Here is a 144179-nt window from a genome sequence, read left to right on the forward strand (position 1 = left end):
TAGATCTATACTATGGTGTTTAAACTTGAACTGTTTTGTTTGTACACACATAGGGCAAGCTTTACAATGTCCACACCTGTAGTTGCCATTCAGAGATGGTAGATTCCACAGAGATCGCAGGGAAGGTGGTTCAGGCGTAGGCAAGTATGAACTAACCACCTGATCTTTTATATTCCGTGATTTTTTGAAGGAGTGCATAGGTAAATGCGGTTGTCCAATCTCCCCAGACACCAAAGGCCAATACTTATTGACGATTTTCTTTATGTTATTACTCTGTGTGTTGTAAGTAGTGACACAGATCATCCGCTCATTGCTGTTGTCTGTCTTGGTTTGTTGAATTAGTAGTTCATCTCGAGGGCTGTACCATGCCCGTTTTCGGGCTCTCATGACGAGTCTCTTAGGATACCCCCTTTCCAACAATTTGACAGTTAGAGCTTCTGATTCCAAGAAATAATCGTCTTTTTTGGAACAGTTGCGCCTTATGCGAAAGAATTGGCCCACCGGTAGGTTGTCCCTCAAGCCTCTAGGGTGATGGCTGTTGTATAACAATAACGAGTTACGTTCTGCAGGCTTCCGATATAAAGTCGTCGACAGCTTGCCGTCCTCATGGAAAATGGTAATATCCAAAAAGTCGACTCTTTCATGATGTGACTGCATGGTAAATTGAATATCCAAAGATCGCTGGTTCAACCAGAGATGGAACAAATTCAAAGTGTCTTCTGAGCCAGTCCATAACATCAGGACGTCATCTATGTACCGATGCCACATTGTAACTTGTGCTTGAAATGGGTTGTCATGGTTCAAGACAAATTTCTGCTCAAAATCAGCCATATATATAATGGCCAAGTCCGGCGCAAAAGCTGCCCCCAGTGCGACTCCTTTGGATTGAAGGTAAAACTCGCCTTGGAACATGAAGAAATTCTTCCTCATTGCGATGGTTAGAAGTTTGATAATAAATTCAGTTGGCACTGGCACAGGTGCTGTCCGACCATCCAGTGCTACACGCATGACCTCCAGAGCATCTAGTTGCGGGATGCTCGTGTAAAGCGATACTATGTCGCATGTCACCAACCTTTGTTCACCGCTAATGAATTCAATGCCATCCACCAGATTAATGGTTTGCATTGTGTCCCTCAGATAGGTGAAAGTTCCTTCCGCAATTGGTTTCAAGAAAAAGTCAATATATTTACATAGGGGCTCAAGGATTGACCCGCATCCGGACACAATAGGACGTCCTGGGGGTTCTTGCATGTTCTTATGAATTTTAGGGAGCTTGTAAATAGTCGGTAGTCTGGGGTCGCTTCGATTAAGGTACTTAAATTCCAACTCACTCAAGTAACCTTCATCTTTCCCTTCCGTTGTCACTGCCAGGATTTCCAATGCCAGGTCTTTAGTTGGATCACTTCGTAGTAGCTGGTAACTTACACCATCACCCAGTTGCCGTAGAATCTCCTTCTTGTATTTTTCTACATCTTGGATAACGATTGCTCCCCCTTTATCCGCAGATTTTATTACGATATTCCTGTTGTCTTTCAGGGTGGTCAAAGCTCTCCTTTCATCTTGGTTGACATTAAATTTGGTGTATTTGTGTATGGACAGAGTTTTGTCAACCTCCTTCGTTACCATGTCTTCATAAGCCAAAATTTGATTGGTCATTGCACTCCTAGGCGGTACAAAGGTTAATGGCATTCTTAGTCCTGTGATGGAAGTGCTGATGTAGTTTGAACTATTCCTGAAAAAGTAGCGTAGCCTTATTTTTCTGAACAATTTCATTAATTCTGTTTTTATTGAAAAGCAGTTCGGGAGGGATGTAGGTACAAAAGACAGACCCTTTTCAAGGATCCTGTGTTCATTCTCCTTAAGTTCATGTGAAGATAGGTTTATGACCGGGCTCGGTTTTCTGATTACCACCGGTAAACCTTCCGGCGGGTTGCAATCTCGCCGTGGCTCTCCTGTGGGAAGTGAACTTGCTTCTGAGCTTGGCCTCGACCCTTGTCCCAGTTGGTGTTCTGGCCCCTCGTTGTTCCTCTCTGCCAATTCCCTCTGCCGCGTGGCAGCCGCCATTGACCCTCTCCTAAAAAAGGCTGAGGTTGATGGAAGGGTCCCTGTGGCTGGTTCCACTGGTTCTGGTAACTGTATCCCGAAGTAGAGGCAGACTGATCGTTGTCACTGTCACCACTGTAGGATGAGTCAGAAAATGTGGTGAAGTTCCTGCGTCCTCGGAAACCTCCTCTGCCCCTTCCCGAGAAACGACCTTGGGAATCTTGTTTATAGTAATCCTCGTTGAGGTAGGGATAGGTGTTCTTCTTTTCGTAGTACTTGATATCTTTGGCCAATTTTTCTAATTTCCTCTGTTGTGTATTGGTTTCAAAGTCCTTTAAGGTTTTTGAGACTTTCTCTAGAGCTTCCTTCGCGTTGGTCAAGGTTTCATCACCAGCAATCTCAGATTTCAGATCCGCAATTTCACGGGTGAGTATTTGTACTTGTTGAGCAGCAGTCTCCACTCCCAGCACCATCCAGTGCCGGGAGCAATTGTTGGCTAGAAAACTGAAGCCTTCCTTACACTTAGGCACATCCACAAATATAGCCGGCTCGTTCTTGACCTGCAAGCCCACTGGGATAATATTAGATTGCAGATATTTGGTTAATAAATGGCCATGCAGACGTGTTCTGATTAGTTTCTTTTCTAATCTCTCCAACCGGGCTAACTTGTCATTCAATGTGTAGTCAACATTCGGTGTATCAGATGACAAAAATTGATTAGACCTGTCCCTAATTAGCTGGTTGATATAATCCTCCGTGTATGATAGTGTCTCGCTCTCTACCATTGTGTGAAACAGAGGGGTGAAAATATATTTACAGTGACAATTATAATACAAATAACCTCGCAGGCATGCACCTGCACAGATAATGTTATAATACACGGGTTAACCCAATAGTACTGGGACCTGGGTAATCAATAGTATATGAAAAGGGGTCCCAGTTCATACAGTATCAAAAAACACAAACTCAAAATTCATAAACTAAACAGTAATAAAACTCGTAAGAATTGACTCAGAGGGATGCTATTTAATATACATCCTCATTTGAAAATTGATTACCATGTCTTCACAACAAAACACTTTTTAGAACATTTCATAACATGCCCAGGACAGGGGGGCGTGAGAAGAAAAAGGTGGGTGAGCAGGGGAAAAGTGAAGGATAGTGTAAAAAGTCAAATTAATCATAGGCAAATTACATAATGTATGGTCTCATCCACATTAAACAGTGAGTTCCACATTAGACATGTATACATTGTCATACACCTATTCATAGACTAGAAAAATCCTATCCCATTTTCAGCTTGCACAGTCATAAATGATCTGCTGCTAACAGGTAGGAACCAGACAAGGGTGTGTCGACGTTTCGACCTCAGATGAGTAGGCGACGCTTTTGCCCTACGGCGGGGTCTTCCTCAGGACAGGTGGTGGTGGGGTAGGGGTAGAAGGGCACCTATAAGGGAGAGACTATTTAGTATTGGCTTTATTTAGTTGAAAAAAAGGGGGGGAGTGGGGGCTGTACAAGCCGCACCATATTACCTATAAGAAGCACGGTGATTCACGTGGCTCCGTCTGATAACGATGTTGGGCCAAAGGCTCCTAATACCAAGAGAGCGTGAACCTAAAAACAAATTAGGCTTCTGTAAGGTTGTGGGCACCAGTTAGCTAAATTCCACAACAAACAATTGCTATTATTTACAAGTGTGCTTGTATTGTTAAGCATCAAAACACAACTCAGCCGGGTTAAAAACTTATTACAAAATCACACAGAAGAGGACAAACCAAACCAACCAAACCTAGGACAGGCCACAATCATTGAGCCACTGAGGACATTTCATAATGAAAAGCGACTGCTATTCATCTATCAAAATTAAAACTAACACCAAACATCCTAGGATGTCGATGAACACAAATATCATCATATTAGCCAAAGGCTCACCTATTCACGCTGTTGCTTCATTTCAGTATTTTACAAAAAATGCTGTCTTTCAAAAAACGATGAGTGCTTGCATTACTGCACAAGGTTTAATTCCACGAGGGTCCCTGCAACAAAACAAGAGAACGAGAGGCTCGTTTATAAACCATATCTCTCATGATGTAGAGGGATACGTGGTACATGGCCCGGGATTGTGTTTACTCACCGAAAATATGTTTTGAGGAGCAGAGTTAATCCTAACTAACGGAGCTGAGCGGCAAAGCTCTGCACTCGCGGGGGCGTCTCAACGCGAGGCACGGAACGCCAAGGAACCCGCAGCAGCTAGATGTCAGCACATATAATGCAGCCAATGCGCATATAGTAAAAAGGGCAGAAAGACTTAGCTCTGGATGAAATTAAGCTAAGGATTGAAGAAAGCTCTCATTCAATAGCGAGCTTTTAGGTTGTCAATAACATTATTACCGGTAAGGTACAAACCGCAAAAAATAATAATAATAACGGCGCGCAATTGTTAAGGTTCAAACAGCAAAAAATAATAACAGCGCGCAAATGTTGTTGCATTTGTAAACCGTTTTATGAAGAGAATTTATGTACAGCAATACACCAAAAACACACCAAAGATACTGAACCTTTTGAAAGACCAAATAGGGTTGTTTTCTTTCTATAAAAGGTGACTCATGGTCTCCTATTTAGGATTCTTGTATAAACACATAAATGGGTTACTTATTTCTCGGGTGTCCCTAAATGATGGACATACAAAAATACAGTAGATGACAAAAATTGATTAGACCTGTCCCTAATATAAAATACGGAATATAAAAGATCAGGTGGTTAGTTCATACTTGCCTACGCCTGAACCACCTTCCCTGCGATCTCTGTGGAATCGACCATCTCTGAATGGCAACTACAGGTGTGACATTGTAAAGCTTGCCCTATGTGTGTACAAACAAAACAGTTCAAGTTTAAACACCATAGTATAGATCTAAAAACATTCACCAATTGTAATACGAACTGTGTGATTTATTGTATCACATGCCCCTGCGGTCTGGCTTACATAGGCCAAACTCAGCAGAAAATAAAGGCCCGCATCCTTCAACATCAAAGTAGAATCAGATGTGAGGTAATTGGGGCCCCCCTTGTAGACCACTATAGAAGGATGGGTCACACAGTGGATGAGCTTGAATGGGTGGTGCTGGAAAAAGTCTCTTTGGGACCACGGGGAGGTAGTATTACATCTATCCTCAATATAAGAGAAAGTAAATGGATGAGTCGTTTGGACACTGTGTTTCATGGTTTAAACGAGCAAGATAACAATTATGCCCAACTAGCATGCTTATAGCACCTTTGTTTGTATGCAATGTCTATTTTTCAGATATATCTTGCAATTTCCTGTTATAAACCTAATTTCTTGCATTGAAATGATATGCTTTTTGCTATTTTGCTGAAGACATGTGCCAATGATGTTGATCCATATGCATATTTCGTATTTTGAGATAGAATGCCTCCTACTGTATTTTTGTATGTCCATCATTTAGGGACACCCGAGAAATAAGTAACCCATTTATGTGTTTATACAAGAATCCTAAATAGGAGACCATGAGTCACCTTTTATAGAAAGAAAACAACCCTATTTGGTCTTTCAAAAGGTTCAGTATCTTTGGTGTGTTTTTGGTGTATTGCTGTACATAAATTCTCTTCATATAACGGTTTACAAATGCAACAACATTTGCGCGCTGTTATTATTTTTTGCTGTTTGAACCTTAACAATTGCGCGCCGTTATTATTATTATTTTTTGCGGTTTGTACCTTACCGGTAATAATGTTATTGACAACCTAAAAGCTCGCTATTGAATGAGAGCTTTCTTCAATCCTTAGCTTAATTTCATCCGGAGCTAAGTCTTTCTGCCCTTTTTACTATATGCGCATTGGCTGTATTATATGTGCTGACATCTAGCTGCTGCGGGTTCCTTGGCGTTCCGTGCCTCGCGTTGAGACGCCCCCGCGAGTGCAGAGCTTTGCCGCTCAGCTCCGTTAGTTAGGATTAACTCTGCTCCTCAAAACATATTTTCGGTGAGTAAACACAATCCCGGGCCATGTACCACGTATCCCTCTACATCATGAGAGATATGGTTTATAAACGAGCCTCTCGTTCTCTTGTTTTGTTGCAGGGACCCTCGTGGAATTAAACCCTGTGCAGTAATGCAAGCACTCATCGTTTTTTGAAAGACAGCATTTTTTGTAAAATACTGAAATGAAGCAACAGCGTGAATAGGTGAGCCTTTGGCTAATATGATGATATTTGTGTTCATCGACATCCTAGGATGTTTGGTGTTAGTTTTAATTTTGATAGATGAATAGCAGTCGCTTTTCATTATGAAATGTCCTCAGTGGCTCAATGATTGTGGCCTGTCCTAGGTTTGGTTGGTTTGGTTTGTCCTCTTCTGTGTGATTTTGTAATAAGTTTTTAACCCGGCTGGGTTGTGTTTTGATGCTTAACAATTCAAGCACACTTGTAAATAATAGCAATTGTTTGTTGTGGAATTTAGCTAACTGGTGCCCACAACCTTACAGAAGCCTAATTTGTTTTTAGGTTCACGCTCTCTTGGTATTAGGAGCCTTTGGCCCAACATCGTTATCAGACGGAGCCACGTGAATCACCGTGCTTCTTATAGGTAATATGGTGCGGCTTGTACAGCCCCCACTCCCCCCCTTTTTTCAACTAAATAAAGCCAATACTAAATAGTCTCTCCCTTATAGGTGCCCTTCTACCCCTACCCCACCACCACCTGTCCTGAGGAAGACCCCGCCGTAGGGCAAAAGCGTCGCCTACTCATCTGGGGTCGAAACGTCAACACACCCTTGTCTGGTTCCTACCTGTTAGCAACAGATCATTCATGACTGTGCAAGCTGAAAATGGGATAGGATTTTTCTAGTCTATGAATAGGTGTATGACAATGTATACATGTCTAATGTGGAACTCACTGTTTAATGTGGATGAGACCATACATTATGTAATTTGCCTATGATTAATTTGACTTTTTACACTATCCTTCACTTTTCCCCTGCTCACCCACCTTTTCCTTCTCACGCCCCCCTGTCCTGGGCATGTTATGAAATGTTCTAAAAAGTGTTTTGTTGTGAAGACATGGTAATCAATTTTCAAATGAGGATGTATATTAAATAGCATCCCTCTGAGTCAATTCTTACGAGTTTTATTACTGTTTAGTTTATGAATTTTGAGTTTGTGTTTTTTGATACTGTATGAACTGGGACCCCTTTTCATATACTATTGATTACCCAGGTCCCAGTACTATTTGGTTAACCCGTGTATTATAACATTATCTGTGCAGGTGCATGCCTGCGAGGTTATTTGTATTATAATTGTCACTGTAAATATATTTTCACCCCTCCGTTTCACACAATGGTAGAGAGCGAGACACTATCATACACGGAGGATTATATCAACCAGCTAATTAGGGACCGGTCTAATCAATTTTTGTCATCTGATACACCGAATGTTGACTACACATTGAATGACAAGTTAGCCCGGTTGGAGAGATTAGAAAATAAACTAATCAGAACACGTCTGCATGGCCATTTATTAACCAAATATCTGCAATCTAATATTATCCCAGTGGGCTTGCAGGTCAAGAACGAGCCGGCTATATTTGTGGATGTGCCTAAGTTTAAGGAAGGCTTCAGTTTTGTAGCCAACAATTGCTCCCGGCACTGGATGGTGCTGGGAGTGGAGACTGCTGCTCAACAAGTACAAATACTCACCCGTGAAATTGCGGATCTGAAATCTGAGATTGCTGGTGATGAAACCTTGACCAACGCGAAGGAAGCTCTAGAGAAAGTCTCAAAAACCTTAAAGGACTTTGAAACCAATACACAACAGAGGAAATTAGAAAAATTGGCCAAAGATATCAAGTACTACGAAAAGAAGAACACCTACCCCTACCTCAATGAGGATTACTATAAACAAGATTCCCAAGGTCGTTTCTCGGGAAGGGGCAGAGGAGGTTTCCGAGGACGCAGGAACTTCACCACATTTTGTGACTCATCCTACAGTGGTGACAGTGACAACGATCAGTCTGCCTCTACTTCGGGATACAGTTACCAGAACCAGTGGAAACAGCCACAGGGACCCTTCCATCAACCTCAGCCTTTTTTAGGAGAGGGTCAATGGCGGCCGCCACGCGGCAGAGGGAATTGGCAGAGAGGAACAACGAGGGGCCAGAACACCAACTGGGACAAGGGTCGAGGCCAAGCTCAGAAGCAAGTTCACTTCCCACAGGAGAGCCACGGCGAGATTGCAACCCGCGGAAGGTTTACCGGTGGTAATCAGAAAACCGAGCCCGGTCATAAACCTATCTTCATATGAACTTAAGGAGAATGAACACAGGATCCTTGAAAAGGGTCTGTCTTTTGTACCTACATCCCTTTCCTAACTGCTTTTCAATAAAAACAGAATTAATGAAATTTTTCAGAAAAATAAGGCTACGCTACTTTTTCAGGAATAGTTCAAACTACATCAGCACTTCCATCACAGGACTAAGAATGCCATCAACCTTTGTACCGCCTAGGAGTGCAATGACCAATCAAATTTTGGCTTATGAAGACATGGTAACGAAGGAGGCTGACAAAACTCTGTCCATACACAAATACACCAAATTTAATGTCAACCAAGATGAAAGGAGAGCTTTGACCACCCTGAAAGACAACAGGAATATCGTAATAAAATCTGCGGATAAAGGGGGAGCAATCGTTATCCAAGATGTAGAAAAATACAAGAAGGAGATTCTACGGCAACTGAGTGATGGTGTAAGTTACCAGCTACTACGAAGTGATCCAACTAAAGACCTGGCATTGGAAATCCTGGCAGTGACAACGGAAGGGAAAGATGAAGGTTACTTGAGTGAGTTGGAATTTAAGTACCTTAATCGGAGCGACCCCAGACTACCGACTATTTACACCCTCCCTAAAATTCATAAGAACATGCAAGAACCCCCAGGACGTCCTATTGTGTCCAGATGCGGGTCAATCCTTGAGCCCCTATGTAAATATATTGACTTTTTCTTGAAACCAATTGCGGAAGGAACTTTCACCTATCTGAGGGACACAATGCAAACCATTAATCTGGTGGATGGCATTGAATTCATTAGCGGTGAACAAAGGTTGGTGACATGCGACATAGTATCGCTTTACACGAGCATCCCGCAACTAGATGCTCTGGAGGTCATGCGTGTAGCACTGGATGGTCGGACAGCACCTGTGCCAGTGCCAACTGAATTTATTATCAAACTTCTAACCATCGCAATGAGGAAGAATTTCTTCATGTTCCAAGGCGAGTTTTACCTTCAATCCAAAGGAGTCGCAATGGGGGCAGCTTTTGCGCCGGACTTGGCCATTATATATATATGGCTGATTTTGAGCAGAAATTTGTCTTGAACCATGACAACCCATTTCAAGCACAAGTTACAATGTGGCGTCGGTACATAGATGACGTCCTGATGTTATGGACTGGCTCAGAAGACACTTTGAATTTGTTCCATCTCTGGTTGAACCAGCGATCTTTGGATATTCAATTTACCATGCAGTCACATCATGAAAGAGTCGACTTTTTGGATATTACCATTTTCCATGAGGACGGCAAGCTGTCGACGACTTTATATCGGAAGCCTGCAGAACGTAACTCGTTATTGTTATACAACAGCCATCACCCTAGAGGCTTGAGGGACAACCTACCGGTGGGCCAATTCTTTCGCATAAGGCGCAACTGTTCCAAAAAAGACGATTATTTCTTGGAATCAGAAGCTCTAACTGTCAAATTGTTGGAAAGGGGGTATCCTAAGAGACTCGTCATGAGAGCCCGAAAACGGGCATGGTACAGCCCTCGAGATGAACTACTAATTCAACAAACCAAGACAGACAACAGCAATGAGCGGATGATCTGTGTCACTACTTACAACACACAGAGTAATAACATAAAGAAAATCGTCAATAAGTATTGGCCTTTGGTGTCTGAGGAGATTGGACAACCGCATTTACCTATGCACTCCTTCAAAAAATCACGGAATATAAAAGATCAGGTGGTTAGTTCATACTTGCCTACGCCTGAACCACCTTCCCTGCGATCTCTGTGGAATCTACCATCTCTGAATGGCAACTACAGGTGTGGACATTGTAAAGCTTGCCCTATGTGTGTACAAACAAAACAGTTCAAGTTTAAACACCATAGTATAGATCTAAAAACATTCACCAATTGTAATACGAACTGTGCGATTTATTGTATCACATGCCCCTGCGGTCTGGCCTACATAGGCCAAACTCAGCAGAAAATAAAGGCCCGCATCCTTCAACATCAAAGTAGGATCAGATGTGAGGTAATTGGGGCCCCCCTTGTAGACCACTATAGAAGGATGGGTCACACAGTGGATGAGCTTGAATGGGTGGGGCTGGAAAAAGTCTCTTTGGGACCACGGGGAGGTAGTATTACATCTATCCTCAATATAAGAGAAAGTAAATGGATGAGTCGTTTGGACACTGTGTTTCATGGTTTAAACGAGCAAGTTAACAATTATGCCCAACTAGCATGCTTATAGCACCTTTGTTTGTATGCAATGTCTATTTTTCTGATATATCTTGCAATTTCCTGTTATAAACCTAATTTCTTGCATTGAAATGATATGCTTTTTGCTATTTTGCTGAAGACATGTTTCAATGATGTTGATCCATATGCATATTTCGTATATTGAGATAGAATGCCTCCTACTGTATTTTTGTATGTCCATCATTTAGGGACACCCGAGAAATAAGTAACCCATTTATGTGTTTATACAAGAATCCTAAATAGGAGACCATGAGTCACCTTTTATAGAAAGAAAACAACCCTATTTGGTCTTTCAAAAGGTTCAGTATCTTTGGTGTGTTTTTGGTGTATTGCTGTACATAAATTCTCTTCATATAACGGTTTACAAATGCAACAACATTTGCGCGCTGTTATTATTTTTTGCTGTTTGAACCTTAACAATTGCGCGCCGTTATTATTATTATTTTTTGCGGTTTGTACCTTACCGGTAATAATGTTATTGACAACCTAAAAGCTCGCTATTGAATGAGAGCTTTCTTCAATCCTTAGCTTAATTTCATCCGGAGCTAAGTCTTTCTGCCCTTTTTACTATATGCGCATTGGCTGCATTATATGTGCTGACATCTAGCTGCTGCGGGTTCCTTGGCGTTCCGTGCCTCGCGTTGAGACGCCCCCGCGAGTGCAGAGCTTTGCCGCTCAGCTCCGTTAGTTAGGATTAACTCTGCTCCTCAAAACATATTTTCGGTGAGTAAACACAATCCCGGGCCATGTACCACGTATCCCTCTACATCATGAGAGATATGGTTTATAAACGAGCCTCTCGTTCTCTTGTTTTGTTGCAGGGACCCTAGTGGAATTAAACCCTGTGCAGTAATGCAAGCACTCATCGTTTTTTGAAAGACAGCATTTTTTGTAAAATACTGAAATGAAGCAACAGCGTGAATAGGTGAGCCTTTGGCTAATATGATGATATTTGTGTTCATCGACATCCTAGGATGTTTGGTGTTAGTTTTAATTTTGATAGATGAATAGCAGTCGCTTTTCATTATGAAATGTCCTCAGTGGCTCAATGATTGTGGCCTGTCCTAGGTTTGGTTGGTTTGGTTTGTCCTCTTCTGTGTGATTTTGTAATAAGTTTTTAACCCGGCCGGGTTGTGTTTTGATTCTTAACAATTCAAGCACACTTGTAAATAATAGCAATTGTTTGTTGTGGAATTTAGCTAACTGGTGCCCACAACCTTACAGAAGCCTAATTTGTTTTTAGGTTCACGCTCTCTTTGTATTAGGAGCCTTTGGCCCAACATCGTTATCAGACGGAGCCACGTGAATCACCGTGCTTCTTATAGGTAATATGGTGCGGCTTGTACAGCCCCCACTCCCCCCCTTTTTTTCAACTAAATAAAGCCAATACTAAATAGTCTCTCCCTTATAGGTGCCCTTCTATCCCTACCCCACCACCACCTGTCCTGAGGAAGACCCCGCCGTAGGGCAAAAGCGTCGCCTACTCATCTGGGGTCGAAAAGTCGACACACCCTTGTCTGGTTCCTACCTGTTAGCAACAGATCATTTATGACTGTGCAAGCTGAAAATGGGATAGGATTTTTCTAGTCTATGAATAGGTGTATGACAATGTATACATGTCTAATGTGGAACTCACTGTTTAATGTGGATGAGACCATACATTATGTAATTTGCCTATGATTAATTTGACTTTTTACACTATCCTTCACTTTTCCCCTGCTCACCCACCTTTTCCTTCTCACGCCCCCCTGTCCTGGGCATGTTATGAAATGCTCTAAAAAGTGTTTTGTTGTGAAGACATGGTAATCAATTTTCAAATGAGGATGTATATTAAATAGCATCCCTCTGAGTCAATTCTTACGAGTTTTATTACTGTTTAGTTTATGAATTTTGAGTTTGTGTTTTTTGATACTGTATGAACTGGGACCCCTTTTCATATACTATTGATTACCCAGGTCCCAGTACTATTGGGTTAACCCGTGTATTATAACATGGTCCGTACAACAGTCTGCTGCTTGCCTGTCAAATTCTCCCGTACTGGTGATAGCTCTCCTGTACCTCTCACAGAGCCCTCCTCCCGCTGATTTTTCTTTTTTTGCCGCAGCTTTCGACATTTGGTTTAATTTTGGAGCCATACTCTCTCGAAAATCTTCTTTCTGCAAACCAAACCCGCTCGAGGTCCGTGGCCCGGGATTTTCGAGCGAGTTCGCCTCTTGCCCTTTGCCACCCTCAATGTGCTGCTTTTGCGTCGCTGCTATGCTGTAGAGGCTCATGCAGGAGCAGGAGCAGAAACTGTATTTAAATATCGTACAGGAAGTCCATGCGAGCCCTCAGAAGTCCTTCTTGAGAGATAGGCGGTCTAGACATTCAGCAAAGTGAAAGGTGAGGCGAGGGGGAGAGAAAGTGGGCATATAGACTGCTTGCTGTTCGACGGAATTGCCCTTAAGCTTAAAACCTCGGACCCCCCGCTGGGATAATGGGGAGGCAACTAAAAGATAGTGAAGATAATGAAGAGGCAAGCAAAACTGCTAAGATGGAAACAACTGCCCGTCTTAAGAGTAAAACTCGCCGTGCCCTGGCTAGAAAAGCTGCGCAGATAGCTGCCAAGGGAGAAGGGCAAAAAGGGAGAAGGAAGCGCAGCATCTCCCTCTCTGGGGAAGGATATAACGCCAGAGAGCTCAGAAGATGAACTCCACGTCACTTTAACCTCTCCATCTAATGAAGGGACAGGAGAAGTAACTGCGGGAGGGAGCCACACAGAAGATGTAACGGAGAACACCTCAGCTTTACTAGAAAATGCAGCAGAAGTTGAGCCATCTCCGGCGAGCAGAGTATGAGCGGAGTGAAAGAGATTAGAGAATTTCCCCTATTTGAAAAAAAACAACAACGCTCGTATTCCTCAAACATCAGCAGTCCCGCTCGAAAATAACTCCGGAAATCTAGCTTCATCCCCAGTAACATTAGTAGTGCATGAACAAATGGACTCTTCCCTTAAATTGCCTGAGAATATAAAACAAACTATATCAGAAGCTCCTCAACTACCTGTGACAATTTGCTCTGAGGTGGCAGCCAGGCCTGAATCAAGTAGTGCAGTCTCTGGAGCGGAGGCGAGTCTGAGCTTAATCAGCGAAGAATCAAGGATAGAGACACTATCTAAGCAGAACCCATCTTCAGTGGCAGTTCTGCAATCTCCCTCTCGTCCACCCGTTATACCGCTTCAAGAAGGGGCTTTAAGGGGATTAACATCTGCAATCTCAACATCTGTAACCCCGTCATCTCAAAAGGGGAAAGGTGATAGCTCTGAAAAGAAAAAGGAAATGAGCTACCAAATCGACATTTGTGATATGTTAAACCTAATCCTCAATGAGATTCGTGAGATAAAGTTGAACCAGCAAGTTGAGATAGCCGCCTTGCACTCCAGACTGGAAAAATTTGAAGAGTCGATGTCAGGACTGCCTATCAGATTAAATGAGGCGGAGGAAAGAATATCGGCTCTCGAAGATCACATTAATCAAGCAAGAACAGAAGCTAAAGAGGCAGCAAGTAAAATGAGCCTCCTGGAGAGTAAACTTGAAAACAAGCTCGAGGAACTTGAGAATCACTCCTGAAGATCCAATTTGAGGATAGTGGCCTGGAAGGCTCTAACACGCGTCAGTGGGTGAACTCTTTTATCCATCAAAAAGTATTACCAGACTTTGAGGGAGACTTAACCATCATGAGAGCTCATCGGGTTCCGGCACAGAGGTTCGCAAACTCAACCTTCCCCAGAACTATCCTGATGAATTTTGCGGATTACAGGATCAAGGAAAAAATTATATCCAAGGCATTCCAACAGAGACAATTCTTAGTTACTGAGACAATCAAATGTAGAATTTTTTCCGATATGACCGCCACAGCAGCACGTCGCAGAAAAGAATTTGTCAAAATTCTCCACCTTTTCAAAGTGAATGGCGCTCAAGCTTCAATTGCTCAACAATCCAAGTTAAAAGTCCTTGTGAAGGGAAAGTTTTACATGTTTACCGACCTTGAGGAAGCACAGTCTCTCCTTAAGGAGATCTCTTCAGAGGCAAATGTTTGAGCAGTACGTAAGCAGTGTGAATAGTGGTTGAGCTTGAGGAAAAGTGTGGAAATAGGATGCTATTTTTGAGGACAAGTTCTTTAACTTCATGAAATATGGGGCACTACAGAAACTAGCAGGCCCTTCTGGTCATGACAAGGCTCCACTCAATATGTGCTAGGCGATCTGCTTGCCCTATTTTGCTATCATAATGTTATGAGAATAGAATCAATTTCACTTGTCTGTTGGGGGGGTAGGGGCCCACAGGGTCTCACAGGGTATAACAAGAAGACACCCAGGTTAGTAGGAAGGGGGGAAATGTGGTTTGCGTGGAGGGAATGGAAGGTTCCACATTTCAGGGGGGGGTGGGGGTTCACCAGGGGTTGGAGAGGGGGGCTGGGGAGAATGCAGCAAAAAAGAGCAGAAGTCTTAGGCAGGGTCTGTACCAAATTTTGGATGTTGGAATTAAAGTTGTGAGAATTTTAATATGGAAATGAATAAATGTAGTTTCCTATCAGTTAATGCCAATGTTGTTTTAAATAAACAGAAATATGGCGCTCTTATAAAATGGGCAGTTTCTCAGAACCCCCATGTGCTATTTCTCCAAGAGACCCATCTTAAATCCAACACTCCTAATTTGTTTATCCCGAAATATTTTTCTTACGCACTTTTTGCGTCAGCTGGGGTAGCCCAGAGAGGTGTTGCTATTTACCTTTCCAGAAGACTTCCTTGGGAAGTCTTAAAGATTCGAAGGGATCCTAAGGGGAGATGGTTATGGGTTGTTGCTAGAATACAGGGGAAGGTAATGAACTTTGTGAACTATTACGGGCAGATATCAGATGAGGTGTCTAGCATCTTAGAAATCAATGATCTTCTGAGGGGGGTCCCTGGGCAGATTATCCTGGGAGGAGACTTCAACTATATTCAAGATTTAAAAAAACTACCTCTAATAAAAATAAGAAACAAATAAAACCCAATACTAAAAAAGTTTTGGGTGCTTTCATATCAGAATACCAACTCATAGACCCATGGAGCTCATTGAACCCAGAAGGGGAATCCTTTACCTGTTATTCGTACTGCTTCCGGACGTCATCAAGAATCGATTTTTTCTGATATCAAGAACCATTCAGACTCTAGGTTCATATATTGGGTGTAATCCCTTCTCCGATCATGGGAAGGTGGAGCTGGAAGTCAATCTAGGAGTAGGGGGCAGGGATCAATCCAGGTGGCAGCTGGTTCGTACCCTGCTCCAGAACCAGGATTGGGTGGTTAGTTTTGGAGAGTGGATTACGGAATACTTTAAAACAAATAATGACACAGCAGAACCATTCTCGGTTTGGGAGGGATTTAAGGCGGCAGCATGTGGCCAGATAATATCTTATACATCTGCCCAGGCTAAAGAGAGGAGTCGAAAAATATCTATTCTCCTAAAGGCTGTAGATAAAGAATATGCCCTACAGTTCCACCTTCGCCCGAATCATTTGGAGCAAGCAAAGGCAGAGTTAAGAGATTTCTTTGTACTGGAAGAGATTAACAGCTCCAGAACCTTCCAACAAAGGGTTTATGAGGATAGCCAGTTGGTAGGGGAGCTCCTGGCGAATTCTGGAAGAAAAACACAGGAATCTGCCTTGATAGTTAAAATAAGAGATCCTATAAATGGCCATGAGATAGTGGACAACAACCTGATTCAAAGGGCTTTCTTGGAGCATTCTGGCCGTATATACACTACTGAATATCTTGGGGGGGAAGATCAGATACAGGACTATTTCGAGAACATAGAAATTCCAAAGATCACGGCCAATCGGGCTACACAATTAGGGCTTGAAATCTGTACAGGGGAAATAGCAGATGCTATTAAAGCAACAGCAGGGGCGAAGGCTAGTGGGCAAGAGGGGTTTCCAATCGAATTTTATAAAATGTTTTTAAAGGACCTATTAACACCCCTTAAGAATTTATTTAATTATATTAAGTTAGGGGGATTGGTACCCGCATCCTTTAAGGAAGCAACAATAATATCATTCGTTAAAAAAGACAAAAATCCAGAAGATATTAATTCTTATAGGCCTATTAGCCTTCTGAATTCAGACTATAAAATCCTAATGAAAATCTGGGCCAGTCGCTTTATGTGTGCTGCGCAAGAAGTCATATATAGCGATCAGTCAAGATTCATAGCAGGCCGTTCAATGGCTTCTAATACTGAATTTTTAATTCAGGCATTGGACTATTTTAATATCAATTCAACCCCTGCTTGTATTTTAATGGTCGACGCAGAAAAAGCGTTCAATCTGGTAAATTGGGCAACTCTGTTCTATTCCCTTGCCCAATTTGGATTTCCAGAACAAGTGATGAAGATGCTGCGAAACATCTATCAAGGTGCTTCTGCGCAGGTCATAGTAAATTCAAATAAGGCCGGTTCAATCAAAGTCAATCGAGGGACTAGACAGGGTTGCCCTTTATCTCCTTTACTTTTTAACTTTTTTATCGAACCCCTTGTGATCAAAATTAGGAACAATCCTGCCATTTTCCCCCCTATCCCCAGGATGGCGAAGCTTAAGCTCTTCGCGGATGACATCATTCTTTATTTGAAGCCAATTGAAGAGAATATAGAAATCATATTAAAGGAATTTAAAGCATACGAACAAATAGGAGGTTACAAAATAAATGCTTAGAATACGTAGGTTCTGGCTCTAAACACCAACATCAGCCTTTTTCCATCTTGTTTGCGTGTCCAGGCTGCAAGCCGGGACCCAGTTAGATACTTAGGCATATATGTGACCTGCGATTATCATCAGCTTTATCTTCTCAACTATGTGAGAACGAAGAATAAAATTAAGAATCTTCTCGCCCAATGGCTTTTACTCCCGCTCACCTTTATTGGCAGGGTATCTTTGATTAAGATGTCGATCCTTCCGTTGTTAATATTCCTGTTCTGCAATGTTCCAATTAAATTGAATTCTATTTTCTTTGAAGACATGGAAACTATGATCAGAAGTTTTGTTTGGGGGGGGAAGCACCTAGAGTTAAGTTGTCCGTGATCCAACTCCCAGTTGAACAGGGGGGACTGCCACATTTAAAAACATATTATGAAGCAGCCTTTCTTGATATGGTGGCAGGTCTGATAGGTTAAAAAAACAATCAAGATAGCTTCTTCTTAGTAAAAATGATGCAAGAGTCTGATTCTCAAATCCAGGTATTTTTAAAGATTGCAGTCCTTTTTTAGAAAAATCCTTGTTCCTCAGCTTCTCAGTTTTTAAGCTTACGAGAATGTTTTGGTCTCGGCCTCCAAATTAGAAACAGCCATATAATAAATTTGGAGCATTTGGGATTTAGGGAGTTAAGGCACTTCGTTGTTCAGAATAGAATTATCACGTGGCAAGAAGTACTGGCTAGAGTAACTACTCCCTGGCAACCAACGTTCTTTGAATACTCACAAACTGTCCACTTTTTAAAAAGAGATATAGGTGGACTTCTTGACTTGACAAGTGAGATGGTAACACTTCTATATGAAGCTAAAATTAGCGGCATAGGGAATTGGTACAAGAGGCTTCATTGTGATGGGCAATTAGTTATGATAGATCGCCATCTAGATAAAATAAGTAGCCTAACACAATGTAATTTAACACGCAAAGATTGGGAAACCGTAAGCTTGCTGAGCTATAAATCCATGCGGGCTGCCAATTTCAAGAGGATGGCTTTCTTGTCCCGCTGGCTAGTGTGTTGGACTCCGGAGGCACTTGAGAAAAGGTTTCTGGAGGTTGGGAAAAAGTGCTTTAGATGCCAAGCTGATGTCCTCAATTGAAATCTTTCTGGGAGGCCATTCTCTCAGATATTGAGGCGGCTACAGGGAAAACACTTATGCCCTCAGCCGAATTGGCCCTATTTGGTATATGTAATGACAGAGGGTTGCTCAAAGATGCTGAGGAAATGTTTGTATTTATTTCTTGTGCTGTTGCCCGCTCCCGAATATTCCAAAATTGGAAATCAAAAGAAGTTCCATCCCATTTGAAATGGCTTAATAAAATGAGGAGGTCATGGAATTTTGTAAAAGCTTATGCTAGTAGAGTGGGAGCAGTTAGGAGATTTGATAGGAACTGGAAGTATTTTGAGAATCTGCAGGAAATAAGGGGGGTTAAGCTAGAAATTAGATTGAATACTGATAAAAGGTCTATATTATTCTTAAGCAGTCTTGAAGTGTTGGTAGTGTTTATCAATAAGTCACAAGCGCACTTTTTCTTCTGTGGTATTTGCACTATTAGTAATTTTTAAGCACTAGCACTTTATTTCAGGTTGAATTGTACTGTATTGCATTGGCACTTTATGATCGAATTTTGCGGATGTTGCATATTGCTTGTATTTGTAAATTTATATATATAGTTTTATCAACATTGACTGCTCATGGCTTTTAAGTATTCAAAAATCCTCCCTTTTATTCAGTTTTTAATAGAAGAAGCTTTTAAATATTTTTATATGCATCCCCATTGTTCAAATTAGTCAAATTGTCCATATATGTATCGTACCTTAACTATGCTCTGCTCAATAAAAAATTTATAAAAATGTATTAAAAAAAAGAATTCTTCATTATAAATATTAAAATCCAGCCGACGAGTTCGGTCCTTAACTCATTAGAACATCATGAGGGCTGAAAAAAATAAAATAAAATAAACCATAAAAAACACACATAACACAAACTGTGACACACTAAATACATGTAAACAAGGTTGATAAACCCTCCAGAATATAAACATTAGAAGACTTTATGAACATAATACTCATCAAGTGAATGAAGTCTATTGATAGATAAAGTCACAAGAACACATTTGAATTTGATAATGATCAAAAATGATAAGCAAACACAAATCGCATGTATAAATACATACTGAATAACAAAACAATAAACATGAACAACATAATAACTAAATAACCACACAACAATTTGAATGAGTCTTTAACAACACAAAACATACAACAAAGAAAAAAGATTCATGTAAGAGGTAATTCATTATTCCTCTACCTTTACACTTAGCTCTGTGAGCATCTGAAAATACCACCCTGTATTAAGAGTCTAACCTCATATTAGTATAAAGTGATTTCTGAAAATGTATTCAACGAATCATATGTCCATAGTAGATTGCATATACAAATGTTTGTTATCATGAGTCACAGCCGGCATCATCCGGCCACATACTGGGTACCTGTACAAAGGATACATTCTTTTTAAAAAAAAATCTTTTTATAAGCAGAGTAAAGGTTGATGGTCAGTTCCCACAGGAGTGCAAATTACACAGTGGTACATTTACAATTTGTCATAAGAATATGTCTCAGCTGGTGGCATTGCATGCAAGGTTGTAACAATAAATTAGTTTCTTACGGAGTCAACGGTTCGTCAAGGGAGGGGACAATGGGAGGTTCACAAAGATTACCACGGTATTCATTCCATTTTGACCAAACTGTCATCCACTTCCGGGGGCAATACCGGGCCACATAGACTGTCTTTTACTGCAGCATGCACCAGTCCATGTCTTTCTTCCATGCACTGAGCGTTGGAGGTGGTGCTGCTCCCCATAGGCGTGCTATATTTCGTTTCGCAATAGCGAGTCCCAGCATTACCCACAGCCTGCCTTTCGCTGATAGATCTGTGGGTTCCCAAATGTTCAAAAGGCACTCTCTTGACTTCAGGCCATAATTCGACCCCCCAAACAACGTGTATACAGTTGTGCACCCGCTTCCAGTAGGCTTGTATTAGAGGGCACTCCCACAATATGTGAAGGAACGTCCCCACCTCCCCACACTGTCTCCTACAGAGACCCTCCTCCCTTCTGCCCACCCTGGCGGACCTTGAGGCGCTACAGCTGAATCAGTTAGTGACGCAGCCTACTCACTCAGGGGGTCATACCCTTGATCCGTTTTTCACCAATCTTACGGAAGCCTGCGTCACCAGCTACACACCCCTGGCTTGGACTGATCATTATTTGATACAGATCCACTGCCCTATTGTGGCTAGTCTACCTAAGCCAGTGGTGTGTTCTGTTCCAAGACGACGCTGGAACAAACTCAAGCTGGATGAGTTCTTCCACCTCTTATCGGCTGACCCGTTTGATGTCTCGGGCCCGCCTGATCAGGTATATGACAGGTTTAGCGACTGGGTCTCTAGGGCCCTGGACACCCTCATTCCCTTGGTAACCTGCAAAACTAGAACTGGTAAGGCCAGCCCCTGGTACGACGACTCACTGCGGGCTCTGAAGGTCTCTTGTAAGCGCGCAGAGCGGGCGTGGCGCAAAGCCTACTCCAGCTCAAAGAAAGCTCTATATCTGTCTACGGTGAAGGTGTACCACCGGGCGGTATGTAGAACTCGTGCCGCTTTTTATGCGACACAATTTAGGAATAGCTCGAACCCGTCGAAGGCTATCTTCAAGGTACTGAAAGACCTCACTGCCAAAAAAGTCACAACATCACATCAGAGCTCTGTGGAGCATTGTGAAAAGTTGGCAGAGTTTTTCTTGGAAAAGGTGAATGCCATCTATCGAGCCTTTCCTTCGGTCGCTCCCTCGGCGAATCCATCTTTTAAGCCTCTACCATCTGAGGGACTACATTCTCTACCTTTGCTAACTTCTGATAGCCTAGGCACTTTGGCCCGCAGAGTGAAGTCTGGGTCCCCAGAGGATCCACTTTGCCCGGTAGTGTTCAAGGACCTAGCGGTACATGACATCTCACCGCTTTGTTCCTTGGTCAATTCGTCACTAACATCTGGCGAAGTTCCATTGAAGTGGAAGCGAGCCATGGTTCGTCCTATTCTTAAGAAACCTAGCCTGGACGGGAGCTAGCCGGAGAGCTATCGGCCTATTTCACTCTTGCCATGGCCGGCTAAGGTGATGGAGGCACACGTAAATGCTGTTCTCTCGGAACATCTCTGTCGAGTAGATATTCTCGACGCTACGCAGAACGGGTTTAGGGCAGGTCATAGCACGGAGACGGCTCTGCTTTATATGGTGGAGCACCTTCGCTCCGTGCTTGACGCGGGACAAACGGCAGCGCTTGTGCTATTAGATCTAAGCGCTGCCTTTGACACCGTCTCGCACCCTATCCTTCTGCTGCGCCTAGAGGAGGCTGGTGTCACCGGCACTGCTCTCGAGTGGTTCCGGTCGTTCTTAACCAACCGGGCCTTTAGCGTGACCGTCCCGCCGTATCAGTCCAAATTCCATCCGTTGAACCTGGGCGTCCCCCAAGGCTCCTCGCTGAGCCCTACGCTGTTTAATCTTTACGTAAGGCCGCTAGCTGAGGTTGTCAAACAATGGGGTATGACCATGGTGTCATATGCCGATGACACCCAGCTAGCGGTCACGATCAGCGGGGATGCCGAAGTCGACGCCCCTAGGTTTCAACAAGGACTGAGGGCGGTCGCTAGCTGGATGACGTCCAATTGTCTTCAGCTAAACGCTAGTAAGACCGAGGTCATGGTATTTGGCAGACAACCGGAACTGTGGGGAGAGAGATGGTGGCCGGGGGAGCTGGGTCCTGCTCCCATCCCAGTCGCCGAGCTTAAAAACCTCGGGGTCTGGCTGGACCCTTCCCTTACGTTTGCATGCCACACTAAACGCACGGCTGCATGCTGCTTCGGCATCCTGCGTGGGCTTCGTCCTGTGCTAAAGTTCTTCGATGCCCCCACCAGGCAACTCATGATCCAAGCTACTGTCATCTCCAGGCTGGATTATGCGAGTTCCTTGCTGGCCGGTTTGAATGTGGCAGAGATCGGGCGCTTACAGAGGATCCAGAACGCCGCTGCGAGAGCGGTGGTAGGCCTCCCAAGATTCTGTCCTACCTCCAGCACCCTACGGTCACTGCATTGGCTTCCGGTGGCCCAGCGGATCCAGTTTAAGGTCCTCTGCGTCGCCTATAAGATCTTGAAGGGGTCCCCGGCAGCTATCCTTACGACCCTTCTGGCCAATTACATCCCAGCTCGACCCTTGAGATCGGCAGACCTCGAATTGGCCGCTGTGCCGCGCTTTAAGCGAAGTAGGGCCGGTGGACGCTCATTTCGAGTGCGTGCAGCTGTTCTGTGGAACTCCTTACCCCCGGCAATTCGCGCTATGAGCGATTTGCTTTCCTTTCGTCGCGCAGTGAAAACGTTTTTATTCCCTTAGTTGTATACTTGTGTTGTCTATTGTTTAGTTGTGTTGTGTAGCTGCCTTGTCGGGCGCCAGGACGCTCCTTGGCTGGAGCATCTGTGCGCCAAATAAAAATCACATAACATAACATAACATAACATACCAATCTGGTACCCGAGATATAGACACGGTGTAATACTTTCAATTGCATCAATCTCAGTTTCGTTGAAATCACTACTTCCCAGCGGGAGGAGAGTGCTTCTCTCCACTCTTCGTCGTCTATCTCAAGACCATTTGCCTCCCACTTTCTCCTAAGCGCAAGCAGAGGGTCTGCGGTGTGGTGTATACGTTTTTTGATTGTGAGGGAGATAGCGTTTTCTGGAAGGTGGCCATCCAGTAATCTGACCTCAAGGGGGGAGGACTCCGGCAACACTGTCCCGGGTGGGCTGTTCACCTGGAGGGAGTGCCTGACTTGCATATATCGAAAATGTTCCGTATGTGCCAAGTCATACATGTTTTGAAGCGAGGCAAATGTCACCACCCCAGTAGGTCCCCATAGGTCTTTTATATGAGCGATCCCTATCAGGTCCAGTTTCGGAACCCTTTTGTGTGACCCAGTGTTCCCAGCTTTTCAGAGACCCAGAGCGGTGTGGACAGTGTACGTTTGTCAGCCCATCCTAGCCTACGATTAACTATGTGCCAGAGTTGGACAGAATGTTTTGTGGGTCCCGTGAGGGGATACCTGCCTGGTTTAGAGTAAAGTGCAGCCTCAAAATTCCCGCCCGGTAGGAGCCACCTGTCCATCCCATAACCGAGATCATCTCCACCACTGTATGTACCCTGGTTTATGGCAGAAAGATGTGTGGCCCAATAGACAAAGGATACATTCATAGAAATATTTCAGAGGGGCCATGGATATCCCACATTTACTGTCGTGTAGTTCCTATATATCCTATACAGGATCTGCGCGTTATGCTAACATAAACTATGGGTTTGGTGGCAGACTGGTTCCAAGCACCCCCAAAGGATATGTTAGCCTGTTTGCATCAGCTAGCTCACAGTGCCACTAGAATCTCCTCTTATTGGGGAGAGAATACTTCCTGGCAACCTCAGAACATGAAAACCCTGATCCCTCAGAATCATGGAAACAATATACTACTTTTCGCTCAGTCACTCGTGCTCACTTAGTTGGTTGCAGAGATACACAGAATAGGCAGCGTTGGCGTTTCAATAAGGGTTTATTGAACGGTTGTTATACTAGTGTAGAATAGATTCGCTGTAACAACCATTAGACAGTAGCAGAGAAATATTATTAGCAGTACTACAAAAGTAAAGGGACGGTACAGTTCTACAATTTTGCAGTAATCATGAATATATACAAGTATATACATCTACATAAAACACATGATAAGAAATTGCGTACTCTTACGATGCCTCCCTAACTAGATGTACCTAAATGTACTTAGCATCTGTGTCTGTGTTATGCCAAGAATCCTTCACATCTAATAAGGGTTAATTCACCCCAAGTTCTCAACTCTTGATGGCAATAACATAAAGTGATGGAACCAATGACAGAGGAACCCTCCTATAAGATGTAAAATAGAATTCTAATATGATGCCATAGGCCATAGGGCTTTTAAGGGGTGACCCACATTGTATTGTGACACTCTTATGTTGCTAATTTCTTCATGTATAGAGATGACCAAAGGGCCCTTACTGTATTGTTAACATGGATTATGATAGAAGTATATAAATGCATTAGGCATGACAATACCAGCTAGTCATCTAATAGCCAAAATGTAAGAGTATCCTCTTCATGACATTATCCTATTTAAAGGTATGCTCATGTTACTCATAATACGCCTATCTACATATACCAGCATCACAATTAAAACCCTATATGCATAAGGCATCATAATGTCAGCTAGTCATATATCAACCAAACTGTAAGAGTAACCTCTTTGCAACGTTACCCTATTTTGAAGTATGCTAATATTAGTCGCACATTTCAGCATATACCAGCAGCTTGCTAAAAAGCCATAGCCCTGCATCCTGTCAATCAACATACCCTCCTTGCGATGCAAAACCCTGACAAAAAGCAACTTCCAAAATGACAGATCGTCAAATGCATAAATTGTATAAATCCCTTAAACTTCAGCAAAACACACTCACTATTAGAGCACTGTCAATGGCAATCAAGTGTCGATAGCCCAAATGAAAAGACTCACCATAGTAAATATTGTGCCGAAAATATCCTGCGGTCTGTATTTCAGAAGAAACCTGCCGCTCTCCCAGGCATTTAAATACCCAGAACGCACATCCTCAAAACAGGGCGTTGCGTCCCGGTGGTCATGTCATCCCTACATATCAACAAGCATGTTTAGACATGGTGGGAGCAATATTGGAGCTTATTCATATTCAAAAAGGTGATATGGTATATCTTGTAACTGATGTATCCACCAAATATAGTCGTAGAATCATAAATAAAAAGCTTTGACTTTTTCACGATCATCCCACCTCATTTCTTTCTACATTATATGCCCGAAGTTGTGGCAAGCATGTTTCCCACCTAAGCTCATTATTTGAAATCACATATGAATCTATTAAACAATTTAAAGACTGTTACTGAAAAAATTTACATGAAGAAAACTCAACCAAACCATAATGCTGTTATCCCTAAAGTGCTCAATCAACATAAAAAGGTATATGATATTTCTGGTTCCTTCGGCGGCCATATTTGAGTGTTTAATCTTTGAATCACTCAGAGTCCTCCCGTACCACTTGTGTGACATTTTATGGCTATGGTTCTATGAGATCAGGATCAATTCTCATTTCAATAAGCTATGTGTACAAGGTTTAATATTTAAAAACACTCCGAATCTTCACATAATCCTAGTATACAGTTAATAGCTAAAGTAGTATAAAGTTGCTTGTCAGTATTCATATATAGTTAACTGCTACAGTAATATTACATCATTTGTCAATACTCGTATAACTGACCTAGATAGGATAACTTAGTGGCAGACTAAGAAGCACAACAAATCTTGTGTGATTATGAAATATATATATAAAAAAGTATATATATATATGTAGTATGTATTAAAAATATAAATAAAGAAAAGGGGGTCAAAGTCACATAATCATATAATTGAATCTTCCCAAAGTAGTTACTTACACAAGTTCTTTTACATAGAAAAGAATCAAAATATTAATTTTGTTCAGTTGCCACAAGTGATGCAATCCAAAAAGCCAGATGTACATTGAAAAAGAACCCCAGACAGTAAAGGATACCAAGTATAAGACCAAAGAGGTATTCCTTATGTTTAACTGACGGACATCAACCTCACCATCAACATAGCATTGAGGCAAGAGCAGTAGCCAATATTTATTATACATAGTGAATCATCTCAACAACCACTCTTTACAAACAAAATGCAATCATGAAGGAAACATACTCAACCTCTTATAGATGATGTTGAGTACCAGAAAATCAAGACTGTTCAGGAACAGGGCACTGACGCAACTATAAGAGCCCTCAGAGATCAAATGTGGCTCTCGCATCTGGATGAATGAAGTGAAAGGATACTGATATCTTGTCATCTGTGCAATTGTCTGTCTCTCAAAATGCCTCAGCGCCCTCTGAACATGTCTGATCTTACTAAGCAGTCATGGGAGAATATTATGGTTGACTTCTTTGAACCTCTCAATAAGGGACATCATCTCATGGTAGTTGTTGATGAGTGCCACGTTTCCTCTACTGGAAGACTTATCATCAATCACACAAAGTCATCAAGAGGCTGGATTAATTTTTCGAAGCATGTGGTGTTCCTTCCATTCTCAAATCTAAAACGGTCGACCTTTCAGTGGAAGAGAGTGCAAAGACTTTCTTAATCATTTGAACATTAGACAAGCACACCTCTTCGGCTACAGGAATATGGCTTTGTTGAACAATGTATTAGTACTTTAAAAAGAGTGGTCCAGCATGCTGCGCTTGAAGGAAAGGATCTCAAGTCAGCTTTACACCCAGCCCTCCGTGCCTACCATTCTTCAACATGAAAAAGTCCTGTCACATTGCAGTTCAGGAGAGCTTTTGTTATGAAGATACTGCAGTGGACCACCAGTTGGTCAATGGACCCTGATGAGATTCACATTGCTGACACCTCTAACAAATGCAAAATGAAGGCTTATACTGATAAGCGCTGGTGCGCTCGAGACATGGTCTTCAAGAAAGGAGACCAAGTTTGTGTCAAGCAGAAGTGGAACTGCAAGACTCACAATCCATTTGATGCTGGACCGCTAAGAGATGTGGTGAGAAAAGGACATGTGGTAACTGCCCAATGGACTGGAAAATCCATAACAAGAGACTGGTCCCACTCTATGCATTTGCTTTAATGTTAATCTACTCCAGATCTCATGAGTGAGGAAAGTCCACTTGAGTGCCCAAGTTAAGCATCTGACTTTTTGCCAGAACTGCCAGATGAATGCGTCCCTATTCTATCTTGTACAACTAGACCTGGAAGACTGGTACAATCACCCTGCTGACTCATTAAGGAGTTATAAAGTGTATAGATAGTTGTTTGTACTTTTTATTTAACAAAGGGGGAGGTGTTGTGTCCTGTGCTTGTGTGTATAAGTCCTCTAGTGGTCCTCGGTAGACTTCTTCAAAGTATTACATAGTCTGGTGGGTGTGGCTGGATGCGATTGATAATGTTTATGACTTAGCATGTTCATTTAACGGTTGCATGCTGAAGAATAAAGACGTGCAAACCAGTGCTTGGTGTGTGCTGTGGTCTGTTGCATGCCTTCGGGCTGGGGAGGATGCAACAGGGCCTACCATAGGGGTGACATATGTAATAAATTGGAGTTTAAGGCTTTGCAAGGGGTTTTACATGCCAAGTCGACATGGCAGTGTAAACTACACACACAAATTCTGCAGTGGCAGGTCTCACACATGTTTAAAGGCTACTTGTGTGGGTGGGAAAGAAAGTACTGCAGGCCAACTAGTAATATTTAATTGACATGCCCTTGACACAGGTAGTGCAGTCTACTAGGAATTTACAGATAAATTACATATACCAATAGTGCATAAGTCAAAAAAACAATGTTTAGGGGAGAAGTATATGCACTATAGCACTGGTTAGCAGTGGTAAAGTGCTCAGCTTCCTAAAGCCAACAAACAGAATACAGCAAAAGGGTGGAGGTAAGCAAGTAAAACTTTTGGGGAAGACCACCCTAAAGCTGTCAGGTCTAACTATTTTATTACAGACTGATAAGTGTAATTTGTGCCTCCGGTTTTGACATAGACCTGAGATCATAATTTGCAAGCACTCAGTCCATTCTGCAGGAGTTTGCCAAAGGCATCTGGCATGCCTTTTGAGATTTGAGACATACTAAAGTGGCAAGCTTCACTGGCCTTGGGTAAGTGATCTATAGATGTCTATTAGCATAGAGATTAAATGAGTGGACAAATAGCCCACGTTTCTGGTTCTGGCTCAGTCCCACAGTAGATGGATTGTGTGAAGATAACCAAACGAGGTATGTCAGCTGCCTCTAATCAGTACTCCCTCACTTAAAGTTTCTCTCCGAGCTGATCACAAGCTATGATTGCCCTCAGAGTGTTTTTCTCAGCCTGGCCTGTATTTTTAAATCCAGGCCAGTAAAAATGTGAGGAAAAACAGTAAAATACAGCATTTTCCCTTCTTAAACATTAACCTGAAACAGCAAACACATATTAGGAACAGTGAAAAAACTATATGGGAGCTGTCTAAATCATTTCAGAATGAGAATTACAGCAATAAGAGAGGTGATTGACACGTTAACAACAAATCTTGACATTCTATACATGTTTTCACCTACCAGCGCTTGATTATTCTAGAATAGCGAATTGTAAACAAACCGCCGGTAGTTTTGCCTAAGAAAGTTAGCGACCCTAATCACCATAGCCATGAACCTGCAGCAATTGAAACTGCTGTGTAGTGCGAAATGCCTACTTACAAAAAAACACAGGCCTCATTTATGAAAAGTGACGCTTCGCTGCGTGAAAACAGCGATGAGTCACTTTTCACTGCGCTCTCCCTGCGACATGATTGATGCGTCATAATTATAATATGACGCATCATGTCGCAAGGAGTTACAGATACGTCAGTATTTCTGACAAATCCGTAGGCGCAAAAGTGACGCATTGCTGGAGTGTGTCACAAAAGTGACGCAACTCCAGCAATGCGCCCTTTCACATGGGGAAAGCCCCATGTGAAAGGGCTTGCGTCAGTCTTACGCCTGCTGTGAGGCAGGCGCAAGATTTAGACGCAACAGCGTCCTAAAAGTGACGCAGTGAAATCTCATAGATTTCACTGCGTCACTATTACGAGGCTTTTTGCAGGTGAACGCCCCCCCTCTGCATACATTATACCTGACGCAGGTATAATGAAGTGCAGGGGTTTACAAAGTGACGCACTTTGTAAATAGTGCGCATCAGGAGGCATGTTTTACACTGCCGAAGCGTCACAAAAAGTGACGCATCGGAAGCGCAAAACTCACGCAAGGCCTCATAAATGAGGCCCCACATATCTTGAAGTGGACTTCTTGCGTGCCAAACTGCCGCACAGCATGCGTGCTTCAAGGTAAAGAGGCACCCGAAAGGCGGCCCCTATTGCCCACTCAACTTATGATGTGCTATGGGCTAATCCAAAATGCGATTGGCAATGTCCCAAGCCAGTCTCTGATTGAGGCTGTCTAGACCCCCACCATTTGTATGTCATAATTATATTTTTTATTAAAATACATTTTAAAAAATGTCTTGGCTCCCGCCAGACCTAAAAAGAACTACGAGGACATTCACTGTTGGAAAATGTGTTAAAGTGTCTGATAAATTGATTTAGAATTGTTCTGTGCATCTTCTTGAGACATTTATATAACAATATAAAGAGAAGTGTTTTCTGATTTTTACAAGAAAGAATGCCAATTATTCCTGTAGCTGAAAAGCACTTAAAACTGATGGAAAGCCCTCCGAATAGACCATCTGAAAAACATTATGAGTTGTTCTGTAAAGGTTTTCTCTATCTCCCTAAATTACTTTAGTGGCTCTAAGTAGCTGATGATAACACTTTTGTGATGGTGTTACTTTCTGAAAGCACCTCTGAGTGTATATTGTTATACGCAGTTATAGAAAATGCATCTTTGCAACTTGCATTTAAAGTATTTAAAATCATTTTTCATACAATGGAGTTTCCATTGTAGTATCCTTTCTTGTAAACCACCTATTACAATTTTATGAATAAAGGCCTGTTGAATAAATGATAAAAGCAGCCATATTTGTTTTACTATATTGGAGGTTTGCAGATAATTGCATCAGTTAATATTAAATACAAAGACAAGTTTTGCTTTCGAACTCCACCCAATAATACTTGTCTCAAAACATTGGTACAGAACCAATTTAAATCTGTTATTTTCAGGAAACGGTCCTTTTGCAGCCATTTCTTGTTCATAAATGTCACACAAGGTACTGTCTATGCCTCACTATACTCTTCAACGATTTGGGAACTAATAAAAACTGGTTCAAGTGACTTCCACCTACAAGTCTAGTGTACAACCCATTTTCAATTTGTGCGTAAATTAAATTATGCAGTGTGCCAGTTTTAGTACTTAACTTTATCAAATTGATGAAACATACAGGCATTGAACTTTATGTTCCTACTCCGGCTCTCTAAACACACCTGGTTTGTCATGGGAACTGATTCCATAAGGTCTGTAGCTCCAGGGCAGAGGCTTGAGTTATTACGCTTAGGGCCCGATTCCGATGCAGTTTGGAAATCTTCCCGACCGAATCAGTGCGGGAATGGTTTCTGACCGACTCATCCGGATGCTTCCAGACACAATTTGGTTGGAGTCCTATTGACTTCAATGGGAGCCTATGTTCTGACCGAGTGCATACGCTCCCATTGAAGAAAGGGGAGGCTGTGGAAAATCGGGCACCCTGTGGTGGGTACCCCCTGGTGACTGCCACACTGTGCATGGCTGGTAAGGAGGGATCCTTGGTGTTAGAAGCGGCTGTCTCTAGTTGGCAGAGGTATACACTTCTGACAAATAGGGACACACCTTTTCTAGTCAGGGCAAGAGGATCACACACCTAGATAACCCCTGCTCACCCCCTTGGTAGCTTGGCAAAGCAGACAGGCTTATCTCAGAGGCAGTGCGTTAAGCATTTATGACCACATACAGTAATAAAGTGAATATACTACAAATGGACACGACACAGTAGTATTATAAAAATAAGTATTTTTATATAAGGCTTAGCACAAGACCAAATAACGACAAAAATATACCACAATCTCAATAAATACTCTTGGGAGGAAAAATAATAGTTCAAGCACGGTTTCTTCTTAGCACAAAAGTCTTTAGTATCAAAAGCAACTCTTCTTCTCTAAAACACAGTTCTTGGCAACAATGTAACCCACACGGGAGTCACACGACGTCGAGGCAAAGTTAATCCAAAGGTTCGGCGTCGACCGCGAGGAGCGCTACGTCGAGCCCGGAGTCGCACAGACCCCAACAACACAGTACCTTGGAAAAGTGAAGCACTCGATGATCAGCGGCGTCGAGATGTCCGGCGTCGCGTCTCTGGCGTCGATCGGGCCTCGGAGTCGGGGCGATCTGCAGCGGCGTCGACCGAAGTCAGGCCGGAGCAGCGCTCACGGGATGAAGCAGGATACGACGTCGTCGATATCGATGTTGCAAGAGTGAGCAGCGCTCACGGCATCGAGAGGGCTCGAAGTCGATGCGATCAGCGGCGGTGCAGACACGAGGTCACTTGGAGCTGGAGCCGAACTCACTACTCACTGGCGTTGCTGCTGGCGTCGATCGGGCCCGGCGGCCGGCGTCGAGGAAGCGGGACACTGGAGCCGTTACTCACGATGTCGAGCTGGATTCGGCGGCGTCCGTCGCCGTCAAGATGGCTGGATTCTTTCAGAGGTGCTGGATTCACAAATTCCAGCAAATAGCACTTTAAGCAGATGAAGTCCTTTAGCCCTGTGACTTCAACAGGAGACTGGCACTCTTCCAGCCCTTGGAGATTTTCTTAGCAAAGAGTGAGAGTACACACACAGTTCCTCTCTCCTGGTTCCTTGGCAAAAATAAAGAAGCAATGCAGGATTCCCCCAACAAACAGCACTCTGGCAGAAGGGGTAGGCAGTCCTTAGATCAGCAGGCTTCTTGTCCTTGGTTCAGGTTTCCTTGTCAGAAGTGATCTGAATTCTTGGTTCAGGGGTCCTTCTCTTATACCCCTTTGTGGCTTTGATCCCTTTGTCCATGCAGGGGAATTTCCCCCCATCTTGGGTTTGTTGTGGGTGTTGCCAGGCCGAAGCACCTGGCCTATTCACTGGGCAGGGCAGAGTCCTCAGCCGCTCAGCAGGAGCGGAGCCAGCATTGTCACTGGCAGGGCCATCAGCTGCCCGGCAGGAGGTGGGCCAGGAAAGTCCCAGGCAAGCACAGAGTCATCAGTCGCCTGGCAGGGGGGCGGAGCCAACATTGTATCAGGCAGGGCAGGCTATCAGGAGCTACTCTTCCCCTACTCTCAATGCAAATGCCCCACTCATCCCACACGGACTCATTCAGACTCTCTGGAGCCACCCAGCTCCTGTCACACGCACACCAGAACCAGCAGAGACCGGTAGACAGTTAGACAAGAAAATAGCTACTTTCTAAAAGTGCTATTTTCAAACACAGAGTCCAAAAACCATCCACACAAACGGATGCGTTATTAAACCCTGAGTTCAGGGATACCAAACTCGACATTGCACCATGCTCCCCGAGCCCGCTAGGATTATAGCATTAATAATCCTGGCAGCCCATTCTAACTGATGGAGAGCAGGTTACCTTACAATAGTGAAAAACGACTATGGCTGTAATTCACTATTAGGACATGCCAACCTTGTCAGGCTTGTCCTACCTTATGCTTACAATGCACCCTGCCCGTGGGCCTACCATAGGGGCGACTAACATGAAGTTAAGGGAAGGTTTAGGGACTGGCAAGTAGGTGTACTTGCGCAGTCCTCGTGACAGTCAGACTGCAAGTGGTCTAGCAATGGTAGACCTTCAGACATACTTTTACTAGGCCGCTCTTGTGGATGGCACAACATGTGCTGCAAGCCCACTAGCAGCATTTGTATTTACAAGCCCTGGCACTCCTGGTGCACGCTACTAGGGACTGATAGTAAACCAAATAAGCCAAACATGGAATTAAATCAATACAGCAATTTCACATAGGGAGCACTTGCACTGTGGCACTGATCAGCAGTGGCACAGTGCCCAAAGCATATACCAGCAAAAACATCGTAAACAGAGGAGGCAAACAGAAAAAATGGAGGAGAGACTCATGCCAATGATGCCAGGTCTAACACGTGTCCCCTCCAGCTGAAATGTGGGGAGAACTACCCTTACCCTAGGGAGTCCTCATCACTAAGGCGGAAAAATCTGGACAGACCATCAGCATTGGCGTGATCCGTGCCAGGGCGTGTTCCACCGTGAAGTCCATCCCCTGTAGGGAAATGGACCACCTCAACAGCTTTGGATTCTCACCCCTCATCTGCATCAACCATCTGAGGGGCCTGTGGTCTGTCTGAACCCGGAAGTGAGTCCCAAACAGGTAGGGTCTTAGCTTCTTCAGCGCCCAGACCACAGCAAATGCTTCTCTCTCTATCGCACTCCACCTCTGTTCCCTGGGAAGTAACCTCCTGCTGATGAAGGCTACAGGTAAGTCTTGGCCCTCTTCATTCACCTGAGCTAGAACAGCCCCCACGCCATGCTCTGAAGCGTCCGTCTGGACAACAAATTCTATAGAAAAGTCGGGTGCCTGGAGTATGGGTGCTGTGCACATTGCAGTTTTCAGGGTGTCAAAGGCCGTATGACAGGCGTCAGTCCAGTTCACAAGTCTTGGCTGCTTCCTGGAAGTCAGCGAAGTCAAGGGGTGCACAATGTTACCATAATCCTTGACAAACCTCCTGTAGTAACCCGTGAGACCCAAGAAGGCTCTCACCTGAGTCTGGGTTTTGGGCGGTGCCCATGCCAGGATGGTATCAATCTTGGGTTGCAGGGGGGCCACCTTGCCACTCCCTACTTGGTGCCCCAAGTACACCACTGAACCCTGCCCAATCTGGCACTTACTGGCTTTGATTGTGAGGCCTGCTCTGCGCAGGGCCAACAACACTTCCTGGAGGTGGCGCAAGTGTTCCTCCCAGCTGGCGCTGAACACTGCGATGTCGTCCAGGTAGGCGGCACTGAAATCCTCCAGTCCAGCCAAGACCTGGTTGACCAACCTCTAGCAGGTGGCAGGGGCATTCTTCATCCCAAAGGGCATAACCCGGAACTGGTAGTGCCCATCTGGTGTGGAGAATGCTGACCTCTCTTTTGCCCCATCGGTCAAGGCGATCTGCCCGTACCCAGACGTTAGATCAAACGTACTAAGGTACCGGGCAGCCCCTAACCGATCTATGAGCTCATCAGCTCTGGGGATGGGGTGCGCGTCAGTCTTGGTGACTGAATTGAGTCCTCGGTAATCCACACAGAACCGAAGTTCCGGTGAAGCACCAGGCGCTGCAGCTTTTGGGACCAAGACCACTGGGCTGGCCCAAGGACTGCTAGAGGACTTAACCACCCCTAAGGCAAACATTTTGGAGACCTCCTCCTTGATGTATGCTCTGACCTTGTCAGTCACTCTGTAAGCCTTGTGCTTCACAGGAGTGCTGTCCCCGGTGTCCACATCATGGACACACCACTGAGTGACACCAGGAATCAAGGAAAACAGATCAGGGAATTGTCCCAACAATTGGCGACAATCCTGCTGCTGTTCAGGGGTCAGTGTGTCAGAGAGGACCACACCATCCACTGACCCATCTTGCTCTTTTGCAGACAGGAGGTCAGGAAGAGGCTCATTCTCCTCCTCCATTCCAGCATCTGTAGCTAGGAGCATGCCCACTTCGGACCTTTCTAAGTGGGGCTTCAAACGGTTGACATGCAGGACCCGCAAGTGGTTCCTGGGAGACTTTAAGTCCACCATGTAGGTGACAACGCTCTTTTTCTCCACAACCTCAAATGGTCCAGTCCACCTGTCCTTGAGCGCACAAGGTTCCACAGGGGACACTTTCTGTCCAGTCTGAAGCTCTACCAGAGTGGCCTTCTGGTCGTACCACCGCTTCATCTCCTCCTGGCTGGCCTCCAGATTTGCCTGAGCAAGATCTCTGAAGCGCCTAGTCTGGTTCCTAAAGGCCAGCATGTAACTGTATACATCCTGGGGAGGTTTCCTGGGAGATTGCTCCCAGCCTTCTTTGACCAGACTCAAAGGTCCTCTTACCGGGTGACCATACAAAAGCTCAAAGGGTCTGAACCCTAGAGACTTCTGTGGCACCTCACGGTAAGCAAACAGCAGGCATGGCAAGAGGACGTCCCATTTACGCCTCATTGGTTCTTCAAGACCCATAATCATGCCTTTAAGGGTACGGTTGAATCTTTCAACCAACCCATTACCTTGAGGGTGGTAAGGAGTGGTGAACTTATAAGTTACCCCACACTCTTTCCACAGAGACTTCATATAGTTGGAAATGAAGTTGGTGCCCCGGTCTGACACCACCTCTCTGGGGAACCCCATTCGGGAGAAAACACCCATCAGTGCCCGTCCCACCACGGGGGCAGTCACTGTTCTGAGAGGGATGGCTTCCGGGTACCGTGTGGCATGGTCCACCAAGACCAGGATGAACCTGTTGCCCAGGGCTGTCTTGGGGTCCAGGGGCCCAACAATGTCAATCCCCACCCGGTCAAAGGGGGTACTGACCACGGGAAAAGGTTGGAGGGGAGCCTTCTGCTTCCGCCCGCTTTTCCCACTTGCCTGGCAAGTTTGACAGGTCTTGCAATGGATATCTGTATCCCTTCTCATCTGAGGCCAATAAAAATGGGTGACAAGCCTGTCATAGGTCTTGTCCTGCCCCAGATGTCCAGCTAAAGGAACGTCATGAGCCAAACCCAGTAGGAAGGCTCTGAAGCGCTGGGGTACCACCAGCACACGGGCTGGCCCAGGCTCAGCAGCCTTAGGCTCGCTATACAGGAGGTCGTTCTCCCAGTAAACAAAATGTGACCCTGACTGATCACCTGAGGTTTGGGCTGAGGCCTGCTGCCTCATACCCACAAGAGAAGGGCACACTTTCTGTTCTGCACAGAATTCCTCCCTGGAGGGACCACCATCCTGCTGCCAGTGGGTCAGCTCGGGTAGGTCTCCCAGTTCAGCAACTTGTTCACCTGTGGGTTCCAGGGCATACCCCTCAAGGTCTGCCTCCTCCTGGACCACGGGAACTATGGGGGACGGTTTCCCGCGCCCCCTGCCTCTTCTCTTCACAGCTGGGTCCTGGGCCATACTTTCAGGCTCCGGGACCCCATCAACACCCTTACTTGCTGTCATGGATCGAGTGGTTGCACACACCCACTCTGGCACACCGAACATTTTCAAATGTGTCTCCCTCTCCACCTTAGCCCAAGGGGAGTCTTCTAAATCATTGCCCAGGAGACAATCAACAGGCATGGCGGGCCTTACAGCAACTTGAAGAGTACCTGAAACTCCCCCCCATTCAGAGGAAACTTGAGCTACCTCACACTCTCTCTGGGAGTTGTCAGCAGCTATCACAGGGTAGAATGCGTGGGGAACAACCTGCTCTCTGGACACCAAGTGACACTTGACAGCTGTCACACTCGCTCCGGTGTCTCTGAGAGCTTCCACTCTATGGCCATTAATGGTCACCCACTGCCTATATTTCTTAGTGTTACTAGGCAGAGGGGGTGGAGGGACCAATTCCATGTCTCCTAGAGAGACCAGGGACATCTCTGCGGGACCCTCCCCACCATGGGCAACCATCTCCTCCCCTCCCAGGGCTACACTCGCCAACTGATGGGGGGCGGCACGTGGTGGTGCACTGGCTGGTGCACTAGAGTTCTTCAAGGGACACTGAGGATCATAAAAACGGTGTCCCACCTGCTTACAAGCGAAGCAGGTCGTTGGGGCCCTACGAACAGGTTTACCTGTTGGGCCTCTGATTTCTCATCTGGGGGAGGCTGGGAACCCTTCCCTTGGTTCCCTTGGGGATTACTTTGGGGCCCTTTCTGGAACTCCCTCTGTTTACCCTTGTCCCCCCCCACTCTTCTGCTGGGGACCCTGCCCACCTTTGGCTGAGTCTCCCACTGGACCCTTGTGGACCCTGGTACTGACCCAGCGGTCCGCCTCCTCAGCAAGTTTTCTAGGGTTAGATATCTTGCTATCGATAAGGTGCTGGCGCAGCTCTGGAAAACAGTTATTAGACAAGTGCTCCCAAGCAAACAAATCATAAAGAGCATCATAACTTTCCACTTTGCTGCCCTTTACCCAACCATCCATGGCTCTGCAAAAAAATGACACATATTCAACCCACGTAGTACCAGGCAACTTCTTACATTCTCTAAAGGCCTGTCTGTACCTTTCTGGGGTTAGGCCATACCTTAACATTAAAGCATCTTTCATATGAGTATAAGACATCCTATCCTCAACAGGCATGTCTAACATGGTATCTCTTCCCTCATTCACAAAGCGACCCCACAACCCCGCTCCCCAATCCTTCTCAGGGACCCGGTGGGCCAACAATGCTCACTCATATGCTTTAAACCATTGACCAATATCTTCATTCTTCTGAAAATCTTTGATCACATCTTTAGGAAAATAAAACCTACTTTCTGCAGGCACAGATGGGATGCTGCCACCAGAGGCATTCAATTCTAACTCTTTAGCTTTGAGCTCCAACTCCCTCAACTTGGTATCATGCTCCAAAGCTAACTTTTCCCTTTCAAACTCCAACCTTTTGATCTCCAGATCAGCTTCTCTCCTGCCTCTTGCATTCTCTATCTCCAACTGCCCATTTATCTTAAGTTTTGCCATTTCCATGTTGTATGCTCGCTCCTTCGCCCTTTCTTCTCTTTCTTCAGGAGAAAGACCTTTGGAGGAAACACTGCTGCCAGGAGGGGAGGGGGGCCCATTCACTGGCACCTCCTCTTCCCCTTCCCCTGTCGGTACCACCACCGGATCAGAGGAATCTCTGGCCTCTAACCAGGCCTGCAATGCTTTAAGATAATCTTCCTTAACTTTGAGGCCTGTTGTAGGAACTTTAAATTGCTTGCAAAAGGATTTCAGCTGCTGTGACTTGTAATCCTTTATCTTACTCCTATCAAACTCCTCCACAACAACAGGGGCAGTGACTCCGGCATCACTCATGGTCAAAACTGGCAGTTTCAAAAATCAAGTTCCAGGAAAGCGGAGAACAAAAATAGAATATCCAACCAAGTAGATTGTGAATGCGCTATGGTCTGCTTTCACTATGTAGCGTACACTAATCACTGCACATGGGTCATAAATGCAAAGTTCAAATCCTCACCGCTGACCCACCAAATGTTAGAAGCGGCTGTCTCTAGTTGGCAGAGGTATACACTTCTGACAAATAGGGACACACCTTTTCTAGTCAGGGCAAGAGGATCACACACCTAGATAACCCCTGATCACCCCCTTGGTAGCTTGGCAAAGCAGACAGGCTTATCTCAGAGGCAGTGCGTTAAGCATTTATGACCACATACAGTAATAAAGTGAATACACTACAAATGGACACGACACAGTAGTATTATAAAAATAAGTATTTTTATATAAGGCTTAGAACAAGACCAAATAACGACAAAAATATACCACAATCTCAATAAATACTCTTGGGAGGAAAAATAATAGTTCAAGCACGGTTTCTTCTTAGCACAAAAGTCTTTAGTATCAAAAGCAACTCTTCTTCTCTAAAACACAGTTCTTGGCAACAATGTAACCCACACGGGAGTCACACGACGTCGAGGCAAAGTTAATCCAAAGGTTCGGCGTCGACCGCGGGGAGCGCTACGTCGAGCCCGGAGTCGCACAGACCCCAACAACACAGTACCTTGGAAAAGTGAAGCACTCGATGATCAGCGGCGTCGAGATGTCCGGCGTCGCGTCTTCGGCGTCGATCGGGCCTCGGAGTCGGGGCGATCTGCAGCGGCGTCGACCGAAGTCAGGCCGGAGCAGCGCTCACGGGATGAAGCAGGATACGACGTCGTCGATGTCGATGTTGCAAGAGTGAGCAGCGCTCACGGCGTCGAGAGGGCTCGAAGTCGATGCGATCAGCGGCGGTGCAGACACGAGGTCACTTGGAGCTGGAGCCGAACTCACTACTCACTGGCGTTGCTGCTGGCGTCGATCGGGCCCGGCGGCCGGCGTCGAGGAAGCGGGACACTGGAGCCGTTACTCACGATGTCGAGCTGGATTCGGCGGCGTCCGTCGGCGTCGAGATGGCTGGATTCTTTCAGAGGTGCTGGATTCACAAATTCCAGCAAATAGCACTTTAAGCAGATGAAATCCTTTAGCCCTGTGACTTCAACAGGAGACTGGCATCCTTCCAGCCCTTGGAGATTTTCTTAGCAAAGAGTGAGAGTACACACACAGTTCCTCTCTCCTGGTTCCTTGGCAAAATTAAAGAATCAATGCAGGATTCCCCCAACAAACAGCACTCTGGCAGAAGGGGTAGGCAGTCCTTAGATCAGCAGGCTTCTTGTCCTTGGTTCAGGTTTCCTTGTCAGAAGTGATCTGAATTCTTGGTTCAGGGGTCCTTCTCTTATACCCCTTTTTGGCTTTGATCCCTTTGTCCATGCAGGGGAATTTCCCCCCATCTTGGGTTTGTTGTGGGTGTTGCCAGGCCGAAGCACCTGGCCTATTCACTGGGCAGGGCAGAGTCCTCAGCCGCTCAGCAGGAGCGGAGCCAGCATTGTCACTGGCAGGGGCAGGGCCATCAGCTGCCCGGCAGGAGGTGGGCCAGGAAAGTCCCAGGCAAGCACAGAGTCATCAGTCGCCTGGCAGGGGGGCGGAGCCAACATTGTATCAGGCAGGGCAGGCTATCAGGAGCTACTCTTCCCCTACTCTCAATGCAAATGCCCCACTCATCCCACACGGACTCATTCAGACTCTATGGAGCCACCCAGCTCCTGTCACACGCACACCAGAACCAGCAGAGACCGGTAGACAGTTAGACAAGAAAATAGCTACTTTCTAAAAGTGCTATTTTCAAACACAGAGTCCAAAAACCATCCACACAAACGGATGCGTTATTAAACCCTGAGTTCAGGGATACCAAACTCGACATTGCACCATGCTCCCCGAGCCCGCTAGGATTATAGCATTAATAATCCTGGCAGCCCATTCTAACTGATGGAGAGCAGGTTACCTTACAATAGTGAAAAACGACTATGGCTGTAATTCACTATTAGGACATGCCAACCTTGTCAGGCTTGTCCTACCTTATGCTTACAATGCACCCTGCCCGTGGGCCTACCATAGGGGCGACTAACATGAAGTTAAGGGAAGGTTTAGGGACTGGCAAGTAGGTGTACTTGCGCAGTCCTCGTGACAGTCAGACTGCACGTGGTCTAGCAATGGTAGACCTTCAGACATACTTTTACTAGGCCGCTCTTGTGGGTGGCACAACATGTGCTGCAAGCCCACTAGCAGCATTTGTATTTACAAGCCCTGGCACTCCTGGTGCACGCTACTAGGGACTGATAGTAAACCAAATAAGCCAAACATGGAAGTAAATCAATACAGCAATTTCACATAGGGAGCACTTGCACTGTGGCACTGATCAGCAGTGGCACAGTGCCCAAAGCATATACCAGCAAAAACATCGTAAACAGAGGAGGCAAACAGAAAAAATGGAGGAGAGACTCATGCCAATAATGCCAGGTCTAACACGTGTCCCCTCCAGCTGAAATGTGGGGAGAACTACCCTTACCCTAGGGAGACCTCATCACTAAGGCGGAAAAATCTGGACAGACCATCAGCATTGGCGTGATCTGTGCCAGGGCGGTGTTCCACCGTGAAGTCCATCCCCTGTAGGGAAATGGACCACCTCAACAGCTTTGGATTCTCACCCCTCATCTGCATCAACCATCTGAGGGGCCTGTGGTCTGTCTGAACCCGGAAGTGAGTCCCAAACAGGTAGGGTCTTAGCTTCTTCAGCGCCCAGACCACAGCAAATGCTTCTCTCTCTATCGCACTCCACCTCTGTTCCCTGGGAAGTAACCTCCTGCTGATGAAGGCTACAGGTAAGTCTTGGCCCTCTTCATTCACCTGAGCTAGAACAGCCCCCACGCCATGCTCTGAAGCGTCCGTCTGGACAACAAATTCTTTAGAAAAGTCGGGTGCCTGGAGTATGGGTGCTGTGCACATTGCAGTTTTCAGGGTGTCAAAGGCCGTCTGACGGGCGTCAGTCCAGTTCACAAGTCTTGGCTGCTTCCTGGAAGTCAGCGAAGTCAAGGGGTGCACAATGTTACCATAATCCTTGACAAACCTCCTGTAGTAACCCGTGAGACCCAAGAAGGCTCTCACCTGAGTCTGGGTTTTGGGCGGTGCCCATGCCAGGATGGTATGTAAATGTAAATGTAAATGTAAATGTAAATGTAAATGTAAATGTAGGTGTACTTATATAGCGCAAACCTGTCACCCAAAGGGCATCCTGGCGCTTGCTTAGGGAACCCGTCCTGGTATTCCCCTGTGAGAAACCCCGGCAGGGTGTCCACAAGGTGAAAGCCAGGCATCCCGCCGCGAGGGGCCATAGTGGAGATTAAGCAAGCTATTGCCCAGAGTTGCAGAGTGTGACCCCGTGATTCGAGTAGGCACCGGAGCGAGAATTGTTGTGTCCGTGGAATTTTTGAGCCCGAGACCCGCCGAGGCGGGGAATCGAACCCTGGTCCACGGTTGATCTCAGCTTCCGGGTCTGCCGCCTCTAACCACTGAGCCACGCTTCTCCACAATCAATCTTGGGTTGCAGGGGGACCACCTTGCCACTCCCTACTTGGTGCCCCAAGTACACCACTGAACCCTGCCCAATCTGGCACTTACTGGCTTTGATTGTGAGGCCTGCTCTGCGCAGGGCCAACAACACTTCCTGGAGGTGGCGCAAGTGTTCCTCCCATCTAGCGCTGAACACTGCGATGTCGTCCAGGTAGGCGGCACTGAAATCCTCCAGTCCAGCCAAGACCTGGTTGACCAACCTCTGGAAGGTGGCAGGGGCATTCTTCATCCCAAAGGGCATAACCCGGAACTGGTAGTGCCCATCTGGTGTGGAGAATGCTGACCTCTCTTTTGCCCCACCGGTCAAGGCGATCTGCCAGTACCCAGACGTTAGATCAAACGTACTAAGGTACCGGGCAGCCCCTAACCGATCTATGAGCTCATCAGCTCTGGGGATGGGGTGCGCGTCAGTCTTGGTGACTGAATTGAGTCCTCGGTAATCCACACAGAACCGAAGTTCCGGTGAAGCACCAGGCGCTGCAGCTTTTGGGACCAAGACCACTGGGCTGGCCCAAGGACTGCTAGAGGACTCAACCACCCCTAAGGCAAACATTTTGGAGACCTCCTCCTTGATGTATGCTCTGACCTTGTCAGTCACTCTGTAAGCCTTGTGCTTCACAGGAGTGCTGTCCCCGGTGTCCACATCATGGACACACCACTGAGTGACACCAGGAATCAAGGAAAACAGATCAGGGAATTGTCCCAACAATTGGCGACAATCCTGCTGCTGTTCAGGGGTCAGTGTGTCAGAGAGGACCACACCATCCACTGACCCATCTTGCTCTTTTGCAGACAGGAGGTCAGGAAGAGGCTCACTCTCCTCCTCCATTCCAGCATCTGTAGCTAGGAGCATGCCCACTTCGGACCTTTCTAAGTGGGGCTTCAAACGGTTGACATGCAGGACCCGCAAGTGGTTCCTGGGAGACTTTAAGTCCACCATGTAGGTGACATCGCTCTTTTTCTCCACAACCTCAAATGGTCCAGTCCACCTGTCCTTGAGCGCACAAGGTTCCACAGGGGACATGACCCAAACTTTCTGTCCAGGCTGAAGCTCTACCAGAGTGGCCTTCTGGTCGTACCACCGCTTCATCTCCTCCTGGCTGGCCTCCAGATTTGCCTGAGCAAGATCTCTGAAGCGCCTAGTCTGGTTCCTAAAGGCCAGCATGTAACTGTATACATCCTGGGGAGGTTTCCTGGGAGATTGCTCCCAGCCTTCTTTGACCAGACTCAAAGGTCCTCTTACCGGGTGACCATACAAAAGCTCAAAGGGGCTGAACCCTAGAGACTTCTGTGGCACCTCACGGTAAGCAAACAGCAGGCATGGCAAGAGGACGTCCCATTTACGCCTCATTGGTTCTTCAAGACCCATAATCATGCCTTTAAGGGTACGGTTGAATCTTTCAACCAACCCATTACCTTGAGGGTGGTAAGGAGTGGTGAACTTATAAGTTACCCCACACTCTTTCCACAGAGACTTCATATAGTTGGAAATAAAGTTGGTGCCCCGGTCTGACACCACCTCTCTGGGGAACCCCATTCGGGAGAAAACACCCATCAGTGCCCGTCCCACCACGGGGGCAGTCACTGTTCTGAGAGGGATGGCTTCCGGGTACCGTGTGGCATGGTCCACCAAGACCAGGATGAACCTGTTGCCCAGGGCTGTCTTGGGGTCCAGGGGCCCAACAATGTCAATCCCCACCCGGTCAAAGGGGGTACTGACCACGGGAAAAGGTTGGAGGGGAGCCTTCTGCTTCCGCCCGCTTTTCCCACTTGCCTGGCAAGTTTGACAGGTCTTGCAATGGATATCTGTATCCCTTCTCATCTGAGGCCAATAAAAATGGGTGACAAGCCTGTCATAGGTCTTGTCCTGCCCCAGATGTCCAGCTAAGGGAACGTCATGAGCCAAACCCAGTAGGAAGGCTCTGAAGCGCTGGGGTACCACCAGCACACGGGCTGACCCAGGCTCAGCAGCCTTAGGCTCGCTATACAGGAGGTCGTTCTCCCAGTAAACAAAATGTGACCCTGACTGATCACCTGAGGTTTGGGCTGAGGCCTGCTGCCTCATACCCACAAGAGAAGGGCACACTTTCTGTTCTGCACAGAATTCCTCCCTGGAGGGACCACCATCCTGCTGCCAGTGGGTCAGCTCGGGTAGGTCTCCCAGTTCAGCAACTTGTTCACCTGTGGGTTCCAGGGCATACCCCTCAAGGTCTGCCTCCTCCTGGACCACGGGAACTATGGGGGACGGTTTCCCACGCCCCCTGCCTCTTCTCTTCACAGCTGGGTCCTGGGCCATACTTTCAGGCTCCGGGACCCCATCAACACCCTTACTTGCTGTCATGGATCGAGTGGTTGCACACACCCACTCTGGCACACCCAACATTTTCAAATGTGTCTCCCTCTCCACCTTAGCCCAAGGGGAGTCTTCTAAATCATTGCCCAGGAGACAATCAACAGGCATGGCGGGCCTTACAGCAACTTGAAGAGTACCTGAAACTCCCCCCCATTCAAAGGAAACTTGAGCTACCTCACACTCTCTCTGGGAGTTGTCAGCAGCTATCACAGGGTAGAAAGCGTGGGGAACAACCTGCTCTCTGGACACCAAGTGACACTTGACAGCTGTCACACTCGCTCCGGTGTCTCTGAGAGCTTCCACTCTATGGCCATTAATGGTCACCCACTGCCTATATTTCTTAGTGTTACTAGGCAGAGGGGGTGGAGGGACCAATTCCATGTCTCCTAGAGAGACCAGGGACATCTCTGCGGGACCCTCCCCACCAAGGGCAACCATCTCCTCCCCTCCCAGGGCTACACTCGCCAACTGATGGGGGGCGGCATGTGGTGGTGCACTGGGTGGTGCACTAGAGTTCTTCAAGGGACACTGAGGATCATAAAAACGGTGTCCCACCTGCTTACAAGCGAAGCAGGTCGTTGGGCCCCTACGAACAGGTTTACCTGTCGGGGCCTCTGATTTCTTATCTGGGGGAGGCTGGGAACCCTTCCCTTGGTTCCCTAGGGGATTACTTTGGGGCCCTTTGTGGAACTCCCTCTGTTTCCCCTTGTCCCCCCCACTCTTCTGCTGGGGACCCTGCCCACCTTTGGCTGAGTCTCCCACTGGACCCTGGTGGACCCTGGTACTGACCCAGCGGTCCGCCTCCTCAGCAAGTTTTCTAGGGTTAGATATCTTGCTATCGATAAGGTGCTGGCGCAGCTCAGGAAAACAGTTATTAGACAAGAGCTCCCAAGCAAACAAATCATAAAGAGCATCATAACTTTCCACTTTGCTGCCCTTTACCCAACCGTCCATGGCTCTGCAAAAAAATGACACATATTCAACCCACGTAGTACCAGGCAACTTCTTACATTCTCTAAAGGCCTGTCTGTACCTTTCTGGGGTTAGGCCATACCTTAACATTAAAGCATTTTTCATATGAGTATAAGACATCCTATCCTCAACAGGCATGTCTAACTGGGTATCTCTTCCCTCATTCACAAAGCGACCCCACAACCCCGCTCCCCAATCCTTCTCAGGGACCCGGTGGGCCAACAATGCTAACTCATATGCTTTAAACCATTGACCAATATCTTCATTCTTCTGAAAATCTTTGATCACATCTTTAGGAAAATAAAACCTACTTTCTGCAGGCACAGATGGGATGCTGCCACCAGCGGGATTCAATTCTAACTCTTTAGCTTTGAGCTCCAACTCCCTCAACTTGGTATCATGCTCCAAAGCTAACTTTTCCCTTTCAAACTCCAACCTTTTGATCTCCAGATCAGCTTCTCTCCTGCCTCTTGCATTCTCTATCTCCAACTGCCCATTTATCTTAAGTTTTGCCATTTCCATGTTGTATGCTCGCTCCTTCGCCCTTTCTTCTCTTTCTTCAGGAGAAAGACCTTTGGAGGAAACACTGCTGCCAGGAGGGGAGGGGGGCCCATTCACTGGCACCTCCTCTTCCCCTTCCCCTGTCGGTACCACCACCGGATCAGAGGAATCTCTGGCCTCTAACCAGGCCTGCAATGCTTTAAGATAATCTTCCTTAACTTTGAGGCCTGTTGTAGGAACTTTAAATTGCTTGCAAAAGGATTTCAGCTGCTGTGACTTGTAATCCTTTATCTTACTCCTATCAAACTCCTCCACAACAACAGGGGCAGTGACTCCGGCATCACTCATGGTCAAAACTGGCAGTTTCAAAAATCAAGTTCCAGGAAAGCGGAGAACAAAAATAGAATATCCAACCAAGTAGATTGTGAATGCGCTATGGTCTGCTTTCACTATGTAGCGTACACTAATCACTGCACATGGGTCATAAATGCAAAGTTCAAATCCTCACCGCTGACCCACCAAATGTTAGAAGCGGCTGTCTCTAGTTGGCAGAGGTATACACTTCTGACAAATAGGGACACACCTTTTCTAGTCAGGGCAAGAGGATCACACACCTAGATAACCCCTGCTCACCCCCTTGGTAGCTTGGCAAAGCAGACAGGCTTATCTCAGAGGCAGTGCGTTAAGCATTTATGACCACATACAGTAATAAAGTGAATACACTACAAATGGACACGACACAGTAGTATTATAAAAATAAGTATTTTTATATAAGGCTTAGCACATGACCAAATAACGACAAAAATATACCACAATCTCAATAAATACTCTTGGGAGGAAAAATAATAGTTCAAGCACGGTTTCTTCTTAGCACAAAAGTCTTTAGTATCAAAAGCAACTCTTCTTCTCTAAAACACAGTTCTTGGCATCAATGTAACCCACACGGGAGTCACACGACGTCGAGTCAAAGTTAATCCAAAGGTTCGGCGTCGACCGCGAGGAGCGCTACGTCGAGCCCGGAGTCGCACAGACCCCAACAACACAGTACCTTGGAAAAGTGAAGCACTCGATGATCAGCGGCGTCGAGATGTCCGGCGTCGCGTCTTCGGCGTTGATCGGGCCTCGGAGTCGGGGCGATCTGCAGCGGCGTCGACCGAAGTCAGGCCGGAGCAGCGCTCACGGGATGAAGCAGGATACGACGTCGTCGATGTCGATGTTGCAAGAGTGAGCAGCGCTCACGGCGTCGAGAGGGCTCGAAGTCGATGCGATCAGCGGCGGTGCAGACACGAGGTCACTTGGAGCTGGAGCCGAACTCACTACTCACTGGCGTTGCTGCTGGCGTCGATCGGGCCCGGCGGCCGGCGTCGAGGAAGCGGGACACTGGAGCCGTTACTCACGATGTCGAGCTGGATTCGGCGGCGTCCGTCGGCATCGAGATGGCTGGATTCTTTCAGAGGTGCTGGATTCACAAATTCCAGCAAATAGCACTTTAAGCAGATGAAGTCCTTTAGCCCTGTGACTTCAACAGGAGACTGGCACTCTTCCAGCCCTTGGAGATGTTCTTAGCAAAGAGTGAGAGTACACACACAGATCCTCTCTCCTGGTTCCTTGGCAAAAATAAAGAAGCAATGCAGGATTCCCCCAACAAACAGCACTCTGGCAGAAGGGGTAGGCAGTCCTTAGCTCAGCAGGCTTCTTGTCCTTGGTTCAGGTTTCCTTGTCAGAAGTGATCTGAATTCTTGGTTCAGGGGTCCTTCTCTTATACCCCTTTTTGGCTTTGATCCCTTTGTCCATGCAGGGGAATTTCCCCCCATCTTGGGTTTGTTGTGGGTGTTGCCAGGCCGAAGCACCTGGCCTATTCACTGGGCAGGGCAGAGTCCTCAGCCGCTCAGCAGGAGCGGAGCCAGCATTGTCACTGGCAGGGGCAGGGCCATCAGCTGCCCGGCAGGAGGTGGGCCAGGAAAGTCCCAGGCAAGCACAGAGTCATCAGTCGCCTGGCAGGGGGGCGGAGCCAACATTGTATCAGGCAGGGCAGGCTATCAGGAGCTACTCTTCCCCTACTCTCAATGCAAATGCCCCACTCATCCCACACGGACTCATTCAGACTCTCTGGAGCCACCCAGCTCCTGTCACACGCACACCAGAACCAGCAGAGACCGGTAGACAGTTAGACAAGAAAATAGCTACTTTCTAAAAGTGCTATTTTCAAACACAGAGTCCAAAAACCATCCACACAAACGGATGCGTTATTAAACCCTGAGTTCAGGGATACCAAACTCGACATTGCACCATGCTCCCCGAGCCCGCTAGGATTATAGCATTAATAATCCTGGCAGCCCATTCTAACTGATGGAGAGCAGGTTACCTTACAATAGTAAAAAACGACTATGGCTGTAATTCACTATCAGGACATGCCAACCTTGTCAGGCTTGTCCTACCTTATGCTTACAATGCACCCTGCCCGTGGGCCTACCATAGGGGCGACTAACATGAAGTTAAGGGAAGGTTTAGGGACTGGCAAGTAGGTGTACTTGCGCAGTCCTCGTGACAGTCAGACTGCACGTGGTCTAGCAATGGTAGACCTTCAGACATACTTTTACTAGGCCGCTCTTGTGGGTGGCACAACATGTGCTGCAAGCCCACTAGCAGCATTTGTATTTACAAGCCCTGGCACTCCTGGTGCACGCTACTAGGGACTGATAGTAAACCAAATAAGCCAAACATGGAAGTAAATCAATACAGCAATTTCACATAGGGAGCACTTGCACTGTGGCACTGATCAGCAGTGGCACAGTGCCCAAAGCATATACCAGCAAAAACATCGTAAACAGAGGAGGCAAACAGAAAAAATGGAGGAGAGACTCATGCCAATGATGCCAGGTCTAACACTTGGGTACCCCCACGGGTCTGAATTGGAAGGCTACAAGTGCAGTTGGGCCTGTTGCGGACCCCAAAGTCTGATTCCAACTGCTGATTAGAGTCAGACGGCACAATTTGGAAAGGCTGTCCGAATCCAGCATCATAATCATAATCATTTGAGAAACACGGCCCAAAGAGAAGTACGATTCTGTTCCGTACGGCTCGGTCATTACAAATTGCGTAGGGTTCGAATTGGGATATTCCTAAGGCTTAACTCGCATCGTACTCAGTCAGTTGGAAACCTTTCTGATTCAGTCAGAAAGACATGTTCCTGATCCGATTCAGATGGAGCAAATGCTGTTAGGAGGCCTTCCAAACCGCATTGGATTCGGGCTCTTAATCTTCAATAGTAAAGTAAGGTTTAGGCTAAAACAGATGCCTCAAAATTCCTATTCATTCATTCATATTTAAGTCCCCACTTTTTATCTAAGGGGGTAGCTCACTAGACTCTAGTTGCCATAGAACATCCTAGAGGTGGTGAAAGGACACATATGCTACAGAAACTAGAAGCAACATGGATTACTAAACTTAGGTCGGTTGACTATGGCCAAAATACAGCCTGAGAATTTGTTGTATTTCTAAAGGAGTGAAGGTACTGTAAAAACTAGTTTGACTACACATTTTCCTGAGAGCTGTGTTGTAGAAAAACACGGCTTTCTTAATAATCTCTAACCATGAGATAGTTTCACAACTTCACTTTTTTGTATTGGGTACATTAATTTCAATAACCTAATAAATCCAGGATGTTAACTCATTTCCTTAAAGGGGGTAATACATTGAAAAAGCTACGTTGTTGTCATCTGCTTGTTATATAACTTGCCATTGAAGATCATGTGGCGACCCTTACTTTGCAATACTGTGCGTCAGTTGATTTTTTATTTAGTGTGGGGCCCACATTTTTTTTCGGGACGAATTACAATTTATATGTTTTGTGAAACTGTGTTTATGAAATACTGATTATGTTGTACCGGTGCTCCAAACTGATATTACAGCCTGTGGTTATGTTTTTGGGCGTAATTTGTTTTGTTGACTTGGCTCTGTGTCTCTTGATGAACTTCAAATAATCAGTGTTATAATGTATATGTATCATACATAAAAAATTGTTCTGGACTATATATACCTATTGTACTGTAGTAATGCCAAAAATGGGTATTATTGCTGATTGTTTTTATTTATCTGTTTTGCCAATTTGTCCTTTCTGTTCCTTTAGATGTCACATGATTACTTCACTTACTAACTAATGTCCTGCTCTGCTCCTCTTTTAACAGTCCCTTACAAACATTCCTTGACCGGCTTCCTAAATAATGGAATAAAATAAATGAATAGTTAATATTTGAATTATCTGGGGTGAAACATAGATAATGTTCTAAAAAACCTCTACAACCATCGTCCAAAAGAACTATTTCATCATTCGATGTACCACTTCAAAACGGTGCTCGTTTCTAGATGCAATGTTTCCAGATGTAATGTTTTCCCGTTTACTCTGTTTTTTGTGTTTATGTACTAACGTGCCTGCCGGAATTTCCTTATAAGGGAGTCAACCACGAGGGTCACGAGACCCATAGTTACTTTGTGAGTGGCGGCGGGTGAGTCTTGTGTCTATACTTTTTGTTCTGTTGTTATTACTATGAAGAGTTTTAAGGAATCTCCATGTTTTAAGCATAGGTTACCTGTTGCAGACTCAATACTTAGATATCGGGCCGACCTTGGCCCAGGCTTTCTTCAATGTTCTCCTCAATCGTGGTGGAGAACTCTGACAACTGAGAGGTATGTGCGTTCTGTCTTATTACAGCTTACTGTTTACGGCCAATATTCCGTGAATAATGATGTGAATAGGAAATATGTATTTCTAGTGTAATGGTAAATGATAGACGCAGCGCCATTGTTTTTTAGATTTACCTGGTTCGTTTGAATAACACTATTTTATTACAATAATTGGTGTGCTGTGAGGCCTGCCTGTGGAGCACATTTTTCAAAGGAGCGGGCAGGGACTTACTATTTAAAGGCTGTTTCCCGACAGATTAGAACCGTGGAAACAAGGATTTAAATACATTGGTTTTGGGTGGGGGAAATATTTAACTGGCCCAAAACACGAGTTCTTTATGAGAGTACTATTGTAATACAAAAGTCTCTCTCCAAATCGGATCAAGTGATTGGAATGCATTATTTTGTTCCTTTTCTTCTTTTTTGCACTGGGAAGTATAGAGATCTACATCATAGACCACTGCTTAGACATTTCTGTCTTTGGGGCTCCAAGGACAATGTGAATTATCTAGCCTTTTTACATATAAAAGTAAGATTTTTGTAAGACCTCCTCGACAAAAAAGAGTGATGAGGTAACTCCCCACCTCTAAAAAGATTTCTGTCTTGTATACGAAATTAACAAATGGTGGCAAGAACTCTATATCTTTGATCACACGCAGCTATGATGTGACTTTGCTTGAACTTTCCATTTGATGTATCTTCTGGTATGACCCCACATGGTGGCGTGTAAATAGTTTCTATTTCTTCTTTCTAATAACTGTGACCTTCCTTTGTAGAACAAGGATTACATACATGTGTATCAACACTGGTAACAACACTGTATGGAAATCAGTTGGCCATTTGTTGTGATGTCTGGAAACAAATTTGACACATACACTCTGACATTAAGATGACAGGTTAAACAGTAGTTCGAATGCATGCCTGCCAAGCATCACGCATCGGGTGTGACGCTCACGCATTTCAGTGCGGTGTTCCGCTACACCGCACTGAAATGCATTGTCACGCATAAATGCCACATTCTGAAACTGGCTACACGGGGTGACAGCGCGCGCCGCCGGCACCTGTGCGCCGGCTCTTAGTGCTGTTCCGAGGCGTGCTGCCTGCAGCAGCTGCTGGGCTCAGTAAGTTAATAGTTAATTTGTTTAATGTCTGCTCTCAGCTCGAGGGGCTGAGAGTGACTGTTATGCTGTTACAATTATTCTGCCCATTCCAGCAGCCTCCCGTGCCTTGCTGATTTCATGCCTCGCGGCACGTTTTTTCTTAACACTAATTAGACGCCGGACCGGCGGGGCCTGCCCTCAGTGGTTGCTACTAGCTGTGCCCGTCCGGATGAACAGGAAGTGAGGTAGGTGGGTCGAAAGCGGCGGGAGACTCAATCTGAGTCCATGAGTCGAGTCGGTGACTGCGGACTATCTGCGGTGTGCAGCACCGCAATAAAACCCCTGGTGTTCACATTGCCAGAGCAGTGGGGAGCCGAGGCCAGATCGAGACCAGAGTGAGTGACTGAATACATTCATTCTGTAACTGACCTGTCACTGACAGGGCGCAACCCGCTCGCACATCTGCTGTGTTTACAGCTTGAACTTCTGTTTCACAAAAAAATGTCTTCTTGAGGACAGAACTCTAACACCTTCAATAATATGCCGCCCAGAAATATATGGCTGGGCTGTGTGTTGTCTGGAAATATAATGCATCCCTAGTAAATTCCAAGTCCGCTTTCCAAGGTTGCTTTAAAACCTGCACGTACTTTCCTTTTCATGATTTCAGCCAACGGGTGAAAAGTGCAGCCTTCCCGAGGCAGTGCTCGTGAAAAGGGGACGTTTTATCAAACTGGGTTAGTTCCCATGCGGAAGCCGCCCTTTTATTTCTGTAATAGAGTGGCCAGTAAAGTCACTGTGTTTTTGTATATTATATCTCACAACATGATGTAGACTGACTCTCCTGTTACAGCGGTTGGCTATCCCGTGTGGTAGCAGGAATGTTTTTGATCACGCATGTTTCCATGCACAGCGAGGTTCCTCCTGCATAATGTTAGCAGTATTAAAAATGGTAGAAGGCGGTTGTCTACAGATTATTCACTCACCGACAGGACTGTGGACACTGAGGGCTGCCCGCGCAGCGCATCAGAGGCATCGGTGATAATCGCGGGCGCAAACTAGCGCAGCAGGTGGGCGACGAGTCAGTGAGTCTGCACTCAGTGTGCTGCAACTTCTGTGCAGCTGCGGGTCCATGTGCAGCTCATGCCCCGGCTGCGGACGGACTGGGGCAACGACGCAGAGACAGCAGTCTAAACTCGTCTAGTTCATTGTGTTACAGTACTTACTTTGGCCAACGAGCTGCGTACCAGTAACTGACTGACTGTACTGTACACAGTTAGTTTATTGTAATTGTGTCGGTCAGCGCCGCCGCATCATTCCTCAGAGGCCCCCTGTCCTCTCTCATGTTGTAATTTACGTCACAGCACGGAGCGCACTACGCTTTGCAGATGAGATGAGATGTTAATTGAAACACAGTAAAATCTGCAGGCGCAGGGCTGGTCTCTCTCATCATCCTTGAGGTTTACTTGATCTGCAAGATCTGAGATTTTAATTCAAATTCAGACAGTCTCACAGAAATAATCTCAGCACTGGGCTGCTCTGTCTTGTTATCCTTCTTGAGTACCAGTACTAATCACTTGAGGGTATTATCTTCAGACTACAGGGTGCGGTGCGTGTTTTGCCACTAGGGCTCTCTGTGCTCTATCTGTTGCATCCAGGAAGTATTTTTGTATTTAATTTGCAAGAGTCAGCATATGTACACAGAACTTTAATAAAGTACTGGTATTGAAAAACGTGTTTAATATCATGGTTATGCATTCGTTTACAGTACAGTCAGGTTACAGGAGGGAGTACTAGGGTTAGTGTCCTTTCATTTCTGGTGCTCTGCAGCAGTTTTAAGAAGTTCTTGGAGTTTCTTGTTGCTCAAATGGCTGTAATTTCTGATATTTATAAGTTTCCGTGGCTGTAATTTCTGATATTTATAAGTTTGACTCGTCTTCATTGCATGATTTTTGCTCGCGAGAAAGTGTCACTCATGGTCGTTGAAATGTCACTCATAATTTCACTGAAATTATAAAAATGTCACACATGGCAATCTGAAACCTTGGCAGTTATGCGAATGACATATAATAAGTTTGCAGTTTGCTGGTTCCTCTGAGCCAGCTCGCCCGTTGACGAGCCCAGCAGAGCGAGGCATGCCGGAGGCAGCTCCGCTGTGCTGATCGGGACCGGAACGGCGAGGGTTGGGGCCGAGCCGTAGAACTCGAGGGGCTTGCCTGCCCGCCCTCCAGCCCGCATTCAGCGTCAAGCATTGAGCCCGCGCATGGCTGTACCTGACCGCCGGCTTTCTCCTGGCAGCCCCGCCCCCGTGCCCTGACTGGCGGCGGCGGCGAGTGGGTGGAGTCGCCTAGCGGGAGCCCGGAAATCCAGCGGCTTCGGCGTTGGGGGGCCAAGCAGCCAAGCAACCAAGCAGCACCACAGAAACATCCCGCACTGCCTCACATCACCCCGAGCCAGGGGGCCGCGCTGCCAGGAGCCACGGTGAGGAGAGAAGCAGGTGAGGCAGTTTCATCATTGGCATTGAAGCTGTTGCTCCCAGGGCCACAGAGAAAGAGGCCATCTGGCCCCGGGCACCCCAAGCGCCAAGCTCCAAGCCCCAAGCGCCAAAGCACCGTTTTCCGTTATTTAAACTGCAGCAAGCCCTCCCCCTGACCCTCCTTAAGCGAACTACACCCGTAGCGGTGAACAGGAAGGCACGGGCAGGAGCTGGGGACGCGTGCTCTGTGAAGGAGCAGGAGAAGGGGAAGGAGAAGTGAGGCGGGGAGAGTGGCGTGGGTGCCACGGCCAGCGGCGTAAGTCCCACCACCGGTTGCTTGCAGTAGTGGTGGTACGGCTAAGACCGTCTGGGGACAAAAGCAGGGGCCCAAGTAAACGCCTCAAATCCTCAAACCCCCCAGCTCACCAATCCTACAACCTGCTACAGAACCCCCCGACCCTCAAGAAAACTGCATCAGGGTTCTGCATAAATGAGATCAGGAACAGTCCGTCAGGTGGCGACAGACAAAAAATCTGGAAAAAAACAAATAAAAATAGAAAATCCAAACTTAAACCATCCAAAGAGGAGGACTCCCTATCCAACAATACACTAAACGGATCGGGCCAAAGGGAGAGGCTGATTTCAGCACCCAGCCCAACATTAAAGACAAATCCAACCCCAAATAATCAAACGGGTATTCGAAAATTATTTTTTCTAAAAGATCCACGGTGGCAATTTACGCTCCCTCAAAAGAATCCTCCATGCTACCATGCCCAATGCAGCCTGACAAACCACAAGCCACTGTCCCGGGCACCCCTGCAATTTCTTCCATCACATCACAGCATGAATCATTGTCGGAGAAAAAGTCAGTTCATACAGGCGCTAGGAAATCAGTGACAGGAACAGCTCAGGTGCATCAGACTGCACCCGAAACTCCAGCCATAACCCTCATTACAAAAACAGCAGCGACTGCTGAAGGTCTCAATATGATTGGATTAAAAACAATTACAATTGGAGAACCAGCGGAACCAACTGAGACTGAGACCGCCACGGGGGTAAATAGAGATCGTGAAAAACTCAACTGCAGCTCTGAAGCATCAAAAGCTGCACTGAAGGGACTAACATCCGCCGCAAATCCCAAGGTCCGCAAACCACCTTCCGGTCCCAAGGAAGAGTGCTGATCAAACACAAGATGTACCAAGGAGGAAAAAATGTATCTAATTAAATCCGCAGCAAATGCAGCGCCTAAGGAAGCAGCGTGTAGTAAATCTTTCTCTAACATGAGTGACGCTAATCTGATTGAAATCCTGGAATCACTAGAAGGGAACGGACAGGAAAATGAACGCCAAAGCCCCAGCTCAAGGAAAAGAACATTACAAAGGAGACCCAAATTGGTTTCATCTACTCCTCTAAGCCCACAGGGCAAACAACATACCCAGTACACAGATCTAGCGGAGTCTGGTCATAGCCCCATAATAATCAAGCAACCAATTCTTTCCTCACCAATAACCATCTCCTCAGAAAGCAGGTCAAGCCCTGGGTCGGCGGCCCCGGTGCAGTACATTGAAGACTACTCCAACATGCAATGGGCCCAAACACTGATACATACCCTCTCAGACTTCTCTTTTAAAGCACCTAAAGGACTCTAGTCAACCGCTCGCCTCCGACCTGGATTCAAGTATCTCTAACTTTAACAATTGGATGAGTGAGGCTATCGATTCACTGGCCCCGCTAAGACCGATTAAAACCTTTGGGTCTTCCCCCGCAGCTCCATGGTACTCAGATGAACTGAGACAAACAAAAGCTTCTTGTAAAGTACTGGCATAACGCTGGAGGCAGGGATACACAAAAGAAGGCAAACTTGAGTACCGCACTGCTCTGAAAGAATATCGGAAATTGATGATACTTCAAAAACGAAGCTTCTTAGCGGATAAAATCGATAAAGCCAGTAATGCCCCAAGAGAGATCTTTTCGATTGTTCACTCTTTCACTGATCCGTTAGCCATCAATAGACATCAGCCAATCTCGCAAACTCTATGCACCCAATTATCTGAGTTCTTTGAGGAGAAAATTGCTCATATTCATGCTTCATTTACCATCACTGAAGGTCCTGATATTCAGGAGATACTAATGGATCCTAATCCCTTCTCACCAGTTTTTACTGAATTTTCAGAAATATCAATGGAAACGACCCTCCAAGAATTGACTAAATGCAAATCCGGATCACCCAGTGACCCATGGCCAGCAAAACAATATAAAGCCTTGGTAGCCTTGCTCAATCCCCATCTTAATCAGATATGGAATGCCTCCTTTAGCACTGGTATCTTTCCCAAAACTAGGAAACATGCCTATTTAGTCCCCATTTTAAAAAAAAGCTAATGCTGATCCGGAAACCCCTGCTAATTACAGACTTATTTCTCTTCTCCCAGCCCCTGCTAAGATATTGGAAAAATTAGCTCCCCAGCAAATTGCTAGTTTTATTGATAATCATGGCCTTCTTCATGATTCCCAACATGGCTTTCGCTCAGGCTACAGTACTGAGTCAGCCTTGATCGAAATGGCGGACTCAGTGCGGTGGACACTCCATCAGGGCTCGAGAGCAGTGTTAGTGCTGCTGGATTTATCCGCGGCATTTGACACCGTCTCTCACCCCATTCTGCTAAGAAGGTTAAGCTCCATTGGAATCCAGGGAACGGTGCTTAACTGGTTAGGCTCCTTCCTGGCGGACAGGAAACAACAGGTCTACACCCCTCCTTATACTTCTTCAGTAAGACCACTTAAATGGGGTGTCCCACAGGGCTCTTCGTTAAGCCCCCTTTTGTTCAATGTTTATTTTACCCCTCTTGCTGAAATGATATCACACTCGGGCATTAAAACAACATCATATGCCGACGACATTCAGCTGCTTTTTACCTTTGATGAGCCAACTACTACTACTTTCGACCCCCTTAAAAAGTGTCTCAGGAACATAGCCAAATGGATGGACTTGAATTTTCTTAAACTCAATGTGAGTAAAACGGAGATTCTTTTCTTTAACCAACCATCCCCATTAGATTCTAACATATGGTGGCCGGAAGACCTGAGCCAGGCCCCTACCCCGAAGGATTCTGTTAGAAACCTAGGGGCTCGATGGGACCAAGCCCTATCGTTTGGGAACCAAGTCCAAACTGTATCAGCGGCATGTTTCTCTAAAATTAAAATCATAAAAAAGCTTATAAATTGCCTTCCTAGCTCCCACCGTAAAACCATAGTCCACGCTCTTATAATAACTCATCTGGACTATGCTAATGGTCTTTACCTAGGCCTGACAGCGGGTCTGTGCCACTGACTGCAGACAGTACAAAATGCCGCCGCTCGGCTGATTGGCGGTATTTCTCGCAGACAATCCATCTCCCCCTACATTCGGAAATTGCATTGGCTCCCGATTTCCAAACGAATAGACTTCAAGGCCATGACTCTGACTTATCGCACTACAAAAGGCAAAGGTCCAGCCCATTTGAGATCTATACTCCGTCCTTACAGTAACTCGAGAGTTCTTCGCTCCAACACTAAATTGTTACTTACGATTCCTAGATTTAAAAAAGCACGATCGGATGGCAACACCTTTGAGGTCCGCGCGACCCAATGCTGGAACAAACTTCCGCTTCATCTTAGGATGAGCAATTTCGAACTAGAATTTCATAGATCATTAAAAACGCACTTGTTCTGCTTCTAACCCTCTGCCCGCCTGGGATCATCTGTTTTGATAAATCATGGCCGGGACACCCCGTTGGGGTAGCTGCGCGCTTTAGAAAATACACTAATAAATAAATAAGAAACCCTTGAACAATCTATAAGGGTTTAAAATTTTCAGTCAGATAAGATGGACGTACAACACGATCTTATAAATCTTATCGCCAGTCACATCTCCGGCGTAAATAGTAAATTAGATTTAATAACATCACTATTAACAAAAAGAGAAAGTTTGGATCAACAAAGATACAAAAATAATCAATTATCCTTCTGCTGCTGCAGCACTATAATTGAGAAATTGGCAACCCTTTCGGAAATTTTAAAAGACGTCCTAGGGGCAGCAAAACAATCTTACAATAGCAAGTGGCATGTAAGCCCCCAAAAGTACGTCGATCAAGAGGCAAGCGCAAATAGCACCAATGCAAAAACTGAAGGAACAAACGATACCAACGAAGTATTAGCGAAAACAGAGCACGAGGCACAACTAAATCTAAGTGACCCCAACCAGAGGACCCCCATTTACCAGCAGTGGTGGGAATCAAACCCACAAAACGGGAAAGAAAGCGCGCGAGGAAGGCCGGGCTCAAATACAATAAACAGTCCAGCCCCGCCCCGGAAATTCTTTTTCCACTTTTTACAGCAAAAACACTCAGGGAAAAGAAAAAAATACTCCCCCCCTGACCGGGGCGGCAAACCTTGCAAGCGACCAAGCCCAACCCATTCAGCCCCCATCTCAAAGCAACAGGGCCCCAGCCATACCGCTAAATTTCAAACTTCTCCCCAAATCAATCAAGGAGTCGGAAGCCTTCTTTTAGAGGACAAAATCACTCAAAAAGCATTCCCGGCAGCGCAACAACAAGGAAGAAATATATCATCTAATAACGAGGAGGGTGAAGAAGAAAGTAGAAACACCTGGTATACAGTGGGCAACAGAAGCCCACGGAGCTGCAATGGTGCGAGTACACAACAATGTGGTCTTCAACAAGAGGCAACAAACAAGGGGTCAGATTTAGAAAATCATAATCCTCCCTTAGTGAATACGTTGGAGGCCCCAATACCATTCAACTCTCAAAACCTCCTCAAATTTGTTGCTGTAATAATAAGGGGAAAGGATCGCCACTGCAAGCTCTTTAAGCAGGATCAAGCGGAGCCGCGAACTGGGAAATCAGTCCAAAAGTCCTCGGGGTTACCTAATGCGAGATCAGAGGTGCTAACCACATACACCGCTGAGCATGATCAAGAACGTGGACAAAACATCTCATTAATTTCAACATTAAACAGTGGAAGAAAGGAAAACGAACCCCCTTCGTATAAAGACCAACCTCAATCGGACGAGTTCGAACTGAAATTGTCTTTCATCCCCGAATACTCGACAAAAGGATGGAAACCTTTTGAGACTGTTTTACGAAATCCCAGAACTAAAAGGAATCCGCTCGTGTGACCTAACATCGGTGGAATTTAAAGAAACAATCAGGAGGGGAGTCGAGGAGACCCTGACAACCTGGTCGTCTAAGGACCTGGTCGATGAAATAGTAGCAACGAGTGGAAGGTTCGGAGCATGGGGAATCAAGCTAAAGGCTCACCAACACCCAAGGTACCCGTACCCGTTGCATAAATAGCCAAACGAAGCAAAAAGCTTGGGAAAAAGCCAGTCCACATGCGTATGTGGTGCGCTTTCCAACTCACCAGTAGCTCCCTCCAGTAAGAACAGGCACTCCACAAGAGAAAGCCCCGGTAAAACTGAGGGCAGTTCACAGGAAATAAGGGACTGGTCTTGGATCCCCAGAACACTAAATAATAAGCATTCCTAACCAAGCAAAGAAAAGCAAAATAATAGCGATGGGGACAGCCCCACAGTAGAAGATGTTCGTACAGCCAACATCTCGCTCTGCTCGTGGAATGTGCACGGATTTAAGGACATGGGGCAAGACCAGAAACCGTATCGTTCTTCATGCATCAACACATAATCCTGCTCCAGGAAACCAGGAACCTGGGTGCAAGCCCAATTCCTAGTTTTATAGATATCACTGCCTGGCAGAAAGACATTCAAGCTATGGACATCCGAGAGGGGGCCTATCAACTTTTATCACACAAAAAATGAATTGGGCAACGGAAGAACTAGTCACGGGGGCCAACTGGATCCAAGCGACCAAGGTAAGCAGCAAGGAATCAATGCCACAACTCCTATTAATCAACGTTTACATCCACCCAGAGAGAAAAAAGCAGAAGGGAAAACATGTAACCCTAACACAATTATTAACATCATTGCAGAGAAGTCATGCGAACTGCCAAATAATGAATTCAGGCGATTTCAACAGTAACCTTTTAAAGACTCAGTGGGGAAGTAATAGCAAAGCCACCGTGGGTGCGAGAGAATTAGTGTGTAAACTAGCAGCTCTCGACTTGACAATCATGAACGGCAATGCTCCGGGGGATATGCCACTCGCCGCAACATATCTGAGCGGAAAAGTCTCCTCAACAATTGACTTTACTATTATCAGCAACAACCTGCTCCCACAAATTACCAACTTTAGAATCATTCCACGAGCCGAAAGTGATCACCTCCCGCTCATCCTGAACATAAATACCAAAGCCAAGAGCGCTCAAAAAATCAATACCATCATGCAACCGCCCGAAACGTTCAATCTTCGCAAGTTAAAATGGCAAGGAGGGGCTCCCCAATCCATTCAGGAGACAGTCAAGCCTTTCCAGGAAAATCAAGTTCCCCCACCAGAGAACGATCGTGTCAGCTTCTGGGAGCGGCTGGCCCAGTTTTTAGTCCTTAAATTCCCAGTTTCCCCGGGACGGACTTCAACAATTGTTACCAGAAGGGACCCACGGTTCAATCAAGATCTCAGAAAGAAAAAGAGAGATCGCGAGAGAAATGTGATGCTAATTTCAAGCAGGAAAAATGGGTCTAAAACAAGAAAAAACAAAGCTGTACGCACTAAGGCGCACTTATAGGAGGGATCTGGGGAGAGCAAAAACAGCGCATCAAGGGTCCATCTGGCTGCAAATATTATCTGCCAGCAAAAAGCCCAATCGTAGCGTTTTTTGGGGCATAATGAACAAATGAACATCCAGCCCAATACTTCGGCAAGAAGCAGGAATTGGTGCAGATACATGGATTGCCCATGTGAAATCCCTCTATAATAAGGCAGAGACGGGTCCCGAAGGAATGCCCTATGGGCAAGACCTCGACCAGAAAGAAACTCAAGCCTTCTCCATCACGGATCTTGTAGAAGGCAGCTCATTACAATCACATTCACTCACCAACGAGACAAACTCCCTGACCAACGCGAAAGAGCTAAGTGGACTTATATCAAAACTAAAGTCAGAGGGAGCGGCTGGGCCAAATGGCATCCCCAACGCAATTTTTAAGTACAACCCAGAGCTATGGTCTTCCATCCTCACCCCTCTCTTCAATGAGATTTACACTGAGTCCAACATCCCGGCTTCCTGGAAGGGGAACATCATCCACCCCATATTCAAAAAGGAAGATCACCGCAAGCCGGGAAACTATAGACTAATCTCATTGATAGATGTTGAAGCAAAACTGTATGCTTTGTGCCTGTTAATTCAGCTGCAGGGTTGGATGGAAGAAAAAAACATTATCCCAAAATTTCAGACAGGATTTAGACAAGGAATGGGCACAATATCCAACTTTGCCACCCTAGCACTTTTACCGGAAAAAGCACAAAAAAGGAAACTCCGTCTGTTCGCCTGCTTTGTGGACATCAAATCCGCTTTCAACAAAGTGAGCAGAAGTCAGCTCTGGAAGAAACTCAATGCATGGGGTCTGCCAAGCATAATGCTTACCACCATAATCTCTCTGTACACGGACACCTGGGCAAGAGTTAAGCTGGGTGCTGGGTTGAGTACCACCACAAGCATTCACACTCAAAGAGGCCTGAAACAAGGTTGTGTCCTTGCCCCTAACCTTTTCAACTTCTTCTTATCTGATATTGCACCACACATAGAAAAACATGACTCCAACCCCCCGAAATTGCCCAACGAACCAGTTGCTATCCTACAATATGCGGATGACATAGTTTTGCTGAGCCAAATCCCTATTGGGTTACAGAGATCAATAAACAATCTCGTAGCCTACTTGGACAAGGAACAGCTGGAGCTAAATAAAGAGAAAACAAAAATCATCCGTCTAGTCGACTGCAAAAAATCAAAGTTCAAATGGATGGCCAAAGGGGTAAATGTTGAAGAACACAGCTCATGTAAATATCTGGGCGTAATAATTGGGCAGGGTGCAACTCATAAAGAACACAAACTGGCACTCAAAGCCAAGGCACAATCATTAATTTATGCTTACAGAATAATACGCAAAAAAATGGACTGCCCGAACCATTCCCACTTGCTAAAAGTAATGGCCGCCCAAATCCACCCCAGCTTGTCCTATGGCTTGGCCCCTTGGTGTGGCAAAGATGCGCACTTACTGAACGAGTTGCAGTCAAAGATTTACAAAGCTGTCTTTGATCTGCCAAAATGTGCCTCGCCCTCCCAGGTCAGATTGGAATTCGGCCTCCAGCATCAGAAGTACCGGGGAATGAGCAGCTTTATAAAACTTTGTCACACATTTCGCTCCTCAGACCCAGGCACTCTGAACAGTTTATGCTGGGGCGAAATCAAGCTTCAGAGGGAGCAGGAAACGCCCAACTCCTGGGGAAGCTTTTTGAGTAACTCTTTGGTCAAGATGGAATTACAAACAGCATGGGACAAAGGGATGGATAGAGGAAGCTTTGTCAAAATAGTAAACGTCGCAGCCAAAAAGAAATCTTTGCTGGAGGACAAAATGGCGCTCACCAAGAGGCGGAATGGGTGGATAGTTATAAACTCGTACAGGTTTTCAAAGCCACAAGCTTACTTATCCGTCCATTTCAGCTCTCAGCTAAAAATGAGCTTCATAAAGTTTCGAATGGGCGTGCACGACTCAAAGAACTTATACCCTTCGTGGAAACAGGCCTTTAAATCAGAGTCCTGTCGACTATACGGCTTCAAAAAAGAAACCCTAGTAAATCTATTATGCGCCTGTCCAGCCGTCCAAGACCAAAGGAGACAGTACTTGAAATCAATCTTTAATGAACTGAACATTCGGTCCAGCAGGCAAGCAGTGATACACTGGTTAGAGGGCTCGTCGTACATCCTGGCATGCCGAGGAGTTAAATTCATGAAATTAGTCAGTAGTCTCCTACTGCAAGCCGACGTAGATCTAATATAAATCTGTGTAAAATCACCCCAACACCCTCTTTAAGGGGTTCACACTTTGTTAAATCCGCTATTTCGAGCTTAAAAATCGCCAAAGCAAGTCTTTTAAATTTTGAATTTTATTGCCATGTACTTTTTATAACAAAAAACAGTGATGTGTATCTATTCTTTTATTACATGATAACGCTATGCGCTTATGTAGCTTTTTATTCTTTTTTCCAGGGGGGTTTTGTAATGATTTTAATTAATCAAACAATAAAATTTGAACTTGAACTTGACATATAACGGCCTGTATTTATTGTTAATCTTATTTAACAGCCTCGAAAAAGTCGTCATTATGACGAAACATGTGTCAGCTGTGTTTTTAATGACTGACCTGCTTGTCAACAAACTCTCGATTTAAATGCTTGAAAATTAAAGCTGGATATGCAGGATTGGCCCATCAGGATTACTATACATGTGTAGTGCTCTGGATTGTTTTGTCAGACTCCAGATGCTGTTAAGAAGCTCAAAATTAAATGTTTCCTTCCATACGTGCTCTGGCCACGTCCTCAGTCAGAATTCCCTGCAAAATCTACAAGGGCTGAAAATCTTTCAACGTCTGATAGACATCGCAGCAGACAAAAAGGTCTGCGGAAAAGAAAGGTGAAATTGTAATTTAGATAGCACATACGTAATAAGGGCATTAACATCTCAACTCTCATCTTCATCCCAGTCCCTACCAATGACGATAAGTCAAGTAGTACTAAGAGACTTTGGTAAACAGTAGCCAGAGCTTGACACTCTGATATAAAGAGAACAAACAACAATACAGCAGATCATGAGCCATGCAAATTTTGCACAATCCGTCGAGAATGTCTCATCAGTATGTACTTGCTGTGAGAGACAATGAAGCCGATCATGTCACTACTCCATACTCATTGACATAAAAGGATTCTCTGCAGCCAGATTCACTGAATACGTAATTAACACCCCATATAACCGTTGTCAAAAGAAAGGCTGCTCATGCCATGCCTATGGATGGAATGGAGAAATAGGTTCTCCTTTTGCCTAGCATGAAGGAAAATCAGCAGTGCCAGATTATCCAGAAAGAACAGACTTTCCCTATGCAGAGGCCCACCCCCAAGTGACATCTTCAGTGCATTTGGCATTTTTGATATGTGCCTAAAATAGTCTTATATTTTGTTTTACCAGCTCCGGGTTTGGGGCAGACAGTGGAGCAGGGTCTTTTGGTTCATCCATGTGTAGAGCCTATTTAAACAAACATTGGCTAAGCCAATAGGTCTCGTCAATGCCTGAGCTGTTGGCCTTGTCACTGTGAATGTCTTTTGGCCATGCTGTCTGACAGCACATCTGGTTTTCAGCCTACAAAAATAATTGTGTCCTTGTGTAAAGTAACTGGTCCTAATGAAATACTCTCGTATACCTTCAGGTGATTTTGGCACTGTATAAAATTCACAAGAAAGAGTAACTGGTGCTAATGTTAAATTGCTCCAATACCTTCGGGTGGTGTTGGCACTTCATAAAACTGCACAAAAAAAGTTACTGGTGCTAATTAAGCCTGGGCAGAGAACTCCACTCCATTCGTGGAGTTTGCGGAGTTTTTTGCACTCAGCGCTCCGTGCTTTGCGGAGCCCGTGGAGTTTACAAAAATTCAGGGGAATTACCATGAAAAGCCTGGGGGAGGAGGAAACTTGTAATATGCTTGGCAGGACCATGGCTGTCCCACCATAGCATAATGCAGCCTCCGAACGCCGGTCCTACGCCAGGGAATAGTAGATCCCTGGTGGAGCTGTCAGTCCTAGAGTGGTCCGACTGCCCATAATTGGGCGTTCAGACCACCGGTGCGGTGGTGGCTGGAGCTGCCACTGCCGTGCCACCACGGGTCAGGCGGTCCTCAGATTGCCAGACTTCTAATAGGGACCTTAATCTCCCTGTGCCTACAGAAATGAATGCGTCCTTATGTGAAGTTACTGGTGCTAATCTATAGCATTCCAATATCTGCTGGTGATATTTGTTTGTATATAAAACTGCACCTAAAAAGTTCCTAGTGCTAATTTAAAACGCTCCAGTACCTTTGGGTGGTGCTGGCGCTATATAAAACTGCACAGCCAACCACATTAAAAGGACTACTTTTGCCTTGGACACTGAGGGACAGGCAGACCTTGATGACATCGAGACTGGATTCTTTGAAGAGAATTTAAGTTAAGCACCCATGGCCCTCAGAAATACTTCACTGGTAAATGGAGAAAAAAAAGAAAGTGTCCCAACGGGAGAAATATGAAATGAGAAGCAATAAGGTCTGATTTTCCAGATGTAAACAAGATTGCCGAATGACCACACATGGTGGAAACACACACACAAATCTAGTACCCACATGCACAGACAACAAACAGAGATTGCAGGTGAGCCAAGTAATAGCAGCTGTGCACATATGCTCCAATCAGCATGTTAGATATACAGTAACAGGAAATTTAAAGGCAGGACACCACCATTCACTAGAACGAGACAGACTACAAATGGGGTTTAAAGCAGTGATGGGGTCGGGAAGGGGATGATTTGTGGATGGGGCAAGAACTGTGAGGTGTGGGGAAGCAAGCATAGACGGGAGGAGGTGGGGTAAACGGAAATAAGCAACAAAGGGAAAAGCAGTGACAGGAAGGGGTGATTTGTGGATGGGGTACGAGGGCGGTGGGAGGAGAAAAAGCAGGTTGAAGCACAAGCAATATGTAGAGTGCTGAAAAAGAAAGAAACAAATAGGCCCAACAATGCTAGTAAAAACAGGAGCAGTGGATGGTTGGAAGTAGTTGGGCCATGCTCTGGCAGGAAGGCTAAACTCAGGAAAAGGCATGACTATGCATGCCAGGGACAAATGGTGACAGAGAATATGAGACAGCTAATGGAGCGAGCCAATTGGATGCTTGTGGGAAGGCTGAAGACACATATGAATCATATGTCTCTTCGAGACAGTGTATGCGCTGTCTGGTCGAGATCTAAAAACGTTCTTGCCAGTCCTGCTCAATGTGCCTGTCCAAATAAGATATTTATGGCGTGCTCTTTGTGCCGCACCAGTGACACTATTTTAATGAAGCAACCTGCCCCTCGCTCGAAGTGAGGGAGAGATGGGATGGTTGAAGAAATAGAGAAGGAAGTATTCAACTTCCTTCTCTGTAGCATTACGGTCTTAAAAATGCTGGGACACTGGAGATTTCTCAATAGAGTGCGGCCTTTGAAGGATGTTTACCGGGCTTCACAGACTGTCTGTTGTAACACTGGAATCACATACCAATTAAAATGAATTACTTCTTTAGGGTTGTTCTAATTATATCGTCTGCTCACACCACTAGCTGATATAATAGCCAAGCCATCAGCAGTAATACTGTGTACAATCTTTGAGGGGCCAAAAAAGTAATGCCTGCTAGGAGCCACCCAGGAGCTGCGGGCGTGTACCCTAAGTGAGATTTATGTTCTGATTGAAGAAGTCAAAACCATACAGAATCCCCAGAATATTACACCCACAGCAGTTAGTGACAAGCCTATAGTTAGTCTGTTTATTAGGAACAGACAGAACACAAGTAGAACGCGGGGAAACAGGATATTGTGCCAGCACCTGAAAACACCATTTTGGCACAAATGCTCTCTCCCCTGAGCTGTCAGTGTACAAATATGAAGATTATAAAAACAACTATCCCCGCTGTATTCATATTAATGGTGAATTAACTTAAGAAGGAACTAGGGGGTCTCAAAGTCTTACTATGAAAGACCTAACTGGGAAAATCAACGCACAAATAGCAGTCATCCAAGTAATTAAAAAGGCCACCCAACATGAAACCTCAAATTACGGTCATTTTGAACTAATCAGAAACAAATACGTTCTGGGGAAGCCATAGACCCCTTTCACAAATGCATGCATGCTGATTTCTAAATATACTGGCAGCAGATATTTGAACCCCCTTTTATTGTGGGTCGTTTTTATGGAATCCAACTCAGATTTTTTTTAAAGAAAAGACTGTGGATAAAGGATTGATGCTGGTATTATTTTCTCGACCCAATACGCATACTACTAGTGAGCCACCCTCTTTTCCTTCTAGGTCACATAGTTCTTTGTCCAATTTGACCAACCCAGCTGCCTCCAATTATTCTGTATTCATGCACAATGTTGACAAACTATCATACAGAGTGCAAGATGATGGTGCATCCCTAACAAATAAAGTAATTCACTTGATAAGGAAAATCCAGGGATGTCGATCTCTTATAAGCTCAGATTTTTTGTAAACTATCCATTATTCCTCTTAAGTGCTTGATTCATATTGGCCTTGTGGCATTGGATGTTTGTTCATCTTCTCCCATAAATACAAAGATCCGTTAGATATATAATCTAAAACAAGGAAATTTGACAATAAACAGCGTTTACGGCTAATTGATTACTCAAGCTATGGGGATTGACTCGCTGCTAACCCTACATCAAATAACGTCTTGATACAAAACAATGCTGAATCCAGCAAATGCAGTCTAATATGGACCATGGTAAACGGTCAAAATATCGAATCCAAAATATAGACAAACCAAAATATCGAGTCCAAAATATAGAATGGGCAAAATATCGAATGGACAGAATATAGACATCAAAAATATCGTTTTGAAGGTAAGTAATGTAATATCGAATTAAAAAATATAGACAGTCAAAATATCGAAGGACGTAATATAGTTTATTATAAATATCGAATTTTTAATATATTTTAAGTAATTAATTTTATGTTATTTAATTATTGTGTAATTTAATTCTGTAGCGGGTTGTGGGTTTATAGGGGAATAGGATGGGAAGTAATTTAATTATTATTAATTAAATATGTTAATCAATTAATTGGTATTTATTTTAAATAAATTGTTAATTTTTTATTTTTAATTGGTAATTAATTAATTCTTAATTGATAATTATTTTTTATTAATTGATTAATTGATAATTATGTGAATTAAATTAATGTATTTACTGTAGCGGGTTGTGGGTTTATAGGGGAATAGGGTGGGAAGTAATTTAATTATAATTAATTAAATATGTTAATTAATTGGTATTTATTAAGAATGAATTGTTAAATAATTTTTAATTGGTAAATAATCAAATCTTAATTGATAATTATTTTTTATTAATTTATTAATTGATAATTATGTGCATTAAATGAATTTAATTACTGTAGCGGGTTGTGGGCTTATAGGGGAATAGGGTGGGAAGTAATTTAATTATAATTAATTAAATATGTTAATTAATTAATTGGTATTTATTTAGAATAAATTGTTAATTAATTTTTAATTGGTAATTAATTAATTCTTAATTGATAATTATTTTTGATTAATTGATTAATTGATAATTATGTGAATTAAATTAATGTATTTACTGTAGCGTGTTGTGGGTTTATAGGGGAATAGGGTGGGAAGTAATTTAATTATAATTAATTAAATATGTTAATTAATTAATTGGTATTTATTTAGAATAAATTGTTAAATAATTTTGAATTGGTAATTAATTAATTCTTAATTGATAATTCATTTGTATTAATTGATTAATTGATGATTATGTGAATTATAGTAATTTATTTTTACTAGAGTGGGAATAGTAAAATTTACCCCTATGCTATCCAACATTTTCCCTACTGTTGCACTCTCTGGAGTAGGAATAGTAATTTTTACCCCTACGCTATCCAACGCTTTCCCTACTGTTGCACTCTCAGGAGTGAGAATAGTAATTTTTACCTCTACGCTATCCAACGCTTTCCCTACTGTTGCACTCTCTGGAGTGGGAATAGTAATTTTTACCCCTACGCTATCCAACGTTTTCCCTACTGTTGCACTCTCTGGAGTAGGAATAGTAATGTTTACCCCTACGCTATCCAACGCTTTCCCTACTGTTGCACTCTCTGGAGTGGGAATAGTAATTTTTACCCCTACGCTATCCAATGTTTTCCCTACTGTTGCACTCTCTGGAGTGGGAATAGTAATTTTTACCCCTGCCCTATCCAACGCTTTCCCTACTGTTGCACTCTCTGGAGTGGGAATAGTAATCTTTACCCCTGCGCTATCCAGCGCTTTTCCTACCGTTGCACTCTCTGGAGTGGGAATAGTAATTTTTACCCCTACGCTATCCAACGCTTTCCCTACTGTTGCACTCTTTGGAGTGGGAATAGTAATTTTTACCCCTACGCTATCCAACGCTTTCCCTACTGTGGCACTTCCAGGAGTGGGAATAGTAATTTTTACACTTCCGCTATCCTACGGTAATAATATTGTGTATTTTTTATTAATATTATGTTAATATATTTATATGTTTTAACAGATATGATAGTATTTTTTTTATATAAGTTAAATTAGTTATTTCATAATTTTAAGGTAATTTAAGTATTTTTAAGTATATTTTAGCTATTTATTTTTAATATTTTTTTTATTTTACATTATTTTTAACAAATTCGATATTTATACAATGTATATATATATAAACGATATCTTGGACTCGATATTTTGGTACTTACCTCTTTGTAGATAGGAATTCGATATTTTGTCCCTTGATATTTTGGCTTCGATATTTTGGGTAGTCTATATTGTGTCCGTCGATATTTACTCAGTGATCCATGGAACATAGCTGATTTGAAATCAAAGATCACTGATCCTGAGTAGGGCAGTTTTATCAAGATTTTTGACATTTGTTTATTCCAGGAGACATGGTATATAAACACAATTTTCAGTTCTAGTTTTTTAGCATATGCTGTTAATGCAGTCCAACATTCCAGAGGCAGGCCAGTTGGAGGCCTAATTATAAGGAAAAATCGTCCCACAATCTTAGAACTAAGGCAATGCCCATCTCCTCTTTGGACATTCTAGGTCTGGGGTGTCATACCAGGGAGGAGGCCAAACTGACTGTCATACATTTATACAACAGGAGCACTTGTCGGTATATTGGGTCTGTAACCATTAGTCACCTAGAAGAATATGTAATATTACTATGTAATATTACTTTGTAATCCAAATATATTCAATCTTTGCATTAAAAGGTGCACATTAGTAACGCTTTTAAATGATAAAATTATGGTATTCTATAAACATGTGTAATTTGGCTTCTTCAGAAGCCATGTTAACTCAATGAATGAATGAATGAATGAATGAATCAATCAATCAATCAGGGTTTTGTAGAGCACACTACTCACCTGGCTAAAAGCACTGGAGGGAGGATGTGGGCAGCTCCGTATGGGTCAATCGAGAAGAGTGAGGTCTTGAGGTCCTTCTGAATTAGTGCAGTTCGGGCTTCGCCGAAGGTAAAGGGGGAGGTCATTCCATGTCTTGGCTGTCCGGTACGAGAAGGACCTTTGACCCGCTCTCATCCTGTAGCAGCGTGGGACGGTGGCTAAGGAGAGGTCGGCTCATAGGTTTCTATTGGGGGCGTGGAAGGAGAGGCAGTCATTGAAGTATTGAGTTCCGATGTTATGGAGGGCCTTGTAGGCGTGCGTGAGCAGCTTGATAGTAATTCTCCTTTCGGCGGGGAGCCAGTGGAGGTCACGGTGGTGCTGGGTGATGTTGTTGTTCCATGGTATATCAAAGATTATCCTTGCTGCGGCGTTCTGGATGGTTTGGAGTCTGGGGAGGAGTTTTTTGTTGATTCCGGCGTAGAGGGTGTTGCCGTAGTCCAGTCTGCTGATGATAAGGGCATGAGTGACTGTTTTCCTGGAGTCGGAGGGGATCCACTTGAATGTTTTACGTAGTATGCAGAGGGTGTTGTAGCATGCAGAGGAGACAACTTTGAGCAATGAGTCCAGGATGATGCTGAAGTTGAATGCATGGTCTGATGAGTTGAGCTGGGGGCCACCATGTGTCATCCCATGCAGATGGGGTGGAGCTGAGGATGAGGGGTTCTGTTTTCTCTGAATTGAGTTTCAGGCGGCTGCTTTTTATCCAGGTTCCAATGGCTTTCATCCCTTCTTGGAAGTTGTGCCTGGTGATTACAGGTTCCTTGGGGTACTCCACATCTGATCTCTCTTGGTTCTGAGGGGAAGGGCAGGATTCGTATTCTCTGTGTTCTGCCAGTGAGAATAAGCATAACCAGTCTCTGACCTTTCCTTGGATGTCGGCATCATGGATAATAATAATAATGGATAATGTGGTAAATAAATAAATAATACCCTATTTTTGAATGCATAAATGAATAACAGATAGCTCAATAAATAAGAGTCAAGATTCGAGGTAGTAGGAGTTTTGCAGGTTTAATATAGCATAAGGACAGGAACAGGACGACCTGCACGGGAATAGGATGGCAGCTGCCGGGGTCAGGATCGGGACAAGGGAACGGATAACTTTTTAATAACAGTACATGAGCATATATACATAACGCAAACACATAGCATTACATTGCAATAGGCGTAGCAGTGGGTGGAGCAGAAAGCGTGACGCGTAGCAGTCGCGAAAGATAAGGGTGAAAGTAGGTGTAACAGGGCGTATACATAGACATGTGATGCAAACGTAACAGAATATGTCATGAATGGGGCGGAAACCATGGAGGGGGCTACCTAAGGAGCCGGGACCTCTAACCTGATGGTGCGCGCAAACTGGCGATGACGTGTTACTAGGAGAAGCTGGGGGCTATGAACTCTGTGCTAGGAGCAGAGACTGAAGTCTGGAGAGTCAGGGCGACATGTACCTAAACCCTATCTAGTATCTGATGTTCAGGGAACATGTTGATATAAACTAGAAGTCAGGAGGGGAAAAGCTAACAGACTCTAAGACTGGAGCATGCATTATTCTACATGTAGTGCGTGATGAAGAATATTAAATGACCATTAATACAGTATTTCTCTAACATGGGGCCGTAAAGGCTAGACAATGACGGAAACTATTGATGCGATTCAGTAGCTTAGGAATGCAGAGAAGGAGGGCTGTACTGATAACTCGAATCATAACATACTCTTGGCAGACTCAGAGGCAGAGCCAAGCTGGGCCGGGCACTGCGAGGCAGGAAATAAGTGAAGGGTCGAGGATACAGGTGGGGGCTGTATCGCTCCTCAGCGAGGCTTCAGTGGACAGGAGCTGAATCTGGTGTCCAGGCCCTTTTGAGGCCTAGAAACGGAGATTTTACAATGCATTAACGTGCACACTGAGAAACGTGGCAACGTAGCTTTACATAGGCCTGATATTCGTATTATTCACGAGAACTGGAAACTGGCATACTAGAGGTGGACACAACTATAATTGCGTCTTTAATCAAACATGGGGAATAACATATGCATATTAATCATGCACAGATAACATATGATGGAGGACGCGTAGGGACACAGAACATGGCAAAATTTTACTTTTCCACAGTCTGACGGCTAGTGTGCAGTGGGAGATGATGATGTAGGATGCTGATAGGTCCAGGAGGATGCAGGCTGCTGTTTGGCCTTGGTTGAGGAGGGTGGGGAAGTCATCTGTGACAGGAGGGCGGTCTCAATATTGTGGTTGCTGTGGAATCCATTCAACACACAAGAAATGAAATAATATTTTACCACTTCATTACCAAAGTAACATATACCTGTGCCACTCCAGCGTTTTGGCGCGCATCCCACTCTACATAACAGCTGTAACAGTCATAGTGAGGTCTACTGTTGTTGAGAATTAAATAACCAAGTAATATTTAGGCAACAACCACAGGATTGGTAAGCAAGAGTAAGGGTAAACTTTGGAATGATATAATTACTTTGTAAGTCACATCTACTGTGGACATAGAATCCACAATGAAATTATGCATTCCATTGCTTTGCATCTAATATGTAAAATCTTTAAATTAATCTTAAGGTGCATACCTTAACTCACAAAAAATAATTTAAAAAATATCACCAGGACCTTAAAGTAGCCCTTTAAAAGATATCTCAAGCCTGCAATTGCAGCCTCTAGTGCAGTTTTAAAACAGCCAATTAGACCTAATGTCCAGGCTAATCATTGTTTTTTAGTACATATATGTCACTATGAAGGTAGTGCTCATAGGGCAGGAGGCATTGTATTTAAAAAGTAGAATCTATTACGTTTAACATGTGCTAAATTGTGATTGGGAACAGGTAGTAAGGTCAAGTTTGGTCGCAAAATAATTGTAATATAAAATCCTATTTAATGGTATGGTCAGATTCAAGTCACAAATCTGAAACTACCAATTTTACAAAGTTGGCATTTTATTGTCCTAACCATTTGTTACAAGCAGCATGTATCCTGGATCACATAACTGTGAATAGTTGGCAGTTGGCCTTTGTTTATTCCTCCCAGAAAGTGAGACAAAGGGGAACTAGATGTTGGCAGTTTGGGCCACCCTGCCAAGAGAGGTGGGCAGAGCTGTTCCCTGCCCCGATTACATTTCAAGGGCTGCCTCCCGCACACTCACAAAGGCTTGCTACACCAGTCTATTGCCACTCTATATAACTTCAAGTCTAGACAGGTGAAGAAAGAACATTTCTAGAACCAGACGAGGGATAGAATAGAATGTACCTACACTTCAAAGGCTGGCACTAGGTATAAATATTAGACCATATTCTCAATTGTTAAGTTCACTGCTGGACATGCAGAGAGCACTTAGAAGGACTGCCTAGCATGCCAGATGACTGACCTGATGCTTGAGGCCTTCTTTGTACCTCAGGCAACTACCCTGCTCCTCCTACCACAGGACTGGCCTCCTGTTTGAAGTCTATTAACGCTCAGGCTCAATAAATCCTGTGTTAGGTTCTAAATAATGAGGAAATGGCAATTCAAAATACTAGTCTTCTTCCCATATAGTATATTATTCCTCCTAGTATCAGTGTTAAGCCATGTCATGGGTATTTTTACCTTACTAGAGAAAGATTTATCCTTGTGCTGAAGTGGCTTTCTACAGTAGTTGTAACAATCGTCCGATGCTCCACCACATTAGGCACCTGTATTTCTGGTTAAGTGTAAGCACCTGCAGGACATTGCCATGAGGTGTTTCAATTGCAAAAAAGATGATTGCCCTGGTTTGTATCAAGTCCTATTACTACGGTTGCCAAAGTTGGATACTATCAGGTCTGTAGCACCATCTTTTCGCCTTTGTGCCTGTTAAAGTCCAAGTGTCATCTCACAGGAGTTGGTGGTGCGATCTATATGGGCATTTTTTTTAAATCCCCCTGTGGTACTTGCAACAAAGGACCAAGCCTCACTGCTTGTCATACTGATACTATGAGATATAAGGAAAAAGAAGGTATAACCATAGCGTACGTGAAGCATACACATTGCAAGTGTTGGTGATGTTTAAAATAGGAGAGAGTATAGTACTCGAATCATACATATATGATATAATACTCTTAGCTTACTTATGAGCAGGGTGTGTAGAATATCTGAGATCCTGTAAAAAATGTCGGAATTTGTAAAGCGCACAGCTACCTCCACCGGAGGTGTCCCGGCGCTGTCCGTATACCGCTTAGGAACCCTTCCTGGCTTTCCTGGGAAATGTCCACTCCTGGGCACCCCCCAGGTGCAGCCAGGCATCCCAGCGCTTTTGGGGCCGTTGTGGAGACTAAGCAAGCTATTGCCCAGAGTTGCAGCGTGGGACCCATGATCAGAACAGGCACTGAGGTGAGAGTATCCAGTTAGGGGAATTAATGAGCCGGAGACCCGCCGAGGCGGGAATCGAACCCTGGTCCCTGGCCAGAGCTCTGCATTAAGGTCTGCCTGCTCTAACCATTGAGCCACACTTCTCCACATCCTGCTCATTCCCGCTACAATCATGCTTACAATGACGTCATTATATGCTAGGTACCCCAAAGCTCTGCTACGATGTCGAAAGTGCTAAAAAAAAAAGGGCCCCCTACTGCTGATACGCAGGCACAACATAACTCACCGAAAAACTCCTCGTTAACAGCAGACCTCCAAGACAGCCACGTTGCCACATAGGAGTGGGACGTACTGAATGGGGAATCTTATAACTCCCGCGATGCTGGCATTAGCGTGGATGGGTTCCCAGCATGACATATTCGACATACCATCGAATGGGGGCAGGGATACGCAATTCTATGCGTCCTGATTACTATCACTAGTGCTGCTGCCATATTGGTGTGTCGTTATTCTTGAGGAACACTCTGAAAATCTATACACATATGTGATAATATTATGATAATATATACCTTTTTAATCAATATTTTGGGAAGTTTGTTCATGAATATGCATATAACGCTCAGAGACTATTGCTTGTTTTATTCATTCTTTTTATCCCCCAGGGAACACATATATATATGTATTCTCCGTAATATTCATTACAATTCATAAGTACAATTCAACTTTTTGGTAGTATGATTTGAGCATGATTACAATACTTAATACTGAAATAGCATTCATCTCATTCATATCCATACATACTACCAACATTCTACCTACTCCTACATAGTTAAAAACATCGTTTCTGCATCAAAGTAGGTCTGTAGGATATTTTTGCGAAAGCACTTAGTACATCAAAATTGTTAATACTTAAATGTACATTCACTTAATTAAAATCTCTTTTTGACTCTTCTTCACATTATTTGACTCACTTTTATAGGAACGATTTGACCATTTTCCTCAAAGTCTGTGGTAAACAGGATATACATTTTGGCATAAGCAGCCTCCATCAGAAACGCCACCGTTATATCAAGACCCCATCACATCAATTTCCTGAACCACGTTACTGTGCTGTGATGTGTATATTGAATAACAAGGTAGACGGTCGTTCTGAATCCTATTTGCACGCTTATTTCTGGAGTCATGGTAACTTCCATGAACTCTACATCAATCCTCCACCAATTACATTCATTTTTGAAACACCGATAACAGCTCATACAAAGTAAAATGGCAATTTTACAATTAGGTACCCTAATGTATCAGCAGCAGTTAGTCATAATGGACCAAATGATTCAAACTGATCTCTAAGTGCCATGTGCTCGCCGTAATTGTGATGATCGACTATTGGCTCTAGTCAAAGATAACAGGATTGTTGCAATAATAGGTGTGCCAAAGCCTTCTTACTAGCCCATTAATAACTTGTCTGTTCCATTCATATATTATTCTATTTAATTAGTCACAACTTTGAAAACAATTTAGCTGCCTGGTTCACCACTTCACTTATTCACACTTTCCTGTCCTATTCCACTTGGTTCAACATACCATACATTACATTAGAGTATTTACACATCTATTTGGAAAATGGTCATATAACTCCTCTAATTTCACATTGCCAGATGGTTTTATTTCCATAATTGACCTCTTATCTTCCTCACTGGAGAGGTTGCATGAGGCCACTGCTTCCCTTCACTCACAAAAATACGTTTATCCCTAATATCAAAGGATTTCAATTAAACCAACTTACGTATCTTCATTCAATCTTTTAAACCCTCCTCATGCTTGCTGTACAACACACACATCACATTCCTCATAAGTAAATTACATACTGGATGTGTTTTAAACAACAAATTTGGAAACAGCTTTGCATAACACCCAACAAACCTCAGAAAACAATTAAATCACATACAGCCTTTTTTCTTCTCTCGTTGTCCTTCCATGAAATGTAATGCCCAGGTTGTTAAGACCCAATAATTGACTCTGTCTTCCTTCATCGTGCCGGTTTTTCTGTGAATAGTCAACGCATCATTCCTTAGAATCTCCTACATCTCCCTGTAAATCAGTCCGATTCTGTCAACATAACAAGATGGGATGTCTACCACAGAAAACACGTCTACATCCTTAAAAATTGTTACAACTTATAAATATACATCACCACAGACATACACCTCCTTACAAGCTAAAGAGATGTAATGCAATCTTGATTGTATAATTCACGTCAGCCTCATAGAAACTCTTCAGTTCCACATGCATTTTTCTCTTTTATCTTTTAAACAGGCTAGCACTAGGGGTGGGTGGTAAACTCCATTCAGCAAAGTGTTGTCACTCCACGCTCTGTTTAAAGAGTGGAGTTCAGCAAAAACTCCACCAACCAACACGTTGCTGAGTTTAGCGGTGCCCACCCCTATTGCAAACGTGATATGTTCCATACAGCAAGCCTGAGTAGGCACTAACACTAGAACTGTGCGTGCCATCGCCTGTCTAACGCCACGGGTTCGAGAAGTTCATCAAATGAAACCAGCCAGGATTGACCAGTGGGGTTTAATTACCATGTTCTGATTGGCTCCTGGATGTTTGTGAGGGGAGTTTGAAAGTGCCTGACTGGTGTCAAGTCAAGTCAAAAAGTTTTTATTTGCTTTGGTACTCAGCTGAGGACCACAAATTTAAAAAACAGTTTACAAAAACAAGCAAAATTAAGCATACTCATTAATATAACACTAAAAAAGATTTTAAAAATTTATAGAAATTATAACAAACCCATTCGTCAGTCGGCTGTTTACATAATAATAATAGGTTGTTGACTGAAGTAATGTTGCGTTTCTGATATATCGGTTCAAGATATCTTATCCGCGCTTTAACTACACTTGCGTGAGGACAGACAAATAAAATATGCACAATATCTTGATCACCACCTAAACAGAGTTTACAAGTAAGGGAGTCTCCTGGTGACCATTTGGCTGTGTAAGCGGAAATAGGTAGAATGCCTAAGCGCAGCATAGTTATAGATCTTCTTGCTCCGTGTGTAAGGCAAAGCCCCAAATATGGCCGTAATTGCTTATATTCCAGCGACTCTATGTAGGTTTTATATGTAGGTAACTTACTACAATGCATAAAGTCGAGATCGTAACTTAATCTTGGAGTAAAGCATTTCAGAAAAAGTTTTAACTGGGATTTTGTCCAGGATGACAGAATATCTTTGGTTAGGTTCGCTATTTTAAATGCTTCAGACATATTCTTGAAAAAATTTAGTTGACGAGAATCTGTTTTAAATGTCTCAGTCTTTAACAAGAATCTCAGTGTACCTTCCTTCGCATGCAAAATATTGTAGGCCCATCGAATGACATTCGCCACAGCTGTGGCGTATGAGCTTGTCAATGCAAATTCCAGTCTGAGGGCCTGTACAGGTGTTGATGTAGAAACCTTTAGTATTCTTTTCAAGATCTTTCCTTCGGTATTGTCCATGAAAGACCATTGTTTTGTTGGTAAATGTTCAGTTGCATAAGACAAAACCGAGGGTATTTTTACTTTGTACACTTTGAGCAAAGAGGAGAAGTGCCTATTTCCTGTGGCAGTATAAATTCTGGAGAGTGCCCCGGCATGGATCTCGGATTTTTTCTTTAGATTGCTTATTTGTTTGGAATTTTGTAAGTTCTTCGTAAAAATCCTGCCGAGGTAAGTATATTCATCTACTTCCTCTACTCTTATCCCATCAAGGTTCCAGCGATATTTGGCACTTTTTTTCCGGCCAGAGAACGCTACTACTTTTGTTTTCGTTAAGTTCGGGATTAAAAAATGATCCTTCGAATAAACATTTAAGGAATCCAGTAAATTTTGGAGACCAAAGGGTGTGAGGTCTAACATAACTATATCATCTGCGTATAATAACGCGTGTATGCTCTGAGAAGCAACCTTTGGAGGCAAGCTAGAGCATTGTTGTAAGTGAGATGGAAGGTCGCTCAGATATAGTGAGAATAGAATTGGTGCAAGAAGGCATCCTTGCTTAAGACCATTCAGAGTATTAATTGGATTCGTCAGACCTTTTTCACCTCCCATTTGTACCTGGGACCAGGTGTTCGTATGTAATTTGATTATAATTTGCAATAGATTTTCAGAAATCCCCAGTCTTCTCAATTTGTTCCATAATGTTGGTCTATCCACGCGATCAAACGCGGTGGAATAGTCTATAAATGCAGCATACACTGGTTGTGATTTCCGCCCAATGTATTTGTCAAGAATAGTCTGGAGAATTGAGATGTTGTCTGTTACTGAATGATTAGGACGAAAACCGGCTTGATACATCGGTATCAGCAAAGTGCTGACTGGTGCATTGGGCAATGGACAGCAGAAGTAACTCAAATCTTGGGAGCAATATTGGCGGGCTATTAACAGCCTGCTGGGATAGCAAAAGCCTTAATGCTGACTTGTGACAAGGCTCGGCAAGGATTGCAGCCAGTGCTTCGGCACAGAGATCGAGTTAGTTGAGCCTGTAGACATCCGGGATCTAAAAGGGAGCGCTATCTCTGCTGCCCCAGGCAGGTCTAGTGCAGCCCCCACACCAAGGCCTACTTCCCTGGACAATCCAAGACTGAACTCCTCCCGCTTTCCCGTCCGATCCTGTCTGCATAGGGGAAAGCCGCAGCCAATGAAGTTGTGAAGCCTCCCCTCCTCTCCTGCTGACTTGACCTATTGTGCACTCTGGTGTTTTTGCATTCAAGATACAATTTTTACAAAGCTAAATATCAGTAATCAGCTCGGATTGTGGCAGACATGTCACCCCAGCATTTGAAGACTATGGGTGTATGGGGCTCTGGACATTGAAACCAATGTAAGGCTTACTCGAAGGGGATCGTGCTGGCACTTCAGCCTTTAGAGTTATTAATTGAGTCATTTATGTCCCGGGATTTCAGGGTGGGGGTCATGGGACTTTGCTGACACTATTGGAAAACAATAGGATCTCCTGTCTCCTTGATCAGGTGGAATGGCGCACAGTCAGTTTTCTCTATGCAAGTGTACAGTGAAACCCATCATGGTGCACAGTGGCAACATTCATTCAGACAGGTCTTTAGTACAGAATTAAGACAGTCTACACAAGGGTATCTACGGCAGGACTCAGGGCATGCGTATCGATGGCCCTCAGGCAGGGTAAAGGATCCACAATATTATTGTGAAGGGTTTGATCTTTTGAGCCACTAAGCTTAAATGCCCCCCTAAGTGAGTTGCACAATGGTGTAAAGCATATTATATTTTAAATTGCAACTGAGAATGCAAGTATGGGGTCAGTTAAGCTGCAATGTGAGATAAAGCAGGAGCAAGGGGTATGCATCTCTGATAACTGTCCAAACTTTCAAAATCAAGCATGGCCAATTCAGTATTTTACTTTTCTGAGACTGATAACATGAGGACCATGTGCTTGCTTTATTTAACTCAATGGTGCTAATATTCTAATTTTCAAGAAGATGAAAGGTGGAGCTGGCCCTGATGAAACCAGTAGTGTATCTTGTGGACTGAAGACTAGTCTCTGCCACAGGACTTCTACCCCACACCTAGCTTCTGAACACACAGCAACTACCTGGGGCAATCAGCGGCTCTGTGCCCATTTCATTTCAGGTGCAGATGATGCTAAGCTACACCAAGGTTCCTGGGTCCCACAGTTGTCTCATGGCTAGTGGGCCAAACCGCAGTTCCTACTTCCAGGCACTGTGAGAGTAATGTGGAACCTCCTTTGGTGATAGACTGGTTTTGGAGATTTTCACAACCAGGATGACACATCACAGAGGAATCACGACTTTGAAACTGTAAATGGGGGAGTGCGCAGTGTTTGTTTTTACAGCGGATTTAAATGTGCATCTGATAGCATGGTGTATGCTGGGACCATTTATGATTAGAGACCCTTCCTCCATCCCACACGTGACACTAGCACGCTGAGTGTCTTTGGTGGGTGTCCGGCAGCAGGTAGAAGGTCATTCTTAGACTGAGGTCCTTGGGACGGGGGGGGAGCATATTTTAATGCTTTCCATATGACTCGGATCAGGGAAACCAGACCAAATAAGTGCGATGCATCCATATGCATCCGGATACAAGTCGGTCAGACTTCAATGGGAGTCTGTGTTCCGAATGAGAACACAGGCTCCCATTGAAGAAAGGGTTGGCTTGAAAAAACCTTGCACCCTGTGATGGGCACCCCATTGTGCCTCCTACATTGTGCATCGCTGGAAAGGGGGTCATTTGGGTACCCCCATGGGCCCGATTCGTAGGGCCCGGGTTGAAGGTGGCCTGCTTTGGGATCCCAAAGACCAATTCTGGCAGCCTTTTCATTGCTGGCAAACCGGTTCAGAAAGGTTGTCCGAATCATACTCACTCATTTGGAAACCAAGGGCTAGATGTAGGTGGCGCAATACCGGTCGGTAACGGTGAAATTCGTTACATTTCACCGCTCCTGACCGGTATTTAGGCATTTGAGATGTAGGGAGGATTCGGTATTAAGTAATCAGTAAATGCCGATTCCTTAATACCGATTCCTTATGGGCTTGCATTTAAGAAATCTGTAATACCAATTCCTTAAAAGCAATGTAGGTAGCACTTAAAAGAGTGCTTTTTTGCCTTTAGGAATCGGTAATTACCACCAACTTCAAGTTGGTGGTAATTATCGAATTTCTTAAAAAAAGCACTTTCTTGCCTTTTTTAATATGCCATGTGGCACACATCCATGCCCTTAGGGCATGCATGTGTGCAGTATGTGCACACATGTAATACCGAATCGGTAATACAGAATGTCTTCACATTCATTCCTACGGGCCTCCAAGCCCATAGGAATGAATGGATAGGTATTCGTTATTACCGAATCTCAATTACCGATTCGGTAATAACGAATATTAGGAATTCTGTATTTTTTGCCGAAGTCTTACCTACATCTGAAATACCGATTTCTAAATACCGAACCGGTAAAATTCGGTATTTAGGAATCGGTTTTTCCAAGTTACATACATCTAGCCCCAAGTCCATAGAGCTGTACGAATTGGCTCCGGAAAGACTCGATCTCTCCGAATGCCTTCTGGACCCAATTTGGTCAACCCTAACAGTTTCCAGGCATCGTACTTGGTCTTTCAGAACTGGGAATGAGTCAGTTGGAAACAAGGGCTCATGATTAGTTTTGGCAAACCTGAACTGATTCAGAGCCCTTCCGAGGGACATTGGAATTGACCCCTAAAAGTACACAAAACAGCCCCAAACAATACTATAACTAACCTTCAGGCATCCTCTACCCGCAAAAACCCTTAAAAAGCCATAAAAAGGACTTACTTGTTCCGAAGAACTGCAGCACCCGATCGTGACCTGGATCCTGGGAAATAGAATGAAAATGAAACAAATAGACTCAAAGTAGAAGAGATGTGGTGTAAAAAAATGGCTAATAAATTAAACTAAAAAAATACTATCTTCTCATAGAATTAAATAGAAAATAATTTTAAAATGTTGAATAAATGTATTGAAAAAAGTATTCAATTATTAAACATGTAAAATAGTAAGTTATGAATTAAATTACAGTGTAAAATATATATAATTATTTAAAATATACTGAAAAAACATGTTTAACTCCTTAACCGCAGCGTGAATTCCGCCACGGTGCGGGAGTTTTGATGAGTGGGTGGGGCTGTGTCGGCCAACGGACGTGCGCGGCACTAGAGAGGTAGTGCTTGCGACGGCCGTTGGCGGACACAAGCACAGAACGGGTTAAATGATGTTGAAAATGTGTATATAAAACAATTTAAGAAATGTTGAAAAAAATGCTAGCAATGGAAATGAAGTGGGAACTGTACAACATACAGTGCGATTAAAATATGATTTGCATATTTCAACTAATAAAAATAACTTTACAAAAATAATTGTAGTCATCCATATGCAAACATTTATTTTTAAGTTGAAGTATATGAGCCCACAAATGTAAAGAATATACACTAAATAAACTTTGAAAAATACATAAAACTAGAAAATGTATTGCTTGTCTTCTTTCAAAATATGGCAATACTATTATTTATTACAAACATGCCGCTGACTATATTATATTATAATTGAAAACACTAAGAATACTAATCAAAACACAAACTGTGCTATATACAAATACATTCTAAACAAAGGATTTCACACAAAAACTATAAAATTAAATATTCACACTCCAACTTAAACCATTTTCAAGAAAGTGTGACATTCAATATTCCCACTCCAATCAACCAATTTGGGGAAGGTGTGGAACACTAAAGGGGCAACATTTATCATTCCCTCTTGAATCTAAACAAATTTGGGGAAGGAGTAGAACGCTAAAAGGGTGACATTTACTATTCCCGCTCCAATCTATAACAAGTTAGAGAAGGTGTTTCCCACTCTAATCTAAACCAATTTGTGGAATATGTTGAACAGTAAAGGGGTGACATTTACTATTTGCACTCTAATTTACACCAATTTGTGAAGGTGTTCAATACTTAGGGGCCAATTACGATGTCGATCATAAAGCCTTCGACCTTGGGTCGAAGGCTTTACGACCACCAACTTCGGTTTAATTTCCGACGTGCTAATTTCGATACAGCCGGTAAGAATTTAACACGGCCAGTCATTCCAGCAGGCTTCTGACAGGCTCAAGGAGCCCATAGGCAAGTCAGAACCAGCCTGTAATCCATATGGAAGTCGATTTAGGCCATCCAGATTACTATGCATGGTTTCTGGCAGGGTTTCCATGCCGGCCTTTCCGACATGGAAACCCTGTCAGAAAGCGTATTTATCAACCCATAGAATGGCCCTCTTTTTCTTGCGGCCTCTGGTTGGGGGCAGCGGGGGCACGTTATTACCTGCACTGGAGGTGGTCAGTCAGTCGGTCCAATTTCTAACACGGTGCCGGTCGGAGTAAACTCCGACCGACATCGTAATAGGCCCCTATAGTATAACATTTACTATTCCCACTCCACTATGACCCAGTCAGAAAGTGAAAAGTGTCCACTGGACACTGAAAGGGTGACAATTATTATTCACACTCCAATCTAAGACAATTTACCAAAGGTGTTGAACACTAAAGTGGTGATATTTACTATTCCAACTCCAAAGTAAATATTTTTGACGAAAGTGTTGGGCACAAAGGGGTGACATTTACTATTTCAACTCCAATCTATACCAATATCAGGAAAGTGTAAGACACTCCAAATGTACCACTTTGCGGAAGGTGTTGGACCCTAAAGTGGTGACAATTACTATTCCTACTTCAATCTAAAGAAGGTGTTGGACACTAAAGAGGTATTATTTAATATTCCCACTCCTAGTGAACTATTTTGAAGAAAGTGTTAAACACTAAGTAGGTGACATTTACTAGCCCAACTTCAATTTATACTATTTTGGGGAAGATATTGAACACTGAGGGGGTGACATTTACTATTCCTAGTCCAATCTAACCCAACTGGGGGAAGGTGGTGTACAATAGAGAGGTGACATTTACTATTTCAACTCCAATCTAAAATATTTTATTTAAAGTGCTATGGACATTTCACATACAAATCAATACTGCATACTCACACATTCATTTTGAACTATAAAATAAACTAAAATGTTATGAAAAACAAACTAACCAAAACCACAAACCTACACATTAAAATTTAAATATTAACCTGTAAATGAATATTTTCATCTCTATTAATATATATTTTTAAATATTTACTACCATTTTAAAACTTTGAACTACTAAAGGTAGATCATAATCCAAACATAATAATTGCAAAATTGTAAAAATATATTAAACCAATATTTATAATAAGCATTTTAAAATATACTTTTACAATTACATTATAAGTTTCAACATTAAAAGTAGACATATTTTAACCATGATAATTTTATCACAAAAATCTTAAAATTAAAATGTTGTATTTACAAATGTTACTTTTATTTTACTTTATCAAATCAAATGGTATATATTTAAAAAAAATGTATTTAAATATTGATTGTAATATTTAAACTTAAACAATAATTTTGTAATGTATATCATTCACATCTATTTTAACCAAAAAATCCAATTTGTGAAAACGATTTATGTAACAAAATAATGTAATACTTTTATAATATTAATTTACAGTTCATTAAAGTAGTTAACATTCAATATACATTAAAATATCCACTTTTTAAAAATCTCCCTTATCCTATCCCCTAAATACCTAACAGCCCACTGCTAAAATGGCTTATGAATCTATTACTGGAAGCCCGATAGACAGGCAGTGGTCATCCCAGCGCCCCATTACAACTGTTTCCCTGGGAGGTGAAGGTCTTGGTCATCCTGCATTCTGACGTCCTGACAGGAATAGCTGGGGGATTAAAATCTGGGAAGCTACACCTCACTAACTGTAACAACACTTCAATGTCCTGTATACTCTCATATTATCTCAGATTTTGGTGATGTGTTGTCTATCTACTTTACTAACATCCAATACTCAAAGTATCAAAGATGTTTGATTGTTAGTGTGAATGCCTATTGTTGCATATAAGATCACTTGTATCTATATCCATTACATGCCACGTGTTGCAATGATGTTTGCAAGTACATTACAATTAAATCATGATCCCACGACCCATGATATGTGTGACTATGTAAATGTGTGGTCCAGCCCAACTGCATTTCGACAACAGGTATATTACTCTAACCCATTTGCAAGTGTTGGCAAGTAGAGATTCAAATGATAACAATTATCATGAGGCAATGTTTCTGTAACTCAAAACAAGTTGAAATTGCAATTCAGGCCCATTCTCACTTGTCTGACATATTACAACTAATGTTCATTTCTCATGGACTGAGCAATCTACATAGAATGCTCTACTCAAAGACATGTTTGCCTACTTAGCTCTATGTTGTTCTGGTCTCCTCAAATGAAGCTATTTATGGCATGAGTGAAACCATACCAAGTGTGTAGCGCAAATATTTGGAAGGGATCAAGGTAACTCAAGCTGATTAGAATTGGCAGGTAACCCATTGACTCTGCACTGCTCACATGATGACTAATGCTAAATTCACAACCTAGTTGTGTGGTTGCCTGAATCGTATACCACTGAGGATTGGAATGGTCAAATAAATGTTACTTCTCCAGTGTGCTGCCATAAATGTTTGGGAGATATCATGTTCATCCCGTGATCCAAAATGTAACATTTCAGCATATTTAATGAGCTGCTCAAGACTAGTACATGTATTGAATGTCTCAAAATGTCAATACCACGGAAACATATTCTCAATAGTAATCTATAACTATTTTGTTTTTCCTAGGTCTCTACTTACTGTGACAAAAATATTTGGATGGTTATACCACACTTCCACCAATAAAGATGTTCTCCATCTCACAACAGGTCGATCTGGCACACCACCTGGGCAGAGCTTGACCACTGAAACCACTCCACTCCCAGAAGAAGCCCTCAGGGATGACAAAATTCATGGACATGTGGACGTGGATGACAGTCCAGGCACATCAGGTCTGCCTGCACAGACGGCAACTGTGAGTTTCACTGTGCACACACAAAAACCTCAGCCAACTCCAGACCCCCAACATGTGTACCTAGAACAGTCACTATCATCTTGTGACCCCCCTGTCCAGGATTTTGAGGTGACATTCACCAACCCAGTCACAGAGGAACCAGGAACCAGTGGGAGAGTGCACCCCGGGCCAAGAGCACAGGCCTGTGGGGGTATGGTTCCTGGGAGGGGTACTAGGGCCCACTGAGTGCGGTAACCTGAACCTTAACTTTTTCCAGTGTGTGCAACACATCCACTCTGTGGACCATTTCTGGACACTTTTCCCTTTCTGACTGGAGTAGTATTATGGACTTTGGACTTCAGGCAAAAAGTCATCTGCAACTATGGTTTCATTCACCATGACTGACTACTTCACGTTTACCACTTTTATAAATACACAAGTCACAAACTAATTGTCTGCTGTAGTGAACCTCATGTCTAGCAATTGATATATGTACTCCCATATGAAATTTACTATGCCAAAAAAAGCTACTTGTTTAAGCATGGATATGTTGCCTGTACACAATGCTTACCTCAGGATCACAACCATGTCACACAGACACATGCATACAAATATCTTGTCTTATGACATCTTTATTCCATTGTTCCAATCATAGGTTGCCATGATGTCAGAAACATACCAAATCAAACATGGCTCAAATATTCTGTGTGAGTAATCACATTTTCAGTTGCAAATATTAACAACATAAAAGGAGAGGATGCAGCAGACGATTTCCTATAGAATAGGCAAAATTTCATTGGTCTAGGTCATCAGCTGGAGCCATATCGCCTAACTCACAAAAGGAATCCTACATCATTTAAACCAATAAACAGACACATGGGAGTACAACAGTTTCGGAACCCAGGGTTATTCCAATCCAATGTTGCGGCACCTAGAGGAATGTCCCAAACAAATGTGCCACAAGCACTTTGAGCTACAATGAGGAGACACAAATGCTACATATAGTTTATACACAATGAGGATTTAGCCAACGTGAAGGGAAACTAGCATGATTTGGACCCACAGCAAGATTTTGCCGGAGCACCTGACGAACCATTAGGATGACCACACAATAATGAACAAGATCGATGGATTCCTTTTAACTTCCATTGTATTGCTGTGCAATCTGTGTTGGTACAGGTTTTGTACATCCAAAGTCTGTGACAAGCATTCCCAGGGAGAATCCATACCCACTTTGTATGCCCAAACAGCTTCACATGCCTGCTAACATCACAACTCTGAAATGTGCAAATGAAGATGGCATGTTGAAGGTACCTAAAAGAAACTAAAACAAAGACATTAGCTACCACGCCATACATTTGACACAATTCACATAATCAACGTCTGGAGAACACAGTCTATGACAAAAGTCTAAGCTAAACAAAGAAAAGCGAATAAAATTACCATGTGTCAAAACCTTCCTCCACAAACACCTTTCACCAGAATTTGCCAGAACTTTAGTAGTTTTATATTTTCCCTAAACACACTATTCAAATCATCACAACAAGAGTTGTTTTAATAGTCAAATTCATGACACCTCATAACCTACTTACAATCATGAGAAGAAGTTGTCGATGAGACTGTGATGTAAGTCATCTCCTTCCTATTCACCACTATCATCATTTGGCATTTCAAGATCCTCACTCGGAGGCACTTCATGCTCTCCATCCCCTGTGATATAAGGGATATTTTGTTGCAGGGCAATGTTGTGGAGAATGCAGCAGGCCACAATGATTTGGTTATCCTTCCCGGGTGAGTAGAGGAGGGCTCCCACAGACTTGCCGAGATATCTAAATCTAGTCTTCAGGAGCACAAAAACCTATGCAACTGTTCAAGTGTCCTACCAGGGGTATCTTTGAAGCAGACTTCCCCTGATGTATTTGAGTTACTCAGCGGTGCCAACAACCATGGATGGTTGGGATACCATAAGTCTCCCAGATGGAAGACCGACATGGGTGCAACAGTAACTTACACACTTTCTGATCATACTACCTGACATCACCCACACAATGTTAGGACAGATCATGCTTACCAACAATCTGTTCCTCAATGTGAAGGAATAATGGGCAGATCCCACTAAACTAGGGACAGACGTTTGGGATGTACAAATTTGGTAAACAGACAACTTTTACATTGATAGAATGGAACTGCTTCTGGTTACGGTAAACTTGGTCCATGGCTTGCTCTGGCACTAAGGCAGTAACATCAATGGCTCCAACTACATATTGGATGCGACCCAGTCCATAGAAGTCAACCTTTACATTGGCTAAATCGTCTTGTCTGGGGAACTGGATGTAGCTGTCAATGGGTCTCATCATTGCTGAAAGCACGCCTTGAGTTCACCACTAAACATTGGTAGTGACAAACCACCAGATATACCCACATTGTATTGAAAGGAACCTGTGGCCATAAAATGCAATACTGCCATAGGTCTCACAATAGGTGGGATACATGTAGGATAAGTGTCTTAAGGAAGGAGATTAGGCTCCAACCGATGACATATATTTCGTATTGTTTGCCTATTCAAATGACATCCCGTTCTCCATAGTCTTAAGATTGCAAATGAGTGATACACTCAGTCAATCAATCAATCATTTGTAAAGCGCACGACATACCCGCGAGGGTCTCAAGGCGGTGGGGGTCGGGCGCTACTGATTGAACAGCCAGGTCTTGAGTATCCTCCTGAAGGTTAGAAGGTCTTGGGTTTGTCGTAGGCTCAGTGGGAGGGTGTTCCATGTCTTGGTGGTGAGGTGGGAGAAGGATCTCCCACCGGTAGTTGTTCTTCGGATGCGTGGGACGGTGGCGAGTGAGAGGTCGGCGGAGCGTAGCTGGCGGTTGGGGATGTAGAAGGAGAGCCGTCTGTTGAGGTAGGCTGGGGCAGTCTTGTGGAGTGCCTTGTATGCCTGGGTGAGGAGCTTGAAGGATATACTCTTGTTGACGGGGAGCCAGTGCAGGTTTCTCAGGTGGGCCGTGATGTGGCCGTGGCGTGGTCCGTCGAGGATCAGTCTTGCCGAGGCGTTTTGGATGCGTTGAAGTCGTTTGATGAGCTTGGTCAGGGCTCCCGTGTAGAGGGCGTTTCCGTAGTCGAGTCTGCTGCTGACAAGGGCCTGGGTGACTGTCTTTCTTGTATCTGTTGGGATCCATCTATAGATCTTGCGGAGCATGCAGAGGGTGTTGAAGCAGGAGGAGGAGACGGCATTGACTTGCTTGGTCATTGAGAGCGTTGAGTCGAGGATGATTCCCAGGTTGCGTGCATGGTCGTGGGTGTCGGGGCTGCCCCGAGTGCCATCGGCCACCAGAAGTCATCCCAGGCTGAAGGGTTACAGCCGAGGATGAGGACCTCCGTCTTGTCCGAGTTCAGCTTCAGACGGCTGGTCTTCATCCAGTCGGCGACGGCCTTCATTCCTTCGTGGAGGTTGGCTTTGGCGGTGATGGGGTCCTTGGTGAGGGAGAGGATCAGCTGAGTGTCGTTGGCGTAGGAGATTATGTTGAGGTTGTGCTGTCGGGCTACATGTGCGAGCTGGCTCAGGTACATTTTGAACAGCGGCGGGCTGAGGGAGGATCCCTGGGGTACGCTGCAGATGATCTCGGAGGCTTTGGAACAGAATGGGGGGAGGCGGACGCTCTGGGTTCTGCCGGAGAGGAAGGAGGTGGTCCAATCCAGAGCCTTGTCTCGGATCCCTGAGGCATGGAGGCATGTGCGTAGTGTGTGGTGGCAGATGGTGTCGAAGGCGGCGGAGAGGTCTAGGAGGATGAGTGCTGCGGTCTCGCAGTTGTCCAGCAGGGTCCTGATGTTGTCGGTGGCAGCCATGAGGGCAGTCTCGGTGCTGTGGTCGCTGCGGAACCCTGACTGGGAAGGGTCAAGGATTCTGTTTTCTTTGAGGTATCAGGTTAGCTGTCTGTTGGCGATTTTCTCGATGACCTTGGCTGAGAAGGGGAGCAGAGAGATGGGCCAGAAGTTCTTGAGGTCTCTTGGGTCTGCCTTAGGTTTTTTGAGTAGGGCGTTGATCTCGGCGTGTTTCCAAATCTCTGGGAAGGTAGCGATCTCAAGGGAGAGATTGATGACATTGTGCAGGTGGGGTGCTATGGAGCTGCTTGCTCTGTTGAAAGTGTGGTGCGGGAATGGTTCTGACGGGGAGCCGGAGTGGATTGTGCGCAGAGTCTTGATGGTGTCATCGATGCTCACGCTGGCCCAGGCTAGCAGGGGGTCAATGTCGATGGTGTGCGGAGGGTCTGTTGTATTGCTGTCTGTTGGGGCTGTCTGGGCAGGCTTGCTTGGAGGCTAGGAGTTCTGGGGTGAACCAGCTGGGCCCCTTGCTGGTGTCACTGTGGGGGGGTTGCTTCAGCGGGGCGAGGGTGTTGGCGTAGTTCTCGATCCAGCGTCTGAGGCTGTGGGCAGTGTCATCGGTGTTGGAGGGTTTGGTGGGTGGGCTGAGAGCAAGGTTTACGTGTAGTTGGTCTTTGGTGATTTTGCTCCAGCAGCGGTGGGGGATCTGTTGGTTGCGGTGGTGTGTGGTGGGTTTCTGGAAGGCAAAGTGGATGCAGCAGTGGTTGGTCCAGAGGACTTCGGTGGTGTGGCTGACAGAGTCATGCAGGCTTCAGGAAAAGACGGGGTTGAGCGTGTGGCTGGCGGAGTGGGTGGGCGTTGTGACAAGTTACTTCAGTCTGAGGTTGGCGAGGTTGTCGATCAGGGTTGTGGAGTTGTTGTCGTTGTTGTTCTCAAGGTGAAAGTTCAGGTCTACGAGGAGGATGTAGTCGGTGGAGGTCAGGGCGTGCGTGCTGATCAAGTTGGCAATGGACCCCCTGAACTGGGGCGGGGCCTGGGGGGTTGGTAGACAAGAGTGCTTCTGAGGGTGGAGTTAGGGTCTGTGTGGATCTGGAAATGCATGTGTTCGGCGGTGCTGTGTGCGCCGTCGGTTTTAGTTGAAACCCTGATGCTGTTCTTGTGGACGATGGTGATTCCTCCTCCGACTCCGTTGGTGCGGTCTCTGCGGGTGATCTTGTAGCATCTGGGATGGCTATGACGATATTGGGTGCGGAGGAGTCGTTAAGCAGGTCTCTGTCAGGAAGGCGATGTCCGGGGGTGTTGTGTCGAGCAGGTCCCAGAGTTCGATGGCATGCTTGCGTGTGGAGCGGGTGTTCAGTCGTATGCATCGGAGGTGTTTGGGGTCTTTCTTGGCGGGTGGTTCATCGGCTCTGAGGCTGGTGTAGCTGCAGTTCTAGGAGGTGAAGGGGCCATGTGTGCGTTTTGGGGCAGCCTTGAAGCAGGTGTGGCTCCGTCCGGAGTTGAGAGCGTGCAGAGTGCTGGCGTTGTAGTGGCGGCGGTTGTTGTGGCGGGTGTGGGGGCCAGGGGTTCTGGCCCTGTGTGCTGTCCTGGCGTAGACGGGCCTCAGACAGGCTCACCTTAGGTCCACCTTCGGGGCACCAGCAGCACGCCCGCTGCGCGGCCTTGCAGAGTCCGACATATGTGGGGAGGTGGGAGGAAGGAGCAGCTGGGAGGCGGGAGGTAGGGGCATCAAATGGGCAGTAAGCAGTCAGGGGGGCGGGGTCGCAGGGGACGCAGCGGCGAAGGCGGTGAGGGACAACAAAGGCAACAGAAGGAAAAGGGGCACGGAAACGAGTAGCACAGAGGGCAGAGGGGCACAAAAAAACGAGTGGAACAGAGCGCAGATGGGCACAAAAAACGAGTGGAACAGAAGGCAGAAGGGCAGAAAAAAACAGGGGAAAATCGAGTGGCACAGAGGGCAGAAGGGCACAAAAAAAGGAGTGGAACAGAGGGCAGAAGGGCCCAAAAAACGAGTGGAACAGTAGGCAATAGGGGCACAAAAACAAGGGAAAAACGAGTGGAAGAGAGGGCAGAAGGGCACAAAAAACAAGTGGAACAGAAGGCAGAAGGGCACAGAGGGACGGCAGACGGGCACAAAAAACGAGTGGAACAGTGGACAGAAGGGCACAAAAAGCGAGTGGAACAGAAGGCAGAAGGGCACAAAAAACGAGGGAAAAATGAGTGGCAAAGGGAAGAAGGGCACAAAAAAACGAGTGGCACAGAGGGCAGAATGGCACAAAAAACGAGTGGAACAGAAGGAAAAAGAGGCACAAAATCGAGGGAAAAATGAGTGGCACCGAAGGTAGATGGGCAAAAAAAACGAGTGGAACAGAAGGCAAAAGGGGCATAAAAATGAGGGGAAAACGAGCGGCACAGAAGGCAAAAAGGGCACAGAAATACCAGAAAATCGAGTCAAAAACAGAATACAGAAATACAGGGGCAGCTAAGAACAGAAGGCAGAACGGGCAGAGAGGCACGGGGGCAGCGAGGGGAACAGAAGAGAAAACCGGGCAGGGACACGGGGCAGCGAGGGGTACAGAAGGAAAGACTGGGCAGACAGAGCACAGGGACAGCGAGGGGAACAGATGGAAGAAAAAGGGGCACGGACCACATACAGGCAGCGGGGGAAGACAGACAACAGCAGTCACAGACACAACAATGAAAATACAGGCAATACAATAAAAGCAATAAAGCGGAGGCTGAACAAACCTACCTAGGCCTACCACTGGCCACCAGGGATGAGGCGCAGGTGGTAGCCTGCGGGTGGTGGAGGGCCTCGAACGTCCTCATCAGCGGCAGCTGGGGCAGGGAGACACAGGCGGTGCTGTGTGGAGGGGGAGCGACTTACCTGGTAGGGTCAAGGGCGGCAGTCATCTCCTCCCTCTCCCAGGGTACCTATGAGTGGAGTGACAACATTTTTTAACATTGGTCACAATGTCCACAGTCACATATAAGAAGAGTGAGCCAAACGTAATGTGACAACATATAACTGCTTTAAAAAGCATTTCACAGTATCAATATGATAATTTTCTACTGTCCAGCATCCACCAATGATCCCCATTGTGGCCTTCTCATGTGATTTGTAACATAAATGGACACATTATACATTCAGAAATGTATTCTTTCCCCAATAATGTTAATTTTAGGAAATCCTGGTTAAAAAATCATCAACCTCACTATACAGTGCACCATGCACATTTTGCGTTCATGCACAGATGATTTATGTAATGGAAATCACATGGCAATGGAGTAGTCCATATGTTAGCCCTCATTTGGAGTGGTGGTAATGCACTTAAGAGCTACCAGTACTGTAGGTCCAACCACAAAAAATGACAGAAGCCTAACCCCGCTGTTGGCAGAAGTCAACCGTTCAGAGGATGGTTTCATCCACGACGGACATAGCCATATGATAATGTTGGTGATTGTGATGGTCATGGCCCAATGGCTATGTCTGTTTATGCTAATAACTATCTATGTGGTATACATGTACACCACAGGTTGAAAAATAACTTACTTGCCTCCTGACACTGCTTCTATCAACACCACCTCCACGTTAGCTGCTGTTTACCGCCTCTGGGAGTAATCATGCCAGGCCAAGGAGGTGTGAAGACCCATGCTTTCTCTTCTCTCCAGTGGAGCTGGAGAAACTTGTTGAAGAGGTTCTTCCCCTGTATGGCCAGCTCTATTGCTTACCAGAGGAACAATTAACTATCTCACATATATATTTTACTCTGTTCAACTCTATACTTTCCATTCCCACTGGCTACAGTGTGCCTCTCAGGCTCAGAGTGAATTCAGATTACTGTTGTAGTTTTTATGGTCCTTACATGGGACAATCATGTCATGGATTGTGGAGCACTGTACTTTGTGTACTTAACATCACCATTGTGATGTATGATAAGCCCTAGATCCTACTTGTGCTGCGTGCACATATCTATGCATGAATATATTTCATGGTACCTTTGATATATTTCCTAATCAGATCATGGTAAATATGCAAAGAACTATATAAGCTTTACACCATGAGCTATGTATCTATATTGTACAAATCAGTTAAGGATGATGTAATCTATGTGTACTATCCCACATATTACTCAGCCCATTTCAGGCCTTGCCAAACTGTTGTCTGGGAGCTAGCATTACCTCACTGTCGCCTTCAGAGTGACACTCAATCTTGAGGTTACTCTATGGATGGCCACAAGATGAACTTTTGTCTAATGATCCAAATTCCCTAAGTCCCATACCTGGCCCAAGCACACTCACAGATATGTACACACATTCCAACATCCCCAATCAGCACACACAAGCAGAAACACCAGAGCACATCCAAGCACATAACCACTCATATGACACTCACCACCCCAACATATACCTACACACCACACACTTACCAGACAGACCCAACACTAATACCCATCATTCCCCCAGACTCCACACCCCATCACCAGACTCATCAACCACACCAGCATTTCCCCAGACACAACAACCACACCACCAGATCAATTCACAACACTTAACGTACCAAGCATGTCCATATCACACATACCACAAAACCCAAACACAGACTTCTCCACAGAACAAACACGTATAAAACACAAACATGATACATTAGACACACAGACACCTGCACCAACAACACACCCATCCACACCAGACACTTCAACTCCCTCTACCTCCCAACTGCTACTCCCTCCTAACATCCTGCCCATTTTCCCTGTGAAAGCGGATTTGCTCTTGCCCTACACCCCTGTCAAACCTAACCCCCAAAGCAAAAAGAACATCTTCTACACCCCAACCCATCCATCCCACATCCACATCCACCCCTGAGAATCCTGATCCCCTCACCACTAAACCCAGGTACATCCCTAAGAAGATTCATACCCCTTCTAAAACCAAAGAACCCCCTCCCAAAGTTAGGACAACCCCTCCCAAAACCAAATCCTCCCTCCCAAGTAACATCTTCGAGGTGCCTGCCATGCCCAATGGATGTGAAGAGGTTCCATGGCAGTTTCAAGAAGGGCATGGCTAGTGGCACAGCAATGTGCTGGAGCACACATTGTGGAAAAGGACTAGCCTTTGCCCTTTGGATTACTCCATCTAGTTATTATGGACAAACGAAATATTTTGTTGGCTCATAACACATTAGTCCTGCCACTAATGTTCTAACTATTTGATGTTATTGGATACTATAGGATGTGTAACTGCAATTGTGTTTGTTTCACCCTGATTGACGATCCATTTAAAGTGGTTAACATGATCTGACCTTGGAACAAGTGCTGGAGTCACACAGGACAAGGGGAAATGTTTAATGGATGGATATGTGGGTTGAATACTGTTAGAAATGGGATTTCTGGTTGGCTAAGGCGTGTGCCAATGCCAGGCAGAAACCACCACTCTAGTCAGGGCAAGGGAGTTACATGCTAAAGATAACCCCTTGGTAGCTTGGCACAAGCAGTCAGGCTTATCCCAGAGGCAATGTGTAAAGCATTTGCGCAACACACACACAGCAACATACTAGGCACACCACAAATGGAACTCCACACAAGGTCATATATGAAACTAGCCTTTGTATTATCATAAACACATTAGAATATTATTCACACACTATACATTGTGCCAACTGGCTCTGGGCAATATTTACAGGGGATTATATGCACTTGACAGGCCCAATTGGACCACTATCAGAACCATCACAAAGTGAACATAGTAAATGTAGAACATATTGTTGCAGGGTTTCTGTACTCACACAGAACTGTGCACAGAGGAGTGGAACCTCGGCAAATTAGGATGTCCCAAAACTTACCTTAGCAACCAACTCACCCCTTACCGAGCTAGCTACAGTGTCTCATTGGACATATCAAACCCCCAATGTTTAGACAAACCAGAACATGAACTTACAGTACCTCAGGGTACGTGGGACTCATGAACACTCTTTCGTTGTATTATCATTACAAACCAGAACATGGAGTAAAGAAGACACATGTGCATTTGAAATGTTTATTTACTAATGCCGTCTTCTCAGGCGCAGTATCTTAGATAATACAAGTACACTTATTATCAGTAGCAAAATTATCAGCATAGTTACTAAGACATAAAAAGCGAATGGTGACAGCATGTTAACATGCTGTAATGAATAAGAGTTAACAACACTTATATCTCACCCTCCCTAACACATATATTATATTATTAGCTAAGAAGGTCTCTTTGGGTTGTTTTAGGGCGGGCCCATACCTTAGTGTCCTAGCATGAAGGAATCACATCAGCATACACCAGCTCTCTCTGCATGTGCACCGCATCAAGTGTGTTAACAATTCTCGTGCAAAGCAATATCAATCCCGCCTCAAGCCCAAGTTGGCAAAGGCTGCACTTGTGTTATGACTATGAAGGCGTGGAGATCAGACCTCATAACAATTCCATATCGTGTTGCTCCTGAAACTTCAGCACTCTCCGTGCAGACATGGTTTATTAAACAAAACTGATATCAGAGCAATAACATATTATTCTCACATACACCACGGCAAACCACTAGGTTGAAAGCTAAGTCAACAATTAAGGGTCGTGTGCAGAAGTTGCAAGAAAGGAAAAATGGCGTTTAAATCTCAAATGTACCTATGCTAACTTAACACGATATAAGGATATATAGGAGCTATACAACACCCCCCCATGATCCGAGAACGGACTAAATAAGATAACAGAAGTGCCATCACATGAGAGCAGAATCCAATTATAAACGAGCATGAATAAAAATTCAAATATAAAAACAAATGCTAAAAAATAGCCCACAGCATAATGTGGCTCAAGCCAATAGGCAAGCAAAAATAAAATGTCTTGACCAAAAGTCAATAAAAACAAGGAAATGCTATCAATCAGCATGTCAATTTGAGGCAGTGTCTATGATAAGACTGTATATGAAAAGTAAGCTGCAACAGCCTCCAGGAGGAAGTCACTGTCCTCATCCGAAAACAGTTCAGCCATCCAATTTAAAAGATGAAAGGAACATACGTGATCTTCCAGCACCGGATCCTCTATAACCATCAGAGGACAGCTCGGTGGGTTTTCAAGAAAACTTTGTTCCAAGAAATTTTGCGCTGCCGACATCACATCCCAGGGACCCATTAGTCCATGTGCCACCGCCAAGGCCATAATCCTTTCGTCAGAACAAACCAACTCGTGAGCAATGATAGGACTCATCAGTTGATCAAAATCGACGTCAGAAGATACTGGTCCGCAGAGACACAAATCAATGGCCCAAAGGAAATCACAGGTCAGACAGCGAAATACAGGCTGGACACAGGTGAAATAGGAGAACCGAAAAGATAATCCAAACGCCGTGCTTACAGTCGCTAACGGCAGTGTGCCATAGTAATCAAGCATGCGGTTGCGAAACCGCGTCAGTAGTAGCTGTGCGTGGTCTTGCACAGGAAGGGCATCCATATTTAAAAAGGCAGAAAACCACCAATGCGCCAGCCGCTAAAGCAAGTAAAAACGGGAACCCTCCAAATAAGGATGAAAAAATAGAATGGAAGAAGGCAGGGATGACTCCAAAAATCTTCTCAAAGGAAGTCACGAGACCACCGCTAACAACTTTAAAAAAATGTGCTAGGCCCGTTGTGGAGGATGCGTTAAAGATAGAACGGACCATGGCTCCGAAATGCAAAGGCAAATCAGTGTTTAAAAGAGCCTGAACCTCCGTACGGGTGTTAGCAATGTGAAGCACGAAAGTTTCACGGGCCGAGCTCAAGGCCACCTCTTTCTGGGACAATAGAGCTCTTATTCTAGCCATGCCGCTGAATTCTGCTCCCAAGGTCGGTATCTGTGGCCAAATGGAAGACTCCCTATGTTCACGTGTGGGAGGATAAAGAACATTTCTGCAGCAAATAACTCGCTCACTAACCGTTACTATGAAAGCTATACCTTTAATTAAACCACAACAGTTTTCATTATTGAGCATTAAATAACTACCATTCTCTAACAATTTAAACGTGGGGATGATAGCAGGAACTGGCGTGCCCTGTAAAACGCAAGCCATATTCGGTCGGTCCTTGTTACATGAACCGTGTAACTGTATGTGTCTGCACATTAAAGAATGATCTGGCGTCTCAGAACACTCATCCCCTGTTAGATAAACTTCTTGTTCATCCTTGAAACATCTGTATGTGTATGGGAGTGACCAGACCTCATGAAGAAAACCGCTACCTAAGGGTTCAAAACGACCTATTGGCACATATTTCATACAATTTGAAAACTTATATAAAGCAAAAGGCAGTGTTATTAAACCGTGGATAAGCCACGTAGCAGTAGTGGCTTCTGCCACAGAAAAAGGTAAAGACTCCAATCTTTCAATATGGAGCATAGAAAAGGAAGCATCACGCATTGAAAGCAAGCGTTGTTTGTCTGTCAAATTAAACGGTGCAAATAAAGAAGAAACGTTCATGTATCCCCAGGGAACTTTACCCATTTTCAGAGTCTGAAGTGTCCATGCAAACTGCATGATTGAACGTAATTGATTTTGACCATGGTATAATACAGACACTTCATCATGCACAATATCAACAACAGACGACACAATATTATCTAATGTGTAAATTCTAGAGGAAAGCACGTTAATGCTATTGTCAACCACTGCAAGCACTTTCTCAAGATTTGCCTGATCAATAGCCCTAAGGCGTGAAGCAGCCTCAATCTGTGAGAGTTTCCAAATTTCATTGTAAACACCATATAACCACCTTTTCGACCTGCCACTAGCTGGGCCTTTAATGAAATCATTCAAATCCACGTCTGCATTCAGTTTAGAAAGGTGATACTTAACCGCAGGTAAAGTTGAATGTTTCAGCCAAGCTTGACACAACTTGCCCACAGAGTAAGAGGTGACAGTATGACTCAAATCAAAACGGGGATCAGATCTAACAGCCTTAAAACCGTCAGTTATATTTAAAAATCTTTTTTGGCAAGAATCAGCACTACGGTGCCAAAGCAGCCAACCCTTGGGATTCATACTGGAAATGTTAAAGGAGGAATTCAGAAGCAGAGCCTGTATATCTTTAATGGACAATTTAGTAAAATTACTCCAATTCTCATATTCCTCCAACTCCGGGAAAGACGGGGTGTTTAACCTTTTAGATGTAGCCAATCCAAAGCATGTGGTCTGGGAAATGGTTTCATTTAAAAACAACATATGATTCGGGATGAGACATGCACGGTGCAAAGCCTCAGTGCCTCGTACCTGCCAGGCCCTTGAACCCCAAACTGATTTAAGGTCTATTGTTCCCTTCCATAACTCATAGCCCCCCGTAACTAATTGATCTAGGAAGGCCTTCGAGTACAACAATTTTGTATCGGTAAGTCTAACCTTGGACAGTGGCTGTTTGTGAAATTTAAAATAAAAGGACTCGGGATTGGACTGATTAAAGTCAGTGAAATAAGTATACTTTTTAAGAAACGTTTCTGAACTTCCTTGTGTAGGAGCTGGGCAATGTTCCCACTGAGTAAAATTAACAGTCTCCCTTCGGGAAGATGTTTTGTGTAAGAAGTGATTGCCATAATGTTGGTAACAGAACAATTCACCATAATTAGCAGATTCTAAATATAAATCCTCAGCATCAAAAGCAGCATAGTATTTCAAATCAGAAAACAAACTTTCCACAGCATTAACATCCCAATCATCAGAACGAATGTTTTGTTTCACCACATCCCCCATATTAACTCTTAGTACATTAGGAACATTAACGACTTCCGTTGGGCCATGAATCTGAAAACGAACTGCATCCCACGCGATTCCATCCAGAACAGGCCACGCTGTGATGTTAACCAAAGTCAAGTCTCTTTTTAACCTGTGTGTAGAATGTGAAGAGGAAAGTGGGGCCAATGTTCCATTTAAATGAGTAATGCAAGTTCTCTCCTCGACATAGTGTCCATTCATAATCCGAAAAAAATAAAACACAAAACCAATTGACATAAAAAGGTAAACCGAAAAAAGAACCAGCCAAATGTATATCCAAGGAGGAATCAAAAAATGTTTTTTAAACAGGCCAGCAAATACTGCAATTTGAGAGGGTTTTTTCGAGGCAAGGGAAGCAGAGTCAAATGAAAATCTGGATTCCGTGGCTAAACGAGCTTGCAGGTCAGGCATGGACAAATCAGCGGGGTATGTATAGTCTGTCTCATCCATGTTTGTTCCGGGCAAATTATTTAATAAAGGACTGGAAACAGCAGGTAATTCGATGGCCACCTCAAGTTCATTATTAGAAGCAGTGGGCATAATTGAATTTCTCACAATGGAAGGACAGGAAACAGCCGGTGTCATGCTAAGAAGAATCGGCCACTCTGTGTATCTTGACATTGTCAATAGAAATAAACCTGTTTTCCTTACGACCTGGAAGTGGTGGTAAAATGACTGTTCTTGTGCCCTTCACTCCAAGCACTGGGACTGGAGCTCGATAGGAGGGACCAAACTCTTTCTTGTTGTCGATCTTCTCCCGAACCAGTTCTCCAACTTGGGGTAGCCAGCCAACTACCGGGATCTGCAACGCATCATCCGATGTGGAGGGCAAATGTTCATTTGCAAGAGTGTCTCTGGTCTTTTGTAGATTCTGTAAAACATTGCAATGTTCATCTGCGTCAAAGGAAGTGGCGCGAACCACAGAGTCTAGACCGTCAAGGTCAGGGACGTACATCTTGATGCCAAAGAGCATTTCGTATGGGGTCCGCCCACCCAGAGACCTTCTTGGGAGATTATTAAGAGCACGCTGCACGCCATAGAGGTGAGCCAGCCAGTTTCTGCCAGTGCCTATAACTCGGGCTGTCAAAGACTGCTTTAAATCACGGTTCATTCGTTCAACTACACTATTACCCTCAGGTCTGTAGGGTGACGAAAACTTGACTTGGACCCCCATCGAAGTCATGGCATCCTTATACGCCTTAGAGGCGAAAGCCGGACCCTGATCCGAATGGAAGGTACCACAGGCAAAAATCCCTATAAAGATACGCAAATCTCTAATGACAGTCCGTGAATCAGCGCTGCGATGTGGCCATACCCACACAAAGCGTGTGCATGAGTCAACTGCTACTAAGATGTATTTATACGCAGTATCAGATGAAAATGGACCGCAGTGATCTAAATAAACACAGCCTAGCGGTTTATTAGAAATGTACAACTGAGTCTGTGGCGGACGCGTAGCAGTTGAAGGTTTAATCTGCTGGCATATGTCACAAAGAAGGACATAATCACGCGTCTGTTTGTACAGTCCCCGCCACCAGAAACGTAATTGTAATTGAGTTACAGTGGCCGAGACGCCCGCATGCGCAGACGCCACACCTTCATGAGCCGCTGTAATCAAGTCTGCTCTGCGATCCGAGTTGGGAATCAGCCGTTCCCCAACATCAGGAATTGTCACAAAAGGAACCTTTTCGGGACTTAAGTGGTATTTATACTTCGAAGGGAATCCCACAGGATGTTTACTTCCCTTCTCAGAGGCAGCAATCGCTGCCAAGATGTCGCTATCAATCTTGGTTTTAGACCTAGTAACTGCTGCAACTAAGTATGTAGATACTGCTGATTTCGCTGCTTCATCAGCAAGCGAGTTGCCAACAGCGTGAACTCCAACGCGCTGATGACCGAGAGTATGAATCACATAAACGAGTGGCAACATAGCCTTAAGCTCTGCCACTCGAACCCAGATCATTTTATGTTTTATTGTGCTACCCTTGGAATCATGAAAGTCATTTTGAATCCAAAAGAACAAGTTTTCATTGTAAGACTGGACACAGTAGTAAGAATCACTTACAATCAGAGTTGTAACACTTGGATCCGCGTACTCTAACGCTAGTAATAGAGCACGAAGCTCTGCCAATTGTGCGGTGCAATCGCCCAGGGGCAACGTGTGTACCTCCCTGGAAATGAACTCATCATCCAACATAGCACCGACCACAATGGCGCATGCGGAAACGTAGGGCGCCATGTTGCAGGGTTTCTGTACTCACACAGAACTGTGCACAAAGGAGTGGAACCTCGGCAAATTAGGATGTCCCAAAACTTACCTTAGCAACCAACTCACCCCTTACCGAGCTAGCTACAGTGTCTCATTGGACATATCAAACCCCCAATGTTTAGACAAACCAGAACATGAACTTACAGTACCTCAGGGTACGTGGGACTCATGAACACTCTTTCGTTGTATTATCATTACAAACCAGAACATGGAGTAAAGAAGACACATGTGCATTTGAAATGTTTATTTACTAATGCCGTCTTCTCAGGCGCAGTATCTTAGATAATACAAGTACACTTATTATCAGTAGCAAAATTATCAGCATAGTTACTAAGACATAAAAAGCGAATGGTGACAGCATGTTAACATGCTGTAATGAATAAGAGTTAACAACACTTATATCTCACCCTCCCTAACACATATATTATATTATTAGCTAAGAAGGTCTCTTTGGGTTGTTTTAGGGCGGGCCCATACCTTAGTGTCCTAGCATGAAGGAATCACATCAGCATACACCAGCTCTCTCTGCATGTGCACCGCATCAAGTGTGTTAACAATTCTCGTGCAAAGCAATATCAATCCCGCCTCAAGCCCAAGTTGGCAAAGGCTGCACTTGTGTTATGACTATGAAGGCGTGGAGATCAGACCTCATAACAATTCCATATCGTGTTGCTCCTGAAACTTCAGCACTCTCCGTGCAGACATGGTTTATTAAACAAAACTGATATCAGAGCAATAACATATTATTCTCACATACACCACGGCAAACCACTAGGTTGAAAGCTAAGTCAACAATTAAGGGTCGTGTGCAGAAGTTGCAAGAAAGGAAAAATGGCGTTTAAATCTCAAATGTACCTATGCTAACTTAACACGATATAAGGATATATAGGAGCTATACAACAATATCATAAACGTAAAACACAACCAGTAATTACTGGCAAACACTGTACTCAGCATTATATCCTGCAACGTAAACCATATTATGCACAGTATCACATCAGGCGTAAAATACATTATGCACCAACCTCATAAGCATAAACATATTAGACCATAGCCTCCTAAACATAACTCACATTAGGGGCATAAATCACAGTAGAGAATAACCTCATAAACATAAACCACAGTATGCAAGCAACCTCATTCATAAACCATATTAGAGGCATAAATCAGGGTGCATAAATCACAGTACATGAATCACATTTCCTGTGCACCACATAAATCACATTAGGGCCTGGAGCCTCACAGTCCCCCTGGCCAACTGGCCTTCTCAGAAGGCTCAAATGCCCTACGTCCATCATGTCTGGGCTGCCAATGCAGTAGAAACCAAAAGCTCTCAATTGCGCTGGGGCACAGGAGTGTGTCTCACTCCTATCTCATTCAAAATGCCCCAAAGAAATGATGGCCTAAACGTTGCAGCTGCCGCTAATTGCCGTGCAGCTGTGAAGCAGGATGTGGGCCTGGGCACTCACTATGCCCTTTGAACAAATATGCGAAAACATTGCAGCTGCCCGTGCTGGTGCGGCGCAGCTGAGGACAAAGTAAATGGGCCCTGGCACCACTGTGCCCTAGTGGCCCCACTGGGGCTCTCTAACTAAAATTGGCCCCATTGTTGCAGTTGCCCACTGTCAAGTGGGGCAACTGTGAAAACATAGCCAAATTGGGGAAATCACGGGCCCCTGTGCGCCCTCTAAAAACAAATATGCCCCCTCATTGGAGCGGCCCATTCTCTGGCAGGTCCGCTCATGAAAATAGGCACTATCAACGTGCGAGGTCGAGCCCTTCCTCACCGGGCTCTCCGATGCTCTGCAGGCTCTACTCTCGCTGCGGGGCCCGCACTCTGTTCTCCCTCGCTGGGGAGCTTCAGCAGCGTTTTCGCCCATGCGTCGGGGCCAGGCACCAACATTGTGCCTCAGGCCCTCTCCGCCTCAATCACCACGGGCTGCTGGTGGCGGGACTCTCCTTCCCACAGGGGATCTCCGCTTTCTTTACCAGCCACAGTTTCCGCTTTATGCCCCGTCCACAGTCAGACATTCACTGGCCTGACTTCCTCTGCGGCCATGATGATAGTCTTGGTGGCGACTCACTCTTTTGGGCAGCACAGCGGGGTGAGCTCCCGCTCGTTATACAGATCCTCCATGCGGGGTGGGCACCCGCTAGTAAAGCACCAAACGCGGGGTGGGCACCCGCTCAAAATAAAAGCATAAGCGGGGTGGGCACCTGCACTTTGAAAAACAAAATAAGCGGGATGGGCACCCGTGAAAATAAAGGAAAATGCGGGGTGGGCACCCGCTGTTTAGGCATCAGGGGGAAATTCCTACATCAATATTCCCTCTAAAAGGGCAGCAGCTCAGTGCTGCGCAGCCCTCACTCTCCCCCTTCATTGGGGAAAATTAAAATAAAGCACTCACAGGGCGAAAGATGCAACCAAAGTCCTGAAGGTCCTGGAAGATACAAAAACAGCCATAGAGTCCAAGTAAAAAGTTCTTCCAGGTCCATGGGGCATAGCTGGGCTCAGGGAGGACAGCACACAGGGCAATCCAGCAAGGAGGTACGCCCCCATGGCAGTACCTCCTGGGCACCAGCAGCCGCCAGCCTCCAGCAAGTCAAGAACAGCACACCAGCATAGCACACCTCCATGGGGTCACAGCCACCATATTTATATTCAACATTCCTTTGTCTGCAGTGTAGGGTTTGGGGGATACAGATGCAACTGGTTCAGGGGGGATTTGGAGCACTTTGTTGTCCAAGCTCCTCTTCCCCTTTGTAAGGTGGGGGCTAGGTGATCAGACACACCACACGGGGCGGAGCTGGCATTGTCCAGGCTAGGCACAGATCTATTCAGGGTCAGGGGATTACTCCTTCCACTACTCCCATTGCAGTTTTCCCATTCAGCCTAGTGCTGACTCACCCTGCTCATCATGTAGCCACACACACCTACCAGCCCCTGTCACTCACAAGCCAGACATGCAATTCACATCAGGCAGGCAGACACATAGCACACAGAAATGCCAACTTCTAAAAGTGGTATTTCCTGGATAGTCACAATAAATCTGCGCACGCCATTGCACAGCATTTATTATTACAATTCCAAATATACTAAACTTGACCACACTGTTCCTTCCATATCAGGAATTACCACTGACACACTGATCAGGGAATCCCCAATGCATTCCTATGGGAGGGCAGGCAAACCTTATCAAATGTACACAGAAAGCGCTCACACTTTACACTGGACAGCAGTGCTAAAGTGCCCAGAGGCCTAAAACCACCAACACCATGTCAGAAAAAAGGCTGGGAGAAAGCCAAAAAGTTTGGGGATGACCCGGCAAAAAGGGCTCAGTCCAACAAAAACCAATTGTGGCTGACATTGAACTGGGTGGAATTTCTTTTGGTGAGTATTTCAGCTTGGCTTGGCCAATGTCCTCATCATTTAGCTTGCACTTCTCCCTATGATGTAGGGTGGATATGTGTTTGATGAGGGCAAGTTAGATATTTTTTTTTATCGTCACATGAAGAATTTTAAATTGTCATTCCTATGTAGACATGTTTATGGGCATGTGTCCGTTTTGTGTGCGATGCTTACACCTACTTATTCTAAATGTGTGACAAATGCTGTTACTGCGGTGTTTCCTTCTATGACTTGCACATTTCCCACATTGGCATAGCAATTGGTTATGCTATGATTGACCCTGATATACGTCAGTCCAGAGGTCCTGTGCACATAGAGGTTTTAGATGCAAGCCTGCCTCTCTTTAAGAAAAAATTGAACCACCATCGCCCTCCTGCCCCCTGGTTTCTGAAAAACTAAAGGCAGAAAAAAGTAAATGTAAAACCTTGGAGAGAGGTTGGAGAAAGATATGCACCTGGAGCAAAACTTATGTATAAATTAGCTTTAAAAGCCTATCATGCTCTATGTAACGCCGCTCAGGCTAAGCTCACAAATTATACTTTTGTAATGTTACATAATAGCCCTAAAGTTCTGTTTACAGTGGTGAAAGTACTGTCAGGCACAACTTGCCAACCGGAACCACCAGGGCTAGATCTAGATGTTATGCAATACAAAGATCTGGCTGAATTTTTTGTTGACAAAATTAATAAAATTCATGCAGAATTTAATAACACTACAACTAACGTGGAGTTGCTACCTAGGAACTTCGCCTCACTATTTGATTGTGCCATCTTGACCCTGACACAGGACACTAATGTTAGACTAGGCAATTCGCTCGGTAACTGGTTACCTTTCGAAATTTCCTCTTTTTGTTGTATTTTAACTAGCATCAAATCTGGTTCTCCTAATGACCTCCTCCCCATTTCCATTTTGCAAAAAATGGATTTACCAATACTTAATATCATTATGGACCTCCTCAATGCATTGCTACATGAAGCTAGGGTTCCTGCGGCTCGGAAACATGCCATGGTCCTCCCCTTGCTAAAAAAAAGTTAATTCTGATCCAGAAGTTCTATCCAACTTTCTCCGGATCTCCCTACTTCCAGCTTTCTCTTAAATCCAGGAAAATCACATCAACCTTCAGTCGACACAGTTTGTTGACTCCCAGAACATTCTACACCCATCTCAATTGGGATTTAGAGCTGGCTTCTCTACGGAACCCAAGCTATGGCAGTTACTGAAGCTATTCGCCAATGTGTTGATAAGGGAGATTCCGTGCCACTCATTTTATTTGACTTGAGTGCTGCGTTCGAAAGTGTATCCCACACAACTCTTTTACAAGTCTTGCATTCTAGGGGCATTGTCCGATCAGCACTCAAGTGGTTGTCTAGCTTTTTGTCTATCAGAACCTTCCAGGTCTTTTCCTAAACTGCAAGCTATCAGACCAATGTTTGCACGACTTGAGTACCTGAGGGCTTAATACTCAGCCCATTACTTTTCAACATCTATGTTAGCCCCCTGACCACTATAGCAAATGCGGATGACACCCAGCTTATTTTCTCCTTGTCTTCCAAGGAGATTTCAAACGTGTCCTCTCTCCAGGTTGGGCTGCAAAAGATAGCTGGCTGGATGCACACAAACAGGCTGAAACTTAATGGAGGGAAAACAAAACTCCTTATCTTCGGTGGTAATAAAACTCTTTGGGGTTCCCAGCAATGGCCACCTCAGATGGGCGACCTCCCCACTCCCTCATTATCTGTTCATAACCTTGGTATAATCATTGAAGACCAGCTATGAAACAGCAAGTGGTTAAAGTCGCTTCAACCTGCTTTACAATTTCAAAATGGCTCAAAACAACTTTCTCTGGATGTTTCCACCTTCCATGCAAAAAACCGTTATCCAGGCTCTGATCATGTCGAGACAGGACTACGGCAATGTCTTGTATCTGGGCGAAAGTAAGGAGGTAATTCGGAAGCTGCAAGTGGTCCAGAATTCTGCGGCCAGACTGTTATGCAAGCTACCCAGAATGGCCTCTATTACAGGTCCACTCCGTGACCTTCACTGGCTTAGGATGGAAAATCGCTCCTTATTTAAAGCCCTCTGCTACTTGCATAGGATTAAAATTGGTTCAGCACCACATTATCTTGCTGCCTTGGTTCATCCATACCTTCCCTCACATCTCCTGCGATCCTCTAATCAGTTAAAATTTCAAGTCCCCAGGATCAAACAAGCACGTATGGATGGAAAGTACTTTGCCTACTTAGCTACTTCTCTATGGAGTTCACTCCCATTTCAACTACTTCATGAAACTATGCACCACAAATTTCGTAAAGACTTAAAAGCCTGGCTATTTAACCACTAGAGTTTTGCCCTCTTCTTTCTAGTGTAGGTCCATAGGCACCGGGAAAGCTCCGGGTAGCTGTACACCATATACATTTAAATAATAATAATAAGTCATATGCAAAGTGGACTGTGGCCCAGGGCCCAAGCCTTTCAGGGGTCCCCCTGGTAGAGACATACCTATTTTGCAGAGAGTGTTTACATTGTGCCCTTTGGATGCTTCTGACACTGTTTTCTTTGGCATCCCATTTACCTGACATTGCCTTTTAATGTGGGTGATGTGTGAGAGGCCGTCACAGAGATTTAGCAGAGAATGTGTGTTTTATTTACATGACAAATCCACACAGATATATCTTTGATATAACAACAGGACCTATTGTGTTAGCAATGTGAGGGTATCACACAAATGAATCGGTGTAATAATGATGAGGAGGTGCTGTTGTGTGACACAATTTAATGCACACATCACTATCCCTGATTATGAGATGTGAACACATGTCGACTGTAGTAGGCTGTGACTGTGCATTTTCAGTGACCTGGCCAAAAAGGGCACCATAGACCTGTAATTGGTTCATAAATTGAAAAAAATTCCAAAGAGGGCCCCACAAAATGTGTTTGACCCAGGAACCCCAAACCCTGCTTGGTCAAGTCCAAGCAGGGTCATTTCTTTGTGAGGAGTCAATATAAACGGGTCTGGTATAAATCCCTCCCTTTCCGCCAGCTCAGATGTGGTGGTCGGACCGCCACATCGTGGAGAGGCACATCGTAATTGGGCTGGTGGCAATACTGGAGGTCCTCCCTCCAACAGATGCATTAGCCTATCCTGCCATTGCTGCATTTGAGATATCCTGGCAGCAGCAGCAGGAGCCCGGCTGTCTTTCGTCTATGTAACCACATGCATCGTAATGGGGTAGTCAGACCACCAATGGGGCTGTGATTCCGACGCTGTTTCAATGGCGGTACCATGACCACCAAAGTCATAATCATTAAGCACTTTGTCTCTAGGGGGACACAAAAAAATATAGGAATGCTCCTTTGAGTATGGAAGAATTACTGTTGTATAGTTTTACACTTGTTCCTTTACAATGTTATACAGATCCTCCATGCGGGGTGGGCACCCGCTAGTAAAGCACCAAACGCGGGGTGGGCACCCGCTCAAAATAAAAGCATAAGCGGGGTGGGCACCTGCACTTTGAAAAACAAAATAAGCGGGATGGGCACCCGTGAAAATAAAGGAAAATGCGGGGTGGGCACCCGCTGTTTAGGCATCAGGGGGAAATTCCTACATCAATATTCCCTCTAAAAGGGCAGCAGCTCAGTGCTACGCAGCCCTCACTCTCCCCCTTCATTGGGGAAAATTAAAATAAAGCACTCACAGGGCGAAAGATGCAGCCAAAGTCCTGAAGGTCCTGGAAGATACAAAGAACAGCCATAGAGTCCAAGTAAAAAGTTCTTCCAGGTCCATGGGGCATAGCTGGGCTCAGGGAGGACAGCACACAGGGAAATCCAGCAAGGAGGTACGCCCCCATGGCAGTACCTCCTGGGCACCAGCAGCCGCCAGCCTCCAGCAAGTCAAGAACAGCACACCAGCATAGCACACCTCCATGGGGTCACAGCCACCATATTTATATTCAACATTCCTTTGTCTGCAGTGTAGGGTTTGGGGGATACAGATGCAACTGGTTCAGGGGGGATTTGGAGCACTTTGTTGTCCAAGCTCCTCTTCCCCTTTGTAAGGTGGGGGCTAGGTGATCAGACACACCACACGGGGCGGAGCTGGCATTGTCCAGGCTAGGCACAGATCTATTCAGGGTCAGGGGATTACTCCTTCCACTACTCCCATTGCAGTTTTCCCATTCAGCCTAGTGCTGACTCACCCTGCTCATCATGTAGCCACACACACCTACCAGCCCCTGTCACTCACAAGCCAGACATGCAATTCACATCAGGCAGGCAGACACATAGCACACAGAAATGCCAACTTCTAAAAGTGGTATTTCCTGGATAGTCACAATAAATCTGCGCACGCCATTGCACAGCATTTATTATTACAATTCCAAATATACTAAACTTGACCACACTGTTCCTTCCATATCAGGAATTACCACAGACACACTGATCAGGGAATCCCCAATGCATTCCTATGGGAGGGCAGGCAAACCTTATCAAATGTACACAGAAAGCGCTCACACTTTACACTGGACAGCAGTGCTAAAGTGCCCAGAGGCCTAAAACCACCAACACCATGTCAGAAATAAGGCTGGGAGAAAGCCAAAAAGTTTGGGGATGACCCGGCAAAAAGGGCTCAGTCCAACAAAAACCAATTGTGGCTGACATTGAACTGGGTGGAATTTCTTTTGGTGAGTATTTCAGCTTGGCTTGGCCAATGTCCTCATCATTTAGCTTGCACTTCTCCCTATGATGTAGGGTGGATATGTGTTTGATGAGGGCAAGTTAGATATTTTTTTTATCGTCACATGAAGAATTTTAAATTGTCATTCCTATGTAGACATGTTTATGGGCATGTGTCCGTTTTGTGTGCGATGCTTACACCTACTTATTCTAAATGTGTGACAAATGCTGTTACTGCGGTGTTTCCTTCTATGACATGCACATTTCCCACATTGGCATAGCAATTGGTTATGCTATGATTGACCCTGATATACATCAGTCCACAGGTCCTGTGCACATAGAGGTTTTAGATGCAAGCCTGCCTCTCTTTAAGAAAAAATTGAACCACCATCGCCCTCCTGCCCCCTGGTTTCTGAAAAACTAAAGGCAGAAAAAAGTAAATGTAAAACCTTGGAGAGAGGTTGGAGAAAGATAAGCACCTGGAGCAAAACTTATGTATAAATTAGCTTTAAAAGCCTATCATGCTCTATGTAACGCCGCTCAGGCTAAGCTCACAAATTATACTTTTGTAATGTTACATAATAGCCCTAAAGTTCTGTTTACAGTGGTGAAAGTACTGTCAGGCACAACTTGCCAACCGGAACCACCAGGGCTAGATCTAGATGTTATGCAATACAAAGATCTGGCTGAATTTTTTGTTGACAAAATTAATAAAATTCATGCAGAATTTAATAACACTACAACTAACGTGGAGTTGCTACCTAGGAACTTCGCCTCACTATTTGATTGTGCCATCTTGACCCTGACACAGGACACTAATGTTAGACTAGGCAATTCGCTCGGTAACTGGTTACCTTTTGAAATTTCCTCTTTTTGTCGTATTTTAACTAGCATCAAATCTGGTTCTCCTAATGACCTCCTCCCCATTTCCATTTTGCAAAAAATGGATTTACCAATACTTAATATCATTATGGACCTCCTCAATGCATTGCTACATGAAGCTAGGGTTCCTGCGGCTCGGAAACATGCCATGGTCCTCCCCTTGTTAAAAAAAAGTTAATTCTGATCCAGAAGTTCTATCCAACTTTCTCCGGATCTCCCTACTTCCAGCTTTCTCTTAAATCCAGGAAAATCACATCAACCTTCAGTAGACACAGTTTGTTGACTCCCAGAACATTCTACACCCATCTCAATTGGGATTTAGAGCTGGCTTCTCTACGGAACCCAAGCTATGGCAGTTACTAAAGCTATTCGCCAATGTGTTGATAAGGGAGATACCGTACCACTCATTTCATTTGACTTGAGTGCTGCGTTCGAAACTGTATCCCACACAACTCTTTTACAAGTCTTGCATTCTAGGGGCATTGTCCGATCAGCACTCAAGTGGTTGTCTAGCTTTTTGTCTATCAGAACCTTCCAGGTCTTTTCCTAAACTGCAAGCTATCAGACCAATGTTTGCACGACTTGAGTACCTGAGGGCTTCATACTCAGCCCATTACTTTTCAACATCTATGTTAGCCCCCTGACCACTATAGCAAATGCGGATGACACCCAGCTTATTTTCTCCTTGTCTTCCAAGGAGATTTCAAACGTGTCCTCTCTCCAGGTTGGGCTGCAAAAGATAGCTGGCTGGATGCACACAAACAGGCTGAAACTTAATGGAGGGAAAACAGAACTCCTTATCTTCGGTGGTAATAAAACTCTTTGGGGTTCCCAGCAATGGCCACCTCAGATGGGCTACCTCCCCACTCCCTCATTATCTGTTCATAACCTTGGTATAATCATTGAAGACCAGCTATGAAACAGCAAGTGGTTAAAGTCGCTTCAACCTGCTTTACAATTTCAAAATGGCTCAAAACTATTTTCTCTGGATGTTTCCACCTTCCATGCAAAAAAACGTTATCCAGGCTCTGATCATGTCGAGACAGGACTACGGCAATGTCTTGTATCTGGGCGAAAGTAAGGAGGTAATTCGGAAGCTGCAAGTGGTCCAGAATTCTGCGGCCAGACTGTTATGCCAGCTACCCAGAATGGCCTCTATTACAGGTCCACTCCGTGACCTTCACTGGCTTAGAATGGAAAATCGCTCCTTATTTAAAGCCCTCTGCTACATGCATAGGATTAAAATTGGTTCAGCACCACATTATCTTGCTGCCTTGGTTCATCCATACCTTCCCTCACATCTCCTGCGATCCTCTAATCAGTTAAAATTTCAAGTCCCCAGGATCAAACAAGCACGTATGGATGGAAAGTACTTTGCCTACTTAGCTACTTCTCTATGGAGTTCACTCCCATTTCAACTACTTCATGAAACTATGCACCACAAATTTCGTAAAGACTTAAAAGCCTGGCTATTTAACCACTAGAGTTTTGCCCTCTTCTTTCTAGTGTAGGTCCATAGGCACCGGGAAAGCTCCGGGTAGCTGTGCACCATATACATTTAAATAATAATAATAAGTCATATGCAAAGTGGACTGTGGCCCAGGGCCCAAGCCTTTCAGGGGTCCCCCTGGTAGAGACATACCTATTTTGCAGAGAGTGTTTACATTGTGCCCTTTGGATGCTTCTGACACTGTTTTCTTTGGCATCCCATTTACCTGACATTGCCTTTTAATGTGGGTGATGTGTGAGAGGCCGTCACAGAGATTTAGCAGAGAATGTGTGTTTTATTTACATGACAAATCCACACAGATATATCTTTGATATAACAACAGGACCTATTGTGTTAGCAATGTGAGGGTATCACACAAATGAATCGGTGTAATAATGATGAGGAGGTGCTGTTGTGTGACACAATTTAATGCACACATCACTATCCCTGATTATGAGATGTGAACACATGTCGACTGTAGTAGGCTGTGACTGTGCATTTTCAGTGACCTGGCCAAAAAGGGCACCATAGACCTGTAATTGGTTCATAAATTGAAAAAAATTCCAAAGAGGGCCCCACAAAATGTGTTTGACCCAGGAACCCCAAACCCTGCTTGGTCAAGTCCAAGCAGGGTCATTTCTTTGTGAGGAGTCAATATAAGCGGGTCTGGTATAAATCCCTCCCTTTCCGCCAGCTCAGATGTGGTGGTCGGACCGCCACATCGTGGAGAGGCACATTGTAATTGGGCTGGTGGCAATACTGGAGGTCCTCCCTCCAACAGATGCGTTAGCCTATCCTGCCATTGCTGCATTTGAGATATCCTGGCAGCAGCAGCAGGAGCCCGGCTGTCTTTCGTCTATGTAACCGCATGCATCGTAATGGGGTAGTCAGACCACCAATGGGGCTGTGATTCCGACGCTGTTTCAATGGCGGTACCATGACCACCAAAGTCATAATCATTAAGCACTTTGTCTCTAGGGGGACACAAAAAAATATAGGAATGCTCCTTTGAGTATGGAAGAATTACTGTTGTATAGTAGTTCTGGCTTTGATCATAACATCAGGAAGTTGCTTTGACCGTGTTGAATGCTCTCTATTAATGACCTTTAACATAGCATAACATAACGTATCCCACTAGTGTCTATTTTTCCCCGCCACAGTATAAGTGGTGTGGGTACAGCAAAAAGTGACACTAAGCCACACTTGAGAGTCCCTGACAGTGTCCGGTTGTTCAAAGCTATAACATCCACTTGATGTTTGAGCTTTATTGAGTCTTGTGCCCCGGGCACATACACTGATTGCTTTGATTCATTAATTCTTCACCAATTCCTTGATCTATCTGCCAAAATATGGACATGAAAATATCTGCATGTCATGAGATATCCTTTTTCTAGATAATGGAACACCATAACCCTAAGATGAGAACTTGACAAGTGTTTCTGTTCTATAAATCTTGATGTGAATATTTAGACGCATTAGTCCACTGTGTTAGAATTAGGCAAATCTTTTATAGTGGTTGGATCATTTATACTGTGTAGCCTAAATGTTCTGCTTATGATTCACTATAGGCCTGGGTCTGGGCAAGTACACCCAGGATATTTGATAGTTATCATTGTTGGTGGACGAACTGTGATGCTGTTTATTCTCTTTTGTTTGTGAACAGAGCAGCACCAGTGCTTGCAAGCAATGTATATTGAGTGTTAACTTGGCGGACCAGTGTTTAATTTAAATTGATTTTGTTGTTTTGCTTTAATCGATTTGCGTGAATTACATGGTTTGGTTCTACTCGATAGGTCTCGTCTTTTTCAGTAAATAACACCTAACAGCTCATTATATCTATATTGTAATTGAGCTATCCTTGTTGTATTACCTCCGATATTAAGTTGCAGACTTCGGGTCCTCGTTTCTGTGGAACTGTTAAAAGCCACACAGAAAGCACAAGTTCCTAGATAGGTGTGCATAACATCTGCAGAATTTTTTGCACAGTGAGCAGCCTGCTCACAAAGACAGAGCACTGCAATCAGCGAAAGCTGTCAAATCAGCATCCCTTTGTTTGTTTTCTAAATGTACCTGCAGAATTTGGGAAGTCGCTCGGGGACTAGTTAGTGAGATATTTTCTGCTCTACCTTGAAAGGCGCCTATTGTTGAGAGCTCCATCAAGACTGACCACAACAGGAACAAAGGACTGCCGAACGTTTTTCTCTTGAGAGAAGGACTTAAAAGAAGAAATCCGTAGTGGAAACCGATACGTGTTTCATGGAGCAATTTTGAAAAAATTAACGCTACTGATTTGTGCATGTAACATTTCCGTGTTTCAAGAGAAACTACATAGATTTTTCTTTAATGGATTTGCTGTTGGGAAGTAAAATCTATCAGGAACTAGAGAGCAATGGTTTGTAAATGAGTTCGTGTTATCAAGCATTGCATCCCCCAGTCTTTTCTGTTTTGTGGCTCGAGCTGCCGCGTTCAGAAGTCTTCCTGTTCCTGCCTCCTGATTGTTATCTCGGTCCTCGTAGACAGAGTGTGTACATTTTTTGCTGTCCCTGAACTGCTGTTCTGTTTCTTGTAACAGAATTCCTGTGCCGCAAAAGCTATCTTGAACTGTCAAATTGACAAGCCAAGGCGTTTGTTCTAGGGCTGGCTGTCAACACACGGGTGTAGGAGTCGGGCTCAGATGTGTCTAATGAGCACCTTGCTGCAGTTACTGTAGGCGGTCTTAATGAATATAAAACGGGAAGTTCGCCTAGCTGCCTGCTGTGTGCACTGCAAGCAGAGCTCCGTTTTTCGACGAAACAGCACAACGAATAGGCCTCTTTAAAGGATGATTTAAGCTACTCTGGTAGAAAGTGATGCGGTGAAACATCGCATTCCCACTTGTGGTTAGCATATTTCTCTACTATTGGGTGTGTTAGACACCAGTTACGGTTGCTTTATAGCTTAGTAAGCAAACATTGCATTTTGCCTCCTATGATGTTGGAATCGGTTTATTGTTAGCGAAATATAATGTCCTACAATTTAGTTTGTGTTTATACAGGCTAAGAATGAATTGCGCACAACTTTTGCTAAATTCTCATATGATATATTTTAAATCTGTGCAGATGCATCACCATATATATATTCATATTTAAACATATTATTTCATTCGTTTTGCCAATACAGCAGTTTCAAGAGTCAAAAGTAAGGTGCTTTGTATTTGCTAAAAACAATGAGATATTATTCACATAGGAGAATGATCTGGAGCGACCTTCCAAGCAAACTGTCAGGCACAGTGGAAAGAGTTTGATAAGAAAAAGAAAATGCAGCAGCTGGAGGGTGGAATAGGAGCAATAAACCTATGTATTCGACTGCAGGAGAGAAAAAAACTGGGGCCAAAAGGAAAGGGAAAAAATTGAGGTAGGAGAAGCAGTTCAAGCCCATTGGAGATTAAAGGACAAATGTGTAGGAAGAATTAAATTAGGGGTGGGCAATAAATTCTGCTCCGCTGGCGGAGTTCAAAGAGTTGTTGTCACTCCACACTCAGATTGGAGGGTGGAGTTTGGTAAAAACTTGGCCTATGCCGCATATAGGAGTTTAATGGCACCCCAGCTGACCCCACCAGTATTCGAAAGACCTACTGGGCCTCAACGTCAGTCTCTTTCTCTGCTAGCCAATCAAAAACTGCTGATGAGTCACTCACTGATCGGAGCGGATCCACCCAATCAGATGCGGAAAGCAAAAGGTGATGCATCATCGTTGTAGCACAGGATTATAGGTGATGAGTTGTTGTTAATCTGTGCAAATCGAGGATGCATTGTCGTTAAACCGCCGGATGTAGGCAATGCGTCAGGAACTGAAGGCAATGTGCTGCATAGTCGGCAATACTCTGTGCAGTCAGTAATGTGAGGACTTCAGTCCAGCAGCAGTAGTGATGCACAAGCCTTGAGGGAGATGTGCCGGTTTCGATCGGTCCAGTTCTTCCTCAGTAGGGCGGAGGTTAGCAGGCTGCAAGACAGCACTGAGTGGGTAATTCCACACCCCCCTACTATACCTTCTCAAATTTCCACAACCCCCTGCTATACCTTCCCAAATAAAGAGTTGGTCAGACAGTAGAGAATGCAAACTTACTTTATTCAATATATGCTCTGCAGAGGAGCCCAGTCAGGCCTTCACCCTAAGATGGTTGCCCAGCGGGACTGACTCCTCAAGGCATGCTAATACATGATAAACCCTTCTGGGGACTTCAGCCATGCCTCTTTTGGAAAAGTACTGGCTTGATTCGGGCATGAACAAAGGAGGTACAGAGAGATGAGCTAATACCTGCCAGATGGGTGCATTATCAGTATTCCAAGGCCAATGTGCTAGGGCTCTGCGTCTCCTAACGTGGGAGCAAAACTACACATACGTAAAGGAATTTATGAAAAGAACATCTATTCATTAGCAAGTCGGGCTTCAACCTTGGACAGGAGAGAGAAAATAATAACGGTGTACAGTTTTACAGTGAAAACCAACGTGATGCCTAGTGTGGATGCGGCCCAAACAGTCTTCTAATAGTCGTGAAATACAAAATGGAGGCACACAGGCTAATTTAATTTATACGTTGCAAGGATAACTCAGTGTGTTGCATAATACAAATACAAAAGGCCTCTATTTAGCCACATAATGGTAACCTAACATAGTATGTATAAATGCACAGCAAGAAAATAAATGTTAAACCTAACAGAGCACAACAGAAAAGCAGTTGTTCCAGCCCAGCAGTCCAGCAGAGTGGCAGGCCTTGTAGAGCACACCAGTTCTTTCTCTTGGCAGAGTTCTTCACAGGCCGAGTAGTGTACTGAAGTGGTAGGGTCAGAGACACATTGCTTATACCTAGCTGTGCCATTGAAGTAGGGGTGACTTCAAAGAGGTGCTTTGAAGTGCATAGAGGTCCTCCCCTCCAGCTCTGGCTCCTGACTCACTCTAGCGGGGTTCAAATTTTTTTGTTTTGGGACAGGGCAGACTATTGAGGTGTGTTAGCTCCTCCCTCCAATCCTGCCCAGCACGAACCATCAGGATTCGAATGGCCCATCAGTCACACCTAAGCTCCCTTTGTGTGTGGCTGTCTACAGGGTATGCACAAAGTCCAGCTGTCACCCACCAAAGACATATATTGGAAACAGGCTGCAGGCACACAGCGCAATGAGCAGAAAAATGGCATCTTTCTAGAAGTGGTATTTTTAAAAGGGTAAGGGTAATTTCAACTTTTCCAGTAAAGGATTAATCATTACCAGTCCAGTAATATGAAACATGACAGATCTCCCCCTTCTCAATCAGGAATTACAGCCTAAAAGTGTAATAAGGAATTCCCAATGTTAATCTATGAGAGGGGTAGGCCTCAAAGTAGTGAAGAACACATTTGGTAGTTTCTCACTACCAGGACAGGTGACTTATATGTAATAAAAGGGGACTTTAAGGCTTGTCAAGTGATTTTGAATGACAAGTTAACATGGCAGTACAACTGCACACACAGATTCTGCAGTGGCAGGACTGAAACATGTTTAAAGTGCTACTTGCATGGGTGGCACAAGCAGTTCTGCAGACCCACTAGTTTATCTCAAAAGGGTACCCCACACACCATCAATCTAATGACATCTTGTCTAGAAAAACCTTAAAAAATTTTCTCTAGTCATCAATTAAATGACACCTGATGATATAAAAAATCTCAACAATCTCAACCAACATACACTGAAGTCATCACGTCCGCAGCATTAACTAAAATCCCAAAGAAATTATCAAGGAATTGTATTTGTCAATTGTAGGCGGTTGGAATCTGACTGCATGGTTGCCCCCACTTTTCTTCATGTGTTTTAAGGGTTTTACACTTAGTTTGGCTGGGATACTGCTATTCAGGGCTCCAGCATAGCTGCTTTGTATTATGCCAGCCCTGGGAAGCCTTCCAAAATGGCACCACAGGACTGCTACTGCAGCCTGAATAAGGTGGTGCATGAACCCCTTACTAAGATATAGGTTGCCTTTATCTACCTTTAATCACTGACACATATAAGCCTATCAGTCACTCCTATGGCAGGCCTTATCAATCCTGAAGTCAGAGTGCTTGGTTTTGTGTGAGAGGGTGCCTATGCATGAGCTGGGCCCTTCTGCAGCTTTCGGAGCCTATTCTCAGAGGCTGTTATGTGATTCAGCCAGCCCAGTTCAAACCTGTACTGGCACAAAACTGGACAAAGGAAATGGGTGTAGCCACCCCTCTTTCCAGACCCTCCCATAGGTCGGTCCCCAGAGTATGTCCAACCCCTTTTCTTAGTATAAGTAAGAGACCCCTGGCAACAGGACTTTAGATTACCCCTGGACGAAACTCTGAAACTGAATCCTGGACCTTTGATGCTCTACTAAAGAATAGAGGATGGAAGAATCTCCCTTGGCGTCAAGGAGTGACTCCCCTGCTCAAGCAGGCACCAACAAAGCATTTGCCAGTCTGTATCTCTGAAGCTCCCGCCAGACTCCGAAGTATTTATAGCCCAGGACAATGATTTTCAAACTTCTTAAAGGCCGACCCGAGTCCCCAGCAAAGCTGAGACCTGCAGCCCTCACGAGTGACATGGAACCGGAACCCCTGGACACTGTGTACATTTGCTAGTGCATTAACTTCCAGATCATTTCTGAAGTTGTGCTTTGCATTACTAGTAGCCCAAGCCCCGAGCACCATCTGCTTTGAAGATTCTGGGCCTGCACTTCACGAGTGTTCCATGAGCCGCTTCTTGCATTTCTGCTTGAGGATCCTTTGCGATCCCTGGTCCGTCAACTGGTGGGTCCCCACAAAGGCCATTCTGATTTTCCTTGGGCTTCTCTGATTGCTCCAGATGTGCCCTGATGCCCTACTAAGTGGTGAGCCCCTCGGACCTTGCTGGTCTACAGCGAAGCATTTCTTTGATTCCTGCATGGGTTGCTGTTACCAAGGCTTGTTGGGTCCAATCCGGGCATTGACACTGCAGCACTCGACATCCTTTGTGACAGCTCAAATCCAGCACCTGGTCATCATTGATACCTCCTGGTCCTCGTGGCTGAAGAGTAAAGCTTCACCTTCTTCACCTGAAATCACCAGACATTTGAGGGCATTCGACTATCGTATCCCTGGTCACTGGCTAGTGACCCAGACTCTGTCCCCTCTGCTTTTAGGTTCTTTTGATCATTGATCCAGACTTGGATCACTCCGGACACTTTCCACTTGTTAGGCAGCAGCACTTTGCAACAGATCGCCATTGAAAACGACGACGAAACCCGACACCAAAAGACACCTCTGCACCCGGCTTCCCTGGGTGAGGTAGCTCAAGTACTCCAGTGCTCCCATGGGTGTTGGATCTAGAACCCCTTAAGCCTAAAGGGGTTTGCTAAAAGTCCTCCTCTATGTGTCCTTTATCTTTGAAATTTCAACCGCGACTTTCCCCATAGAAGTTAATGGTGGTTCGCGGCTGTGTTTAGACACTGCACGCGTTCACCGTGGGTCCCCTGTGTCACTACCATGGGTGGTTCCTGGTGGTCCCTGTGGTTCTATAGGCTCTAGGCCTTGTATCTATGCAAGTCGTGGTTCTTATACCACTTTCTTAATATATGGTTTGGTACGCCCCCAGAGCTCAACGTACATTTTTCTAATTTACTGGGCGCTAATATGTTTACTGAATGTACTTTTGCCTCTAGACTCATAAAGAGACTAGAGGGATGTGTTTAGAATAAATACATATATTTTATATATATACCTGGTGTGGTTCTCCTTTCATTTGGTCATTCACGAGATTGTAGACTGTTAACACAAGCTGCTTTACACTCCTCCAATATTGAGCCTGAAGGCTGCTCTCCACAGATACCACTAGGAATGCTTTCTATGAAGGTTGTCTTTAACCTACCATCAATTAGGGTCATTTAGACTGGTGCAAAGTGCCCACTAGAATAGTGGACAGCATATGCCAGGCCAACTTCTCACATCAATAGGTATCTTTTTTCAATAAAATATCTTACACTTGAAAAAAAGCAAAAAGTATACATATAACATTGTTTCCCACACGTATATATGTATACAATATAAACAAATCAATTAAAGACAAACATGTATAAACTAACATATTACATCATATTAATATTTAGACATTGGGTTAAACTAATCAAGGTAACATATCTAGTGTTCTACATTTTAGAATTTATGGAGTTGTAACCTATTTTAATCATCTCCTATACAATCCAAGGTGTACTGTTAGGCCCTTTCTAGTGGTGGTCGGAGCACTTCCTCTTTATGGGAGTGATGTTGTGATTTACGTCACCAACATTGCACAAATCAATACAAAATCTTTGCAATTGATGATAGCTCCTGGCCACACTCGTAGATGCGCCAATGCATTTTGACGTTCGTGTTGGGCCTACAGTATATTTCAATGAATATCTTCTTCAGGGCTGAGGGACTTATTGAGTGGACACTGTGTGAAATATCAAATCAAACAGTCAATGTGAGATAGATATCCTTATATTTCCTAAACCCGTTTTTTTAGTGTGAAATATTCCCGCAGGGGAATATACTTATGTGGAGGCATACCAAGTGTGCAACGACTTCCTACTGCTTTACTCGAGATGAACGATATATTTCTTTTATGGGTGCAAGTCCTACATTGCTTCGACACATGACCCGAAATGTTCTATTTTCCATACTGGAAGACAGATTAGCAGTCAAATACTAATGATTTTATTTAAAAGAATGGGATAAATGAGCGGATTTCCCTGATGGGATAAGTGATCTGGGGTTGTCCAGAATAAACAATATTTTTTGTATTGGTTTATTTTAATATGATGTTAATGACCTGATTGATATAAAAGATGGAATTGTCACCTCTCATGTATTATGTTTGGGCCTAAGTGTAACTAGAAAGCAAGGTGTTTTTATAGTGGTAATGTGCCTCCCATTTTGCAAATAATGCGTGCAAGAGGTCACCTTATATATGCAAATTTAATTTGCTTGTGACTTTGAACTTCATGTTCATGCATCATTTAGTTCTCTTATTGGCTACTGCCGGAAAGTAACTTCATTCCTCTTTGTATCACATGCATGCTGTTGCAGGGAAAAACCTCTGTCTGCCCCAGCGTGATATTTGCAAAACATTAAGGTGACCGCCTGGATATATATCTGGACTGTGAAACGCAATCTGGGTGCGGAAAAAGAAATTATTTTGAGAGTGCGCATCTGCAACCAAGAGTCTCAAAGGATAGAGGCTATGTATTAATTCTTGGTCATTTACCTCAATTATGTGTACCAAACTCTTTAACTGTCAAAGTCTTTCTCTGTCAAAGTGGCATTCAAATTAACCAATAGTGAAAGCAGGAGTGTGGGGGTGGGCCTTTTTAGAAGTCAGGTTTCCATGACATTCATGCAGACCCCCTAGTAGCATTTAATTTACGGGCACTGGGCACATGTAGTGCACTCTACTAGGAATGTAGAGATACATTAAATATGGCAATTAAATATGCCAATTAGGGATATGTCAATCAAACCATGTTTTAGGTAGACGCACATGCACTGTAACACTAGTTTTCAGTGGTAAAATGCTCAGAGTCCTAAGGTCAACAGAAAGAAACCAGCAACAATATGAACCAAGCAGGCAAAAAGTTTGGGGAAGACTGAATAAATGCTGTCAGGTCTAACATGTGCCCCCACAAGCTGAAAGTCAGGTGAGCTACCCAACCTCTGGGAGTTCTCTTCACTAAGGAGGAAGAACCTGACCTACTTCCTCTGGCAGCCAGGAAAATGGTAGCGGTTGCTCTTGTAACCTCGAGACTCGACTACTGTAACAGCTTATATGCGGGAACTAATAAGGTGGTCACTCACAGGTTGCAGATGGTGCAACACGCAGCCGCCAGGCTGGTGTTGAAATGGCCAAAGAAATCCTCTGCGTCGGCCGCATTAAACACGTTGCACTGGCTACCAGTGGTTAAACGGGTCCTTTTTAAGGTCCTGTTAATTACCTTTAGGGCCTTTCATTCTCAAGGACCAAAGTATATACAAAGGAGGTTCTCCCAATACCATCCTTCACGCACTTTGAGGTCATCCAATGCTAACCTGCTGACTGTCCCGGCTTTCAGACTCAGTTCGAGAGGTGGCAAATCCTTGCCAGTCCTAGGATCTAAGGCCTTTAATAAACTCCCCCCACTTCTCCGTGCCATGGAACGGGAATCTGAGTTCCGAAAGGCACTGAAAACCTGGATCTTTAATCTCCCTGATACCTGCGCCGGAGCACTAGTATGAATTTCTTCGCTTGACTACGGAAAGCAGCCTGACCAGTGTTGAGATCTTTCTGGTCAGTATAGGCGCCAAGATGCTCCTTGGAGCGATAGTTGCGCGGTATAAATATCTGCTTACATTACATTACATTACTATTAGCATTGAAGTGGTCTAAATCTGTGTTTTACTGTAAAGTCCATTCCCTGTAAGGAGATGGACTACCTCAAGAATTTGGGATTCTGACCCCTCATTTGCATTAGCCACGGGAGTGGCATGTCATCTGTCTGAATCTAGAAGTGAGTCCCTAACAGATATGGTCTCAACTTCTTCAGTGCCCAGACCACACGGATGCTTCCCTTTCAATGCCACTCCACCTCTTTTCCCTGGGAAGTAGCCTCATAGCAATAAAAGCTACAGGTCAGTGCAGACCCTCCTCATTTACCTTTGAAAGAAAGGACCCATGCCATGCTCTGAGGCATACGTTTGCACAATGTAGGCATATTCTTTAATCCAAAGAGCATCACTCTGACAGAACTAGTAGGGGCCCTCTGGGGTGGAGAAGGCTGACCTCTCCTTGGCTCCTTCTGTTAGGGCAATCTGCCAGTATCCTGATGTAAGATAAACGGTACTCAGGAACTGGGCAGCACCTAACCTATCAATCCACTCATTAATCTGGGGGGTGGGATGAGCATCTGTCTTGGTGACTGAACTGAACCTCCTGTAATCTACTCAGAACCTGAGTTTCGGTGTAGTGCCTGGTAGGGCAGTGTTTGGCACCAGCACAATAGCGATGGACCAGAGACTATTGGAAGGTTCAATCATCCCCCAACTCTAACATCTTAGAAACCTCATCGTTGATACTGGCCCTCAGTTTTCTCAGACATCCTATAGATTTTATTCTTGGTGGCGAGCTGTCTGCTGTGTACACATCATGGGTGCACAGATGGGTAGTCCCAGGAGTGAGTGAAAACAGAGAGGAGAATTGTCCTAGCAGCTGGTGACCATCCCTCTGAAGTTCTAAAGTCATGGTTGGGGAAAGGTTAACACATTCTACTGGCCCATCCTTCTCTTCGGTGGCTAAGGGCTCAGGGAGATGTTCACTCTCCTCTTTCTACCCTCCTTCTGTCACCAACAACATTATGAACTCAGACCTCTCTAAGTGTGGTTTGAGATGGTAGATAAAGTGTACCCTCTGCGGTTTATGAGGTCCATCAGGTGGGTGACTGTGATGATCTCTTCACCTTTGAAAGAAAAGCGACATTGTTTTCAGGTAAGAATTGCTCAAGTTTATTTTGTAAAGAGCTGCCACCCCAGCGTGCAGCCAAACCAAAATCCCTCCAACTGACTTACAATACTCAGCAAGCATTCTAAGTCTAACATCTAGAGAATCTATTGCAATTACTTCACACTGTAAAAACATGCAGCATGTGCCATTAACATTACGTTTACTTTTCCCCTTGGAAAACTCAAATAGCTTAACAAAACATAAAAAAAAAACTGCTACAAATTACCAAAACAAATTTGGAATAAAGAATAGTTACATTACTATACAAAGTATAGTATTTTTAAAATAATACATTTTAATGAAGAACCACATACATCAGTAATATACAAAATACAAAAGATGGGATACTTCAAAAAGGAAACTGAAAGAAACCTGAAGCCATCCAAGCAAACTGATCATGAACACCAGGCTACTACCTGAATCTATGAGGAATATTTCTAGTGAGACTGCTCAGTCGAAACTCGGAAAATATATTTTTTGGTCCTACTGTTTTGCTTACACAGCCATCCTTGCTTCTAACATCTCCATTCTTCATACTCACCACATCGTCCTTACCAGACGCCTCCATGCTGTACAAAGTGGTACCTTGTCTGGACCTAGATTTGACCACTGTCACCATATTCCACCTCTTAGTTCAATTTGCATTGAACCCTATTTGTTTCAACATATACTTAAACCCTCTGCTGACCCTGATCAAGTCATTTGTGTTGTCCTTCATAAATAATGCAGATGAAACCCAAGTAATAACATCCTTAAATAACAATGAGTCCACCAAGTTGGATAGACTTTATGTCTGTCTAGCAAAAATGGCAAAATAGCTCAGTAATAATGCACTGAAATTCACCTGAAGTAAAATAGTTTTTGTGCTGTTCGCCCAGAAAGGTTCATATCAACTACCATAACATTTCTGGCCATGGACCACAGTCCGATCAGTGTGAAATTTAGGAGTTCACATCAATGAAAAATTCTCCATTTGAGCTCAGGTTAATGAGATAGTTGCCACTTGTCATGGATTGATGAGGAACTTGAGGGAAATGTTTCCACTACTTCCTCAGTCTGCAAGGAAAATGGTCTTACAGTGTTAAGCAGAATCAACTACTGTAATACCCTCCTGTTGGGAGTTTCAGACCATCTGCTAAAAAACTGCACAGGATACAAGTGATGGCTGCCAAACTAGCACTTCATCTGATACTTTTAAGGAATTCCACTGGCTACCAACAAAAAAGAGAGGTGTTTTCACAGCCATGTGCATATTCCACAAAGCCTTAAATTGCTTAGGACCAGGTCTACAGAAAACATGTAATAACTACAAACCTGTGAGGAGGCTGAGATCATTATCAGTAAACCTGGTATGTGTACCTAGGTTTAAGAAAAGAAGGGTAGGAGGGAGAGCCTTTCAAGTTAAGGCAGCCTAATTGTGGAACCGCTTACCTATCTCCATTAGAACAAATGGAAACCTATTTCATATTAGGAAAAGCCTAAAAACATCGCTTCTCCCTAAAGAAGTTAGCCCAAAGTATGCCTCTCTCTAAAAGAGTATTTGTGGTATTCTCTGAATCAACTGATGATTGCTAATAGCACCAAACTGCCTGCTAGCTTAGCGTTGCGCTTTATAAACATATATTAATAACAATTAATTTGCTCTAACTGCATTAACACACACTTTGTCCTCAACAAACAGTCCTTCTAACTTCTCGCCGTCCTTCCTCACATATCCACCTTTGTTAATATAAATCCTGTCCCAACATGAACATTCACGTCGCTCACTCAATTTCTGGTGTCAAAATCTTTTTTTTATTTAATTGTAGTTTCAATGACCTGTTACGCTCCCTTTGAGATGTGTGGGAGGGAGACAAAGGTATGATTGAGGATGATGACTGTGTGGAGGCCCCACAAAGCCCTAGAGAAATCACCATATAAGCTTCTTTTTGCCTCCTACAGTTACACATATTACAAATATATTGTAATTACTTTATTCGATGAAAATCCATCATAAAAGTACACAGTTTATACAGTACATTAAAAAGTAAAAGAGTAGGGGCACAACATTCATATATTTACAAACATCCTCATAAACTACTCAGTAAAATTGTCTAAAATCAAGCTCAAAGCTAGTTATTTAAAAAACATAAAAAGCACTTCATGCCCTAATGCTGACCATCGGTTAAGTTAGATGAGCGAGACGCTTGGTCCTCCTGGTACGGGTCTGCCATGCACTTCCCAGAAATTTAGCTACCCCACATACCACAGCAATAGAAGATGTGTCAGTACGGAGGACCCGGAGGGCCATTTTATGACATCTGAGGCCCAGCCCCATGCATAGGGGTTTTATCCATATTTTCCTTGCGCCCCTATAAGCCGGGCAGGCAAACAAAAAATGCGCTACTGACTCGTTAGGGGCTGCACAGCTGGGGCATGTTTTAGGAAGAACACCTTTACTTTTCCACCCAGAAGAAAAGTCATTCACCGGCAAAGTCCCGTGCCTGAATTTGAGGTAGAGTGATCTGTCCAAGGGTTTCTCTATAAAGTCAAGGAAGGGTTCCAATTTACTTGTCCATTTAATCTCCAGAAATCGCTGGAAGATAGGCCCCCCTTCACTCCCACTTATGGTCGTTTCCTGTACCCAGTCCCAATAGAGTTTCTTAATCGCTGCCTTGGGTGGCGGAGTTTGGCTCAGCCATGATTCACTTAGGCCCAATTGCACCACCAGCTGTCTCAGGATGCACAGCCATTTAATTTTGTTACCTGTGTTGAGCAAGATAAGTTAATCTAGGGCCGCAGCATAATTATGTAGCTCCTGGGTCCCTCTTAGTCGCACCCAGAAGAGTAGTGGGCGTAGCCGTACTTTATCTTTAAGGGTGCGCCTACCCAGATCTAGCCGCAGTGGAATTAGCGGGGTGGAGACTGGGAGGGCCACCAGATCTCGCATAAATTTATTTTGCGATGTGGCTAGCTCTGTTATGTTCTCAAACCCCCATAGCTCAGAACCGTATAAAGCTGCCGGTAGAACTTGGCCATCATATATTGCTAGGGTCGGAGCCACAGGTTTACTCATCGACTCCCGCTGTTCCCTTAATACCACCCCTGAGACTCTTTTGTGGTTTAGTAACATTTTGGCCAAGTGATCTTTCCATCTCATCCGGCTATTTACCCTGACTCCCAGATTACAAATATCCTTTTACTCTAAGTCCGTGCTACACCATCTTGGCCAGCAGGATTCAGCCTGGTGTGTCAGGGGTTGTGGCATGGTGGGCTCTTTCTCCCACAGCCTCTGGGATGGGTCCTGTGATTCCACAATTTTGGAGGTGGTGGTGGTATGTTTCAAAAAGGTACTCTAATATAGGCCCAGGTTACATCATACCCTTTCACCTACATCACCTCCCCTACACTACATAGTCACAAACCTTTTAGGACTGAACCTTTACCTAGTTCTTGTCCTGGGCGCAGAAGGAGGGTTTCCCTGAACCATAATGTTCTGTGACTTCATCTTTAGACTGACACAGTATGAATAAATATTCATAAGGGTTCTTGGAAACAAGGCTGGGGCTACATCCACCTGCATATTATCTACATACAAGGTTCATCCCATATGTCATCCTCAAACCCAACAATGGCTAATACAAGAGACAAGGGACAAAGGAACCCTAGATACTAAATACAGCAACTCTTGCTAGTATTAGTTAAAGACAACCGAGACTTCCAGGCTGGCACACGAGGCTCCCAGGGGCATTGTTGTGTTCAGAGCCCACAAGGCTCCAACGTATTGCGCATTTTGAGAATTAAAGCCTGCGAGGTTCCCACATTGTTTTGGGGGAACTGTTGTTTCTTTAGGAGCCCCAGAAGAGAGCCAGGAGGCACCCTGGTGCCAGGCTCAGCTTCCCCAGCTGCCCAGAACTTAGTGGGCAGCTGCAACATTTAGGTGGTGCCCCTGCGCTTTGCGCATTGCTGCCTTGGCAGCTGGTAGCCCTGACATTGTTGGACAAACTGCACTTGAGCCCCTGAGAGGCCAAGTTGGCCTGGAGACAGTTTTTATGTGTGGTGCCCTCGCTTAGGGTACATGGTCATACCTAATGTGATTTAGGCGTAATGTGCAATGCCTTTATGTCTGTGATACCCCTAAATGTGTTTTATGCTTAGGAGGTTTTTTTGCCTAGTAGATTTTATACTAGCGAGTTTATGTTTACCTGCGTGATCTATGCCTAAGGTGATTAGGATTGCGTAGTATGTACCTACCTTTTACCAGTGGTTACTGGTTGTGTTCTACAATTGTTATGTTGTGCTTCAGTTATTACATGTGCGAAATCTACTATTTCTACTAAGTGCTGATTCTGACAGTGGCCCACGTGGCCCTGTCTGGTGTAAATAATCCCCTGTAAATACTGCCCAGTGCCAGTTGGCACAGTGTAATTGTGTGATTATGATCTAATGTGTTTAGGGTAATACAAAGGCTATTTTTGTGGTGTGCCTAGTGTGTTGCTGCTGTGTGTGTGTTGCGCAAATGCTTTACACATTGCCTCCGGGATAAGCCTGACTGCTCGTGCCAAGCTACCAAGGGGGTGAGCAGGGGTTATCTTGGCGTGTAACTCCCATTCCCTGACTAGAGTGGTTGTTTCCGCCTGGCTTTGGTGCAAACCTCAGCCAAGAAGAAATCCCATTTCTAACAATATGTATTTAATCTCCTCTCACTTTTACAAGGAAGGAATCAGCATCCAGGTTGTAGTTTGGAAGTATTTAATCTGCAAAGGACGTGATCCATGCGTTTCGGCTCGTCGGAACCTTGATAACGATACATGACGTCATTGTAGCATCCTTATTTAAATGTAGAAATGCCTTCAGTTGCCAACATTAACAAAGGACTACATATTACTTTATTCCAAAAAGCTGGCGGCCATATTGGCCTGGTCACGATGTGAAAATTCAGGAATTGATACAATAAAGAAAAAAAAACAAGTGTTAATATGCACACAATGTCATTTCAGCATATCTTGCCCTGTGACCGCCATACCTATATGTTCGTCAACGTGACTTATTCATAATAAACATACTTAGGATTGCAAACATCAACATAAACAATGGACTACACATTACTTTGAAGTGAATGGCTATCGGCCACATTAATCTGGTCACGTTGCATGTAATAATCGTTCTTACACGAAAGAAAAGAAAAAAAGGGGTGTTAATATACACACACTATCCCTAAATAAAGTTCTAGCGATTATAGTTCCATTCCATTCACAGCTCATTTGAGATGTCATGAGTAATGTCATGAGTGATGTTACTGACCATGTCATGAATTATGTAATGTTTGAGGTCATTAGCAGTACATTGCTGGGGCATAAGTTATAGTTAGCTCAGGTAACTATAACTTTTAAATTTCACTGGTTGTGTATGAGTGAAATCTTAGTCGAACTATACCGTCCCAGTAATCTTTTTCAGCAAATTTCTAGTTATTTTTTAACGTTAAGTAAGATGCATATCACAATGGATGGTGGGGGGTGGGGGGTTGGGAGCAGGGCCTGGCATTGTGCTGCCCCCACCCAAGCTTGGTGCTCCTGCCGTCCCTCCTCCTAGCCATCCATTGTCCAAGTCCATGTCCCTGCTCCCTTATTACAGCCTGTGTGGCTGTTGTTATGCTACTCGCCTTCCCACCTTCTTTGAACAGTTAGTTTGCTTCCCCATCCACCTCCTCCCTATCCTCTGTTGTCTGAATCCATGGGCTAGCCTCCTCCCTCCTGCCATGCATGGTCTGATGTGCTGCCACCGCCCTCAATTTAGCATGATGTACCAGTCCACTCCTCCTGCCCTCCATTACCCAATTCTATGCCCCATCATTGACCTGCTTAGCCTCTGTGCTTAGCTTGCTGCCCCTATTCTCCTTCTCCCTGCCCTCCGATGTCTGTGTGCATGCACCTGCTTCATCTCCTATCTACTCTGAGTGTTATGTTGAGCTGCCACTCCCCTCCCACCTGCCTAGCATTGTCAGATGACTGTAACCTGTCCCTGCCACCTCCACCCTGCCTGTCCACATTCCAAGCCCCTATCCCCTTCCCCCTGTCCTCCATGGTCCATTTCACTGCCACACCCTTCTGCCCTCCCTGGTCTGTTGTGCTGCCACTGCTCCTCCTGCCTGCCCCGCGTGGTCTGTTGGAGGCTCCTTCCCCTGAACTCTCTTGTCTGTGCCCAGGTCCTGACCCTCCCTTCTATCCTCCATGGTCCATTGTGCATTCTCCTGCACCCTCCTTCTTGCCCATCATAGTCATTGTGTTGCCACTAACCCGCCCGCTTGCCATGCATGGTCTTCTGTGCTGCCACAGCCCCTCCCACCTTCCCTGTGTAGTCAGCTAGCTGCCCCTGACCCCCTCCCACCTTCCCTCCATGATCTGTGTGTATGCCATTTTAGTCCCACTGTTGCTCTCCATGGTGTGTCTTGCTTCTAGTGCCCATCCTGACTGACCTCCATGGTAATCCTGCTGCTCCTGCACTGTCCCCTTGCCCCCCAGACCTCTGTTTCCATGTGCATAACCCTATTCCCTCCCTCCTGGCTTGTCTGTTCCATTGTAATGACCCTGATCTGTCCCTCCTGCCATTTATGGTCCATTATGCTGCAGCTTTCTCTCCTGTCTGTCCATTATGGTCAGCTAGCTACCATTGCCTCTTTCCCCTCTGTTCTCTGTTGTCCATGTGCATGGTCCTGTCCCCTCCCTATTGCTTTCTATGGATTGTTGTGCTGCACTCACGTCTCACATGCCCTGTGTTTTGTATCGTGCTGCTGCAAACCCGGCCACCTGCCCTGTAGGGTCAGTTTGGTGCACCTATCCATGTCCCTCCTGTCCTCTGTTATCCGAGTTCATGTCCCTTCCCCAATCCCTCCAGCCTTCCATGATCCATTGTACCATACTTGCTAACATTTTGAACTTGGTAAGAGGGAGAATTTGAAAAAAAACTTGGATATTGACTTTCCCCTTTGACTTACATTGAAAAAGAGGAGATAGTAGAATTGGGTCTGTTGGCATGTATGGTTGTACTACCATGGCCTCTTCCTTCTGCCCACAATGGTCTATTATATTGCCTCAGCCTCTCTTGCCAATAATGTATTGTTGGTTTGTTGCCCCGGCCCCACTTTCCACTGCCCTCCATAGTCTGTTGTGCTGCCACTGCCCTTCCTGCCTGCCCAGTGTGGTCAAATTGTTGCCTCTGCAGCCTCATACCTGCCTTCAATTTCCAGAGTCTGTGCCCCTGGCCTCTGCCTCTCAACAGTTTCCCAATGAACAACTAGATTGCTACCATTCTATTTTTATTACAAAAGTGTGGAACGCCTGACGGTATCCTGATGTAATCAAAACTGTAATACTTAGAGCATTTCCTTTAGAAATTACATATATGAGAGGGTCTTATTTGCATCAAAATTATGGTTAGTGCTCTAAAAAACTAAAATGAGGACATATTTTCTGAGTTTTCAAATAGCGACAAAGCACTTTTAAATTATTTGTTTCCTTTATGTTTTTTTATCTAGTTGACCACTTGATTAAATGTTGCACTTAGGGGAGAGGATGTGGTGTTACTTCCAGATCTGCAGACTTTGCAACTAGAGAATCAGGTTGGAGTTTCTGCTTCAGCTCAATATTCTGTGATTCTGGTCAAATCACTTAATCTCCCCATGTCTACAATCAAAAAAAAAAATGTTCTTGTGTGATATAACCAAACCTCATGTATAGCACTCCAATACCTGACAAGTCTGCACTATATAAAACTGCAAAAACACAAAAAATAAAAAGGGTTTTGTACACTTCTGTCATTGGGCTACATGTGGCTACATCTGGGTGATATTTGTGCTACATTTGGGCTCTTGTGTCTCTGGTGGCCATCTTGGGAGACTTATTTGTTCTAAAGTTTCCTAATTTCCTCATTTACTGCAGTCTCCTCAGTAGGTAAATACCGAATCGGTATCCCCCATTGATTCCTATGGGCCTTGAAGCCCATAGGAATCAATGTGGAATACCGAATCGGTATTTACCGATTCGGTAATTACCTATTCTTGCAAGGGTGCAGGGGGTGTCACTTTGACACCCTCTGGCACCCCAATTACAGGCATGTGTGCCATGTGGCACACAGACATGCCCTAAGGGCATGTCTGTGTGTCACATGGCACAGGTGTGCATGCACAGATGTGCATGCACACCTAGATTCGGTATTTCACCACCCAATTGGATTGGGTGGTAAAATACCGACTCCTAAAGACCTGTGGGACTCAGAAGAGTCCCACCTACATCTGGAAGGTACCGAATCGGTAAAAATACCGATTCGGTATTTTACAGATTCTGTAAATTTACCGATTCGGTAAATTTACAGAATCTGTCAAATCTGGCCCTCTACATCTCAAGATGCCAAATACCAGTCGGAACGGCCGAATTCGGCCGTTTCCGACCGGTATTTGCCACCTACATCGGGCCCTTGGTCTTTAAACCACAACACATACATTATAATTTAAACAGTCTACACATTACAAAATCATTTTTGTACACAATAAAATCACTATTTCCTTAAAACTTAATTCCTACAAAGTTTAAAACCACAAATTGCATTTTAGATTGCGAGCACCACGCTTCTCTTAAGCCTCAAGTGGACCAGGGTACCTATAAACCCTCTGCATAAATTTCCCAATGGCTATCGCAATGTCTAAATGTTCCATGTCAGCGAGAAGCTCCCATGCTTGTGAACGCACCCTAACATCAGACTTTAAAAAAATCGGGCGAATAGTAATTTACGTAAATGTAAAAAATTTCGACAGTCCAATAAGATGTGTAAAATATTACATTTCATCCCTATATTACACATACATTTGCCATCCTGTTGCATTAGGGTAGAATTTATTACACTGTTTATTATAGCCGGGTTAATACCGATTCTAATTCTTAGTACATTTATTCTTAGCCAACAATTCGGTAATGTTTCTAAGTAAGGATAGCTTATAACTTTCTACCAGCTTTTTTGCGTAAATTCTACAGAGTCTTTCTTAATCAAATACTCTATGTCAGTAGCTCGCGACAATACTTTACCCTGCATTTTAAGTGCACTCTTTGTTTCATTGATTTGCAATGTCTTCTGGTCTATTTCCACATTCAGAAGCTCACAAATGGTCTGAAGTTTACATCTAGTGGCTTTAGCCCACTTTCGCTCACTGGACTGAATCTCTTTCATGTACCACTGAGACACCTTAGTAACATCCCCAAGACCTAAACGATGCCAAAATCTGAGTAAACTAAATTGCACCTGAATGTTCCATGCTGTCAGGTCTAGTTCCTGTCTAACTGCCTGGATCATTGCCGAGCTAGGAAGAGACAGTAGAGATGTTAAGCATTTCCCTTCCTCTTTATCCCTACAGCATGACCTCAACATAATCTCCTACGCCGACGACACTAAACTGATCCTCTCCCTCACCAAGGACCCCATCATCTCCAAAGCCAACCTCCATGAAGGAATGAAGTCCATCGCCGACTTGATGAAGATCATCTGTCTGAAGCTGAACTCGGACAAGACGGAGGTCCTCATCCTCGGCTCCAACCCGTCAGCCTGGGATGACTCCTGGTGGCCAACAGTACTGGGGGCAGCTCTGACCCCCACCGACCACGCACGCAACCTGGGAATCATCCTTGACTCAAAGCTCTCAATAACCAAGCAAGTCAACGCCATCTCCTCCTCCTGCTTCAACACCCTCTGCATGCTCCACAAGATCTACAGATGGATCCCAACAGATACAAGAAAGACAGTCACCTAGGCCCTCGTCAGCAGCAGACTCGACTACGGAAACACCCTCTACGCGGGAGCCCCGACCAAGCTCATCAATCGACTACAATACATCCAAAACACCTCGGCACGACTGATCCTCGATGTACCACGACACGGCCACATAACCCCCCACCTGAGAAACCTGCACTGGCTCCCCGTCAACAAGAGGATATCCTTCAAGCTCCTCATCCATGCACACAAGGCACTCCACAAGACCAGCCCAGCCTACCTCAACAAATGGCTCTCCTTCTACACCCCTAACCGCCAGCTATGCTCCGCCGACCTCTCACTCGCCACTGTCCCACGCATCCGAAGAACAACCACCGGCGGGAGATCCTTCTCCCACCTCGCCGCCAAGACATGGAACACCCTCCCACTGAGCCTACCACAGACCCAAGACCTTCTGACCTTCAGGAGGACACTAAAGACCTGGCTGTTCGATCAGTATCGGCCCCCACCTCCCCCCCGTGCCTTTAGACCCTCACGGGTATGACGTTTACTTAACAAATGACTGATTGATTGATTATCCCAGGAACTTCTACCATCAATACATAAGACTTCAGAACCATATTGGAGTTGCAGAGGAATCATTGATCTGTAGTCCGTCAAAAGAGGTTTATGGGACATATTACCATAACTGTGATTACATCTTTTCAGCCCACATACCGCTAAGTGTGCCTTAACTTTTTGTGCCTCCAAGTGCATGCTCCACTTCAATGAACTCGTAAACCATATCCCCAGATATTTATATTCATTTACGATATCTAGTTTTGTTTGACCCAGGTAACAGTTAAACTTCACATTTCTCTTCCCAAAACACAGAATTTTTGTTTTGTCCATGTTTACCGTAAGTCGTTTTACCGTACTAAAATTCCCTGAATATATTCTGCTTCCTTTGTAAGCCCACCTCGGTTTGGTCCAATATGACCAAGTCGTCGGCATACAGAAAACACGACAATAGCCTTCCATCGAGAAGCTATTCAGATGTTTCACACATTTGCTATAAATTCCGAATGTTAGCACTCTAGTTGCTTATTATATTACTGTAGTAAAGCTACTGCTCACAAGGGAAGTCTGCTGCTGGTAATGAAAGTACATGTTTCAGTCTGCATGAAACAGAAGAGGATTTGAGAAGTCACTCAAAATGTGCTCTAATATTTTTTCTGCAGCACTAATCATACTTTCTATGGCAAAATGAACCCCCTCATGTTGTTCCTTTTTACATAAAAAAAGAGCTACCACTTTATTTCAATCAAGATGGCTTCAGGTGTGCAATATGTTTGTCATAAGTAGGACTGTTAGTGCTCTAGTTGTTTTTTAGAACACTCTGGGAAGCTGCAGTAGAACACGAAGGAATCAACTGTCAGTCTCTGCCCTTGTTGGATGTACATGTTTTACTGAGAATGTCTGACTTCATTCTCACATGACTGAGAAAGATAATGTGAATTTACAGAAAATATGCTCTCAGTTTCTCTCAAACAGGATTCATAATATCCTAGCAGGAGGCTTTTTCACATAATAAAATCACCTTAGAACACACCACAATTCCTAAAATGAGTATGGTACCATCAATAAATGATTCATAACGTAGCTAAAGTCTTAAAACCTTCTATAAACTTGCAGTGCTTTTTAATGAGAAGCTATCCTGTATATTGGTCCCAAGATGGCTGCCAACACTTCTTGGATGAAGTGCTGACAGCCAATCAGATCTCACGATGAGATGTGTGGTTAGGCTCTATCTAGATATATATATTTCTTTTTCCATTAATATTTAAAAACTACTGAAAGGATTCACATCATTTAAGAAAAAGAGTTATTTCTGAAACAAGGGCTAACGTTTTACTAAATTTGGTGTAAATCCGTTCAGCAGTTCAGGCTGTAGCTGTGTCTAAAGTTTCCTATGGAAAATAACTTGGAGAAAACATGTTTTGGGACCCCCCATTTTCTTGGCTGATCATCACAAAACTTTCAGGATAGGAGCGGACCAGAGCACCCCACAAGTTTTAAATATTTCGAGAAGATTCGTCATCCGGCTCCAAAGTTAGTAGCAATAGAATGTTGCGATTTTCCTATGGTAACTAGGTCCTAACTATAACTACCTACTGGCGACCTCCAGAAGGTAATACATATATATAGTTAGGACCTAGTTACCATAGGAAATCCGCAACATTCTATTTGGAATAACTTTGGCGCCGGTCGACGAATCTTCGCGAAATTCTCCAAGAAAATGTCCTGCTCTGCTCGGGTCTTTTCCTGAAAGTTTGGGGGTGATTCGTGAAGCAGAGGCAGAGAAAAAAGGGGGGTCCCAAAACGTGTTTTCCCCATGCAATTTTCCATAGAGAACTTTAGGACTGGCTACAGCCCGAACTGCTAAACGGAATTTCATCAAATTTGGCAAAAAGGTAGAGTTTGGTTCGCAGATCAAGTTTTTTTTTAAATGGTGTAAATCCATTCAGTAGTTCCTGAGAAAATCATAGATATATCTATAGACCAAGTATGATACGTGTACCCACTGCGTACCCTCCCGAGCAAGAGCTTTATGCTAATTGGTTGTCAACACTCCAAACCAGGAAGTGTTGGCAGCCATCTTGTGCCTTGGTAGAACCGAGGCACAAGAAAACAGAAAAAGAAACGCGAAAAACAAGAAAAGGGGGCAGGGTAGAAACACCCTGGCTCCCTTGGCCTGCTTAGGGGGTCCCACAAGGACGGCCAAGGCCCCCAAAAAAAGGTTTTTTAAAATCACGGGATGCCCGTAGGGTACGCATACCCTGCCGATCCCCCCAAAAAACGAAGCACGGGATCCCACTCTTTAATGTTAATTAGCCCCCGGGGGGCAAATCCTGGGGGCTTTATAAAAATAAAGTGTGGGGGGGCCCAATCCCCCACACTGCCCCAGGGACCGCCACCCCCAGGGCAAAGTATGTATTATAGCAGGGGGGCACACGCCTCCCCCGCAGCCCCGGGGACCGCCACCCTCCGGGACTTAACTGTATAATGATGGAGGGCCTCTAAGGCCCCCCGGGGACCTCCACCCCCGGGGCTTCTTTTTAAAAAAAAAACAAAAAAAACCTGTGTGGGGGGCTCAAGCCTCCTCCCCGGGGCACTACATATTTAAATAGGGGAGTCTGTGATGGACCCCCCAGCCCCGGGGACCACCACCCCCCGGGGCTTTTAAATATTGGTAGGGGTGCCACACGGCTCCCCTCCTGGAGCCTTGTGGTTGGCCTGGGGACCGCCACCCCCAGGGCCGGCTCCTGCAGACACTGCTGTTTGCTATGGTAGGGCGGGAGCCTGCTCTCTCTCTTCCAAAAACCAAAGCCGATTGCTTTTCTACATGGGGAGCAGCATGTTAGCTGCTCCCCATATAGAAAAACAATGCTGGCTCCTGCAGGAGGCGGGGAGCTGGCAGGGACCGTTGTGGGCTTTGGGACCCCCCACGGTCCCCAATGGAGAGGACCATGCCCCGGGGGATGGGGTCCCCAGGGCCAGAAGTAGCCTGATGAGGGGGGCTATGCAGCCCCCCTCCATACAAATATAAAAAAAATGTGGCCATGCCCCGGGTAATGGGTTCCCTGGGGCCTGGAATTAGCCACAGGAGTGGGCTCCGTTAAAAAAATAAAAAAATAAATATTTGGTGGTCAGGCCCTGGGGGATGGGGTCCCTAAAGCCCAAAAAACAAAAAAGAAGGGGGGCTACACAGCCCCCCTTCTTAAAAAAATACAAAAAACCTGAACCGGGGAGGAGGCCACGCCCCCTCACTGCACCACTCTGCAAACGCTCCCCCTGGCGCGTTTGCAGAGGGGGAATTAATTCCCCTTGAATACTGGCGGTCCCTGGGGGCCAACTAGCCCACCAGGAACCTCCAGTATGCGCCAGGGGGCTTCGTTGCAGAGAGGTGTAATGAGGCCACACCCCTTTTTACACCTCTCTGCAACGGAGCTCCCTGGCGCATAGTGGAGGTTTCTGGTGGGCTAGTTGGCCCCCAAGGACCCCTAGTATTCAAGGGGACTTAATCCCCCAATTTAGAATGCGCCACAGGGCACGTTTGCACAGTGGTGAAGGTAGGGGGCGGGGCTTGAGGTGACAGATTCCACCACTCTGCAAACACGGCCCCTGGCGCGTTTGCGCATCAGTGATGTCATTTGAGATGTCATCAGTGATGTCACTGAACATGTCATGAGTGATGTAATATGTCACGTCATCAGCAGAGCATTGCAGGCGCGCAAGTTATAGTTATCTGGTCTTACTATAACAGGAGAATTTCAATGGTTTTGTATGAGTGAAATGCCCAGCTTACTAAAACATGTGTGAAACCTATCGTTTTTTCAGTGAATTTCTAGGGTTTTTCAAATGCTAATTACAAACTATAACGTGGCTGAAACCTATGTTTTTTTCAGTGAATATATATATATATATATATATATGTATGTATATATATATATATATATATATATATATATATATATATATATATATATATATATCGGCACACTTCTTTTGTCGAAAAGAAAATAGAAGCCACCATGGGGACGTTCAAGGGAGCAGCCTTTATTCTCAATGCAGCAGACAAATGCATTTCGGCCGTGAGGCCTTTCTCAATGTCCACAGCTGCTGAAATGAACACGCCTCCTCCCCCTGGACTACTATGCATGTCCTGCTCGGTCTTGATTGGCTATTAGTCTCAATTCCTCCCACTCCGGCCGGAGTGGGCCGCCCAACATGCAGTTCTCACCAGATGGCTGGACTGCATGTCCCAGAATACCACGTTCCAGCAAAGGGATTCAAAGGTTAGAGATGACATCCTATTCAAGTGTGTGACTGGCAGGTGAGTCCAAGAGAAGAGCGGGCCTCCATTCCATAAATTATAGAGTTAATAGTACTCCCTCGAGTCCCCAAGCCGCAGCTACCTTAAACGCCCAGGTTGCGTATTTGCGAGGCTCCGAATGGCACTCCATCCGATCCAAAGAGAGGCGGAATTGCCTCTACATCGCATCTCTTCCTTCTGGGGTCACCAGGTGTACATCGGAAAATCTGCTACCGCAGAAAACAATCACACACCAGCCGGAGCTGCCGCTGCCAATGGTTCCGATGTAACTTGCGCTGCGGGTTGCTTCTAAACCGTGTCACTGGCACAACACGGTAATTGATATCGGCACACTTCTTTTGTCGAAAAGAAAATAGAAGCCACCATGGGGACGTTCAAGGGAGCAGCCTTTATTCTCAATGCAGCAGACAAATGCATTTCGGCCGTGAGGCCTTTCTCAATGTCCACAGCTGCTATATATATACATACATATATATATATATGTATTACCTACTGGTAGATATAGTTAGGACCTAGTTTCCATAGGAAATCCACAACATTCTATTTGGAATAACTTTGACGGCGGTTGATGAATCTTCGCAAATTTCTCAAAGAAGATGGCCCGCTCTGCTCCGCTCCTTCCCTGAAAGTTTTGGGGGGATTTGTCAAGTGGGGGCTGAGAAAAAAGGGGGTCCCAAAACGTGTTTTCCCCATGTTATTTTCCATAGGACGTTTAGACACGGCTACAGCCCGAACGGCTGAACGGAATTACAAGAAATTTGGCAAAATGGTAGAGTCTGATTCGCAGATCACGCTTTTGCTTAAATGGTGTAAATCCCTCCAGTAGTTCCTGAGAAAATCAAAAGAGAAAAAATATATATATCTATAAGCGCGCACCGTGCGCGCACCGTACGAGTACGGTACGCGTACCCCACGATTTTTCAACAACAAAAATTGGGTCTTGGGGGTCCTTGTGGGACCCCCTGAGCAGTAGACCGGTAGACCGAGGCACAAGAAATCAGAAAAACAAACGTGTAGAACACAAAAAGGGGGCAGGGTAGAAACACCCTGACCCCCTAGGCCTGCCCAGGTGGTCCCACAAGGACTCCCAAGGCCCAAAAAATGTTTTTTAAAAACCCGGTCTGTTTTTATTCAAATTACCCCCGGGGGAACCAAATCACGGGGGCATAGTTATAAAGAAGTGCTGGGGGGCCCCAATCCCCCCCACACTGCCCCCAAAGCAACGCAGTCCCATGGCGCATACTGGAGGCTCCTGGTTGGCTAGTTGGCCCCCAGGGGCCCCCAGTATGCAAGGGGAATTAGTTCTCCCTCTGCAAACGTGCCAGGGGGCTGCTTTCCAGAGAGGTGTAAGAAAGGGCCTCATTACACCTCTCTGCAATGCAGTCCCCTGGCGCATACCGGAGGTTCCAGGTGAGCTAGTTGGCCCTCAGGGATCCCCAGTGACCCCCAGTATGCACAGGGAATTAGTTTCCCTTCTGAAAACGCGCCAGAGGGTTGCGCTGTAGAGAGATGTAAAAAGGGGCATAGCCTCATTACACCTCTCTGCAATGCAGCCCCCTGGCGCATACTGGAGGTTCGAGGTGGGCTAGTTGGCCCACAGGAACCCCCAGTATGCAAGGGGAATTAGTTTCCCCTCCGCAAACGCGCCAGGGGGCTGCGTTGCAGAGAGGTGTAAAAAGGGGCATAGCCTCATTACACCTATCTGCAATGCAGACCCCTGGCGCATACTGGAAGTTCTAGGTGGGCTAGTTGGACCCCAGGAACCCCTAGTATGCAAGGGGAATTAGTTCCCCCTCTGCAAACGCGCCCCGGGGCTGCGCTGCAGAGAGGTTTAAATAAGGGTGTGGCCTCATTACACCTCTCTGCAATGCAGCCCCCTGGGGAATACTGGGGGTTCCTGGTGGGCTACTTGGCCCCCAGGGACCCCCAGTATGCAAGGGGAATTAGAGAGGTGTAAAAACATTTTTTTTCAATTTATATTAAAAATATGTAATGTAATTTAAAAAATAAAAATTCTAAAAATAAATAATTTAAAATAATGTAGTAAATCAGTATAAAAAATAGAACAATTAATACATTTAAAGATTATTATTTACAAAACCATTGAAATTCACTGAAAAAACTATAGGTTTCAGCCACGTTATAATTAGGAATTACCATTTAAAAAACCTTTGAAATTCCCCCGTTATAGTTAGTTGTACTCACTATAACTCGCGCGCCCGCAATCCACTGCTGATAATGTCACATATTACATCATTCATGACATGGTCAGTGACATCACATGGTCATCACTGATGACATCATCCTTGTGAAAGAGTGGCAGACCTCGTCTTTGCGTAATATAACCCTTGATATAACCCTTGATACACACATTCAAAAATAGAAACTAAAATTTTCAAAAAAATGGAGATACCAATTCCAGTTAGAACAACCTATTCAGTAATTCCAAAATCTACATTCACGTCCAGTCATTCACTAACAGTTCTATATGGGCACTCATACATATACTCACTCATCATATGTACTCATACACCTATACATCTTATTACACACGGACACTCATCTATTGAGTTACTCACACACAAACTCAGAAGAATCCTGTGGCTGCTGTTCTGCCATTTTGATATGAAAAAAGATGGAACAAAGCAGAGATCCTTCTCTCAGGAAACCAAAAGAGATAGTGAGGGAAGTGGGTGGGGTTTTTCAAGATTCTGGAAAAGAAACTACTATAACCCAATCAAAATTGTTGTTTTCATGTCACATTAATTTACGTGCAAGTACAACTAACTATATTGGAGGAATTTCAATGGTTTTGTATGAGTGAAATGTCCAGCTAACTATAACACCCCTAAAATCTACAGTTTTTTCTAAGGTTTTTTAAATGCTAATTCCTAACTATATCAGGCCTGAAACCTATGGTTTTTTCTGTGAATATATATATATATATATATATATATATATATATATATATATATATTCACTGAAAAAACCATAGGTTATAAACCATATATAGTTAGGAATTAGCATTTACAAAACCTTGAAAATTCACTGAAAAAACCATAGGTTATACACCATATATAGTTAGGAATTAGCATTTAAAAAACCTTATTTTACTCACACAAAACCATTGAAATTCCATATATAGTTAGTTGCACTAACTATATATCGCGCACCCGCAATCCAATGCTGATGATGTCACATATTACATCATTCATGACATGGTCAGTGACATCACTGATGACATCACTGATGACATCTCAAATGATATCACTGATGACATCACTGATAACAACATCCAGTGATTTTATGTTTCTGTAAAGTTTAAATATGTCTTACATATTGAAGAATGAGTGGATGTATAAGTGTCTGGATGAAGGATTTAGTAGGTGCATGACTGACTGTATGAGTGAGTGATTAAATGTATCTCACTGAGTGCATGGGTTAGTGACTAAACTGTCTTAATTTGTGCATCATTATGTCTGTTGTTCTGTAAACTGCTGCATGTGTTGATCAGTAGCTATATGAGTAACTATATGGGTTATTGATTCATTGTCCAAGTATTTGTATGGGAGACTGAGTGTGTGTGTGGCTGGCTGGGAGGTGTGTGACTCTGTGCAGATCAATGTGTACTTATATCAATGATTGTATAACAAGGTAAGTATGTGTTAGTATATGTTTGAAAATGTAAGGTGCTCTATGTTTAACTGTATAGACAAGAAAATGGAAGTGTGATTGATTCTTTACAGGACTGACTAGGTGTGTGAGTAACTCCATGGATGAGTGGCAGAGTGTGAGTGTCTGTATAGGTGTATGAGTGCATATGATAGTGTTGTAAAGATGAGTGATTGTATGTATGAATGATTGTATGGGTGAATGAGTGAATGTGTGTGTAGACGTAGGAATCAGTGAGTACATATGTAGTAACTAGTATTGGTGTGTCAATGGTTTCAAAAATTATACTCTGTATTTAACACTGGGTGAAACAGAGGTTATATTAAAATGTGAGGAGATGCATTGTATTGTCACATGAATGATATCATCAGTGATGTGGTCATTGATGTCAAATGAGATGTCATCAGTGGAGTCATCAGTGATGTCATTTGAGATGTCATCAGTGATGTCATCAGTGATGTCACTGACCATGTCATGAATGATGTAATATGTGACATCATCAGCAGTGGATTGCGGGTGCGCGATATATAGTTAGTGCAACTAACTATATATGGAATTTCAATGGTTTTGTGGGAGTAAAATAAGGTTTTTTAAATGCTAATTCCTAACTATATATGGTGTATAACCTATGGTTTTTTCAGTGAATTTTCAAGGGTTTGTAAATGCTAATTCCTAACTATATATGGTTCATAACCTATGGTTTTTTCAGTGAATTTCAATGGTTTTTTAATAGCAAATATCTATAGCTGTAAAATGTATTCTTATTTAAATCCAAAAATATATTTTATATGTTTATTAATAATTTTTTTTAAATATTTTTTTTGTTTCGCTCCCGGTCCGCGGACCGGGAAGCTTCCCGTTAGCTCAATTTGATGCCGCGACCCGGTCCGCGAACCGGTAAAAAATCAACATAGTGACGGTATCGCGTTGCCGCGTAATGCGTCTTATGACGTACTGCGTTAGCGCACCCGGAAGTGCCCCGGGGCGCGGACCGAGGCGCGAAACGCAGCTCCCCGGAAGCGATCCGCGGCGCTTCGCGAAAACGCGACGTATCGCGTTGCCGCGTAATGCGTCTTGTGACGTACCGCGTTAGCGCACCCGGAAGTGTCCCGGGGCGCGGACCGGGGCGCGAAGATTAGCGACCCGGAAGCTAACCGGGGCGCGTTCCGCAGCACGTAACATGAGCGTGAGAGGTCAAGTGACTTGTTAATAAAACTTTTCATTGGTTCATTTCACTTTTGGTTTCATAATGATGTAAGGCTAGGTCAGGTGACCTAAAAATAACACTTTTCATTGGTTGAGAAGTATTGTTTTTCCCAAATGATGAAAACCCCTCCTTCTTTCCTCACTCTGACTTTCATCATTGTGAGAGGAAGACCTATTTTGCTTGTTGGAAAATGGCTTCATTGGTAGCTTCAGCTGGTGGACCCCCACCACCACCTCCACCTCCTCATGGGAAGAGAGGACCACCTCCCCAGGTCATTACCAACACTGAGGAGGAAGATGAAGAAATGGATGAGGAGGGAGAAGAACCACAGTTCTTAGAAGAGGTGCCCCGGGTTTCCAGAAAGAAAGCCAGTTTCATCTGGCAGTTTTTATTCGATCCCTCGTGGCCAAAAAAAAGTCAATGCGAGGTATGTCACCTGCCGCATATGCAAAGAACAATTGTCCAGAGGGACGGACAAAAAATATAGCTATGGAAATCACACAATGCACAGGCACATGACAAGGAAGCATCCACTAAATTACAGCCGGGCGGAAATAAGGGATATGCTTGACAATCCAAGACCAACTCCTGTGGCCAGACCAACAATACCGATTTCTCTAACACCAGAAGAGGCACGGGAAACTGTGCCAAATAATCAAGAAAATTTTGGGCACATGATTCACTTATGTATGCACTGTCGTGCATTATTAGCTTGTGGCAACATGAGCATCAATGCACTCAACCTGGCGTATGAACACCATGATTGCCCTAACCGCCCCCAGTAATTTTTTTTTGCTCCTGTTGAGCCCTTTTCAACGCCTGTTTTTTGTTGTTTCCCCCCCCCCAAAAAAAACCCAAAAAAATATAAAATCGTTCAAAAAATACAAAAAAAACAAAAAATGTTCAAAAAATACAAAAAATATATAAAACAACAAAAATATAAAAAAAAAAGTTCTTTTCAGAACTACCTTCCCTTTCAAAAAAAATTGCTAGAATGTTTAGCACTCTGGCAAGCTCTATTTCTTTTGGTTCGCTCCCGGGTTAGCTTCCCGGTACGCGGACCGGGAGCTAACCAAAAAAAAT

Source organism: Lissotriton helveticus, chromosome 10, assembly GCF_964261635.1.
Source record: "Lissotriton helveticus chromosome 10, aLisHel1.1, whole genome shotgun sequence".
NCBI classification, from domain to species: domain Eukaryota; kingdom Metazoa; phylum Chordata; class Amphibia; order Caudata; family Salamandridae; genus Lissotriton; species Lissotriton helveticus.